At 34.5% G+C, this 144,179-nt stretch overlaps 5 protein-coding genes and 3 long non-coding RNA genes across 10 annotated transcripts in view; 6 read left to right on the forward strand and 2 right to left on the reverse strand.

Moving 5' to 3' along the window:
* Nucleotides 1–9,409, forward strand: part of LOC110813835 (CwfJ-like family protein / zinc finger (CCCH-type) family protein) — a 12,916-nt gene extending 3,507 nt beyond the window's left edge. For 2 of the 3 annotated variants that reach the window (XM_088208300.1, XM_088208302.1), the window contains exons 8-11: nt 2,161–2,254; nt 2,655–2,800; nt 7,834–7,991; nt 8,512–9,409. In XM_088208300.1, the coding sequence (XP_088064426.1) occupies nt 2,161–2,254; nt 2,655–2,800; nt 7,834–7,962 (369 nt within the window). In that variant the 3' untranslated portion in view covers nt 7,963–7,991; nt 8,512–9,409. Of the gene's footprint in view, nt 1–2,160; nt 2,255–2,654; nt 2,801–7,833; nt 7,992–8,107; nt 8,425–8,511 lie in introns of those variants that run through there. The other variant, XM_088208301.1, reaches the window with a different exon arrangement.
* Nucleotides 9,410–10,028: 619 nt separating this feature from the next.
* LOC110813853 (Protein kinase superfamily protein) lies at nt 10,029–19,366 on the forward strand. The gene is made up of 17 exons (XM_088208299.1): nt 10,029–10,636; nt 11,628–11,738; nt 11,815–12,099; nt 12,224–12,352; nt 12,459–12,593; nt 12,679–12,762; nt 12,877–12,963; nt 13,521–13,649; nt 13,739–13,957; nt 14,034–14,105; nt 14,209–14,316; nt 14,412–14,519; nt 14,634–15,005; nt 15,084–15,380; nt 16,538–16,927; nt 17,045–17,288; nt 18,230–19,366. Exons 1-17 carry the CDS (start codon nt 10,561–10,563, stop codon nt 18,918–18,920), a joined length of 3,537 nt encoding a protein of 1,178 aa, XP_088064425.1. The 5' UTR covers nt 10,029–10,560; the 3' UTR covers nt 18,921–19,366.
* Nucleotides 19,367–31,718: 12,352 nt separating this feature from the next.
* Nucleotides 31,719–36,503, forward strand: LOC148252999 (uncharacterized). The gene is made up of 4 exons (XM_088208042.1): nt 31,719–31,858; nt 31,974–32,074; nt 36,135–36,213; nt 36,308–36,503. The coding sequence occupies exons 1-4, from the start codon at nt 31,856–31,858 to the stop codon at nt 36,353–36,355; spliced, it is 231 nt and encodes a 76-aa protein (XP_088064168.1). The 5' UTR covers nt 31,719–31,855; the 3' UTR covers nt 36,356–36,503.
* A 1,471-nt stretch (nt 36,504–37,974) lies between these two features.
* On the forward strand, nt 37,975–65,703 carry NFC5 (nucleosome/chromatin assembly factor group C5). The gene is made up of 16 exons (XM_088208388.1): nt 37,975–38,134; nt 38,333–38,628; nt 39,174–39,237; nt 40,233–40,319; nt 40,423–40,485; nt 40,781–40,846; nt 40,926–41,000; nt 41,592–41,667; nt 41,983–42,190; nt 47,168–47,249; nt 47,373–47,446; nt 47,569–47,680; nt 47,789–47,863; nt 49,689–49,765; nt 64,978–65,077; nt 65,337–65,703. Exons 2-16 carry the CDS (start codon nt 38,408–38,410, stop codon nt 65,436–65,438), a joined length of 1,482 nt encoding a protein of 493 aa, XP_088064514.1. The 5' UTR covers nt 37,975–38,134; nt 38,333–38,407; the 3' UTR covers nt 65,439–65,703.
* Nucleotides 65,704–73,938: 8,235 nt separating this feature from the next.
* LOC110813848 (uncharacterized) lies at nt 73,939–75,422 on the reverse strand. The gene is made up of 3 exons (XR_002539545.2): nt 75,172–75,422; nt 74,983–75,089; nt 73,939–74,148 (listed from the first exon to the last, which is right to left on the reverse strand). It is a non-coding gene; the product is annotated as an uncharacterized LOC110813848 (long non-coding RNA).
* Nucleotides 75,423–77,058: 1,636 nt separating this feature from the next.
* On the reverse strand, nt 77,059–77,442 carry LOC148253000 (uncharacterized). Its single transcript, XM_088208505.1, has one exon. The coding sequence runs from the start codon at nt 77,440–77,442 to the stop codon at nt 77,059–77,061; it is 384 nt and encodes a 127-aa protein (XP_088064631.1).
* Nucleotides 77,443–100,040: 22,598 nt separating this feature from the next.
* Nucleotides 100,041–104,261, forward strand: LOC148253001 (uncharacterized). Its single transcript, XR_015813550.1, has 2 exons — nt 100,041–100,782; nt 102,847–104,261. It is a non-coding gene; the product is annotated as an uncharacterized LOC148253001 (long non-coding RNA).
* Nucleotides 104,262–127,036: 22,775 nt separating this feature from the next.
* Nucleotides 127,037–129,831, forward strand: LOC110813843 (uncharacterized). The gene is made up of 2 exons (XR_015813392.1): nt 127,037–127,575; nt 128,664–129,831. It is a non-coding gene; the product is annotated as an uncharacterized LOC110813843 (long non-coding RNA).
* Nucleotides 129,832–144,179: the final 14,348 nt, after the last annotated feature.

The following is a 144,179-nucleotide window of genomic DNA, read 5'->3' on the forward strand; positions in this document are numbered from 1 at the left end:
CTTAAAATTTGTCAAAATTCGACTTATTCCAAAAACTCTCCTATTATTTCCTTCCAAATAGCACAAAAGTAGTCAAGGGAATAGACTTGACCTCTTATCCCTATTGGCCCCTTTTACACGCCCTAATCTCGTCCCTTATTAAACCAACTATCATCCAATCGATACCCAACAGACCACAAACTGAAGTCCACAAACAATAGACAAAAGGACTCCATGATAAGAAATGGTTATACAATTCTAGATACTCTTGCACAGGTGACAATCATTAACCAATATCCTTCTTTCCCTGATCAACTTATCCCGTGTAAGGATACATTCTCTAGATGCCTCCCAACCTAAAAAGCCACCTGAGGATGCCTTAACCTTCTAGATCAGTCTTGTAGGTAGCTCCATATTAGTTTCATTCTTCTTGGTCAAATGTGTATAGGAGATCTTCACAATAAAAATTCCCTTTTGAGTTGAGCATCCAGATGGATGATCCTTATCCTGATTAGGGATACAATTGGAAATAAACACCAGAAGAGATTTATACTCATTGACCTCTCAATCACTGAGTTTCTAGAAACCTCCACAACCCACGAGCTGTTTCCCCCATAACCTCGAAAGCGTCATGGACATTGGCCTCATTATGTTAAAATGCACTAGATTCTTAAAGCATCTGCAATTTGTTTGTACTGCATTTGTGGACATTGGCCTCCATGTGCATGGTTTGAGAGGTTTGCAAAGGGGATGATTACAGGTGAAGGCAGAAAAAATCAGTGTGATAAAACCCTATTTATCGAACATTTTTATGCAGGGAAAGTACTGAACTACTTGGTTATGTGGACAACACTATTGAGACTGTAAATCATGTTAAGGAACCGGAAAGGTTGAAGTTGTGTATGGGGAAGGAATTTGAAATAAAGGAACTTAGAAGGCTAAACTATTTCCTAGAAATTGAGGTGGCTTGGTCCAGTTGAGGAATATTTGTCTCACAACTAAAATACATTATTGATTTACTATATGAAATGGGAAAAATGGGATGCAGGCCAGCTAACACGAATTAAAGGCTTGGAGAAGTGAGTGAAGATAAGGCTGTCGGTAAGGAAATGTATTAGAGGTTAGTTGGCATACTAATTTATCTTTCATAGACTCTACCATAGGTATGCAATGAGCATGGTAAGTTCATGCGCAATCTGTAGAAGGTTCATTTACAACCAATTTGCAAAGTTCTCTGCTATTTAAGAGCCAGACCAGTGAAAGGAATATTGTTCCGGAATGGGACAAAGTTAACATTAGAAGTGTATTTTGATTTTGATTATGTAGGTTCCATCGTTGACAGGAGATCAACATCGTGATACTGCACTTTTGTTGGTGGCAATCTGGTAACTTAGAGAAGTAAGAAATAGATTGTCTTAGCAAGATCAAATTCCAATTGTTATAGCGCAAGATCATCCCATAAAACTCAAGGATCAAGCGGCAAAGACCAATGAGGTTGTACTGCGGTAGCAAGTTGGCTACTGACGTTGCTCATAATCTTGTAAAACACGATAAAATCAAACATGTGGAGGTGGATAGGCACTTCATAAAGAATTTAGATAGCGGGCTGGTATGTACTCCACATGTATCTTCAAGAAGCGAACTAGTAGATCTTCTAACAAAAGGATTGGCCAATGCCTCATTCCAAATTGAGGTTGAGGTATGTCAAGCTCTGTGGCTAAAGAGATTTGGATGTGCATTGGCATCTTGGAAGCAACCAGTATAAGAAAAACTCATCTCCTTTATCCCCCTAGCTACCATGTAGTTCATTTGGAAGGAAATAGAAGGACTTTTGGGAGCGAAGCTTTTCAATTTAATTGAGTTAGGAATTCTTGGTTCCAGCCCTAGGCACACTAGGTTTTTTTTTTTTTTTCTTTAAGAGTCATCCTCTCATTTCTGACGAGCATTTGAGGTACCAAATTGATATTTAGATTGCTTTGTAAAGAACTTGCACATGAGTGACATCTTTTTTATGCCCTCTTTATATATAGCTTATCCTTTTTCTTCTAATGTTTTTTTTTTTTCTTCATAAATGCATAGTTACATATATAAACATGTTTCAGTATGTTTGTCTGAAAATTAAAGTAATATATAGCTTATCCTATTTTTTCTTGTATTTACATTAAGTTCTCCTTTCTTTAGGTTGTTCCTATTCCATCTACCAAGGCCTGTGGTCTTGAAAAATTATTTACTTTGGCTTCTGAAAAGTTGGGTTTTAAGTTTGTGGCCGGGAAAGGTACGCTTTATTATTCTAATTCTCATGTAAAGGTATTCCTTTTTGACTTTCTTATCTTTTGTTCGGAAAAGATAAAGAATATGTAAAGAATTTTAGAAATTGTGAATTGATTCACTTCAATGATGCATTAAAGTGAATTAATACATATTCAAATAGATAGAATTCTATATAATATATAGAACGGTAAGTTAAATATGGTTTTTCCAATTCCTGCATGAGATTCCAGATTCTTTTCTTGAAATCTGGCATTTAAGTGTAAATTTTAATCTTTTGCTAGAACCAGTAGCCCATCAATTGGACTTAATAAATTTTAATCTCAACCTAGTATCCTCTGTCACAATTCTACTGTTAAGTCTATTGTTTCTGTTGCTATATCTTCATTCTAATGTTTCTCCTACAGTTGGTAGTGGTTCCGATGGGAGAAAATTCTTGAGGACAGAGTTCGATAAGAATTTTAGCTTCTTTTATGTGGAACTTCCTGATGGTACAATATTGTTCCATATGCTTGAAGAGAACAAGAAATTCCCATCCCAATTTGGACGTGAGGTGATCTTTAAAATTCTTTCTTCTGCTATGCTGCATATGATTCATTTCTCATTTATTCCTAATGAATTCCTAATTCTAGCTTTAATATCAGTCTTTATGCATAATGAGAACAAATCTCTTCTGTTATGAGTTACCACTGCTCTGCTTTAAGTTGTATGATGGAGGAAATTCAATTCCCAACTTAAAACATGAGGATTGAATTTCCATTGTTAAAAAATTCAAAGTGTGCTTGTGGGTCGTTTTTAATTATTCATATTTAGAACATGAGAATTAAAACTAGGATTTGATTAGAAGAATAAAAAATACCAAACCAACCATATTGTTATATAATGGGAAATCTAAATTGCCTAAACTGCGAACTGCAAAAAATATCTGCAAGTTTTCTGTTGGTTGGTATTGATTCCTTGCAAGTACAGAGGAATGGCAAATGGTTTGTTTTGTTTTTCAATTTATATTTTAGTTTCTGCTTGTGGTAAATTTAAATTTGATTTCTTAAATATTCCTTTCATGTAATTATTAACAAACGATCTCTTACATTGATAATCTTTTCTATTTTGAGAATTTCGTAAATCAGAGGTTTAACAACACTATCCTTCTATTTAGTTAAATTCTTCTTCCATTTCTATCTAATTCCCATTTAATTTTCTTTTCGTATTAGTCTTGATTAGTCACAACATGATTTTTATATTTAAGCTGTCTCCACCTTTGAATTCTTTTGGATTGGATTTCAGTCATTTTCATGAGAAATTAGAATGTCACCCTCAAGGAATCAATGTGGTACGAATTGAGTTTTAACATTTTTTATTTGAAATTGAAAGAAAGTCAATTAATTATTTATTCTATATTTAAAATAATTTGTTGTAATTTCGGAATTAATTATTTATTTTACATTTAGGATGATTGGTTGTAATTTTAGGATATAGGAATATTCTATAATATCTTGTAAATTTTCTATATTTAGAATGATTAAATTAGGATAGCAGAATCCCATTAATTAGGTCTGTATATTTCTCTTACTCGGCTATATAATGTCGTTGTACATTATTCTCTTTTCAAGTGCGAAGATTATTCAAATCAGTATAATATAGATATAAGGTTTTTTTTTCTGCTAGTCTCTTTTATGGTATCATAGTAAGGAAAAAAAAAAGGAACTAGTAAGTTGAGATAACCATGTCAGGGATAAGAGGAATGATTCGGAGGCTCAATCTAGAGCTTCTCAATCTGTTTCCACAATTGTTCCTATTGTTATTATAGAAAATATTTCTTATAACTTACAGATCACCACTCAAAAATTAAATGAGAAGAATTTCTTAGAATGGTCTCATTTGGCAGCTTTGGTGATTAGGGAAAAAGGCAAAATAGCCTTCATAGACGGTTCCTCTCCTTGTCCGGATGTTGATGATCCCTTGTATGTATTATGGGACACTAACAATTCCTTAGTCATGGTGTGGTTAATTCATTTTGTGGAGGATGAGATAGTTGAAACCTATCTTTTTCATTACACGGTAAAAGAGATCTGGGATGCCATTACTGAGTCTATTCTAATTTGAAAAATTCATCACAATGTTTTGAATTACGAACTCGCTCACGCAACCTTCGTCAGTGTGATATGGATGTAACTCTATTATAGCAGCTTGCGAAAATTGTGGCAAGAGGTTGGCATGTTTCATTCAGCCCCTGGAAAGATCCTATCGATGCTTACCTTTTCAATAAACTAATCCAAAAAGATCATATATATAATTTTTTGACTGGTTTAAATAAAGAGTTAGATGATATACGCAGCTATCTCCTAGATGTGCAACCTTTACCATCCATAGAGAAAATCTTTGCAAAGGTTCGTTATGAAGATCATCGTCATTGAGTTATGCTTGGTGACACCATGGCTGTCCAAGTGGATACCTCTGCTCTTGCTGTGAGCTGTTCTCCTTCTAATTGATCACAAAATTCTGTAAAAAAACATGACTGGCGTAATTACTACAACAAGGCATATCACACAAGGAAGACTTGTTGATTGATTCATAGAAAGTTTGCGAATTTTGTACCAAATCGATTAAAAAAGAAAGGGGTCGCACCACCAACTAACAAATCAGGAATTGTTAATTTCACCTAACAAATCTAGAATTGTTAATTTCACAAAAGCACAAGTTGAACACTTGTGTAGCCTTCTTTCCAATTCTTCTAACTCAGTCACAAGTAGTTCTGTTACAAGTACTTTTCTCATGGCAAGGCAAGGTATTTTGGAACCCTCTGTTGCAAGTATGCTAAATTTAGGTGAGCAACGGATTGTTGATTCCAGAGTTACCGATCACATGACCGGTAATTCCCATTTTTTTTTGTCTTATTCACCTAGTTCAGGACAACAAAAGGTTCAATTGGCAAAGGGAACTTTTTTTACAGTGGCTGGCAAAGGAACAATTTGCCTATCACCTACAATATTTTTACAGGATGTTCTTCATATTCCAAAATTAATCTATAATTTAGTTTCTGTTTGTAAGCTAACTACCGACCTGCTATGTAGTGTTAATTTTTCAAAAAATGCTTGTGTTTTTCAAGATTTGAAGACGGGGAGGAGAATTGGTAGTGTTAGGGTCTCTGACAGCCTTTATTATCTTTCAGTTTCTTCTTCACTAATGAACAATGTTGGCTCATATTCCAAAATTATTTTTACAAGATGTTCTTCATATTCCAAAATTAATCTATAATTTAGTTTCTGTTTGTAAGCTAACTACCGACCTGCTATGTAGTGTTAATTTTTCAAAAAATGCTTGTGTTTTTCAAGATTTGAAGACGGGGAGGAGAATTGGTAGTGTTAGGGTCTCTGACAGCCTTTATTATCTTTCAGTTTCTTCTTCACTAATGAACAATGTTGGCTCTTCTATGTATCTATCTATCATTTCTGTTGAAAAACAAATAATGTTATTACATTTTCGATTAGGTTATCCAAGTTTTACCTATATCAAACATTTATTTTCAAATAAAAGTCTAATGTTTCAATATGATATATGTCAACTAGCAGAACACACTCGCACATTCTTACCCACTCAAAATTATCATCTATCTACACTTTTTGCCCTCATACATAGTGATATTTAGGGTTATTCGCGTGTTCCTACACTTTTCTCTCAAATGTGGTTCACATTTATTGATAATCATACCCGAGTATTTTGGGTTTATGTTCTCAAAGACAAATTAGATGTCTCATTTGCTCATGTTGCAAAAATCAATACGGTACGTGTACTTTTATCTCTTGCTGCTAACTTAGATTGACCCTTACAACAACTAGATGTAAAGAATGTCTTTTTAAACGAAGAACTTGAGGAGGATGTCTTTATGGATCTATTACCGGAATTTAATAATGCAGTCATGGTAAGGTAGTCAAATTGCGGAAAAGTTTGTATGGCTTTAAGCAGTTTCCACGTGCTTGGTTTGACAGATTCATGAAAGCAATAAAAGGATAAGGTTATATGCAGGTAGATCACATACTATTCTTCAAGCACAAAGAGGGTAAAGTGACTATCTTAATAGTTTACGTTGACGATATTATTATAACAAGAGATGATATTGAAGAAATTAATTTAAGAGGGTAAAGTGACTATCTTAATAGTTTACGTTGACGATATTATTATAACAAGAGATGATATTGAAGAAATTAATTGAGTCAAAAAATGTCTTACTTTAGAATTTAAAATGAAAGATTTGGGTAAACTTCAATACTTTCTTGGTATGGAGATAGTTCGAAGTTGAGAGGGAATTTCAGTGTCTCAAAGAAAGTATGTCTTTGATTTATTAAAAGAAACTGGTATCTTGGGTTGCAAACCTGCAGACACTCCTATCGATCCTAATATGAAATTGGGCAGTTTAAAAACAAGCAAACTAGTTGACAAATGAAGGTTTCAAAGATTAGTTGACAAACTAATCTACCTTTCACATACTAGACCTAACATTAGTTTTGTTGTAAGTTATAGCAAGCAGTTTACGTATACACCCACAGAGGAACACATGGTTGTAGTTATACGAGTTTTAAGATATTTAAAAAAATCTCCAGGGAAATTTTATTCTTCAAGAAAATCTCAAATTGGGGTATTGAAACATTTATCGATGCAGATTGGGTAGGATTGATCACAGATAGGAAATCAACTTTAGGGTGTTGTTCATTTGTCTGGGAAAACTTAGCCACTTGAAGAAGTAAAAAACAAACTGTAGTTGCAACAAGCAGTGCAGAAGCTGAGTTGAGATCCTTGGCTTATGGTGCTTGTGAGATGATATGGGCTGAGAAATTTTACTGGGAGAATTAAAACAACAAGCAAGTGAACCACTAAAGATATGATGTGTAATAAAGCTGCTATCAGTATCATTTACAACCTAATTTATTATGATAGAACCAAACACGTTGGAATAGACCAATATTTCATTAAAGAGAAGATAGAAGATGGAATGATGTCTATCATTTATGTTCTAATTTTGAGTCAAACAGCTGATATTTTCACTAAGAGTCTCTGGAGATACGATTTTGGAAGATTAGTTGACAAGATTGGACTCCACAACGTCTACAACCAAGCTTGGGAGGGAGTGAAGAAAAGTCAATTAATTATTTATTCTATATTTAAGATGATCTGCTGTAATTTCATAATTAATTATTTATTTCACATTTAAAATAATTGATTGTAATTTTAGGATGTAGAAATATTCTGTAGTATCTTATAAATCTTTTATATTTAAAATGATTAAATTAGAATAGCAGAATCTCATTAATTAGAAACTGTATATTTCTCTTACTCGGCTATATAATGTCGCTTTACATTATTTTTTTTTTGTGTAAAAATTATTCAAATCAGTACAGTGTAGACTTTTTCCTGCTAGTCTCTTTTAGAAATAATAAATTGAGCTTAAAAATAAAATTTGTTTTTCTACTTTTAGGTGTCAAGATTAATCTGAAGTACAAATTACCCAGAAATATAATGGGAATTGAACTGAACAAGTTCTCATTGCCTTTTGAGGTCTTGATTAGCAGTTATGGATGAACTCTTTTGCAGGTTCTGGCTGGTTTGCTGAACATAGCAGACAGAGCTGATTGGAGGAATTGTACAGTTGGCAAAGAGGATGAAACGAAGATGGCTGAAGATTTTAAGAAGCGGTTTGAAGTCTTTGATCCCAATAAATGAATGTTGGGAGCAGAAGCTTTGATAAACAGGTTATGATTATCTGTTTGTTACACCATGTACATCATTGTTATGACCTAATTGATCAGCAAGGATCCTAACCTTAAAACAACCGGTATTCACAGTTTTAACTTATATCACTGCTTAGGTGGACGCCAAGAGCCCTGGTAAAAGTTGCATATTCTCGTACATAATCAGTTAAAAATCAGGAGCATGTGCACTGCTCATAGGGTCCTATTCCAAGTTTACCTTCTTACTTGAGGAACCTTTCTTTAACCAGTATGTTTCACTGATTGTATTTGTCTAAAGAATTAGGACCGGCAATTGCCTTGCCTAACATGCAGAATGTATCATTCAGTTGGTTGTTTTTGTAGAGCTGAGTCATAATTGTTCACACTTTGCAGCAGAGAGTATTTATTATTCCTTATCTATCGTTAGAAGATGGAAAATGATTTTGTTATTTTATTAGTACTGTATAATAGCTTGGTACTTGATTTGTTTGTCGGAATGATTTAAAACTAAAATATTATCAGCATTTGTGTTGATTTTCAGTGGTCCCGGTTAAGCAAATACGAAGCCTCTGCATTGCCAATATCCCAGCAAATTCAATGGGGCCTAAAGGGTGAGCTTTGGGTCCAGAAATAAAAATCTATGAGCCCTCACGGTTCCTTTAGAGTTAGGTTTTGTTGGAGATGTGCAAGGCTACCGTGGGGAATATTCATCCCAAGCACTTTTGTCGAGCTCTTTTCAGCCTTACACAAAGCCATCACCAACAAAATAATTGTTCTTCTAATTGCACATGGTTTGTAACAGTACATGAAACCTTTTATGGGTTATGACGTTTATCTGCACCTAAATAGTTAGATGGGGATTATTGAAGAAGCTTTCTGAGTAAAAAGTTAGAAAGAAACGGAAGTTTAAAGGAGGGGGTTACAAGAAAACTATATGGGCCAGCGTTCGTGGCCCATCTTAGGCTCTATATATTTGGTAGACAAAATTTTCTTGTTGGTATTTCAAATATATAGATCCAAATTGCTGATAATAAACACATATATGGAGACAAAACATATTATGCCAACCTACCCTTTAATTCCGACAGGTCCACCATAGACCCTAACTAGGAGTTGGCTTGTCTGTACTTGGTTTCCAGATTATGATCCTTTGGTGAGATCAGATGGTTGATAGACCTGTTTTTGCCTCTAATTGTCAGGACCCTTAGTTAATTAAACCCGGGTTTTCTTTTTTCTTTGCAAATTTTAGGAAATCATATCCTCTGGCGAGACCCTTTGGATTTTGTACTGTAATTTTCTATTTTTCATTGGTTGATGGTATTCTTGAAATCCACCAGTAAATTTGTCATGTGAAGCTAAAGTAGAAGTATAGGGGTGTAGAAAGAACAAGGGAGAAGATTCTTTTGAATAAAAAATGTTTCTTGTGTTTGCGTGTTCAATCTCCATCAACATTTATTTTTCTATTTATTTATTTTGATTAAAATAAAGAGCATGTGATGCAAAAAATATATATATTTTTTGTAATGTAAAGGGCTTTCTATTTTTTAGCCATTTAGTATTTCTCAAGGTACTATAAGTAAATAAGTAATTAAATTATGATAATTTGTCAACTTGCAACGTCCAAGTTTCGGCATCCTTTTGTTTATGTATATTTATATATATATTTTGATATCGAATCCTTTTGTTTTATATTTTGTTCATTTCTTCTTGTTTTGCTGGTTTTGTTTGTAGTCTTTCAGACGAAATGTATAAAGGATAGGTGTATTTATATACAACATAAATGCAGAAACTACATTTACACAGTGACCAAACGTGGAAAAAGATCAAAATTGATAGTTAGAACTTGTAACGTAAGTTCAACGTTACGGTTTTATTGGGTTTTTTAATTGGATTAGTAAACACAAAACTTAATTAAAAATAAATCTGTATTGTTTTTTGTTTTAATGAAGAAAAATTAAACAGAAACTTAATAAATTAAGAATGAAAACGACGTAGTTTGAAGTATCCAGTGTAGAAAGAATAAAAGAAAAGGAAAATGGTGATTTGCCACATCCCAACACCACCTTTCACTCTCATCACTATCTGTTACTGCCCAACAGGATCAACTGAAAATCTGAGACCAAAGTCAAGCAAACCCATTAAACTAATCAACCCCCCAGTAAAAGAAAATTTTTTGCTTTCGCTTCAATTCCCATTTAACCCATTTGAAAATTATTATTAACAAAGAATCTCTGGGCTGATTTGCTACTCTCTCTCTCTCTCTCTTTTTTTCTGTTTTTTTCTCTTGAACTTGTAAGTTATTTGAAGAAACGTCTTTAATGGACTCTAGGAATCCTAAAACCTCTGCAAATTTTCGAAAGCGATTGCCTGGGTTCTTTTCCCCAAACCAATTTCTCGCCTATTCATTGCTTCTTTTGTACTGTTTGTTTGTGGGTCTATGTTAATCTAACCTCTTTGTTCTTGCTTCAAGTTACCTGCCTCTCTCTCACTTTAGTTTACTAATTTATTCATTCCTTAATTATTTTAACTTAAGCTCTTCATTACCGTTCCGGAGAGGTTGGTTTAGTAAGACTTTCAGATTTGGTGTTTTATGGCGGTGGCATTCATTCTCCAACTCCTGAAACTCTGCATCATTACCTTCACTATATCTGTTGCAGGATTTTCAGGTATGGTTCCAATAAATTATTTACTTAAATTGGACTGGACCCAACTTTTCTAGCTAAAAGATTAATGGGTTTTACGTTTAATCAAACGTTTGCCATTCTGGGTTGTTTAGCGTCTTTTTCTTTAGTGTACGCCCTTTTCTGGGATGTCACGTGAAGAAGCTGAAGACGAATGCTCCGTTTGGTTGTCAAATTTTCTAACTGCTACATGTATGCATGTATGAGGAGATGTATGGATAGAGTTGAGATCAGGTTTCTCCACAATCGCATCTTCTCCGATCTATTGAGGCTTTGGGAACTGCCTTAAATAAACACTTAAACTTGATCTTGATGCTTGTGGATTAAACTTCAATCTTAATGTTTCAGTTGCTAATTTTGTACTAATCAGGTTTCTTATTATCCAGCTTAAATCAGAAATATTAATAGTTTTCCAAATTTGTCATAGCTCCGGCTTTGTCTGTGGAATAATTTTGGATTTAGGCTTCATATGAGGAAACATGTTTCATCATGTATCCGCATGTGGTATTTTTTGGTTGCCTTGTGAATTCTGGTTGAGATGCAGAATTTACACAGTCAAGACACATTCTGTCAAGTCGGATTTTTTCTTCCCTTCCCTTTTGAATTAGCATTTCTGAGGGGTTGACACATTTCTGTCTTCCTTGGGTTCCGCTGTCTTCGAGCTTTATTACTTTCTTTTAGAGTTGAGGATTGAAATGCATTTGATCCTTTTTTCCCTTTTCCAAAAGTCAGATCTTGAAAGCTTATATCTTTTTAATAATATATCAAGTCTTTTATTCAGTGGTGGTGGTGAAAACAAACCATTACCAGGAATGAAACAAACATAGTGATAAGTAAGCATCTTGTTGTTATCTATCAAAAATGTAAAAATTGGTTGTATTATGACCAATTATATGGAGCCTACTTAAAAAAATTCCTTCATGATGGTAAAATGTTGATTATTTCATTAAATTAAAACAAAAATCTTTGGTTTCAGAGTATGGCATACCCCCATTTTCAGCAAATTTCCATGCTATTCCTCCTACAGAAGGGACAATTGGTCCTGTCCATCTCAGCAATGTACCTATCTCAGCACCTGAATCTGAAGGTAAATCCCATTAGCTGGCATTATAAATCGTTTCGTTGAACTCAAGACTGATGAATTCTCTGGTCCGACATTACAGGGTCAGGTCTACATGCACCCCCTGCGTCACCACCTCTTAACTCTGCTCCTGTGCCTGAGATGGTGAACGGGCTTTTACCATTCTTTCCACCAAGTATTCCAGGAGAGTCGCCACAATTGAGCTTAGCTTCTCCTCCTATAATTACCACTGAAGGGCGTTTACCATCTTTAGCACCAGCTACTCAGGTAGCACCTTCACCAGTCCATACAGTTCCTCCACCTTTTAGTGTTCAAGGAGATGCGCCATCTATCTCACCAACGGCTTCTCGTGAAAAGGCTTCAGTTAGTGAGTCTTCTATGCAGTTCCTCGTGCTCCATGCCTGATTATTTGGGGTTTTATCTTTTTCTTACTGAATCGAGAAAGTTGATTTAGATTCTGATGGAGCTGCATTTATCCTAATTTACTGCAGATAGAACTTCATGGAACTCGCCATTATCTACACCAGCCATCCACCCAAGTATACCAAATGCTTCACATGCTCATTCTGATCCAAGGAATGCACCAAATAAGGCTCCCTCTACGGAGGCAGTTGCTCCTGGTACTCAGTTAATGCATCCAATATAAGTGCACTTTATGCTCTGCCATGTAAACTTTAAATTTTTTTTTTTTTTTCTAATCTAGGTATATTTGTTCTCATGCTGCAGTTCCATCTGAAGCACCTATGAATTCACTGAAGAATTCATCTGCCATCCAGCCAAAGATACCAAGTATAGCACCCTATGCCAGTCCAAGTAACTCGTCAAATAATACCTCTCCTAAGCCTTTTCTTAGTGCTCCAGGTATTTTCTAACTGTTTCTAGATTTTCAATTATCAATCTTTAGACCCATACTTTGTTATTACTATTTTCTGATACATGGTATCAGTTGCATCTCCACCAAGGGAACTGGAACAAGCCCCATCAGAGGTCCAGCCAATCGTGCCAAGATTAGCACCATTTTTGTTGCCGAGTATGCCCAAGTACATTTTATGTTTCTGAATTTCTAGTTTGATATATGTATGTGAAATTCCTATCTTCTTGACTACTTGGAATAGACTTAACTTCCTTTGTATTTATAATGCAGATCCCACTACCTCACCTACAAGATCTCCTCAAATTTCACCTGCTATCCACCCAATTGTGCATTGGGAATCTCCATCTACATTAGCAGGTGCCACTTAGGGGATATAGTTATTTCTTGCTAGAAAGCTTGGACAAGTTAATGGTTCATACGTTTTCATTGAGTTTGATTATAAGCTCACTGAACCATTATCTTCCATGCAAAGAGAAGCCTTCACTGGCAGGATTATGCTTTTAACAAAATTAGATCTGAATTTGTACCGTATAATCCTAAAACAAGATATCAATTGTGCATTGAAAATAATTTGATTATGATGCAACTTTACTTTTTATTTTTCACTGCTCATCCAGTTATAGCTATCTTGCTTTTTGGAGTCAGCAGACTCTTTTGCTAAAGAAGAATTCATCTCCAATGTCTTGAAACCTCCCTTGTCCATTCCTTCTTTGCTCCCTCATTTCTTTCTTTATACTTTGTCATTGATTTAGACTGCCATAGGACTATTTAACTTTTGTCTTTCAGTCTGTACACTTTTCTGATCACTTTAGATCTATTGTCCGGTACATTATGAGTTCTGATAGAAAAGTATAATCCTAAATTGATTCTGCTCATCAAATGTGATCTTTGATTGATTCCATATAAGTTTGCAGGTTGCCCTCTCTCTCCTATAACAAATTCACCCCCAGGCATCAACCGGAAAAGAGACAGAATACCAGCTGCTGTACCATCAAATGAAACACCAATGCCTTTGCCACCTGTAACACATTCTCCAAAACAAGGTACATATTATAATCTGAATTTCTTGGAGAAACTACTTATAATAAGTATCATTATCAAGGCGATGAAACTCCAGTGTACTTTGTTGCAGGTTCTTCTGCCATAGCTCCTTCTCACAAAATCAAGAGTCATTCCAATGATGCTCCTGTTCCATCTCTTTCAGCTCCTGAATCACCTCCTAATGGAGGAGATCATTCTCCTGCATTGTCTCCTTACAGCTCATTTCATAAGCATCCGCTAGCAAGGAACATAATCACAAGTCCTGCTCCAGCATCATATCTAATATCTCCTTCCCCTTCAGGACTTCAAGGTTTGATACACATAGCTGATAAATGCCTAACCCTATAGGATTGCTGATTGATATTTCCTTTCGACATTCTTTATAGGGCCAATCATTCCTCCATCACATCTTCCTATGGTCAGGAGAGAACGCTATGCTCCTTCACCCCTTATTCGTGGTAGCATGATAGTAAATACATAGTTATCATTTTCTCAGTGTCTGAAGTCTGAGCAATAAGTTTATGTTAATTGCGACTTCAAACCATTGTTCTTATTGTGCAGGTTCTTCAGTTTCCCTTTCTCCTCTGAACTTGCCAGTTCCTTCATCAGTAACCAATGCTTCATCTGCTTCTTCACCAGCTCCAACAGCTGCATCTGGCCAGACCCATAGTTAAGATAACTTCATTTTACTCCATTTTCTATCAAATACTATGGCAATATTTCGCCTTGTATTTATTGAATGGTTTACTCTGTACACACTGCAGTGCCCCTAATTTCCCCTACAGTTTCTCCCTCTGGGTCTCCATCAAGGAGACCAAAGGCACCGGCCTTGCCACCAATTCGAACATTGCCTCCTCCACCTCCTAATGAAGGTACATCATATGTTCATTTCAGGTTTAAGCTTTCTGGTACTTTTTTGCTTTCCTCATCCTTGTGGTTTCATTTTCCTAACTAGAATATAACAAATAGGTTAATTGTATCTGTAGATTGTTCTACAACAATTTGCACGGAGCCATACACAAATACTCCTCCTGGGTCACCATGTGGCTGTGTCTGGCCCATGCAGGTTGGGCTGCGCCTGAGTGTGGCACTGTATACCTTCTTCCCATTGGTTTCTGAGCTCGCTGAAGAAATTGCTGCAGGAGTTTTTATGAAACAAAGTCAAGTTCGGATCATGGGAGCAAATGCTGCTAGTGAGCAACTGGATAAAACTATTATCCTCATTGACTTGGTACCTCTTGGAGAAAAATTTGATAATACAACAGGCTTTCTGACTTTTCAGAGATTTTGGCATAAACAAGTACCTATAAAAGATTCATTTTTCGGTGATTATGAAGTACTTTATGTGCATTATCCAGGTATTAAATTGCTCTCTTAATTTGTTATTACTTTTGAAATTTAGTAAGAGAATGTTTCATGGCTTTCTGAACTTGTAGGCCTACCTCCATCTCCACCTTCTGCCCCTTCAAACATTACCATATTAGATGGCGGGCCATATTCTGGGCATGACAATAATGGAAGGACAATAAAGCCCCTAGGTGTTGATGTCCAGAAGAAACGGCGTAACAATGATCTTAGCAGTGGCATGATTGCTGTTGTTGTTCTGTCTGGCTCAGTAGCTTTGCTTTTGTGCTCTGCTGTTGCTTGGGTTTTGCTAGTGAAAAACAGGGATCGTCCTTGTCAACCGGTACCAACTCAACAGCCCATGCTACTTTCCCTTGCAAAACCATCAGGTAATATTAATATATGAAGCCAGGTACAACCATTCAATCTGGCTTGTTAAATTGGTGCTGCTATATAATCTTTTACTGAATTAACTTCTCAACAGGATGCTATTCTAGAATTTTAAACACATGCCAATTTGTTCCTTAGTACCTAGCAAGATCGAGGGTGTCTGACTTAAAACTTATTTGTAACTCAATAAGAGTGTATATGCTCTCTAACGGTGTTTTAAGCATTTGGTAAACAACCAAGAGCTTATGAGTCAAACAACTTAAGCTCTTACACAAGCGTTCTTAAAAGCTGTCAGCTCTCAACTTATAAATTCTCTAAAAATATGTCATTGGCCAAACAAATTAACAAAAGACTGAATTACTGAAACAATTTATAAAATTCTGACATATATTTCTTACAAATCAGAATGTTTTCTTATCTGTTTTTGTTTGATCTTTCACTTCTCTTTGTAGACTACATTAACTAATAATTTTGTAATTTTATTTTGTCAAATAATAATATTTCTCAAATTGAACAGTTTAAGTATTAATATAAAATAAATAATAAAAATTGATTTGAAGATTAATGTTTGATTTTTACTTTGTATAATTTGTCTAGAAAGTATAGATAATTGAATTTATGACAAGAACTACATTTTGGTGGTTGTATTTATTAAAAGAAATCTTATTATCTTTTTATGTTATTTTGCTAAAACTGACAACTTATAAGTTATTTATTTACCAAACAGTTAAATAAACTAATACAACTTATAAGTTTATGTTGTTCAAATATTTCAGGAGCTGATTTTTTAAAATTGTATTAGTTTATACGCTATAAAGAACTTATAAGTTTAACAGTTTATAAGCTCCCACAAACTACAGTGACTCAAATACTCTCTCAACATGTCTAATCACTTTGAATTACTTATCAATCTTTTGAGCAATTCTTATGATTTTGAAGGCTTAATATTCATGAAAGATTTTTTTGTTAGAAAAAGATCTTATAATATCGAAGGTTTAATTATTCATGAAAGATTTTTTTTTTTAGAAAAAGATCTTCATCACACTGTTTTAAATTTTAAAAAAGTTCATTACTGTTATTAGTGATAGTGCAGAAGGTAAGGTTGATTTGGAAATTCCTTCTTTCGGATATAAAATGCTAGAAATAAACTTGACAGGTTCAGGTGGTTCAGCAATAGGAAGTGGTCTCACTTCGGCCTCATTATCATTTGGGTCAAGTATTGCACCTTATACAGGATCTGCTAAGACCTTCAGTGCAATTGACATAGAGAGAGCCACTGATAATTTTGATACAACAAGAATACTTGGGGAAGGTGGCTTTGGCCGTGTTTATAGCGGTCTTCTTGAGGATGGAACTAAAGTAGCAGTTAAAGTTTTAAAGAGAGATGATCAACAAGGTGGCCGAGAATTCTTGGCTGAAGTTGAAATGCTTAGCCGCCTTCATCACAGAAATTTGGTGAAGTTGATTGGAATATGTACAGAGGAGCGTTTTCGCTGCTTGGTTTATGAACTCATTCCAAATGGCAGTGTTGAATCTCATTTACATGGTGATTATACTAGTCTGTTTGGTGATTTGTTTTGGGATTATGAACATGTTTTAGTGATTTTAAGTGTTTAATTTTCCAAATAATAGTTAACAATGTATTTGGATTGTTCTTCTCCAGGAATTAACAAGGAATCTACTCCACTTGATTGGGATGCCAGGATAAAAATAGCACTTGGGGCTGCTCGTGGTCTAGCCTATCTGCACGAAGACTCCAGCCCTCGTGTTATACACCGGGACTTTAAATCAAGCAACATCTTGTTGGAACAAGATTTCACACCCAAAGTGTCTGATTTTGGTTTGGCTCGAACTGCCATGGATGAGGAGAGCAGACACATATCGACACGTGTCATGGGAACTTTCGGGTATGGATTTGTTTCCTTCTATTTTGTCAACTGACCATAATGGAAGGAAGTTTATGTGTATACCCATATTAGCTAGAGTTGATAATTCAATTCGTTATATCAATGATTTATATATGTTTTCAATCAAAAGAAAAACATGCTTGTGGCATTATGAGGAATTGCTTGCTTCCTATTATATGAAAGAATTGAGTACTCTGGAAGCCAATTATTGAGTTTTATGTATCATGGACTTTCAACTTACTCGAATCGTTTGTATATGATTTGTTATTTGAAGATACATGCAGGCATGAAATATAGAAATCTGTTACTGATGCATCCACTCTAGGAGAAAACGTTGTTAACATGGCATTTTTGTAACACATCCCGGTCTAATTTTGTAATTGCAGCTTTAGCTAATCTATCCCAATGACTAGACTACCCTTGTTCACCTTTTGCATGAATACTTGTGTCACCTGTCTTATCGAATATCTATGCTTTTAATTCTCCAATGTGCTTCTGCTGGTTGAGCCATAACTCAACACGTGGTCCTTGTTTCAAGTATTGGTACCAGAAGTATGTAATGCTGTTTAATTTCAAATGACTTATATATAGAAGCAGGTAGGTTGGCAAGGACAATAAACATCAGGGCTCTTATCGGTCATGGTTTTTCCAAGTATTTTGATGTAGATTTTCAGTCTTCAGTCTAGAGGTTAGAAGTCATGAGAAGAGTCCAAAATATTCATTCTACTGCTATAGTAACTAATATGTTATTTATCTTTCAGATAAGTTAAAAAAAAACCAAGGAAACAACAGGAGGTCATATCACGAAAATATTTTTTTCTGATCAGTATTGTGTGTAAAACAATCCTAGGCTGATACATAGCAATCTTTTGATCATATTTAGTTATTTGGTAAAGCGGACAAAGAAATTGACATCTAATTTCCTGACAAATAACTTATAGGTACGTGGCTCCGGAGTATGCAATGACAGGGCATCTTCTGGTGAAGAGTGATGTATACAGCTATGGTGTTGTCCTTCTTGAGCTCCTTACTGGAAGAAAACCAGTGGATATGTCACAGCCACCAGGTCAAGAGAATCTAGTTGCATGGGCCCGACCGCTCCTCACTAGTAAAGAAGGACTTGAATCAATTGTGGATCCATCTCTTGGAGCAAATGTGCCTTTTGATAGTGTGGCGAAAGTAGCAGCAATTGCTTCGATGTGCGTTCAACCAGAGGTATCAAACCGTCCTTTTATGGGCGAGGTTGTTCAGGCCTTAAAACTTGTATGCAACGAGTGTGATGAGGCAAAAGAAATGGATTCAAGAAGGTCTAGCCATGACGACTTGTCCATAGATATGTGTGCTAGAGTAAGTGTTGGCTCGGGACAGTTGCCGGATCCTTCGCAAGACCATTATGCAGTTGCAAACAATGATTCCGAACCTGATATTGAGATAGGACTGTCCGCATCAGATTTATTCAATGCATCTGCAGGATTTGAGAGGCAGGTCTCTGGATCTTTTAGGAGACACTCTAGTTCAGGTCCCTTGAGAACAGGAAGAAGCCAACAGTTTTGGCAAACAATTAGGAGATTTTCTGGAGGAAGTGTGAGTGACCATGGAGTTATGTTGAAGCCAAGATCCGGATCACGTTGACGGTATCTATGCTTGCATATATTCATTTCTTTCATTTTTAAAGGCTATGTTCAAGGCAAATCCACAAATCCTATAGAATTACTTTGCAAATTCACACTTATTTTAATTGAAAGAAATGCATAATTCCATCAATAGATGATAAAAACACTCCTAACGGAATTCTTTATGAAATTAGGACAATACTTTCCAAATTTAATCTGATTTAGTGGAATTTGGAATGCATTATTCTAGTTTCCTATAAAATTCCTTATGGTGTCATTTTTGTACTTTTATTTATTTTCTAATTGAAGTAAGTGTGGATTTACGAATAAATTTTTAGATAAATTTTGGATTTGTTGTGAATATAGCCTAAATCTAAAATTCATTATCACAAGCAGCCTTGGGTTCTCCATGGATACAATGGTAGGTTGTCCAAAATAAGAAAGTTCTTTGTTGAAAGGGAAAAATTGCAAATATGAGTTATAGAATCTGGGCTTAGAGAATTTCTTCCGGAGTTTTTATCTTTCAAATTATAACATTAGGGGTTAGTTTCCTTAAAATGTATACTATATTTTGTTTTATCTAATGACTACATTTCGATCCATAACTTGTGTCTGCATCCTTTTTATCAAGACAAACATTTGATATTCAACTATTTTCTTTAATAGTTTAGAATAAGTTAGCGTATAAATTTTTAAGTTTCCTCAAACTTTTCTTAAAAGAAGATACTTATTTTTTTGATGTAATTTCACTAAATACTTAATGTATGCTCAATATGAAAGCTTTCTTTGAACTTTTTCTATAATAACCTATAAATTGGTTTACAAGTAAAAAAGCACTTTTATAGCTCAATGGAAGCTCGATTCTTAAAAAAAAAAAAAATTATCGAAAATTGAAGTGAAATATTGATATGTAGAAAAAGTTTATAGGAGTTACAAAGGCTTTTTGGAAGCCAAATTTAACATTTTAGAGGCTACAAACAAGTTTCTCAGAAATGCAGGATTTTTTTCATGTGATTGTGATGTGCACTTACTTTAAAAATACAATCTTTTCGAAAATTATTTATTCTTTTACTTCATTTGTTGAAATCTTTTTTTTTTTTTGACACATTTAATATTAATAAAGATAGTTTAACTTAAAAATTGTGATATTTGTGATTTGATGTGTGTAATAATTAATTTTGTCGGTGTTAATTTTAATTTTTTTTAAATTTAGATAAAAAATTATTATTATTATTATTACTTGTATGTAAATCCAATTTTCTCTCCCAAATCTCTATTTTTTTTTTTTATTTTTTTTTCCCTATTCAAAATCAAATTTCTCCATTTGGAATTAAAAACGCAGTCATCCCCAAGCCTCAAAACCAGAGAACCCAAATTTAATTCGAACTCAACCTTCTTTGTTAATTCTGAAATGCCCACCACCTTTTAATTTAAACCCAAAATTAAATCTAAAATCGGAAAAGCCTTAACCAACCCACTGATTTGTTCATCCAAAACACACAAGCCTATGAAACAAGGCAAAGCCCAGCCCGTTCGGGCTTCATAAGAACCTCCGAGAAACGACGTCTGACGACATTTTTGAAAGAAATGCAGTCCAGAAATTGACAAATGGAAAGCCAGGGGTTGTCTTGGATATTATATATGTTAACACGTAATTGTAAGGCTTAGAAATAAGTGTTTCAGGTTCTTTTCATTTTAAGGGACTGTTTGGTTTGGTTTAAGATTAAAGAAAAAAAAAAAAAAAAAAAAAAAACATACCGCATCGCTAACTGTTTTGGTTTCTAAACTGATTAACTGACTCAGGTTCTGAGATCCTAAACAAAGATTTTCTTTTTGTTCTTTTTACTATTTCTTTCCTTTGTAAACAAGTAGAGATGTCTTTTGGGATTTCTTCATTTTTTCTTGGCTTCGTTCTTCTTCATATCTCTTTGTTGTTAACCAAAATATTTAACGGTGGGTGTCTCGCATCTTTCTGTCTCGTCCTATTTGGTTTGAATTTTTTACATCATAACTTGTAATAATTGAGTGTTTCATTCTTTTTTTTTTTTTTTTACGAGAATTAGTGATGATTTTCATTCTTAAATTTTTAAATAAAAAATAAATCAAATTAAATTGAAACTTAATTTTAGGAGTGGTTACAACAATATGAAAAAGTAAGTGTTTAGTCACATTAAATACCAAAAAATTCTCTTTATCTATTGTGAGAAGTATTTATTGAATTATCTCTTATAACACACTAAAGATTTAAGTTAATATCTTATATGTATAAGAAATTGATTTTTAGAATCACACCTATTTAAAGTACAAATTATTATCTTTTAAACAAAATTTATTTTCTTTAAAATTCTTTTTTACATATAAATTTTAATTTAAAATTCATTTTTAACAAAGTTATCTCTTTAGAAATAACAAAAATCTATTTTTTAAAAAAAAATTATGAGAGAAAAAAATATTTTTTTAATTTTTAATAATGAGTTACCTAATTTACATATAAGATAAATAAATCTAAAAAGAAGCTTACGCTTGAATTTCAATTTATTTGTCTTCTTATTGATGTCACTATAATATTTCATAATTTGTGCTACTTTCTTGAATAATATTTCACTCGCTAACATAAAAATTCAATTCGCGTTATTAGTACAAAAAATAGGTCTATATCATTAACCAAAGTCAATTAATTTTGTTCAACAATAAATAATCATTCATGTATCTATAATTACATATTTTTGTTATTAAAAAAACTAACTTAACAATAACCAAAGTATTTCATGGTATATGTCCCATAAATGTCATAGTTGTTGGTTGTTGATCACCTTTAGCTTTAAAGTTTGTGAAAAATCATTTTAAGTTATTTGAGCGAGTCCAAAACGTACTAATTGGGATTGTGATCCATGTTTGATGCAATCTCAAATGGTTCAAATTTAAGTCTAATTATTAATCCCACAGTAGTCAAGATTCTTGCAAGATAATTACCCGCGAGTCTACAGTTGTACTGATATAAAACTCATGATCAACTAACGTAATTAAAAATCTTACATATAATTTAGTCTTCATAATCTTTAAACTCTTAACAAACTCTCCCTAATTGACCTACATTTAACACGTGAATGTCAACCAAGGTAATTGGGATAATGATTTACATTGATTAAACGTCGTAAGTTGAAATCTCGATAAGTGAAATCAATTCAAGAGGGATTAATAAAACGCTAAAATGACTTACCTTGATAAGTTGAATTAATTCTCACTCAACTAAAAGATGGACGAAAACTTTATTAGTTAAAAATTAAAAAATTATAATTTTATTATTTTAAACTTGAATGAATACAACTGTGAATTGATTGGTTATTTATAATGTAAGTCATATGAATAATACGAAAAAAAATCTCCTAAATTAAAGATAAGATTATACAAAAAAATAAATATAGAATATAATAGAAAATTTGCAACAATTAAGATGATTGTTTTCTAAAATATGATAGATTATTCAAATAGAGAATATCTTAATTAATTATGAAGATAATTGAGAGAGAATTAAGGAAGATTATGATCGATTTAGGAAAAGATTAATTGCCCCCATAATCCTCCCAAAATCCATGAGATTCAATCTCCCTTTAAGGTATGAGATTTGTTTTCTTCTTTCTCTTGATTTCTCATGCAGTTTAGGAAGGAAATCTCTCATTGGATGATTTCTCCCTTATGAAGAAATTATTTTTCCTTTTCTTGCTTACATCACGTAAGAGAAAAAAGACATGCAGCACGCATGAGCAAGAGCAAGGATGTCATGTGTGCACGTTGCATAGCATGCGAACATAAACATGTGCGCGCGGGAAAAAGAAAAATCCTTTTCCTGCAAGGATTCTCACATATCCCATCCCACATAGTCAAACAACTCCAACATTCTTTTGTTTCCTAAGCGAGATCGGCTCAAACAGGAAAGTAAATTCCAGTTTTCTAAATTGAGATTATTCTAAAGAATGATCCAAATTAAGGAAATGCAAGACTCCACAACCCAAGGAGATCGTGCTAAAGGAAAGAAGGTTGACCCACGCTATAACTTGGGAGGCCATTACCTACACGCGTTAGGAAATATTCAGGGCATGTGGGACAACAACAATCGCACACCACAGCAGTGTGCATGTGCACACATTAGCCTGAACAAAACATGCGTAGAAGACCGCACATGTGCGTACGAAACCAGCCTCACACATCAAGCCTCCACGCACTCAAAAAAACTTTTATGCATGTCAAAAACACACGACATCTAGTTTGCATGCACCAGATGCTAGCGACTAGTAAGTCAGCACGCCCTTTGCTCGTGGCTAGGCTGACAACCATTTCTTGAGTTCGATTTGGACTTCTTTTACCTTTCTTTCTTGTCTTCTAACTCCAATGCAGATTGCTAATCAAATTCCAAGTAATTTCCAGCATAAAAATCACAAAGAGTATTGGCCACAAAGAGAGGAAGAATTTAAGTAAAATTAAATTAGTTTATTTTATTATTTTCTTTTGAATTTTTAGATTAGGATTCTATCATTTAGTTATTTTTCAGTAAGAGTTCTAGTTAAATAATGCCTAAGAGTTTAAATAAGAAATTGAAATCCTACTCCGAGTTATATTCATGAATAAAAGCCTATATAAAAGTTTTAGTCCTTAAATTGTAATCACAATTCAACAATTTATCAAATTAATAAAGTTCAAACTTTCTTGCTTTCTTTAAAATTAGTTTGGCTAATTTTGTAAATGTTCTTCAAGTTCTTTAAATTAGGAAACTTTCAAAGTCTTATTGAATCATGAAATCATTATTAACTTATCAGGTAAGTCGATACGTCCTTCTTTTTCCTTTTTATTTTCCCAATTATATTGATTATTGCGTTCCATATTGGTGGATGAAATTATCAAGTAGAGAGGGTGAATTAGATAGTTAAAGTCTTCTGATCATACATGGTGTGAGGTTGTGGGAGTATTACATGTAAAACCCAAAGATTTTTCTTTTATTATTTTTTTAATTTAATTTGGAATTTTGTTTATTTTATTTTATTTTAATAATTAATTTATAAGGTTTTAATTTAATTTAATTTAATTTAATTTAATAGAAATAAAAATAATAATAATAATAAAATGGGGTAAAATTATTTTTGGGATTTAATTGAAATTGAATTTGGGAAAAAAAGGGTGAAAATTTAGATTTTGGGGGTGTTTTTGAAAAGAAAATCGAAAATCAGGGGTTAAAGCACAATTTAGAAAAATAGCGTCACGTCAGCAGCCCCGGCCAACCAGGACATGCTGCGTGGCAAGGACGTTGATGCGGGAAGCCACGCGGGATGGAGACACGTAGGCGATCCGCGTGCGCACGATCGGACGACCCAGATCCGTTCTTGCACGCACGGACGACCCAGATCAAAAGCGTGCATGGATGGCCCAGATCTCACGCGTGCAGACGGTCCAGATTTGATCACGCACAAATGGCCCAGATCGCATCGCGATGGACGGTCTAGATTTATTTCCAATTTAATCATGATCGGACGACCCATATTAAATCATGATGGACGGCTCAAATTAAAAGGGGAGGGTTATAAATAATCGCATCCACACCCAACCCCAAACCCTAGCCGCCAGAACCCTCGCCGAAGAAGACAACTCAGCCACCGGAGGAACCGGTTGCCGCCACCCGCCGCCGCACCGGAGGATTTTTCGATCGCCAAACAAGGTAAAATTTCTCCTTTTTGCTCGTTTTTTGATGCTGAACTTCCCTGTGGCCAAATCGGAGCCAAACCACCGGCCAATTGGCTGAAAAACACCGCCGAAGCCCAGCGGCGCCACCGTCGATTTCTTCGATTTTTGCGTCCGATGAGGTCTTTTCCGGTTCCCGCTCGATGTAATTTTTATACCACCATGACCACCGTCATTTTCTCTACAGGTTGACCAGAGTAAAACACCAAACTGCAACTCGCGCCGGAGGAGTCGTCGCAACCGAGAGTCCCGCCGCCGGTAAGTCTCAGTTTTCTGTATTTTTTGGCCCATCGAGGGCCCTAGGGGTGTTTTATCACAGGAACCAATGCAAGTTTGGCCGAATTCGGCTGAAAATGGCCAACCAGAGGCAGATCGCCGCCGCGGGCAACGACGCCATCACCGGCAACGGCGTCGTCTCCGGAGCACGGCGGAGCCGCCGTGCTAGAATTCCGAAATTGGCTGAAAGAGCCTTGGGTCTGATTTGGGATTTTTTGGGGACATGTACAGGTACCAGAAGTGTGTTTCAGTTTCCGAAAAAAAAATCAGGGAATCTAAGGACTGTCCGTAGGCGCAGTGAGAACCCGATTTTAGATTCCGAAACAAGTAAGGACCTCTCACCCTATTTCCTATTACAGCATTAAAGCTTAATAAATGGTATGTTGTGAATTAATAGATATGTATAATTAATTAAGGTTGCTAATGGAGCTCGAATTTAATGTATTTTTCGGTCAGTTGTTGTTTGATTTATTTTACAGTTTTAAATGCAATATGGTGTCTGATGTGTTTATTCTATAGTTTCGTATGCATGAATCACGGTTTCATTTATTATAGTTTGAATTACTATGAACCCGATATTGTGTTGCCTTACTTGGTGTCCATTACTGGTTTATATGTTTGTATTTGATTGGATAATTGAAATTAAGAAAAATGAAAAAAGGTATGTGAATTGATAAATGGATAATGTCGACAGCCTAACTAGATATCCGAGGAGATGGTGGACGGATAGGGTCCGTAGGGAACCCTACCGGGAACGTGGTCTCTCATATCAGACGGGGTATAGAGACTTTATGTGTTTTGGCGCCCATACCGGACGGGGCATGAGGACGGCCCTGTAATTAAATTATTAATGTGAATAGTTCACGTGTAGCAGGGACCCCCTATGGATCCCCGTGGATATTAGTAGGCTGATAAAAGAGAAAAATTTGTTGCTTGATGATTGAAATACAAAAGTATGACATGTACTATGATACAGATTATGTATGAATTCATGATATTTATGATGTTATTGTTTTCATGGGTCGTTTTCATGAATCTCACTGAGGTAAGTGGACAGTAAAGGTTTTTATTAGTGATATATGAGTTTGTTATAAATTATGCTCCATTGGTCGTTTTTGTTTTCTACCAACCTTTATTTCTGTGACAGTGAAATAGTGTGATGTCTTTACTGAGCTAGTGTAGCTCATTCCTTACTTAACTATTTCAGATCAGGAGGACTTGGTTCCCGAGCCCGTTTTGCAGGAAAATACTGAATAGAAGCATAAGAATTTATTAGTTTTCCTTATAGTATTCATTCATAGTATTTCCTTTAGTTAGTTTATTCTTTCGTACGTTTAATTCGTTTTGATTATTGTGTAAGGGATGTTAATCATAATCTATTTTATTTCGCTTCCGCACTTAGAATAAATTTATACATTTCCTTTTAATTTCCAGGGCCATTACATTACAACCCTTCCAAATCCCTCACGTGTCAATGTTATTCAAAATATGCATGTTATTAAGCATTTGCATATTTAGATTGTAATGTATGTTGTCCAAATATGATCAATGACTGTTAGAGTTGACATTCTGCACCTGAATCCACTTAATCTGTATTGCCTAAATCCAATTCAATACGATTTTTGCATATTTCTAGGTCAAATTGTGTTCAAGTTAGCCCAAAAAAGGGGCAAATGAAAAAGTTTTGAGTTTGTCCTTCCAAACCCATGTGAACTCAACCCACAATGTATAATTTTTTATTATTATAAGTGCATTTATATTTATATCAATAAATAAAATATATTATATTAATAATATAATAAAATGATCAATGAGTTTAGGTCAAACAACTCATAAACCCGATGCAGTATGGTTTGTTTTTCATAGTGAAGGGTTTAAATTTCATAAAACTCATCTTGAACCTGCCTGTTATCATCTCTAGTTACCATAACATATGTTAAGACTTTAATATATGTCTAAAATGTGCAAGTTGTAGCCCCATTTTATATCATCTACTTTTTTCAAACAAAAATATTTCTTGAATTTAAAGTTCTAATCAACTTTATAAAATAACAATCATTTTTAAGAGCGTTTTTGTAATACCATTTTGTAAATTCATACAGGAATATTACATAAATATTTTAAACAGAATTTCAAAGATATGTAACGAATATAACATGTAAAGAAAATTATAACAAATGTACAAGCTCTTACAAAAACACTATACTTAATGAATTAGGTTTTAGCAATACCTGTCCGTGTAAAAAAATTATAACAAATATATAACTTCTTGTAAAAATACTATACTTAATGAATTTGGTTTTGGTAATACCTATCCATATAAAAAAATTAGATCAAATGTACAAACTCTTGTAAAAGCACCATACGTAATAGATTAAGTTTCAGCAATACCTAAAGTGTAAATGATTTTCAATTTTTGTCTTTCCTATACTTCTTAACATAGTGACATAATTAGCTTGAACATAACAAGTAATTTTTTTATTAAAAAAAGTTAAAAATTAATAATCTTGTGATGCGGGAGGATATGATAAGGATCGTTTTGACTCCCAGAACCTCAACCCAATATATGCAATATAGAAACTTAATCACCTAATTAATCTCTCATTTTAATTGCATTTATAACCAAGAATATGGTATATAAAAACAAGAACTAGAGAAGAAAAATAGGAAAAAGAAAGATATCATGGACTTACCGAATAAGTCGATCTCAACTCCTCAACTCAACAAGATTTCAAAAAGCTCTTTAACTCCGAAGAACTTGATGAAAAAAAATTAACACAAAACTAATTTGAAGAAAAGCTCAGAACTTTAATTTTATTAATTCTCAAAATTGTATTTACAAAGCTTGAACTTAAGCCTTTATATAGACTTTTATTTTCTATGTTTACTTGGATTTAATTTAACTATAAAATAATTACTTAAATAATAAAATAATAGAGTATTATCCTAAACTTAATTTAAATACAAAAAATAATTAGAATAAATATTAAAATAGTATTTTTTTCCCTCTCTAAATCTTTAAAGATCTTTATTTTCTTTAATCTTCAATTTTAAGTACAAATCCTCCTCTAAATTTGTATATTAATTACATGGGATAATTGTAAAAGTTTAGGAAGCCTGGTAGACTTAGGAAAAGTGAGAAAAGGGAATCCAAAAGGACTTAGGAAAGGTCAGATGCATAGGTGGGCTGTTGGGTGCACGAGCCAAGCTATGGGCCTCGCAGGTAGGCTAAGTGGGTCGCGCGGGCTTGGGTTGCACGCGCGCAGGTTGCTAAGCGTGAGACTAGCCTCTTACATGCATGCACATTGTTGCGTGCATGTTGCGCAAGTCCTGTGTGCATGCCAGCATCCACTAGGCGTGCGAGATGGGTTGTCCACACACCTCGCGTGCTGTCTTACGCAGGCGATGGACCCGTATGTGCGGGTGGGCTATCCCGCACGTGCGATGGAGTGCAAACGTGCTGGAAGCACATCATGTGCATTGCACATGCCATCCCTTGACTTCCCGGACCAGACTATTTTTTTATGGGCTTTCTTTTGGGCTTCGACAGTGAGTTTGTTGTTTACCCACTCTTGTACCAAAATGTTGAAAAGATTCTAAAATTGCTTGGCTCGGCTTCGGGTAATGGGCCCTGTGGGCACTTGGATATGACTTTCTATCAACCCAGCTCATCACAAATTTTATGAGACAACTCATCTTCTGTTCGAGTGTCTGATATCACATCATCTAGTGGGAAAAAATTGAAGATAGTTAGAAAGTTCAAAAGATCAAAACATAAAACCCCAAAATTAAAAGTGATAATATTTGGGATAAAACATCTACTAACATAATAGGTTAAAATAATGATTTGGCATCTTGTATTGTTTATTTTTATTCAAAATTAGTCTCTATCTTATTTTTTTTGTCAAATTAGTTTCAACACTTTTAAAAAAAAATTGATTCAGTCAATTCATTTTAATAAAAGTTAACATCATTAACTTAGGTGTCACGTGTAAATAGATTTAGCATGTGACACTCTTTGATTAGTTCAGATGTTAGTTGAATGTTATGTCAAATATCACGTAGTATCTGATGTAGTAATTAAAAGATTTGGATTTGAATTGGTTCTAAGCAGTTACAAATAAAATTCTGGACTAATGTGAACCAATCTAGCATTAAAAAAATCCAAAATTCTAATTCCCCAAATCCCCAAACATGACATGTTTGACTTATTAGAGCTTCCATTTTCTACCTCCCTCCAAATGTCATCAACTTTGTAATGAACTACAAGTGCAAACAAACCTTTAAAAGCGCATTCAAAACCATCAACAACTTGAAAAACTATAAGGGAATTCCCTTCTTAAGGACCTTCTCGCCTTCTTAGAGAAAAGGTTATAAAATTAAGGGTGAAATTGCCCAAGTGAGTAACAAAACGAACTTCGAGGCTGAGAAACTAAAATAATACATGAATTAATTGGAGTACAAGATGGTAAAGGAAGAAGATAAGAAGAGAGGGTTGAGATTTAGTTTGTTATAGATGATGATTTTAATATCTAATAGACACTTGAGTAAGTATGGTTACTGGGTGTATGAAATGTAGTTTTATATACTGATTATGGGCACCAGTGCTTGCTGGGTCTACTCAGTTTGTGGGGTGATTTCTTCCTAACAATGTTGAAGATGGAGAGGAAGAAATCTTATTATGTGAGCTAAGGTAGCGATGAAGAGACCTCGAATGAATGATAAGCAACCCATGAGCTTCAAGAATCTCGCGGGATTGTCATTAGTGCCCGTGGAATGAAGGACTCCCATCCCCTCAAGAACACTTGCGATCTTGAAGCTTAATAACAAATTCAGTCCAATAATTTTCAAAAAGATAGAATTGGAGATCTTAAAAGAAGGATAATGATGTCCATAGGCCTAATCACAAGATCTAGGTCCAAGAAACTTCAACGAGCCTTCAGTTTATTTACTCAAGATCGAATTAATGAATAATCAAACTTAGAAGCCCATAAAGATTCAAAAAAGGCCTAATAAACCATGAAAGCACATGACCTTATCTGATCTTAGAGTTGTCCACACTTGGTCGTGTGATAAGGGGAGATGAGAGTCCCGTCTGTGCAGGATTTATCATCCCTTGAGGAATTCTTTCCTCACCTGACTTCTTCCTTAGTTTCTTAGAGACTTTAAGTTCGATTTGAATATGACAAATGATAAAGAAGAGGAGTCCAAGAAGAACTCAGTTTGGAGTTCAAGTAATTAGGAGAAGTAGCCAAAAATATAAGGGAAAAACAATCCTGCCTGTGTGAGATTCTTTACACAAGAAGGATTAGCCTCACCCGCCAATCTTTCCATTCAAAATTTTATCATCAAGTCCTTTTAGGACTTGGATTTGCAAGAAAAAAGTCTTTCATACGGTTTAAAATTCTAACTTCAAAGAAGACACTTCTTTAATAAGAAAAATAATTAATTAAAAAAGATGGAAGCCAAGAAAGATTTGGCCTAGGCATGTTCCTATCCTAGCCGAATTGTTCATCTAAGATTTTTTCTTGGAGTACGTCCGATTTCTACTTCAAGAATGAGGTTTTTCAAGATCTTAAGTAGGACTCTTCAACATTAAATTTAATTAAATATTCCAAGTTTAAACTGAGAAAGAAAATGATATTCAAGTTGGATTCAAAGTCCTCCAACCATCCAAGTTAGAATAATTTCATATTTATTCAAAGATTGTTTCTTTATTATTATTTAATTATTTCTTAAATAAGGTTGCATTAAAAGTTTCAATAAGATTTTGTTTTTTGACTTCAGTGAATTAGGTTGTAATTCATTCAATTCTCAATCATTAAAATATCAAGTTATTTATTGATATGATTTAAATTCTGATAATTTTAATCGTGAGGGTATTTTTATAATTATCATAGAGATTAATATTATGTGTATTCTGTAAACATAAAAAAACTCTAGAAGTCTTCCTATATATAGGTTTGCTAATATATGTGTGTTGTACTCTCTTTTAGATCATAGTTGAATATTTTTCTTATTAGTATTGCATGTAAATATAGACACACTGTCAAATCATGTAAAATTTTGTATTGTTTTATTTTCTATTTTTACTTTAGGTTGAGTGTGTATGTTTTAGAGATTAATTTTTCCAACAACTCTTAACTTTGCTAATTGTAAGTGTTATCTGGAGATTCTTCAATCGTATCATTAGGTCAGGAATTAGATCTATTTATTGAGAGAAACTTATTGTGTCTTTTTAAGTCCTATTCTTTATTTTCTATTATCTTTGTTCCCATTCACACTGTATTAATTGTAGGTTATGTAAAAAAAATTTATTAGAGACGTAAATTTTTGCATATTAATATTATATGTGAAATTTTAAATTAAATGAGTTGATCTTGCATTCCACATAATCTTACCCAAAAAAAAAAAAAATTCAGTTTTTACATGACAAAAAAATGAGATTTAGATAGATATTTTTTCTTGGCATTCTCAAAAGCATCGAATATTTTGCACTTGTCCTGGTTGAAGATGAGCAAGGAACCAAAAGGGACATTGTGAGCATGATTGCCCTCGCCTAGGAAGATGAAGCTTCAGTGAGAAGAAGGCTTTGAGTTTGGAGGTTTAAGGAACTATGGATTTGGTTTTTATTTTTTAATTTTATATCAATTCAGACCTGTTGAGAATTTTATTTGTAAGCTGGTCTGAATTGACTTTCATCTGACGTAATATTTAATAAATATTCAAAATAATTAAAAAAAAAATTAGTTTTTAATAAATTTAATAGATGACAATTAAATTAAGAATGTTAACTTCTATCAACTAGAAAAAGACTGAAGTCGAGAACCCACGTTTCAAAGACCATATATACCGGTGAGAGCTGGCTTCTTTTACGTATAAGGGCGCGTGACTTCAATCACCTCGATCAAAACCAGGAGTCGACGGAGACAGCGATACGTTTTAGCGATGGTAAATGGAGAAAAAATATCAATTTCTGAACTATTTCTAGGGTTTAACCCGCTCTTGCTCGCTTTCTGTTTCCTTTCCATCCTGTTTTTGATTGTTTAGTTTGTTTCTTTTGTAGGCACCAAAATCTATCACTAGTCCTGTCCCAGATGCTTGGTACCCGACATTAGCTGTGTTCATGGTCGCGATGGGTCTTGTTGTGACTGCTTCGTTCTTCATGTAAGATTGATCTGACCTCAAACTCATCTTTTCTTTATTGTTCTGCAAAACAATTTGACGACTTTTCTCAACCTTATTGTGGTTGCTTGATCTATCTCTGTTTTTTTGTTTGTTTTTATCTGGGTTTGATTTGTATGTTACACTTTCTCAAATCTGCTCTTATATTCCAAAAATTCAGATAAATAGATCTAGACTGTTAGCATAGATGTTGGTCTAATGAGGTGGGGCCTTGATGAATAGGGGTTTTGATGTAGTTTGTAAGTTTCGATTCCCTTAAGGTATAGGAGATCGCAAAAGGATAACATTGTTATCATCTGGGTTCGATTTGTATGTTAGATTTTCTCCAATCTGTTCTTAGATTCCAAAATTCAGATAAATAGACCTAGACTCGTAGCATAGATGTTTATTGAGGTGGGGCCTTGATGAATAGGGGTTTCGGTGTAATTTGTAAGTTTTGATTCGCTTAAGTTATGAGAGATCGCAAAAGGATAATATTGTAACAATTTTTTTTTTCAAATTAAGGATAATATTTTTGTCGTATGTCGATAAAATTGTATTATATTCTTTCTGAATGTTCAGTTCTTTGAAACTAGCGTTTTGCATTGAGATGCATATTTCTGATGAAGAAGGTTTGACTCTCATTTAATTACTTGAGTCCTTTGGTAAATGTTTTATCTTTGAGGAAATGGTTTCATTTGGTAAATGTTTTATGTTCATCAAAATTCACCAGATAAGCTTAACATGAAACTAAAATATATAATCCTAAAGAGAGAGAAAAAAGATCAGATGAATATGATTTGCTAATAATATAGGTTGGGTTGTTCTCTTAACGCTCAATAACATGCTTTGATTTTTGAATGATGTTGTAGCAACACAGAAACTAAAAGATAAAACTGCCATAACATCTTCAGTGAATGGGTTAATCAGAAATTATAATTCTTTATATCTTAAGAGTAGTGTGCTGGGCTTATCGATCGATTGATAGGTATGTCCAGAGAATATGGTCTTTGTACACGAGAAAGCTGGTAAAGGATGAGAAAATTTGATTTTTTTTGAGAACAAAGAAGAAAAAGAATAATATTAGCTACTCTCTTATTTATAATGACTTCAAATAGGCTAATTGTTAAAATTCATTCTATTTTCTTTGTAATTGTTGTCTGTATAAGCCTCTATGATGAACTTGTATTTATAGATATGTATTGTATACTAATTTCATACAAGTTACAAGAGGCTGTTTAAAATTGTATTCATAAAAGAGGCTGTTTAAATTTCAATGTTTTGGGGTTTTCACATAAATCAGCTCAAGTTTTTCCCATAATAGACTTCTTTTCTATTGTGTTCTTTCTTTTTTCCTTTTCTTTGATTTGGGATTTGACAAATTTTAGTAATGGGCTTGGCCTTTTCTTTTATTAGGACAATTCTGTCATTTATCTTTCTAAAATATGTTCAATTCTTTTTTCGAGAAAAAAAGAAAATATATTAGAAGGGCACCGAGTGGGTCCCACTCCTATAGAAAAGCAGAAGACTAAGAGCAGAATACAAATTGTGATCTCTTCCAGAAAGGACGGGAATGACATCTAACCAAAAAACTCAAGGTTTGGAACCAATGATCTCTGACATTAAAAAAAGAAAGACTTTTCTTTAAAAACTCTATCATTTCTTTCTTGCCAAATAACTCACAAAGTGATCGAGGGAATGAGCGAAATAAGATTCTTTCTCGTTCTCAATTAGAAATGCCATTCCGTGCCCAGATTTTATCTATTTAGGTGCTGGCCACCCAAGAAAAGTTGAGAAAAGTGAGAGCAGAATCCCATAAACTTCTAGCCTTAGGATACCTATGAAAAAGATGATTAGGGAATTTGTTCTCTCGAAGACAAAGGGAATGACTGTTAACTATGAACTATGGTTCTTTCTTATCATCTTAACTTTCCAAAGGTAGGAATTACCCCAGGAATCCTCTCAGACGAAAAATGCGATGCAAGGTGATGCTGTATTCTTCCAAATCTGTTTCCACCCCATGGAAAAACTCTACTATTTCTTTCTTGCCAAATAACTCACATAGTAATCAATGGAGTGAGCGAAATAAGATTCTTCCTCTCGTTCTCAATAGAAACGCATCCCATGCCCAGATTTTATCTGCTACTTAGGTGCCGGCCACCCAAGAAAAGTTGATAAAAGTGAGAGCATAATCCCAGCCTTAGGATACCTATGAAAAAGATGATTAGGGAATTTGTTTTCTCGAAGACAAAGGGGATGACTGTTAACTGTGGTTATTTTTTATCATCTTAACTTTCAAAAGGTAGGAATTACCCCAGGAATCCTCTCAGACCAAAAACGCCATGCAATGGTGCTGTGTTCTTCCAAGTCTGTTTCCACCCCAGGGAAAAACTCTATTATTTCTTTCTTGCCAAATAACTCACATAGTGATCAATGGAATGAGCGAAATAAGATTCTCCCTTTCGTTCTCAATAGAAATGCCATTCCGTGCCCAAATTTTATCTGCTACTTAGGTGCTGGCCACCCAAGAAAAGCTGAGAAAAGTGAGAGCGGAATCCCATAAACTTCTAACATTAGGATACCTATGAAAAAATGATTAGGGAGTTTGTTCTCTCGAAGAAAAAGGGGATGACTGTTAACTATGGTTCTTTTTTATCATCTTAACTTTCAAAAGGTAGGAATTACCCCAGGATCTCAGAGAAAAAACACACATGCAAGGCGCTGCTGTGTTCCTCCAAGTCTGTTTCCACCCCAGGGAAATTTGAAGGCAACTGTCAATTAGGTAAGAAGATTGAGGTAGAAAGACTTGATAGAGAAATATCCATTCTTAGAAAGAGACCAAACTGTCTTATTAGAAGCACTAGGAAATATCTGACTTCTAGCCAACTGAAACACTAAGGTTATTAAATCATTAATCTCCTAGTCATTCAGGTTGCGGGAGATCAAAAAATTCAAGAGGGACTTGAGGGGTTTTGCCATGTCGTAAGCATGCTAACTGGTGCCTCTTTATCTCTGGCTAGCTTGAAGAGCCTCAGGAAATGAACTTTTAAGGGAGCATTCTGCACCAATGGTCATATGCCAGAAACTCAATTTGGCCATTTGCAATCCTCAAGTGCACTAGATCCATCACCTGACTCTAGCCCTTATCCCTTTCCAAGGACTGTTTTCATAAGTTTGTGGAGTCCTAGGAGTTTGCCCCCTGTTTATTCTTTTAACAGTATCTCAGGCCAAAAGATGGTACATCATTTTCTCCTCAGAATTGCCCCAAAAAAGGCGACATTGGATAGCTTCTGGCCTTTCAGTTACCCTAGTTGGAATAGGAAAGAGGAAAATGTGGAACATTGGCAAATTTGATAGAGTGCTTCTCTTGGTGAGTCTCCCACATTTGGATAAATAGGTGCTCTTCCATGTAAGAAGTCATTTTTTCCATATTTGCTAAATTAGATCCCAAGCATTTTGATTTTTGAAACTTTGCTTCAAGATACTTTATCGGAAGAGAAGCCACTTTGCATTTTTCTCTTTTCTGAAACTGAATTTGATAATTTCTCTCTTTCTTTTTCATTAATTTTTTAAATTTTATAAAATTTTGTAACTATGGTTATGATGGATAAAATTAGGCAGTGATAGAGGGGACTCTGTTGTATCTGGCGTGGCTATATTGTTAATGGTTGATTTTACCCCATAATATTGGATTCAACCTTCAGAAATCAAATATTGCAATTAATAACTCCTTCCAAACTGCAGCACTAATGAAATATTACTAGAATGGCATTAGACTTTGGGTTGAAGATGGCCAATAATCCCAAATCATATGATCTAGCATGACTGAATTGAATTTTGCCAATTCTGGGGATAAACTACCAGATCTGGCTGAAGAATATGGACAGATCTTGCAGAATATTCTGGTTAAATTTTGTTGTATAATCTAGATGAACTAGTGGTTAAACTTTAGGAGGGTGATAGTGTTATCTTTTTCCTTATGTAGTTTTGTTCTCTACTTATTTTTTGAAATACAGTTGATATCTACTGTTATTGGTTTGTAACTGTCAAAAGTCTTATGCAGCTATGAAGCAACCTCTTCTAAGCGAAACCGCAGCCTTGGCAAGGAGCTGACCACTGGAGCAGTAGCTTCTGTCTTCTTGGTATCGTCTCTTCTGTCTGTCTCTTGGTATTTGCAGATCCAAACTGGTATTATCATCTCGATACTAACTGCTGAATCTTTGATGCCTGGTGCAGGGTTTTGGATCCTTGTTTTTGCTACTCGCTTCTGGCGTTTATGTCTGATATCTAAAATTTAGTAGTGGAACTTTGCTAAGCGGGATCAATTTTATTTATTATAGAGATATCGAGTTTAGCATCAGTACTAAAAAGATTTTTTTGTTGATCCTGAGATGAAGATAATTTTTTGCCAATAAACATCATTGAGTTTTTACTTTTGGTCTTAAAATTTTTTTTAACTGTGGCATGGATGTTAGATGATATTCTACTGTTTAGTTTTCTTAGGAAGGTCGCCAAGGAATATATGCGATTAATGAGATCGGATTGAATTCTTTTCTAGTTTTGAACAATTCAGGGATCAACCAGTTGCTTTTGTCACAAATTTTGAACAATTAGGATTTGATCCGATAGAAATGTGCCAGCATGGCAGCACCTCCAAATCAGTATTTACCTAACTCAGTGACATGTTTATATGTATATTCTCTAAAACTGTACCCAGACAAAAAGAGATCACTTGTTATGGATTAGTTGAGAATGATTCTGGTATAATTTTAGTGTATTAGAATTAGAAGACGCTTTGGTAAGATTTTCATGGATAGAAAAAGATTGCAGTTAGTTTAATGATGATCAAGTGACATTGTTTTTTTGGTTCGAACCAGAAAATTTCTTCTATATGATGCAAAATGGACATTGGTCTATTGGTGGTCAAATATTTTTTTAATAAAAAAATGTGAATTGAAATTTGAAGAAAGGGAAGGAGTTTTCAACCTGAAATAGATAGAAGAATTTATTCAATCGCATAGTTTGAGCTCTCGCAAAATATTTTTGGAATTTTTTATTTGATTATAACGAAAGACCGAATAAATTGAGATTTCTCTATTGAATCAGATCATTTTAGTGCAAGTGAATCATTTATGATGAAAAAGATGAACTTCAAGCAAATGATTTAGAGTTCTTACATAGTGAAATCATGCAGTATCAAACATGAGATAAATCTTCTAAAGAGCAATTTTTTTTTTATTTTTTTCAAATAAGCCAATTCATCTGGCCCATTTGGAAGCACTCTTTTTCCTATTCAAAATGATTATATATATATACATTCTCTAAAACTAGACATGGTTGAAAGAAACATGACTGTAATATTTATAAAGAAATCAACTTTGGCAGGAACAGGGACCAGGTGGAAAGTCAGTTACCTGAAGTTGTGTTGGCTGTCTGTGTATGGAGAGATCGGGAGGGGGTTCAATGTAACAAATCCAAAATTAATTTCTCTACTTTACTTGTAAATTTATATTTAGTTTAATTAAAAACTGGTATTGTTTTCAAATAATCAAAATTAATTTTATATTAAATTACTGGGGATTTGAAATATTATATTTTAGGTGTTAATATTATATATGTATTTGTAAATTTTACATTAATTATCATTATTTTTTGATAAAATTAATTTTTTTAAGTTATTGGAAGTGTAAATTTATAAATAAATCTGTAAATAAATTTATAAAATATATGTATATATATATTTGAGATGTAACATTAATTTTTTAAGCTTTTTTTTTTGTCTCAAATGCTTTTATCATTTAACTTTCCATTAATCTTTTACACGCGCTTTTTCTCCAAGGGTAAAATGCAAAAAACACTCAAAAGAATCATAATTTACCAAAAGAAATGGTTACATAATACGAACGCGCTTTATATTGAATTGGAGGCTGCCATCAAATTCAAATGCCAGATGCAGGCAGGTTCCCCGACTATATAAGTTATAACCTCATCTCACTTTTCTTCTTCCTGCAACTATACAGACAGATAAACCCTAAAACTACGTGAATAGAATCTCCATTTCAGGTACCTCCATTACCTTGTCTCTGCTTTCATATGCAAACACACAACCTCAGATTATTTAAAAAAGAAAACCAATAAGAGAAGATTTTACTGTATTCCCGTTTTAAAAGTTTTGACTGCTCGCTCCACTACAAACAATCTTCCTCCTTTTTTACTTTGATTTTGACCAATTTAATTTGCCTTTTTCCTGTTTGCGCTTAGTGAGTAACAGAGACCCACTCGAGGTCCCTCTCAGTCGGTTAGTATTAAGTGTGAGGGAGAGGAAAGGTGCCAGAAATGGAGAACCAACAACAAGCTGTTGCTGCTCCCAAGAAGAGAGGCCGCAAACCCAAACCTAAAGACGATTCCCACCAGCAGACTACCCCCAAGATGAAGGAGGCTAAGAAACCCTACCACCCTTCTGTCGACGAAAAGTACACTCAATGGAAGTCTCTCGTTCCCGTCCTCTACGACTGGCTCGCTAACCACAATCTCGTTTGGCCTTCTCTCTCTTGCCGGTAACACTTGCCTCCCTTTTTTCCCTAGGGTTTATCGAACTTCATTCACTCACTTTAGGTATTTCTTCTGCCTTATTTTCTTTTTGGTCTTCCTGCTTTTTTTTTCTACCTCGTATGATGTTCGTTTCTTTTCTTTTTTGCTTGCTCACAGTCTCCCGACCGTGCTTAACTTCTGCACTAGGATTTAGGAGATTGCATGTCTCTCTCTGTGGATCTTGGATTCTTGACTTCTTATTCCTTTGGATGAGAAATTCCTGATGTTTGCGAACCCTAGAAATGGCTCTCGCATTTTTATACTGACATTTCTTTGGTGGATTTTCGAATGGAAGTTCTCTTGGCTCACTATAACGTCTATATTTGTCTCTCTAGAGGACACGACTTTCTTGTGCGAATTGGTTGCTATTTACGTCTTTTTTATTTTGGGTTGGATTAATGAAATACAAGTGTAGTTGGGTTTAATCTTGAGCAACCTCGGAGATATTCACTTTTTGAGGGAATGATTGTTCATCACTTCTTTATTGGTCAGTGTTTTATGTTATTTGCAGATGGGGCCCACAGCTTGAGCAGGCAACTTACAAGAATCGCCAACGTCTCTACTTATCTGAACAGGTTGGTTCTGATCCTTCTGTTTGTTGCTACTGATATCTGAATCCATGAAGCTTTGCAGGTATTTTTCTGCTGTCTCTGTTATGTGAATATGTACCCAAGAAAACCTTAATCTTATCTTCCTTGCGTAATGCTTTTGAATTCTAAATTCCAGTGGCTTACTTTCTTCACTTCAAATTTCTCCATTTAGGTACTCGTTGATTTTGGTTTAACTAGTAGTATATTTAAATATATCAAGGTCTCCAAGGCCCGTGATGGACCATATAAAGTTGTTTCTTGTGCATCACAGTATAAGATTGGTTCTTTGTAATATGCAGGATTTTACCAATTCTTTCCTCTTCTCATAAATTGGTTTTCATTTCTATTGTCAGACTGACGGTAGTGTCCCCAATGCTCTTGTTATCACTAATTGTTAGTTTAACTAGTAGTATATTTAGATATATTAAGGTCTCCAAGGCCAGTGATGGACTATACAAAGTTGTTTCTTGTGCATCACAGTGTAAGATTGGTCCTTTGTAATATGCAGGATTTTACTGATTCTTTCCTCTTCTCATAAATTGGTTTTCATTTCTTTTGTCAGACTGATGGTAGTGTCCCCAATGCTCTTGTTATCGCTAATTGTTGGTTTAACTAGTAGTATATTTAGATATATCAAGGTCTCCAAGGCCAGTGATGGACCAGACAAAGTTGTTTCTTGTGCATCACAGTATAAGATTGGTCCTTTGTAATATGCAGGATTTTACTGATTCTTTCCTCTTCTCATAAATTGGTTTTCATTTCTATTGCCAGACTGATGGTAGTGTCCCCAGTGCTCTTGTAATTGCTAATTGTTGGTTTAACTAGTAGTATATTTAGATATATCAAGGTCTCCAAGGCCAGTGATGGACCATATAAAGTTGTTTCTTGTGCATCACAGTATAAGATTGGTCCTTTGTAATATGCAGGATTTTACCGATTCTTTCCTCTTCTCATAAATTGGTTTTCATTTCTATTGTCAGACTGATGGTAGTGTCCCCAATACTCTTGTTATCGCTAATTGTGAGGTTGTAAAACCTAGGGTTGCAGCTGCTGAACATATATCTCAGGTAATATGCTTAGTGTTCTATTGTTTCTATCAGCTGCATGATAAACGAAATTTCGGTAACAACGGGGTATGTTTTTATTATTTCTCGTGCTTTATATTTTCAGTTTAATGAAGAAGCCAGGTCACCATTTGTGAAGAAGTACAAGACTATCATACATCCTGGAGAGGTGCATATGACATAAATATCTTTTGTGTAGATACATGCCTGCATATGTTCTCTTTTTGAGGGAATACATGTGTAAATTTTTATTTTATTTTTGACTTCTTTGTGTGAGTCGATCTTTCCTGTTTCTGAATGCTAAGAAGTTAAGCAAAATTTTGGAATTGGCAAATTTGCGCGTCATACACTCATTGTAATTTGTAGATTCTTCGAGATTTGCTTTCTCTTAAATAACAGAATATTGTACTGATATTCTAATCACTTTATGGTATTTTCAGTGATTACTGATTTCTATTTTGCAGGTCAACAGGATCAGGGAACTTCCACAAAACAGTAAGATTGTTGCCACCCATACTGACTGTCCTGAGGTAACTTCTTATTTTGTTAGTCCATTTTGATTCTAAATTTGGAAAAATTAAGATTTTCATGGTATCTCTACATATTCAGGTTCTTATTTGGGATGTGGAAGCTCAACCTAATCGTCATGCTGTCCTAGGAGCAACAAATTCCCGTCCAGATTTGGTGCATCTTACTGGCTACATGCAAATTTTTTATTTTCTTTTCTCTTTAATACACATTATTTTTACACATGCATCGTATAGGCCCATTTGGTTGAGTTCTCATGGTTATTTCAGTGTCATTAAATTTATAAATTATTTTTTAAGTAGGTCTTCTGCTAATGCATCTGTATAGTGACCAGCAGTTCTATATCTGATCTGTTGTAAGACCAGCTTTAGAATATTATCTAAATAGACAATACTTACCTGGAGATACTTCATATTTCGAAAAAGAGAAGCAATAGAATAGAATGTGCATTTGGATGGAAAATAAAGTAATTAATGTTGCATTTTACCAATAGAAAGACTTTAGAAAACTTAGGTTGAATTCCATACCGAGAATTGGTTGTCAGGAAAAGGCTTTTGGTTACAATTCTAAGGTCTTGGTTGGTAATTTTTCATGTTTTTCTTAAAGCATTTTTAATCTTGCTGATAGACTGCAGGAAATCTAATAGTTTTTGTTGGATTAATTGTGAAAAAGAATTTAAGAAATTGTTTTCCATGTTTGTGCTCATTTGCTTTTTTCCCTCTTGTTTAATTAGAACTCTTCTTGCAGATTTTGACTGGTCACCAAGATAATGCGGAATTTGCTCTTGCAATGTGTCCCACTGAACCCTTTGTCCTCTCTGGAGGTTGGGAAATTTGTGTTAGTTTTGTTAATTTCTTAGTTAATGAATCTCTTATACCATTAAGTTTTCTAGTATTTGAAGTAAAATCGTAATGAAGTATCCCCTTTATATGAAATGTTATGAACTGATATTCCACTTCAAAAGGATGTTATAATTTTGATTATGTTAATGAAGTGTTGTAGTTCTCTTATTTTCGAAGTTTATATTTTCTACGCATGCTTTAAGGAATGCTAAGGAATGCCTACTTGCATAAGATTTTATTATCTTTTTAGATGTTATTTTTGTGAGTTAGTATAAATATGAAATTACTCACGGCAGGGAAGGACAAATCAGTGGTTCTATGGAGTATTCAAGACCATATCACAGCAACTGCTGGCGATGCCAAATCTCCAGGGTCTGGTGGATCAATTATTAAGCAAACTGGGGAAGGAAATGATAAGGTTGCTGATGGTCCTTCTATTGGTCCTCGTGGTGTCTATTTAGGGCATGAAGATACAGTTGAAGATGTTGCATTTTGTCCATCAAGGTAACTTGCATGGTCTAGTTAAATTTTTTCCTCTCAGGCAGTTAGTTGACAAAGTCTCATCTTTTAATTAAAACATGATGATAGGATGTTAATTGTGCTTTTCAATGTTGGGAACTCATTAGAATTGTAGAGTACCATGTAAAAATCATCCTTTTTCTCTCTTAATGATGGCAAGGAAATTTGAGGTGCAAGTAAAACCAAATGATATCGAAATGAGAAAACAAAAGAAAAAGTATAGCTCCAAGTCAGTTCATGATAATAAGCCAGTATTGTTGTGCTGCCCAAGTTGCAAAATGGAGCTGAGGCTGAGACTAGAGGTGAGAAGAGAGAGGAGCATTGACGCGATAAGGAAGGCATGCAATAGAGGAGCCAGATAGGGAAGATAAGATCTAGCCTCAAGATGGGTGGGGTAAAATTCAAAATTTAACCTACCTTGAAATGTGGGGATGGGGCGTCATTGTGTTTATTTGATGGGTTCGAATGGGCCTCGATTTGGACACCCCAAGGACAAGAAGCAGGCTGGATTTATTGAACATTTTACATGGCTGAGAAAAGGAAGTGGGTCAAGCAGGCCGGGTTAGGGAAACAGGTTAAAAGCTTTAGGTCTAGGTCCAGATCTGTGACTTGTGATGAGAAGGGAAACCCAAGCTGCACATTGGGGGAGATTAGAAGACTTCTAGCGCAGCTGTGATGGCGGACTTAGAGGTAGATTTTGACGGCGAAAAGTGTAACAAAGAAAAGGGGAAGTCTAATGGAGATTGGGAGGAAGAAGAATTGGGTAGTGAAATGGTGACGGAAGTTGAAGTTAGTTTGACAAAGAGCACTGTAGCCGAGAAGGAAGAAGGGGGATTCGTTTTGCTGGTTCTGGCGGTGTATGATGAGGTTGAAGAGGAGTTGGGACAGGACAAAATGGCTATGGTGCAGAAGGATGAGGTGTTGATGGAGGATGATATGGGAGGGAAGAGGAGGGAGTTGATTAAGGAAGAAAATTCTAGATAGGTACTTCAGAACATCCAGCGGATTAGCAGAATGCTTGGTGTTAGTTTTGAGGACTAGAGGAACAAACTATTGATGCTTTTCAAAAAGATAGAAAAGAGAAAGAAGGAGAAGGTGAGAGGGGAATGAATAAAGTCCAAAGGAAAAAGCAGACAAGGGGCGGAGGGTTCTAGAGAATTGAGGAGGTTGTAGTCCTCCACCAATTATGACAACCTGCGGAAGGGGGAATAAGAGAGAGGGTGGTTGGAGAGTACTCAAACAATGTTAGGTCATATTATCTTTTAGAATGTTAGGGGAATCAACGATCATAATAAGAGACAGGTGATAAAGGATTGTGTGAATAGATGAAAGCATGAGTTGATATGCTTTCAGGAAACTAAAATGGAATTCATCTCGGTTGGTATTGTCTGTGGGCTTTGGAAGACTAAGGAGATTAGTTGGAAAGAATTATCAGCTAGGGGGGCTTTTGGTGGAATTCTGGTTATACGAAATGATTGTTTGCTTAATCGTGAGGTGGTATTAGGAGAATGCTCTATCTCATGCTTATTTGAAGATTGTAGAAATAGGTGGAGGTGTGTGTTCATTGTTGTATACAGTAGAGGTGAAAGGCAAAGAGAGAGATTTGTTGTGGAAGGATTTGGAGGATTGTAAAAAGAAATGGGAATTTCATGGATTGTGAGAGGGGATTTCAATATGTTTTTGAGTAGACAAGAGACATTAGGAAAGCTTTTTTCAAGGATTTGCATTGATGAGTTTTGGGACTTCAGACATGCTTGAATATTTGGACTAGCCCCTCATGGAAGAGAAATAGACATGGTCTCAATCAAAGACTAAATTTGGCTTGTCAAAGAATTGATAGGTTTTTGGTGTTTGTCTCATGCCAATTTCAACTATCAGGACTTTGCTAAAAACTTTTGCACCCACATTATCCCTGGTCACTTCCCCATTTGCTAGTCTTTAATAGTATTAAATGGGTTCCTTGTGCTTTCAGGTTCAAGGATAAATGGTTGAGAGTTATTGTTTTCTATGACAAGATCAGTTAGTGGTGGAGAGAGGTGAAGGTAGATGGTAATGTTAGCTTTAGAGTGATTTAGAAGATGAGGGAGGTGAAGGCCGAAATTAAGAAGTGGCGTTGGGAGGGTGAAGCTACAATTACTAAATCTCTATTACAAGATCTTGAGGTCGTAGATAAGTTAGAAGGGAAGGGTGGCTTGTCCATTGAAGATTTGGGTTGCATGGGTTGCAGTGAATCCATAAAGTTTATATTGACAAATAAATTGTAGATGGAGGAGATCTCATGAAAACAAAATTTGAGAGCTAGATGGATTAAGAAGGGTGATAAAGATTCAAAATTTTTTCATTGCATGACTAATTATCATAGGAGAATCAATTGTGCAAGAGATTGAGATAGATAGCCTTTTAGTGAACTGTAATGAGCAGCTGAGTTAAGGGGTTATGGAATTCTTGTATAGGTTATACTATGAGGAATTCGGCTGGAGGCCTAAGCTGGATGGTATAACTTTTACATCTGTGGATGAATGGAGTCAAGAATTGCTTGAGAGAGAGTTCATTGAGAAGATTCTAGAGGGACTCTTGCAATGTAGGGAGGATAAAGCCTATGGACTTGATGGTTTTAACGAGTTTTTTCAGCACGTGATAAAGGAGACATTTTTGTGCTTTTTAAGGAGTTTCATGAATTTTCTTCTTCTGTTAGATCTTTAAACTCCTTCCTGGTCCTCGTCCTAAAAATTGAAGGAGTGATAAACATTAAGGATTTATGACTTATAAGTTTAGTTGAAAATGTTTATAAACTCATTGCAAAAGTGCTGGCTAGGAGAATAGGTAAGGTGATGTATAGGGTGGTGAATGAGTGTTAGCATGCTTTTATAGAAGGTAGACAGATTCTGGATACAGTTCTTGTTACTAATGAGATTGTGAATGATCTGCTTCACAAGCATAGAGAGGATGTTTTATGCAAGCTGGAAATGGAGAAAGCCTATGATAATGTAAATTGAGGGTTTCTTGATTATATGCTAAAGTGATTGGGATTTGAGGATAAATGATGCAAGTGGATAAGTTCATTTATCTCTATGACCTTTTTACGCGGTTATGGTGAATGGGGGTTTGTCATCATTTTTCAAAGCCTCCAGAGGCCTTAGACAAGGTGATCCATTGTCCTTTTGCTATTTATAGTTATTATGGAAGTCCTCAATAAAATGTTGTTAAGGGGTTGAGAGCTAGAGTTATTTAAAGGTTTAAAGGTGGGGAGGGCGAGCATAGAGGAGGTAACTCATTTATTTTTTACTACTTGGCACTGTTATCTTGTGAATTGGACGAGAGGAGGCCATGCTTAATTTTAAATGCATTTTGTTGAGTTTCCAAGTGGTCTCTTGACTCAATATAAATTTAACTAAGTCTGAATTGGTGAGACTGAGTGTTAGGAGGAATGCTCCTGGTAGGAGTTTTCGGGTATAAAGCGTAGACTTGTCAATTAAACACTTGGGGATATCATTGAGGGCTCAATATAAAGATGTAGCAATTCACGACTCTGTAGTGGTGAGGTTTAAGAGGGGATTGGAAGGATGGAAGAGAAATTTGTAGGATGGAAGAGAAACTTCCTGTTTAAAGTTGGGAGACTCACACATAAAAAGCACGATGATCAATATTCCCATTTATTACATGTCCTTTTTGATAATCCATGTGACTTTGGTCAAGAGATTAGAATCAATTCAATATAGGTTCTTATGGGGCGATTTGGAGGATACAAAAAAGTATCATCTAGTGGCGTAGGATGAGATTGAAAAGCCTATGTATCAGATGGGTTTGAGATCTTTGGTGGAGAAGAATTTGGCTCTATAGGGGAAGTTATTTTAGAGATTCATAAATGAAAAAGGTGGTCTTTGGTGGAGGATGATTGAGATGAAGTTTGGGACCAGGGATAGAGGGTGGTATACTAGACTATCAGCTAGACCTCATGAGAAAGGAACGTAGAAAAAGATATGCATAGCCAGGAATAAATTCTAGGATTGTATCAGCAGGAGGTTTGACATTAAGGACAAGATTAGCTTCTGGCATGATGCCTGGTTTAGAGGTGAGTTTACTTAGAGAACAATTCTCCCAGATCTATGCTATTGTGCAACATCGGAATATCTCAATCCACAAGTCATATCCTTCGGGGGGAGGGGAGTGATATATGGAACCTATGAGAAACCTAGAGTAAATGACTGTGAGACTCTCCTCTAAACCCTTACTACCGTTATAATAAATGGGAGTAACTATCAATCAATTTGGAGTCTCAATGCTAGAGGGTCCTTCTTGTTCAAGTTTTTCTACAATAATCTGATTAAAAAAGGATGCCATGGACATGAGTTTTCCTTTTTGACAAATTTGGAAGGTTAAAACTCAACGCATAGTTGTTTTCTTTGCGTGGGAAGTAGGTTGATGGTATATTCTTACTCTTGACAAGCTGATTAAGGGAAGGAAAATTATTGGTAAATGGATGTTTTTTAATGTAAAAAAGAGGCGTAGTCATGTAATCACATCTTTCTATAGTGCCTGTTTGTGTATAAATTGTGGACCTTGGCGAATGGGTTATTGGACATTAGTTGGGTGATGGCTGGTTCAGTGAGATTTGGACGTGGAAGGGGATTAGCGGAGGCAAGAAACTTGTTTGTCTCATTTCCCTTGCTATTTTTGGGTGGTGTGGAAAGACATAAATAAGGGAGCTTTTGAGGGGGTAGAAAATAATTTTGACAAGGTTTTTTTTTTGTTTATAGGTCTTTTTTTATTTTTATTTTATAGAGGATTTTAGAGATTTTATTGATATTTTGATTGATATGTAAATCCTTTTTACATGGGCTGATACCTTTTTGGTGCTTGTATATTAATTATACCATAATCAGTATTTCCAACAAAAGACAGTTGTAGTTTTGGCTTTTTCTAATTGGCTTTGTTCCTGACAAATTCATTTGTCTGCTGAAGTGCACAGGAGTTTTGTAGTGTAGGTGATGATTCCTGTCTCATATTATGGGATGCCCGAGTTGGCACTAGCCCTGCTATTAAGGTATGTATGTTAATTGTTGATCTAGTGACCTTTATTTATCTTCGGATGATACTTTTCAGATTAAACATGTGTTTATTTCCCTTTTTTTTAAAACTATGTGGTCTCTTTGTTTCTTGTTGGCAGGTTGAAAAGGCACATAATGCTGATCTTCACTGTGTTGATTGGAATCCCCATGATGACAATCTTATTTTAACAGGGTAATTCTATTATCTCTTTGTCCTTCACCTTCCTATTTGGGTTGTCTATTATAGGCTTCTTGTTTTGATTAATGCAAAAAAATTGAACTTTTAAAGGGTTCTATGTATTTTTGCCACTCCAGCTCAGCTGATAATTCTGTCCGTATGTTTGATCGACGGAATCTCACTTCTAATGGTGTTGGATCGCCTGTATATAAGTTTGAGGGTCACAAAGCTGCTGTTCTTTGTGTTCAGGTGCGAATTAGTCTCTGTGTATCCGCCAAGTATATAGATGTTTTTAGTAGTAAGGATTACTTTTCAGTATCTGTTTTTGCTAACTTCATCTGCTCGTTAATCATCCAGTGGTCGCCAGATAGGTCATCGGTATTTGGAAGTTCTGCTGAGGATGGTCTCTTGAACATTTGGGATTATGAGAAGGTGAGTAAGTATTTACATGTTTTGAGCTGGATAATGTACATACTTGTCTTTGCATGTGGATCTAATGTCAAATTACATTGTTAACATGTGCACCATCCTGGGATCAAAACCTAAAGTTAATTGATTATTAATCATAGGGTAAGTTATCAATTTAGTCTCCGGATTTTGACTCATTTTTCATTTTAGTTCTTACTGTTCCTTACAAAATAGTTCTCAAACTTTTTTATTTTTTTCAAAACACTAACTCCGTCCAATTTTAATAGAAAAAGCAAAAATCCATTAAGCCTTGTTTTGTTTTCTTCTTCTCTGTCTTCCTGCTTTTTCTCTTTAAATGATTTTTTTTTTTATTTACTAAAATTAATAATAAAATCTATAAACTGGAGATCTACTGAGATCTCTTCTCTCCCTGTAAAACAAAATCATCTTTTTGATGGCCTTGGTGAAATCCACCAAGATCTCTTTCAGAGCAGTCGGCATTGATGCATGTAGATCCTCAAGGGAGGGAGATAAATGAGCAGATGCCACAGGAGGAGTTGCATCCGCAAATCATATATTGAGGCGCTGTCTTTTCACTTTGTTTCCCCTTAATTTCTCACACTTTCTTTTGGATAGTTCATTTTCCTCAACTTTCAAACATTTTCAGTGGGCTCCCCTATATTTCAGTTTTTAAGGCTCCAATCAACCAAATGTGAATGGATTCAACGTTCAATGCTTTTTCTATTAAGTTTTTAAAAACTAATTGAAAGACCCAGAATTTCCAAATCCAAGAATCAGCTAGGCCATAATGTTTGTGTTAGAAAGTAGTGGAGTTTTAGATGGATTTGCTTTTTTCCAGCCTACCCACCAAACTGTTGATTTTCTTAGAGTTGAACAACGTGCTATAGAGAAACATGTGTGTATATATATATACATATATATAACCATATGCATATTTACGTTCACAACATGAAAAAACATTGTAACTAGACTCGTTGAGCCAACAAAATCGAAAATGATGTGAAAATGATCTGAAATTTTCTGATTGTGCAATATAATCAAACCAAATGTGATGTTTACATGTAAATTATTAAGTATACTTTAATATATAATATATTTTAAAGAAGAAATGTATAAAATTAATTCTTTTAGCTGTACTTTGGGTGGTGTGGAAAGAGAGAAATAGAAGAGTTTTTGAAGGGGTGGAGATTGATATGGGAAAGATTAGCTATAAATAGCTTTATTACGTTGGCTCTATTTTTTGGGGCATGACATGTATAGGGAGGAGAATATTGGATATCTCATAAATAATTTTACTGATATGTAAATATCTTTTGTACATGGGTGCCCCTTTGGTGCCATAGCATTATTCACTGTTTATATTTTTTATTTCAAAGAAAATATGTATATATATAATGTATTTTAAAGTTTAAATAAAATAAAATTAGTGGACTTTTATTGAGCAAATACAGCTGGACTTTATGTAGTTTAAGCTTATTTGAGTTTGAGTTTGAGTTTGACCATATTCAGGCTTGACGTTTTGCCGAGCTTTTCTTAAACTGAGGTCAAACTCTATATTTCTTAAAGGAGTTTAGCTCAAGTCTACAAAATGAATAAAATTGAGCCTTGTGCCAAGCATCAGTTAAACTCAAGTACCGAAGTTGGCTTGGCTCATTTCCACGCTTAGGTTTGAAATCCTCCCGATATTCTACCTGGATATATTCTAACATAAGAAGTTTACTCGATTGCAGCTCTTTGGAGTTACAACTAAAGTGCTTATATGCTGTATGTAGTAATGTATTTGAATGTTAGTGGAAACTATTTATTCTAAAGAATGTTAATACTGCAGGTTGTTAAAAAGGTGGAGCGTCCAGCGAGAGCTCCAAGTACTCCCCCTGGCTTGTTTTTTCAGCATGCTGGGCATAGGTATGTAATTTCCTCTTTCTTGTAAAATTTCATTTAATATATTTTATTTCTCTAGTTTTATTAAATGTGTTCAAAAATCAGACTCAGTTCTTGTTTGTGTTCTTGCCTTCCTTTGTTTCCATATGTATATATATATATATCAGTTTTCTTTGTTGCATTCTTGCTTTTGTTATATTTTGTTTGATGTGCGTGGAAGGCAAGCAATTATCAGCTTTAATCTTTGTGATTTTGTGCTGGAATGTTCATCTAACCACTCAATGGCTTTTCTGGCCAAATTATGGTCTAACCATAGATAAAGGCCAATCAAGCACTCACTATAACATGTTTGGTTATAACCTAGAACTAATTTAGGGACAATCTGTCTCTTTTGGAGTAGAATTAAACTTAGATATTACACTTGGGTTTCTTATATATTATGCTTTGGAATTGATTGCATTTCACAACCCTAAGCTATTGAGAGAATTTTCTAAATAATTGTATTTTTTGGAAATAACTAAATAATTGTATTGAACAAGAAAGAGAGCGATCACATGGGTATTAATAGCCTCACATGTAATACTACTCCAGATAGAGCAAGAAAATAAGAATATTACTCCATAAAGCTTTACAGTATCTGGAAAAAAAGTACTAAAAAATTCTTTTTTTTAATGAAAAAATATGACTATAAATAGAAAATTGAAAATAATAAAATGTGCTATAATTGTGGTGCCCCATTATTTCTCCTGATTGGGGAAAAGCTCAACTTTGTCTAGTTGAAATCGTAGAACTCAATTAAATGTCAGCCCCTGCTAATAAGCTCTTGTAATCAACGACATTTTTGCATTCATAGCATGAGTTTAGGCCTGGAAATGGCAGTAGGTGTATGGGAATGGTACTGTCATGAGTTCTGCCATGCCCACTATAGGAATCCGACTTCTTGTAGAACTCTAATTTGTACAAATTGATATCTTTAGGGAAATCTCTTTATAAAGCAGAATCATAGTGGATTTCTACAGGATTAAGTAAAGTCTTTGACTACTTATCAAGTTTTAAACCTGTTGACACTATCATCAATATTATGTCTGATTGTGAGCACTCATTTACAGCCGAATATGTATTTCATAAGTGGTAATTCTATTATTTCCCAAGTCTCATTCTTTTCTAAGACTTGGATTTCCTCGATGATTGCAGTTTTTCATTTGAATACTTTTAATCCTTTATATTTTGTTCTTGGTATGTGTTTTATCAATATTGTTAGTAAATGCCTAGCGAGTTGATGATAGATCTTTGTATGAAGCAAAATTGTGAATTGTTGATTAGTGCATGCTCTTTTTTGTTTTCTTAAAACAATAGGTCTATCATCATAGATATTATCAAGGGAGAGATCGAAAGTTGGATTAACTGAAATATTTAGTTATTCAGATTGGGTTCATGACTCTGATTAGGTGGTTGTGGCTCTTTCTCTCATTCGTTCCTGTTCCTTCTAGTGTAGACTTGAAGTTTAGGTTTTTCAATGTGGCGAGTAGCTTTAGGTTGAGGTATCTCATCTCGATCTATATGTTATGGAGATTGAATATGTTTAGTTGGAGGATGATGAAGACATTCAGTGGTAGAGTCTCAAAATTGGGATTCTTTTGTATTATTCTCCTCTTTGAATACTAACTTGTAGTATCTTTGGTTCTCATGAAAAGTGACATCCATGGAGTTATAAAACTTTTGAATGACTGGTGAATAGCACTCATATACCTTGGTTTGATGAATACCCAACAAAGATGCATTTCATTTTTGTGTGGTTTAGTTAGCTTCTGTGATTGTGTTTGTGAACAAAGTTGAACAAGCAAAGACTTTGATGGGTAGGGTAGATAGAAGTTGAGTGGTAGGAAAATATTAAAGCATAACTTAGTAGAGGATTTGAAACTCAAGGACCTAAAAGACATTCTATTAATGAGATAAGTTGTATTTAGAATAGTTTCTCTCCAGAAAAATTTTAAAATTGAGTTGTGAACATGAGATCGGGCAACTTTCAAGAAATGTCTATTTTTCCTTTCAACCATCTTATTTTGTTTGAGGGGTATCAACACATGAAATTTGATGAGGGAGCACCCCCCATGTATAGAATTTACATCTCAATTAGCATATTTACAATAATATCTAAATCGTCAAAACAACCAAGGTTATACCCTGAAATATAAGAGCCAAAATAGTTAAACCAGTTTTTCTTGATGATGTTAAAATCAGATTCGACTTCATCGGAAGCCTGTTTGTTTCTTTCCTTTCAGATGACCCAAAATATAGTAAGAGGAATGAGTATGATGAATTTATTGCTGCTGCCAATGCCCTCCCAAGCCATCAATTCTGAGTTGACATTTCTGGAGAATACCCAAGAGACCGCAAACAACTCCAGGATCATGTTCCAGAGATTTCGGGTAGTGAGGCAATTCAAAAGAATGTGATTACAAGTTTCCAAGTCTTCCTTACATAGAAAACATCTATTAACAATTGTGTGACCTCTTTTCATCAAATTATCAAGAGTGAGTATCTTACTCTTTTCAGCCCCCCAAGCAAAGAATGATATCATTGGAGGAGCACCACATTTCCAAATAATCGTGGATGGAAAATTTCTTTGAATGTTCTGTTTTTGACCGTCTAGGAAGTAATACAGGGACTTGACAGAAAATAATTCATTCTTTTTGAGGTTTCAAGTTAACCTGTCATCCCTATTAATGAGAGTAATGTCGGCCAAAGTAAGAAGTAGGGATTCATAATCTTCCAGCTCCCAATCATGAAGATTTCTCGTGACCAGGACATTCCAAGAAACTTGGCAGGCCGAACCAATAGCTTCCCAAACAGATGCATACTTGTTCTTAGCGATACCGTAGGTGTGAGGAAATCTGTCTTTGAATTTTTCAGTTCCGCACCAAATATCATCCCAAAAACAAAATTTTTGACCATTCCCGGTAGATCACTTACAACAAAGAAAAACGTCTTTCAAATTAATTATGTTCTTCTGCATGCTAATACGATAGTTGCTGTTCTGAATGTGGGAAAGATCATGAGGATTGTCTTTAAACCATTTACAGTTGATATCCAATTTCCATAAACTGTTGTTGTTCCAAATTTTCCAAATCCATTTCCCAGGCAAGACCTTGTTTAATTTAGTCAGGGATCTTAGCCCCAAGCCACCTTCCTTCAAGGGTTTTTTAACATCTGACCACTTAACCAGATGATATTTCTTATTGTTTTCATTGTCACCCCATAAAAAATTGCATTGGATGACTTCCAATTTTTTGGCAACATTTGTGGGAATATTAATAACAGATAGGTAATAAATAGGCATATTAGAGAGAGTGCTCTTTATAAATGTTAATCTACCTCCTTTAGACAAAAATTTCCTCTTCCAAGTGGCTAATCTGCTGTTGAACATTTCAATTACCGGTTCCCAGCATCTTTTGTCATTTTTCTTGGTTCCCAAAGGTACACCCAGGTAGGTAATGGGAATGGTCGATTTTTTGCAGCTAAGAATATCACAGAATGTATATCCAGTGTTGCAACAGCCTAGGTCAACTAATTCTGATTTGCAAAGATTAATTTTTAATCCTGACACAGTTTGGAAGCAAATCAGAATGCATTTGAGAAATATTAAATGACTTGTGTTAGGTTGACAGAATAGGAGTGTTGTCCGCAAAGAAAAGGTGAGAAATTTTAATGTGTCTTGTGTTGTTTCCCACCGAGACTCCGTTAATAAGCTGAATGTTTTTAGCTCTCTAATAGTTGATGCAAAGCCTCCATTACAATCATAAATAAAAAGGGAGAGAGTGGATCCCCTTGTCTCAACCCTCTAGTAGCCGTGAAAAAAGAGGAAGACCCAACATTCACTAATACGGTAAGGCTGGTTGTAGCGACACAAGATTTGATCCAATTTCTCCATTTATTGCCAAAACCCATTCTTTGCAACAAATAATCTAGGAAATTCCAGTTAACATGATCGAAAGCCTTTTCCATGTCAAGTTTTCGTAAGATACCTTTCTTATTATGTCGAATGGTTTCATCCACAAGCTCGTTAGCAATAATGATGACATTAGTAATCTGTCTCCCATTAAAAACGTGTTTTTAGAATTATTGATTATATATTTCAGAACTCGTAAGTTTATTAGCCAACACTTTCGATAACAGTTTGTAAATGCAACCAATGAGACTAATAAGAAGATAATCATTGATATTTTTGGTGAGCTTTTTTTGGAATCATAACAAGAAAGGTTGAGTTGAGAGAGCGAACAAATTTACCATGAGCATGAAAATCCTTAAAGAAATCAAGAATGTTAGGCTTAATGACCTCCCAAAAAGTTTGTAAAAATTTGATGTTGAATTCATCCGGACTCGGGGTTTTATCCTCATCCTGATTTTTCAAACAACAGCAGATCTCTTCCTCAAAAGATTCCTCCAGTAGATTTTTTTGAACCTCATCAAGACAGTTGAAAAAGAGGTTGCCGAGTTTGAGCCTGTAATTGGTGCTCTCTTTATACAGTTTCTGAAAATGCTCTTTTGCCCCGTCTCTAAGAGCCTCATTACCCTTGATGCGCTTGCCATCCATACTAAGTTCTTCAACATAGTTCACTCTTCTTATGTTATCAGCTAACATATGAAAGTATTTGGAGTTTTTATCTCCATATTTGAGCCACTTTTCTATTGATTTTTGTTTCCAGGAGGTGGCTTCCATTTGTAGTTTCTTGGCTTAATTAGCTTTCAAGTGACATTTCCTCTCCCTTTCCAAGAAATTAGATTACCATTTTCTTCTTTCCTAACCAGGATATCAATTTCAGAAATAAGATCAATTATGCACTCTTCCTCTTTTCTGCCCATATCTTTGGCCCAATTTTTAATTTCTTGCTTGAGGGATTTTAGCTTGACAACAATTCTGTAAATGATGGAATCCTGAACATGAGTGTTTTTCCATGTGTTAGTGACTAAATCTTTAAAGCTTTCTAGATCCAACCATTTGTTGTCAAGTCTATAAACGGAACAGGAACCCATTTGATACCATTCATGGTCAGAGAGATCAGGAAATGTTTTGAAGTGGATCTTGAGAGAACATTTTGATTGATACCAGATAATTCCAAAAGCAACTCGAATGATATGAGGAATCTGTATATTTTAGAGAATGATGGTTGGCTTCTTTGATTACTCCAAGTCCATCTTCCACCCGTAAGAGGCAAATGATTTAAATCAAGTTTGTCAAGTAAGGCCCTGAAATCATTGATATCATTTTTGGAGTAATTGCTGCCAGATCTTTCAGAGCTCCTAAAGATCTTGTTGAAATCATCGCCAACTATACCCTTGAGCCCCCAGATATTTTTGACATCAAATAATTCTTCTTCAAGTAGAATACGTTTCGAAGAGTTGCCTCTGCAATACACCCCTGAGAAATACCAAGAATTGTTATTGTTGTTAGAAAACAGAAAGAGTTACTTCACCTGTGATGACATTTTTACATTGAAGTCTGTCCGTTCTCCACATAATTAAAATACTACTAGCAGAAGCTTTAGCAGGGAGAAAATGCCAGCAAATGTCGGCCGTTTTCCACAAATTGTGAATAGTTTTTTCATAGATTACCTCAATTTTCGTTTCCTGAAGGCAAATGATGGTATGTGTGACATCCCAAATGTAAATTAAGACATAAGGGTGCAAGATATAGAAACAGATTATGAGTGCATAATAGATCAATGTATGCAGCGAAATAAATAATTACAATCTCTTATAAAATAATAATAGAGTTCTATACATCACTAAGGCAGAAACAAAATTAATTACAAGTCTCCACGAAAGATGGACTCATAAGAGTGCGAAACAAATTATGCACTCATAAAAGATCATGGATCCACGGGATCCTCAAAAGCTTCAAGGGGTAGGTCAGCGATCGGTTCCTTACTATCTTTTTTATCTGGAAGGGGCATGCAAAGTGGTGAGTTCCATATATTCAGTAAGGAAAACAGTATTTAAAAAACATCATAAAAGTTCAAAAGTGATTAAAAGTACCATCGTTACTTACCATCAAAGAGTCATGTTAGGATTCTTAATTATGAAAATAATTTATTTTATTAAAGAAAGTATCAAATCCATCATGTCATAATCATGTCAATAAAATCAATTATGCTGAAAATAGAGAAAATCAAGCAAATCATGATATGTACTATCTTTCATTTTATTCTTTGCGTAAAGTTGTTCCGATTTTCATCTACTGAAGGGCAATACAGATTTTCGACTAACTATGTGGAATGACCAATTCATTTCATTTATAACAACAATTTGTGACTTGCCAAACTAACAACACATTTACAGCTTGACAAACCATAACAAGATCTATGATCACGACCGTGCCAACCATAGTTTTCATATCGCAAGTGCTAATTAAGGTAAATAGGTGTTAGATACAGATTCAGAATAATAAGTGTATGATAAAATTTATGCAGCGGAATAAAATTATTACAAATTTCTTACAAATACATGAGTTTTAATACATACATATACTGAGACTAGAAGTGGTTGCCAAATATAAAACAAAATATAAGGGCCATTTCTTTTACTATGCTATTGGACTCATCAGAGTGCGGGAACAATTATGCACTCTGACTTGTGGATTCACGGGATCCTTATAGATTTCCAAGGATAGGTCAGTATTCGTTTCTTCACTTTTTTCCTCATTTGGGGGGGCATAAAAAGAGGAGTCAGTTTTATATACTCATTAAAAAAAATAGTATTAAATTAACATCGTAAGATTTCAAAAATTAGTTATTTTATTTTACCATTTAACTTTCTCGTTTATCTATCTCACATTATGAAAATAATTCATTTGTTAAGAAAATGATACGCTAATACAGGCAACCAAACATACATCATGTCAGATAATAGAGAAAATAAAATAAATTATGAAATACTTAGATTTTCGTATCATGTTTCGCGAAGTCATTACAACTACTATCTTTGAGGGTAGATACAGATTTTCAACTATTCAAGTGGAATGATTAGATTAGATATAAATACAACAATTTGTTTCGACCTATTTTCGCCTGACCAAACTATGGTACGATCTATGATGACGGTCGTGCCAGCCATACTGGCCCTAACAGATATCTATAGTCACGATATTATTTAGCCATGAGTAATCCTTACAGATAGTGCGATACCATTCTCGTCAGAGGGTACATTGTCATCCACTGGAAATGGTACTCTTACGTCTTTTGAGATTAGATAGGGGAGGGGGAAACAGATGCCCTGAAGGGTAAGGAGAACAAATACCCCTCAGAGATAAAAACTTAATGAGACACTTGATATAAAATGCATGTCAATACAGATATACTTCGGACCATACATGCTTCATTTCGCATTTCTCTTTTTCTTTTCTTTTATACTTTTTTCTTTTACTGATTACATATTATATTTAATTACAATTAAATTCATCAAGTGTCTGCAATTTACATAACATGCTTCAAAATAAGAACAATTTGTTAAGATGTCGAAAGAAATACTAAATTTTTTACTGAAATCTTAATGTTTTCTTCTTCACCGTTCTCATTTCTTTTTCTTCTTCTCTTACTAGGACTACTCTCTCTCTCTCTCTCTAAACCTTTAAAAAATGAAAGAATGGAAGTGTGGAGAGGAAGGGAAAGGGGAAGATAATTTATAGAGTTTTGAAACTGTCGGATTCGTGCCAAGTTGCGAAATCTGGTGAAGAGAGAAGAGAAAACGATGCTCGGCACGAAAAACAAGGGAATCCTCCACCGATGCTGGTGGTGCGCTGCCCAAGGTAGCAGCGGCGCATTACTCGAGGTGACAGTGCCCCGGTCGGTGCGCTGCAGGCGCATTGGTCTCCTGTCGCGTGCGCAGGTCCCAGACGTATAGGGCCTATCCACGCATGCTTGCTGCGCGGACGGCGCGCGCACAATGTGCGGCATGTATCCACACGCGAGGTGACGTGCGGACGGCACACCTGCACGCGACAGGATGTAATAGGCAATATGCATGTCAATACAGATACACTTCAGATCATACATGTTTCATTCCACCTTTTTCTTTCTCTTTTCTTTTATACTTTTTAATTTTACCGATTACATATTATATTTATCACATCTAAATTCATCAAGTGTATGCAATTTACATAACATGCTTGAAAACAAGAAGAATTCGTTAAAACGTCGAAAGAAATACTAGATTTTTTATCGAAATCTTGACGTTTTCTCCTTCATCGTTCTCCTTTCTTTTTCTTCTTCTCTCACAATCATTCTCTCTCTCTCTAAACCTTTAAAAAATGAAAGAATAGAAGTGTGGAGAGGAAAGGAAGGGGGAAGACAAGTTATAGAGTTTTGGAACTGTCGGATTCGCGCATAGTGGGGAAATCTGGTGAAGAGAGGAGAAAAGGATGCTCGACACAAAAAACGAGGGAGGAGGGCCTCCTCCATCGATGGTGGTGGTGCGCTGCCCAAGGCAGCGGCTGCGCATTGCCTGAGGTGGCAGTGCCCCGGCCAATGTGCTGCAGGCTAGCGTCCAGGTTCATAGGTCTCCTGTCGTGCGTGCAGGCCTATTGCACGCAGGCCCAGGCGTATAAGGCCTATCTGCGCATGCTTGCTGCGTGGATAGCGCGAGCACAATGTGCGATGCCTATACGCATGCAAGGTGACATGCGGACAGCCCACTTGCGCGTGATAGGACGCGCATAGGTCCTGACCCCTCGTGGGATTTTTTCCGTGGGATTTTCTTCCTGATTCGTCATTTTTCAATTTTTTTTCTCAATTTTCTTATTTAATTTAAATGGGTTAGAATAAAATTATTTAAAATGAAATAAAATAAAATAAAATAAAAATAAAAATCAACCAAAATTACGAATTACGATAAATTATCAAATAGCGTAAATTAATTAAGTTTAATGCGGTCAAATGCCCGAATAAATAGGATTTCCAAATCATTTTAATACAGTAATGGGTGGGGTGTTACAATAGTGGTTCTAAATGTTAACTATGGTCATTGTTGTACTTCGCCAAATGTGGCCGCTACAATCATATTGCGTCACCACTCTCGTCAGAGAGTATACCGTCATCCACAGGCAGCGGTTTTCTCATGTTTTTTCAGAGCAGATGGGGGAGAAATAGAAACTTGTCAGAGATAAAAAGTCTAACAAAATACTTTATGAATTATGTATGCCAGTACCAATGCATATTTCTCATGTCTACATCATTTCATGCTTAATCATTTTTCGTTCGTCAATTGCATCACATATAAATATTTATCTCAGGTATTAAATTATTTAAGTTATCGCATGAACTAATAAGTTCATATACGCTCATAAAACATTCATTAACACGTAAAATTATTTCGTTTAAACACAAAATTTAATCATGCAATCATTAATTTAAACTTTGTTAATTTTACTATCGAAATACTACTTAGGATGTTTAAAAAGTAAATACTAAATTTCTTACCGAAACCATGATGTTTCCTACACCTTTTCTCATTATCTTCTCCTTCTCTCTCTAAAGCTATTGGTGGATGGAAAAATAGAAATGAGAGTAACAAGGAAATGGTGAAGTTAGGGTCCCTATTTATAGAAATGGGGACCATTAGATTTATACCAAGTGACGAAATCTAGTGAAGAGAGAGAAAGTTAATGAGAAAGGTGAGATGTGACGACCAACAAATGTGACCGACGGATGGACAACGTGATGTGACGGCGGTGTGAAAATTAGAAGCACACAACCCAAACGATAGCGACACGTCGGTAGAGCGACGGTGGCACGCCGCCCAAGTCAGCAGCGGCACGCCGCTCGAAGGCAGAGCACGACACCCAAGAGGGTGGCACGCCCTACCTGAGGCAGCGCACGCTGTCCCAGCTTGCCGCGCGCCGCAGGCCTAGCCTGCCATGCGTGCAAACCTATTGCATGCAGGTGTGTCGCACGAACAACGCGTGCATAGGGCACACAGAGCTGCGTGCTTATCCGTGCGTAGACTGCGCCTAACGCCCTGCGCGGACGGGACGTGCACATAGTGCGCACGTACTGTGCTAGTCGCACGCACGCACATGTGTGTGGGGTGTGGAGTCCGCACGGGTGGGATTCTTTCCATGGGCATTCCTGTAGGATTTCTGTCCTTTTTTTCCTCTGTTTTTTCTCAAAATATTTTTATATTATCTAATTTAAAAAAATATAATTTGCCTATGAGAAAAATAAAATAAATAATTTCGATAATTATTTAACTAAATAAAATACGAAATTTAAATACGTAATATAAAATATAAAATTCTTTCGAAAATTTAAAATACTAAATATTAAGGAGTTTAAACGGTCTTAGGATCTGAATAAATAGGGATTCACGTTACAAATTAAGCACGAAGGTTTTTGGGGTGTTACAGTAGGCTTCCATCTATTCAGGCTCCCTCTGAATATAACCCTCTTTTTATGGTTGTTAAGATCTCTAACATTCAGAGAGGTAATTTTGTTAGTCATTTAGGTTGAATGAAAATGGCCTCTGATTCCTTTGACTTTTTGTTGCGATCCTCATAATTGATTGACGTCTGTAAGCAATTTAATTCTCCGGATCCACTTATTGTCTGTTTCTTTTTGCTAGAGTGCAAGAGTATTGGCTCGCTTTTACAAATTATTGGCTTTTTCTCCAACTCAATAAATAAGCTTTAACCTCCATGTCATAACCACAAAAAGAAGTCCCAAAATGTCTGCTGATGCAAAAAATATTATGTGTAATCCAATAAGAGAATAGCTGAGGGTCATACCTGTGCTTATCTTTCAGAAGAGCATCGATAGACTCGATAACATTAGACAGAACTCTATCATTACTTGAATCTTCGAACCCGCCAGTTAGACATTCATTTTTGGACTAATGCACCACCAATTCGTAGTTCGTACCAGAGAGTAATTCGTCTTCGAGACTCATAATTGGGTTGCATGAGATTTGTTGAGCACCAAACTAGAAGCTTGAGCAAAAGACATTAGCTGCCATGTCTTGACAAGGGATTCTAGGGTTTAGATTTTGCAAGATCGAATTCTCATTTTTCGTTTGAGGTTATGATAATATGATTGAAATTGGTTTCGGGTTCGGCTGCGGATCCTTTTTCTTTTCTCTCCAAGCTCACTTAACTTTTTGATGCATTTTGGTTGGGCTAGCCTTCGGTTTATTCATGTTGCTTGGGCCCACCTCATTTGTTCATTTCCCCTTTTCGGCCCAAATGAACCTGGGCTTCTTAGGATGGTGAGTCATCATATGGATTGGAAAACCCTCTTTTGTGACCTTTTCCCGCTTTTGCTTTTCGGTTTTTGAATTTCAAAAGCCAGATTTTTGGGGTTTCTGTTCAAGTCGGATAGAGTCGTTATCACCTGCTTAGGGTTAGGGTTGTGGGGTTTTAGAGCATCTGCGTATGATTTCTTCTCTCCCATCGAAATGATGAAGCGATAGGTGTACTTGCAGTTCGGGCAGCATAAAGATACGTGAGAGGGTACAAATTGTACCTAATGAAAGCAGCAAATAGGAGAGATATGATCTGAATGTTCCAGAAACGGGTTTTTCAGAGGCGTATCAGTGAGTTCAAAAATGGCTTTCATAGTGCGCCACCAGCCCCAGCCTAAAAACCATCGTGGATAAAAATTCTTTTAACAGAACCTTCTCTTTCTTCCGATAATATAAGATTTTTGCCCCATCTGTTCCAGATCAAAGCAAGGAAGAGATGATGATGTTGTCCTTTAATGTTTTTGCCCCATGAATCTTTGCCTCTGTTCCAATAGAAGTCCTTTAGGTTTTCAATCATCCATTCAACTTTTTTTTTTTTGTTGAGAGTGATAGAAATTTTGTTTACTTTTTCTATTTTCGTAGATTCTAGCCCGTCAAGCTTCTTTCCATCGCAAATGATGTCGAAAGATTTTCTCCTGATAAGGACGAAGCATTTACTGTTTTCGGGGAGTATTGAGGGAAGAAAGAGGAATTGGTCAGCCGAGATTGGAGGTCGGCAAGAGCAACTTAATAAGGATTTGAAGGTAGCAGGAGAGGAGATAGTAGAGAGTGGAAGGTTGAGAAAGATTGAGAAAGTAAAGAGAATTTTAGAGAGAAATTTTTAGAGAGTAATTTTTATCATAAAGCATTTACTGACACTTGTATTTTTCTTTTATGAGGAATAATTATGTAATTCTTGTATGAACGTCTACAAAGAATATAAACCATCTAGTACTAATAATATTGTTAGTTTTAAGTAGCCATCATATATCATTATGTATCATAGCAAACAATTTAGAGGTTTTGTAGGGCAATATGAGACATAATACAAGTATTTTTGACAATTAATCATAACAAAATTTTTTGAACTTTTATTTCTGAATAAGGGAACAATTTTGAAGGTATATAATGTTTTGGTGTCCCAATACTAAGATTGTATAAATAAGTTGGACTGTCTTAGGACTCAATTATTCTGCATTACGAGATTGCTTCCTGAAAGATCTAGTATGTTTGAAGAGTAAGAGCTCGGAGTACATCTTAACATTGCCAATCGTTCTCCTCGAATCTAAATCCTGAAATTTGCATAAGTTATGAGAACAATTTAGTAATATAGTTATGATCTTAGGTAAGTTTATTTATTGATAACAAGTTGCAATTCAAATTAGATATATGAAGTATTCCCTTTAAGATTAACTCATTTGAGATGGGGGATTTCACCTATTCCGACCACTTTTTTTTTTCTTTTTGAGAAGAAAGTGTAAGTATATATATTATGGTAGGCGCCAAGGGAGCGCCACTTTTAAGTAAGATCTATCTACTATTTTTACGGTGGATTCTCTTGCCATGAATTATATTCTTGGAACAATGTTTTATTTTTCGTCATGTGGTTGGATGCTTATGAGTAAATAATAGTATCTTGACTTCCTGAAATAGCAGTAAGAGCATCAAAGGAAATATCTTTTTTGACTATTATCCCAAATCTTATGTTATTATTGGAATTTTGATGTAGGAATGTTTTTTTGGAGGGCTTTTACTTGCTTTTTATTGAATGGACATGATTCTTTAGTAGAGGCACTTTCATCAATAGAGGAATGATTTTTCTTATTTTTTTTGTCAGTGGTTGATTTTGTGGTAAGTTGGTTTTCTATTAACTTTTCAGCAATTCTCGAGTATGACCTAGTTTTTTGTAATGATCACACTAAGATTTTTTTTTTTTTTAACCGGTTGTTTGAGTTGGGATGAGAGCCTCGATAAATAGGGCAGAGTTTTGCTCAGTAGTAGGGTATGTAAATTCATTTCCTAGCATTACTTATTTTAGCTTTCTTCTCTCCTTATTTTGGAGAATACCTAATGAACAACAAGTAATGATTTCATTTAGAGTATTCTTTTAAAGACTTTATTCAGATTTTTATTCAATCCTATAAGAAATTTGAAAATTTCGTTTTCTTTCAACAATTTCTCTGTACTATTTTGTATCATCTGGACAGTTTGGCGCAAGGTCCTCAGGCACATCGAGCCATTGCCTGTTCATGTAAGCATACTGTAGTATTGGGTTACGGATAGATATCCTTGTTGCAAGTCGTGAAAGATAGATTTAACGGAAAAACTTTTTAATGTGTCTCGCTCCCTTTTCCGCATATAAGTATCCTAACCGATTGAGACTATTAAATGTAGTTGCTTTCATTTAGTTTGTGGTATGTGATTGAAATTTAAGTGGTTTCTGATTTGGGTGATTTGATAGAAATAATTCTATCTGACCGAGATGTGATTTCAGAGAGGTCACTGGTTCTTGCCATGACCATTCTATATTTGGTCATCAATAAAAGGAGAAAAAAGTTTTTTAGCGTTCAGAGAGGTCACCAATATCATTTGTTGCAAGGACTAAGCCATGCATTTGTATCCATGGAGTAATTCAAACTTTGAAACTTCGAATAGCTCATTAAATCAGTTATAGTTTGTGTGATTGTATTTGCTTCTCGGATAACCATAATAATTCTAAAGCTAAAATGTGCAACAAATCCTAATTTCTAGAAGAGATGCATTTATTAGAAAAAAGATCGATGCGGACTTGGCCCATTGCTTTGGCACCATGAAAATTTGTGATTAAATTTTTTGTTTATTAAATTTTTATTCATGATATTTAATTTACAACATGTGAATATATATAGAAAAATATTAAAGAGAATTTTAGCAGGAAATTAAATACAGATCAATCTTATAAAAGAAAAAGATCTTCTAGTTATGCATGTCTTTAGGCTAGTTAAGAACATTAGCATTATAACTGACTTGGTTGAGAACCTTTTAGGAGCCAGTATTTCTCAAATGAAGCTTCTTGTGGATGACTTCAAGGAACCTACCTGTTTTGATTCTGAACCATTATAGTATCTAATTGAAACCAGCAACAATTCTTTTTAAGTTGGCCTAGGCATTGCATCTTTCATGGCTTCAAGCAAGTCAGTTGTTGAGCCATTTAGGTATTTAAGCTATAGATTTAATCTTTTCATGGTAGCTTAAATTTTAGAATAATCTATCATCGTACATGTATCGGAGTTAGAAATTAAGAGCTTGAATTTTGCTGGTACCATTTATACTAGAGAGCTTGTGCTTGTGGAGCTGAATTAGAATATAAAAGTTTTGTTAGTTTAAGCTTTTAGCTTTAGGATAATTGGTCACTTAACTTTTATTCTTTTAAGCTTTTGACATAAGTTGGTAATTAACATTGGTTACGCAGTTGGGTAGTGTTGAGGATTGAATAGGACAAGGCTGTTGGGTTGAGTAAGATTAGCTATGAAAAGGATCATAGTCTACATATTTTTGAGATGATTAGAGAAATGAGTACTATAGACAAAAGTGCATGTTACCTTTTTCTTGATTCATATTAATAAAGGTGACGGTGGAGATGGTGGCACCAGAAGCAGGGGATGGTGGCAGTGACAGATCCTTAATTCATCTTTAAGTTTTATGGACATGGAAGTTGCCAAACTCAACCATTCTATAATTTAATTCATAAATACATCATAGCAGAACTAGACAGAAAAGTACTATAAATGAATTAAAACCATAAATAAATAATGCAGTTTCGGTGGTGCATCATTATTAAGAAAACGATACTGATCCTGGCTGTGTATCTTTCTCTGTGTTTGTCTAACACTATTTTTCTAAATGTCTGATTATTGTTTTTGTCTAGTTATCTGGTGTGCAATTACTTATTGTTTAATATTTATACTATTTTATACTTATTTTTACAGAGATAAAGTTGTTGATTTCCACTGGAATGCATCTGATCCGTGGACTATTGTTAGTGTGTCTGATGACTGTGATACTACTGGTGGGGGTGGAACATTACAGGTTTATACCTTACAAGATTTTCTTTATTTTTTTCTGTTTACTTTTTGATTTACCAAGGAAAAATGTACTTGGATGTGAGAAGTTGACCCAAAAGAAGAAATAAACTTGGTGGATATTGCATTAAATTTGAAGCTTTAGTGCAGCTACTGAAATGTATGCTGCTGGTGTTTCCAAATTAAATAATTATTGGAGATTATTCATTCTGCAAATTGTCTTGTGAATTGTTGATAATGTGAGAAATTTGGTGGTGTTGTGCCAGATCTGGCGGATGAGTGATCTGATATACAGACCTGAGGAAGATGTTTTGGCAGAGCTCGAGAAATTCAAGTCACATGTGGTTGCATGTGCTTCAAAACCCTGAACTATATAAGAAGATGAAAGAGGTGAGTGGTGTGTAATGAATTTAGGTACTTTTATCATGTGGGTGAATTATATTTAGATTTTAAAGAGGTTGGAGAAATGGTGATGAATTATCCATGTGTAATTTGGAGACAACAAAGAATTTGTAGTCAATTTGTTGTAACCGCTGAGATTTGGCTTGGCCACTTAAACCATTTAGGTAGCTCTGCAACAGGTTTTGATATTGGAAATATGTTCTTCGGCCTCTGATGGCTTCTTTTTCTAAATCTCTTTCTTTTGGGCTTTCTTGGACTTATTTCCCTTTAGCCTTTTGATTTCTTCTCTTTCTTTATATTTCCTTCAATCAATCGAAAGATAAATTTAAGGAATTTCTTATAAAGACTCAAACATTAAACGAGGGCCCTTAATGGATTGGATTCAGGGTGCGTTCTCTAAAATCCGAATCCAATCCAGTTATTAAATGAGGGTGGACCCAGGTTCATATAAATGTTTTGTGCGGATTTTGAGTTAAAACCAGCCCATTCCATCCTGCTCCCAATATATAAATTTTTTAATTTACATATACATTAATATTACATATTTAATGTATATTAAAATATATTAATATTAGATGTTCAGTAACCTAAATTATTGACATGCATCAATTAGATTTGGGTTAAAAAATGGAAACCAACATAAGCAGCTTGATTTAGAATTGCAGGATCAAGAATTTTTTTGTCATCTTAATGTTTTTCATTTACAGCGCGAAAAAGCACTTTGCAGCCCAAAAAAAAAAAAAAAAAAAGAAAGAGCACTTTTGGCTGAAATTAAGATTAAGATATAATGTTAATATATATAAATATATTTTATAAACTAAGACCTTGGATATTTACTTTTCAAATCTTAACCAAGTATTTTATAAATTATATAATATTAATATATATAAATATATATTTATCATTTGCATATATATATATATATATAGTTACATATAAATTATATACATATTTGTAACACATTAAATAATATTAGTATTTCCATATATATTATGTATGTATTATATTATAGATATAATATATGTAATGTTTATGCCATTGTCAGAGATATATATTAGTTAACTAAGGTTTCAATTTATATTTATTGAAAAATTATTAAGAATCGTTATACTCTTTTTGGTCATTTTGGTATAGAAAAGATATTTTCACTAAAGATAATAACTTTCAATTCTAAATTGATAACACTTTATAGATCTACTTTCATGAAACATATAACAAGTTATTCACTGAAAGCAATTACACTGAACAAATATTTAATACTCATAGCAAAAGCATCAATTACATTAAATATAAGTTGAATGGTTTACTAAGGTATTGCATAATTGATTTAGAATCCATTACATCTTAGTGTCGATGTAACTTGTTGGTCATGGTTGTTAGCGAACAGTATTTGACATGTGCATTATCGTCCTTCTACTTTTAATAAACGATAATGCCCTTACGGCTCACACATTTGGCATGAGATTTAGAACTGGGTTTATTTTGAACATTGTAGATCTTTTTGTAATTATTTCATAGCCACTTTGAAAAGTTGATACCAGTAAGCATGTTTGCATGTAATGCAAACTTAAAAGAATTTGGATTCGTCGTACTACAAATATATAATATATAACAATAAGTATATGACTAGATTGATTTTTATCAAAATTATTTTAGGTCTTTAATTAAAAGCGATGTTCTCATTATTTTTGTGAACCCATGATCTCAACACTTTTAACAAGCTATTAAGCTTAGTTTGTCAATAATCTCAAACCAATCAACTGAATATTGATTAATACGTAATTAATCGGACACTATTTGAAAATAACTCTTCTACTCATAAATGAAATGTTCTAAATGCTTTTGGAAATTCTTGCTCCCATTGAACCATTTATATTTATATGTATTAGGATATTGATTTATAGATCTCTTGGTTCGAGAAAGAAAAATATGTGGATCAAACCATTTTTTCTGACTCTTTTTCAAATTCAATAAATGTTTGGTGATTATATATTTCATTATAGTTCTATAATTTAAAGTATTATTTCTTATTTAATCCCCTTGAATTCCATATTTGAAGTTGTGATCGAGTGACAGACTCATTTATGATTCAATTAATAAGGGTGAGCTTCATGTGGCTTGAACGAAAGAGGAAGCAGCAATAACAACTTGCCTTAAGGGAGATCAACAACAACTAGATTGACTGGCACGAAGCCTGATTCATTCACCTCTATTCCAGACTTTGATTAGAGCACTTATGTAAAGGCTTCCAAATGAGCTTCCTTCCAATAGTCCTTATTGCCTAGGCCTGGAGAAAGACTCATACCTCTATGTGATACTGAAACTAAGATTATTAAGAAGGTGCTAAGTTGATTCCCATTATTATTTCATATTGGTCATGTGGTAACATAACAAGCTAATATAAAACCTTATAGGTATCTGTTACAAATTGTGTCATATGCAACTCTTGATCATTTTACCTATAGGTCCCTAACAACCTTGTAGCTCAACAAAGCATCAAGTTTTCTTAAATTGGTGATAATTGTGATTCTCATGATTCAAGATCAAGAAGAATATCTTATGATAATACAACGACTTGAAAATAGAACTGCACCATGATATCTCATATTCAATGTCATAATATTTATACTTATGGCTTTATAAAGCTTGTAGTAGCATAATAATCTCAAGATCTTGGGGATGAGCATAATTTTAACATGATGGAAAAGAATGGATTATATGATATGTCTTTCCTGTTTGTAACTCAATATTTTTAGAGATTTCTTAAAATCAAAATAGGTCTCATTTTAATTAATGTTGGTTATCTATTTTCATGTAAGAACATATGAGATCTAGTATGATAAAATGTTTAAAATAAAGTACATTCTTGAGTTATCAAACTAAATAATAATTCATATTAACTAATGAAATCTACTTGAGCCAAAGTAAATTACTAATATTAGCATGTAGAAAAACTTAAATCCCTAAATAAGCCCTCCCAATTTAACCCACACTCAACATGTAAATGTAAACAAAGGTAATTAAAAAATAAAATAGAAACGGAAAAGACATTATGACTTATCCGATAAGTTGATTTAATTTTTTTGGCTCAACAAGACGGTTGAAACAATCTCATTTGATGAACTCTCACTCTCACAATTAGCATAAGCTAATAGCAAAAATAAACTAATAATTTTATTGATATGAACTGAATTATCTTTATAGCCTAGAGAATAAGCCCTTTATATAGGCTTTTCCGAATTAATTCCAAACAAAAACAAACCCTTAAAATTTAAATCAAACTCTTAGACCGATATAAGTTTTAACTTATCCTAATCCAAAATGTTAAAATAATAATTAAAAGACTTCAAATTAAAGTGGATAGCTCTTCTTCTCTCATGTTTGATCTTAGAATTCTTCTCGGCTTCAAATATTCTTCATATTATTGACTTGTTCTTCCACCACTTGATTAGTTTTTTGAAGAAGATAAGTTGAAGAGTGGTGGTGTTGATGTCGGAAGGTAGAAGAGATGTTCGTCTAGGAGAGAAACTCTTGGCCAATTTCTCCACGTGTTATTATCCTCGAAGACTTCCAGTTTATCTTGAACTCTTTCTTTCACTTCGTATAGAATTCCTTTGGATTGAATTTCACCTAAAGAGAAACTAAAAAATAAGGAGAAAAGCATGTTAAAATAAGAGTCCTTGACGAGTTGGCCTCTCTTGCACGTGTGGGGTCTCCGTTCCAAGGGATTGTTTTCCCACAATCTTCTACATACGCTAGGATTCTTTTTCAATGAATTCTTGGACTCTTTTCCCGTGTGTCATCCTTGTCGCACCCTTAAGTCAAAAGGGACTCATCAAATCAACTTAGAGGAGGAAGAGGAGTTGGGTAAAGGGGTTCCCTCACATGTGGGAGATTCCCATCGGTGCGAGTCCCCCTTCTTGCACATGTGAGCAAGAGTGCTAAAATATGGCCCTCTTTTGTTGAATGGTCTTGCCTTAGATTTCTCTTAGGCCTTTAAAGGCCAAACTTCCCTTATGCCTCCCTTGGGCTCTCGGGTTGGGCCTTTTAATTGGATCTTGGACCAGCCTCTTGGATTTAAGGCCAAAACCCTTTAATTCTTGTCTTGACCTTCTTTGGAATGGATTTCTTGGGTTTAAGACAATTGAGGAAACTTGGAATGTTTGAAGGTAGTTTCTTTTTTGGCTTTGGACTCACGGGAGTCCTTAAAGGGGTAAACTCCATCAATCCAGTAGGTAAAATGCCCCTCCCACAGGCATTTTCTGGGGGGCATCGTGTGTGTTGTGTGCACTGTTGTGTGTGTGTGTACAGGGTGTCTCTATTGCAATCATGCGCGTGACAAGGCGCATTGTGTGCATGTGGCTTCTTGCTGTGAGATCGCAGTTAATTATTCCGTGGAAATCCTCGTTATCGTGGGATTCCTACTTCTAACGGGATTTTTCTCTAAGACTTGTTTAGGTCTATTCAGGCTCATATTGTGATGTCTTGATAATAATTGGGCACTGTCGTCCAACTAAGCATACTAAAAATGCATTTAAATAACAAAATGCAGAATATTCATCTCTTATAATGATTACAATCATAGTGTACTAAGGCACTAGGCTATCAAATCCTACATATAAATATTATAGATTTATCAAAAAATCTAGCATGTCAAAAACAAAATACAAAAGAGGAAGTCTTCCAATGCTCCCATTAAACATCTTGGAACAGGTCCAAACAGGCATCATCAGAGATATTTGTAAAGTCATCATCTGGAGGCGGGTCGAATTGGGGTGAGTTCTAATAAACTCAATAAGACAGACATTAAGTCATACAACCATTGTTTAAAAACAAATACTTATTAAATAGTAAAATATTTAGATAACTTACCAAATTAGTCTAATTTATTTCATTTTCTCACATTTCAAATTATTAGAGAACCCAAACCAAAATTATTATATAAAATGTATCATGGCCCCAAAGGCATCAGAACAGAACAAATTAGATCAAATCAAATCTTACAACAGAATTAAGTCAGATTATTGACTCACATACCCAGACTTAGACTTTGACTCGTTTTTTGACATAGTTTTATTGCAGCATTATTAATCTTTAATTAAGTTATACTGTTTACGTACCTACCCGTGCAGCTGCCTAAGCCTGTACCTAGAAGGGCAGAATATAACGAATAACATCGTGAATGGTGATGCGGATAATAAAACAAATATATAGACAAAACACTCAATAATTTCGGTCACCCTGTCTACTCCCTGTGCACAGGGCAGTGAATGCAAAATGTCTAGTCAAGCTGAATCTTCATCCACAAGAGGATGCAATTCATGTGTCCAGAAACATATATACATAAATACTGAACCATAGCCCCTCCAAGATCGCAGGGTCATTGGATTTAATTGGAAAACTTTATTCATTACATCTTATTAGACATCAAACTTTCCAATGTTATTATTTTAATTACCTGTTCTATACTTATACCTAGACCTAGGGGACCCAATACTCCCATTTTTACAAAATGTCCAGACTTAGCCTAGACTAATGTTAGACACCAGACTCACTTTATTACTTTATTTGAATCCAGACTTAAGCCTAAACCAAGATTAAACCTAATACTCTCATTTTTTACAAACTTCCATTTTCTAAATTTCCAACTTAGCCAAATTTTTCTCATCCTATTCTTCAAATTTCTTATCAAATTTTGTTAATTTGAAGTTGCTAATTCCTTAATTGATTCCCCATTTTTTTAAAAAATTCATTTTCAAGTTCTCTTAGCTTGTCCTTTTGATTCCTTAAATTTTCTTTTGTACAAACTTCATGTTTTATTTCCCAATCTCCTTTTTTATTTTAATTGCTTTATTTTACTATTTCTCGTTTCAAATTTAAATTCAAATTAAGAAATTAAATTTCTTTTTTATATTTTTGGGCAATCTACTTTTAAACCCGCGATAGGGGGAATAAGAACCCACAAGCTCGCACCCGCAACACATGGTGCCTTAGCCCGTGGCACTCCTCGCATGTGCACGCTTAGCAATGCTCATACCCCACATGGCTTGCTGTGCATAACAACTTGCTACTAGGGTGTATGCCTCAGTGCTATGGATGCTTAGGGGTGAGCCTCTATGCGCGCATGCACGCACATCACTCGACACAAATAATGCCTCGCACAGGTCCTCTCGGCGTAGCAGGGGTACCTGACAGGAACCTTTTGCTTGTGCACTGTGTGTTGCGTGTATATGTTGCATGTATATAACATGCCAAGGGACATGTCCTGATGTCTGGACAATGTCTCGTGCACACCATTGTGCATGGTTGCCCGTGTCTACCCCATTAACTGGCATGTTGGCGCTTCGGCAACATAAACAGAGGCATCGAGCCTTTATTTTCTGAATGTTTTCTGGTTTTCCTTCCATTTCAACATTTTAATCCATCTGTATAATATTATACATCATTCTAGTAATCAGATGATGGGGTAGAGGCCTGATTGTTTGTCGATTACTAGTGAGGGAATGATGTATTAACAAAATAGATATACGTTGACACCTGGCGAGGGAAGAAAGGATCTTACCTGTAGTTGGGTGCTGGTGTAGGTGGTGTCCCAGCGGCAGAACAGTCACGATAAGTGACTTGTATGCGCGCAAGGATGCCTGTGAATGAAAAATCCTTTGAGGCTGGGGAGCCTGCGGTTTGGAGAATTTTGGTAAGTATGCCTGCTCGTAGGGAAAAGGAATGTCTCACACGTAAGTCTTGGCAGCTGCTTGGGGCAAGGGAAGAATTTGCGTGTATGTGTGAGATGTATTTCGTGATTTCTCTTGAAGTTTTAAAATTTAAAACACAAAAAAATTGTAAAATTAAAAGAAAACCGTTCCTGAATACCTTAATGCATTATATAATAGAATTTCGTCTTAAAGCATTATATAATAGAATTTCGTTTTAAAGTAGGTTTGAATATTACACATATCAAGGGGTATATTAAGAGGTAGAAATACTTCAATTAATATAGACGTGAGATATGCAAACTTCAATTAAAATTATAACCCATTAAGCAAGGTTCATTACATCTCTTCATTCATCCAGTCACATGATTACCGCTTATTCCATTTAGGTTAACTATAAATAATTCTGGTTTACACCCATACAATTCACATATATAATATTTTAATGTGGTACATCTTTAATTTTCATGATGTTAGATTTCATTCTTCTCACTTCTTTTCAAGTAAAATTTGTTCAGCTATTTATTTTCAAAATTTCTTCTGAAAAATAGTGCATCAAATTCACTAATATAATCTAGATATAATTTTAAAATAAAATAAATATAGAGAATATCTTATTTAGTTCTTAAAGTACAGTCAATATTAAATTGTAATCATAAATATTTTCAATAGAAATTGGTCCTTGAACTTCTCAAGTTGTTTTAAAAGATTAACAACAACAAAAATTAAAAAGAAAAAAATTAAAATTTCCTAAGCCATGTTTGGGAAAAAATAGCTTCAAAAACTTCTTTCACTTTCAACAATTATTTATTTCTATTCTTCGTCTTATAATAAAAACAGATATTAGAAAACAAAAATAGATCTCTCACGGCCTCTGAATCCAATTTTTGTTTCAGTTTTATTTTCATTTTCTTTCCAGACACACACACACACACACACACACACACACACTCCCTCTTCTTTGTCTTTACAAAAATGCAAATTTTTTTTTATTATGGTTGAAGATAAATCCAATTTAGTCTGTATTTGGGGAAAAAATCTTTGGCAGCTTGTGAATTTGATTTCCATTTCCCTTTCATTTTAATTCTCTTTCTCCATTATATATATTATGTATTGGGAAAAAACTTTGTTTTTGTAAATAGAAAACAACTAAAATTTTACCATGAAAATAGAAATATGAATCACATTCATATAAGTATCATGTTGGATCAAATGATGAATATACATATGTGTAATTAACAACTATCATGTAGTATGATCCTTTAATTAATTTATGTCTCGGATGGAAATGAGACATGAATCATATACTAAATATATATACATATATATATATTATGTAATTCAATTAGTTAGCTTAATTAAATGAATTCAAGTGAAAACTCTTTTTCATTAATCTCACATAGTACATGTTTTCTTTTTCTTTAGAGGGATAGAGCCCTTACTAGTTCTTACCCATCTCTATGAGCTTCAAACCATAAGTTATGATATCTTTATATGACAAAAATTAGCCATAAATTAGTAGCACTAAAGCATGATGTAACACTTATTAGATGACCCATGATAATCTTTGAATAAGAACTAATTTTATATCTAACAATGATGGACCCAATACAATTGACAAGAAAGTAACAATCCTTGTATGTGAGCTATGTGACCAATTAATTGAACTCATTTATTTATAAATTGTACATTCATCATTTTGCGGCGACCCCCCTCTTATAGGGTGTGTTCGAAGCACACTACACTTTACACTAAATTAAATAAAACATAATGAGACTTTAATTAATACAGAAATACAAAAGTGTTACATTCCTTGATATATGTACAATAGATACATACAAAACAAGACTCTAAAATTTTTCTTTCTTACATTATGAAGCAAATATATAAAATATTAATCTGAGTTCTTATAGATTCTAATTTGCAAAAGACTTCTCTGCTATTACCGCTTATTCCTCAGCGGTCTCTGCAGGATATGAAAACGATGAGCAAATTAGATATACTATCCCAATAAGTAGATATCATGATACACAACATAACATGTAATATATATAGCTTTCACATACATCAAAATATATATCTTATACATTTACAAATAATAGATAACTAAATCATAAAATCACATTCGCTTGGCTACATTGTACAATAAGCTATGATACATCACTATTATGGAGGGTCGTTCCTATCTTTCTACTACCATACTTGTATAGGCGCACACTTAATACTTAACACATCTCATGCACCCAAAAATAGAACGGTTATGCCTGCACACAGAAGCCTAGCGTCATGCAGGTACTTTCGGAACAACTTACCTCGATAATGATCAATGCACACTTATTAAAATTACTTTCCAAAACACATGGGCAAAATAACACTTAAAATATGTTAGCACTTTCACAAAACACTTGCACTTTATGTATGAAAGTACGTATTAAATACTAATGAAAATACTTGAAAACTATGTATGCTGTGTGATCATAATATTCATTTATCTTGGGTCCTATGCAAACCTTGATTTGGGTAGAGTCCCCTCTTATATAAGCTCTAATTACTCTACTCAATCTAATAGATTTTTCCCTTATAAAACCCTTAAATTTCTCTATTGACATGGGCAGAGTCTCCCTGTATGAAAACCTTAATTTTCTATTTTTAAAAAGGTGGAGTCTCCCCTTAGTTTATCTCAATTTTCCACCAAAATTTTGGCGGAGTCTCCTTTTAGGAATATTGATAAATTCAATCCAAAAATACCCTCTTCATATGGAAATTATATTTATAAGAACAAGAGTTTAAACGGGCTTACCTCATATCACTTGCAACTTTAACTCCACCAGAGTTCTGGCTTAATTTTGAGCCTTTTTCTCCAAAAAATTCAACAGAATTCTGGGATGTTTTTGAGCTATTTCTAACCTAAAAAATATCCCTTACAACATTGAGAAACTAACCTCAAAATTTCAAGAGAAATAGAATACAATTAATGGAGAAAACTTACCTTAAGCTTGCAAGTTCCCTTGTGTTGGTTATGAGTTTTCTCCCTCTTTTTATCTCTTTTCTTTTGGTTTCTTCCTTCCTTCTTCCTTCCTCTCCCTTCGTCTTCCAATCCAGGCAGATTTTTCTCAAGGAAAAACTCTCAAATTCCCTGAGTTTTCTTGGGTAGGCACCTTTTTTCGCTCTTTTTCTTTTATTATCTCTCTTTTTTTTTCTCTCTCTAACTTTGCTCTCCTTCACTGTAGAATGCATTTCTAATCTCCTCACCCCTATTTATAAGAAAGGAAAGCCCCAAGGGTCGGCCAAGAGGGGTTTAGGTGACAAATGGGTGTGGAGCCACGTGCGATAGAATATGCGTATAGATTATGCCTTGTGCCCTGTGCGGATGGGACGTGCACACAGGTGAATGTCCTTTGCTGGCCGCACATGCGCACGCACGACCAGGGTCTTTTCCGTGGGCATTTCTGGGGGATTTTTTTTTCCATTTCTCCTCCATTTTTTGTGAAATCTTTTTATTTTAAGTTTAAAAAATAAATTATCAACATATAAATTAATAAAAATAATTTTAATAATTATTTAAACTAAATAGATATGAAACTAAAATATGAAATTCATTTAGAAATTTAAAATATGAAATTTAAAGAGTTCAAATAGTCTTAAGGTCTGAATAAATGAGAGTTCACATTACAAATTAAGCACGAAGGTTTTTGGGGTGTTACATTATCCCCACCTTAGAAAATTTGGTCCCCTAAATTTATCATGAATAGGTCAACAAACTTCTCTCGCATTTCACATTCTAGTTCTCATGTCACCTCCTTCGGAGTATGGTGTTGTCACTGCACTTCACCATTGGGATCCTCTTATTGCGTAAAATTTTGTCGGTCCAACCAAGGATTTTCCCGGGAGGCTCCTCATAAGTCATATATGCTTGAACCTGCATTTCTTGGAGAGGAATGATGTGAAAAGGGTTATGCTAGTATCTTTTGAGCATAGAGACATGGAAAACATCATAGAGACCCATAAAATGTGGGGTTAGAAGGAGGCAATATGCCATGGGTCTAACACATTCCACGATCTAAAAATGTCCCATATAATGGGGGCTCAACTTACCCTTATGACCGAACCGTATTTTTTCCTCGTAAGGGAAGATCTTAAGGAAGACTTGATCATCAATAACAAACTCTATGGGTCTTCTACAGATGTTGGTGTAGGTTTTCTGGCAACTTTGAGCAGTGGCTAGGTTTCCTAGAATGGTGGCGACTTTCTCGTTAGTCTCTTAAATGTAATCATGTTCCAAATGACGCTTATTCCTGATTTCGTTCTAGCAAGTGGGAGAATGACAGGGCTTACCATACTGGGCTTCATACTGAGCCATGCCGATACTAGAATGATAACTGTTTTTATAAGCAAATTCACACGAGGGAAGATACTTATATCAGTTATCATCAAAATTGAGAACACAAGTGCGCAATATATTTTTGCGTGTCTAGATACTACATTCAAACTAACCATCCGTCCGAGGATGATAGGGAGTATTGAAGTACAATCCCGAACCAAGTGCTTCTTAAAAGTTGTCCTAGAAATGAGAGGTGAATCGAGGATCTTTATCTGATATAATGGATGAGGAAACATCGTGGAGTTGAACACTCTCCTCAATGTACAGACGGGTTAATCTACTAGTAGAATATGTGGTTCTGATTGGTAAAAAATGGGCGGTCTTGGTCAACCTGTCAAAGATGACCCATATTGCATTTCGACCGAAACAGGTTCTGGGTAAACCGATGACAAAGTCTGTGGTCACATGCTCCCACTTTCATTTTGGAATAGGGAGGCCTTACAACAACTTGTTAGGTCTCTTGTATTCAACGTTAACTCGCTGGTAAGTAAGGCATTAAAAGACATAGTCGATAATGTCTTTCTTTATTTCAGGCCACCAATATTGACACCTTAAGTCCCTGTACATCTTGGTACATCCGGGGTGGATGGACAATTTAGAGGCATGGGCAGCCTTGAGAATATCTGTCCTGACAGCAGTGAGGACCCAAATACAATCACAAAATCTATAGAATCTATCATTTGTGAGCCTAAAATTAGGAAATTTGTCAGAAATAGACTTACTCAAATTTTTGGTTATTTTTGGGTCGGAGGATTGAGCTTCCCAAATCTTCATGAAAAGATCAGGCAAAGCTTGGATTTGGGCGAGGTAGGCACCATTGCCATAATGGTAAAGGCAGAGCGCTTGCATAACATCAACTAATTTCCAACTAGAAGCCATGGTTTGGGCAAACAAAATAGATTTCTTTTGGCTCAGAGTATCAGCAACCACATTAATTCTACCGGGGTGGTAGATGAATTTACAATTATAATCCTTCAGGAGGTTAATCTAATGTCTTTGTCTCATATTTAATTCTCTCTACAAAAATATATACTTCAAACTCTTACGGTTAGTATATATTTTAAATGTCTGACCATACAGATAATGGCGTCAGATCTTCAAGACAAAGACTATGGCTACCAACTCTAAGTTATGAGGGGGGTAGTTACACTCATGGAGCTTCAATTATTTGGATTCATGAGTAATTACCCGACCGTGTTGCATCAAAACATATCCCAAACCCATGTGAGATGCATCATAGTAAACTTGAAATCTTTTAGTATGGGGAGGATCAACACTGGAGCAGAGGTGAGACGATACTTTAACTCAGTAAAACTTTCATCACATTCATAGTCCCATATAAAAGGTACACATTTCCTGGTGAGACGAGTCAATGGAGCTGCAATCTTGGAGAACCCATCGATGAATCGCCGATAATAACTTGCCAAACTAAGGAAATTGCGTACCTCAGCGACATTTGTTGACGAGTTCTAGTTTATCTATGTTTCAACCTTGGATGGATCCACATATACTCCTTTGCCAAAAATTACATGGCCAAGGAAGGAGACTCGATCCAATCAAAAAGAGCATTTGCTGAACTTAGCATATAGATGATTTTGACGGAGGGTTTTCAATACTCGAGACAAGTGAGCTGTATGTTCTTCATAGCTCTCATAATACACTAGGATGTCATCAATGAACACGATGATGTATTGATCTAACGCATGCCGAAAGACCCTGTTCATAAGATCCATGAAAGCAACATGGACATTAGTTAGTCCAAAAGGCATAACCTTGAGCTCATAGTGACCATATCAGCATCGAAATGCTGTTTTTGTGGTATCTTCTTTTTTAACTCTCAACTGGTAGTACCCTGATCTAAGATTGATTTTTGAGAAAACTGTAGCACGTTGCAATTTATCGAAGAGATCATCAATATAATGTAAAAGTACTTAATTTTACTATTATACAATTGAGCTCTCTGTAGTCTATACACAATTGGAGGGAGCCATCATTTTTCTTCATAAATAACACTGGGGCACCCCAAGGAAAATGACTGGGGCGATAAAGTTTTGACTAAGAAGTTCAGAGAGTTGGTTTTCAAGTTCTGCGACTCATCAGATAAACGGGTTTTGAGATAGGTTGTGTTTCAGGAAACAAATTGATAGAAAATTATATCTTTTGTGGGGGTAGATAGACTAGGTAATTCCTCTAGAAAGATGTTCGAAAAGTTATAAACAGTAGAAATGGTGCTTACGAAGGGATCAACATCCATATTCCTGTTTATTTAGAGGTTGGAAAATAGTAAAACAAAATTTATAAGATTTTTATTTCATTTTTGGTGAACGTAAAGTTATAATCTTATTTTCATAGTTGATAATTGTACTATACTTTTCTAACCAATCCATAACTAAGATAACATTGAATCATGAAAAATCAAAAAGTATAATGTCTATTAATAGTTCTACTCCTGAAGCTTTTATTTTACAATTTTTATACACATAATGAGCTTCTAATAGACCTCTAGAGGGAGTTTGTACTGCTAATACTCATTTAAAGGTTCATGCCTAATATCTAACTTACAAGCAAAAGAACATGAAATAAGAAAATGGGTGTCACCTATATCAATCAAAGCTTGAGCAGAAATGTCATGAATATAAAGCATACCTTGGATAAGAGCAAGAGTGGCGAGGGTATCGTGTTCATCAACGTGGTATACATGACCCTAGGCTATGGGTCTTGCCATGTCCTTTAGTTGCTGGGACAGTCTTTCACAAAATGCTAAGTGTTTCCGCACTTATAGCAGACGTTGTTCAAATGCCAACAAGGCTGATCACCATGAAAGCATCCACAATGTTTATATGGTTGGGTAAGTCGGGCAGGGTGTCTAGTAGGTGGAGGAAAAATTGGGGGAGGGAAAACTCGGGGTCATTTATCAGGGTGGCTACTAATTAGGTCAGGCAATATTTTTCTTGGTTGTTGCGGTTGGGGTTGATGTTACTAGGTACGAACTCAAAAAAATGCATTGATGTCGAACCAAGATAAAATCTTTGGCCAACTAGGCTTGTTCCAGCACCTCGACATACAAGTTGGGTCTTAGCATCGCGATCCGGTCGTAGATATCAGCACGAAGGCCCTTTAAAAACTTCCTACCCTTACGACTCTCAAGGGTAACCACTAGTGGGGTAAACCTAGACAGTTGGACAAATCAGGCTACATACTAGACAACTTTTAAATTTTCCTAGTAAAGGTCTTGAAATTCCTCCTCTTTCTTCTCTCAAATATAGACATGGAAGAAGTTTTTAAAGAATCATCCATGAAAACCTCCCAAGTGGTAGGGGTAGGTAGGACTTCTTTCTTAAGTCATCACCAATGCTCAGCTTCACCAGTTAACATTAAAGCTGCTAGGGGAACCTTTTGTTCCTCAGTTAGGTATAAGATAGAGAAAAGTTTATCTATCTATAGGATCCAAGCTTCAACTATAAGGGGTTGGGGCCTCCTTTAAAGTGTAGTGGGTTAAGTTTCCTAAACTTTGCTATGTTATAGGAGAAAGACCTCTTGGTTGGGCGATAGTTAGGGGTAGCCGGGTGTTGGCATTAGTTTGCTTGGTTTTGGCCTATGGTTCTGGTTAGATCGTGGATCGCTCGGAAGAGCTTAGTAAACTCTGCCCTGCTTGGATGATCTTAGGCCTCAGGTCTCTCGGTTTGATATATAGAAAGTCTTCCTTACGTTATTCCTACATAAGAAAAAGAAGACAGGAGTTGGTGGTCTAGTTTTTGAAAGAAGACATATCTTAGGTATCTTAGGGGTGACAGGGGAGGGTATGGGGAGGATTGAATCTATTCTTAAAAACCCACTCAACGTATGCAATATAAATTATAATAATCACCTAGGATAAAACCTGTCCCTCTAATTGAAAGTAAAAACAAAGACTAAGAAAAATAAACAAGGAAAAATAAATGTCACGGACTTACTGATAAGTTGATTCTCGCTTCTTGGCTCAACAAGACTTTTGAAGATTCCTACTTCTTGAAGAACTTAAAGAAGCTAATTTTACCAAAAATGCTAAAAGAAAGAAAAGTCGAAACTCTAAAAAATTTCCTCAAATTTATTCTCAAAGTTGTGCTTTACATGCTAAGGGCAAAAGTTTGTTTATAGCCTTTCCCGGACAATCTAGATGAGTACAAAAATCTTGAGATAATTAATAAAATATTAACCTAGATAAAATTCTATCTTAATCTAGAATAATTACAAAATAAAATAATTATTCTATTCCAAAAAAATTAATTAAATACTTAGAAGGGATAGAGTTGTAATTAAAATAATATTTAATTTAAATTCATATTTATCCCATGTGAAATTCATTAAAAAGACATGTAAAAAGTAATTTTAACACATGGGTAATTAAAAGTGGGTTCCAAGCCTTTTTTTAAAGGATTTTAAAACAATAAGATAATTTAAATAATTTTCAAAAGGGAAAAAGAGGGGTCGGCCAGTTTGGGTTACTCGATGGGTCGGGCTGGCCGGTCCACGCGGGTTGCATGGGAAAAAGCCTGCGGGGGTCACAGGCTAGCGGCTTGGGCCGTTTTGCTTGGCTGTTTGCAGGTCCATCTGTGCGAGATGTGCGTGTTCGGTCCTTAGGCTTGCACACACACGGTTGGTTCTGCGGGGGGCTTAGAGGGTTGTGTGTATGGACATTTCCAAGTGCTTGTGCGCGCGGTCCGTGCATGTTCGAGGATTGTGTGCGCTGGGCTGCATGTCCGTGGGCTGTGCTGGTTGGGTTGCATATTTGCGCACATGCGGGCCTTTTTACTCGGGCATGGGCTTTCTTACAATTCTTTAAGCCCATTAATCGTACTTGGGCCTTAAACCTTATGGCTTGGACAAACTTGGCCAATCTCTTGGAATAATCCCAATTAGGAAAGCGTTCAGGGATGAAATTACTTTCCTGTTCTGGACATCCCTCATTGATACAAGATTGTATCTTTGAAACTAATTCTAGGCTATTTAGGATCACATCATGCCCCCTTTCTTCAAAAAGATTTGTCCTCAAATATGGACTTTCATCACAAGGGAAAATATTAGTGATTATGATAGAAAACAAACCATACTTCCCTGACATGTTTACTATATTAATGCATGTCATGACTTGATTCACAATTCCTCCAGGACGTAGATCAAATCTTCCTAGCCCACTTACCATGGTAATTATTTGTAAGAGAAAAACATGACGACTATACAAAGAGTAGTTAAGGCTAAAATGAATCTCCTTATAGGTAAGTACAATAAAACTTCCCTTTCTACAAGAGATATTCCTTAACATTCTATCCTTGTCTTGAGGACACTTCCTTATTTTCTCCCTTAGTTTTTCTCGCAATAGACAATCTTTAGTTGTCTGCTGGGCATCCTTTATGCTCAATGGGCCATTGATTTTTTCTGCGACCTTCTTTCTCTTTTCTACCCTTCTTGAGTATTCATCAAAGGACCATTTAATTTTGAGCTGCTCTTCATGTACCTTTTTAGATGATAAAGGTGTAAGGACATGATTCAGACCGTCTTTTCGCAATGAGTATCAATTGAGGCAGTCGTAATGTTGTACCTATCTATCAAACTGCCATGGTCTCCCAAGTATCAGGTAACTAGCATGCATAGGTACGATATCACAACATACCTGGTCGTGATATTTTCTTATAGAAAATAGTACTATGACATGTTCGGTAACTTGGACTTCGCCATACTCATTCAACCACTGTAACCGGTAGGGATTTGGATGCTTGATGCATGTCAACCCTACACTTTCCACGAATAGAGTGTTTGCCACATTAGCATAGCTACCATTATCAATGATCATTCCACATACCTTATCATTGATAAGACATCACATTTGGAAAATGTTCTCCCTCTACTTGTTGTCTTCACTCCTAACTTGCATGTTGAGAACTTTTCGGACAATAAAGACATTACTCCAAATGGAGTATCTTCGATGGATTGAGATATAGTTTAGTACTTATAAGAAAGGTTAGTGAAAGAAATACATTCTCTACCTCACCTTCTCTCATGTTTACTTCGTATCCCTCGATTGACAGCTTCATTTATCGAGTTAAGTGTTCAGAATTCAGAATCACTTGAATCGGGTCTGCATGTTAGTCTTTATGACACAGCAAGGAACCCTAAAGGATTATGATTTCTACGGAAGCTTAGAAATAAGCACACAAAAGAAGGAGTGATGTGCTTCTTGTGTATTAAGGAACTAGTAACAATTAATCGCCTAGCTATATAATGGAATAAGCGTAAAATAAAAAACAAAACATAGATCACAAAGATTGACAATTCGGATTGATGCATAGGGATCTGATCAATCCCGATGGATATAGTCGATAGGTGTATTTTCCTATACTATCCCCAATTTGTCTGTGACGCTCTACGACTGGTTAAGTTTCTTTATGTAATGTTGATGTAGATTATAGAAATGCAATTCAAAAATTAAATATAGATAGTGTGTAGAATGAAAACAAAAGTTTTTGTTTATACCAATTACGCAACATACTTTACCTTGAATTTCTCAAAGGATTTCTAGTCACCAATTAGGCAGCTGTTATGCTTTTGTGATGCAAAATGCAAACAAGGTTCCAATTGCTTTATGGGGTGTAACTGGGGTATTTTTGATATATAATTTTTTTTAATAATAACACGAACTACTTGAATTGAACGGATAGATATGAATTCAAGCAGGATGCAATACAAATTAACAATCAAATAAATTTGAATGCTAATTTAAGAACAAAATACTAAAGCAAATAAAGATAGATTTGGGTTTCCTAGGAGCTAAAGCTCTGATACCAGATAACGCGGGAGGGTATGGGGAGGATCGAATCTACTCCTGAAAACCCACTCGACGTATGCAATATCGAAACAATAACCACTTAGGATAAAACTCCTCCCTCTAATTGAATCCACAATCCTAAAAGAAAAGCAAAAATAAAGACTAGGAAAAATAAACAAGGAAAGAAAAAATGTCATGGACTTACTGATAAGTTGATCCTTGCTCCTTGACTTAACAAGATTTCTGAAGACTCTTGCTTCCCAAAGAACTTGAAGAAGCTAATTTTAGCAAAAATGTTAAAAGAAAAAAAAGCCGAAGCTCTGAAGAATTCTCTCAAATTTGTTCTCAAAGGTGTGCTTTACATCCTAGGGGCAAAAGTCTATTTATAGCATTTCCCGAAAAATCTAGATGAGTATAAAAATCTTGAGATAATTAATAAAATATTAAGCTAGATAAAATTTTATCTTAATATAGGATAATTACAAAATAAAATAAGTATTTTATCTTAAATAAATTAATTAAATAATCCTACAGGATAAAGTTATAATTAAAATAATGTTTAATTTAAATTCATATTTATCCCATATGAAATTCATTAAAAAAACATGTGAAAATTAATTTTAACATATGAATAATTAAAAAGTGGGTCCCAATATTTTTTTAAAGAATTTTTAAATAATAAAATAATTTAAATAATTTTAAAAAGGGGAAAAGAGGAGTCGACCGGTTTGGGCTACCCAGATGGGCTGAGCTAGTCGATTCGCACGGGTTGCATGGGAGAAAGCCCGTGGGGATCGCAGGCTAGCGGCTTGGGCCATTTGCAGGCCTGTCCGTGTAGGATGCACGTGTTCAGCCTTTGGGCACGTGCGCACAGTTGATTCCGTGCGGGCCTAAAGGGTTACGTACGTGGGGACTTACGGGCGTTCATGTGTGCGGTCCGTGCATGTTCGGGGACCATGTGGGCTTGGCTGCCTGTCCGTGGGCTGTGCGGGCTGGGCTACGTGTTCGGCGCACGTGCAAGCCTCCTTACTCGGGCATGGGCTTTCCTACAATTATTCAAGCTCATTAATTATACTTGGGCCTTAAGCCTATAAGACTTGGAGAAACTTGGCCCATCTCTTGGAATAATCCCAATTGAGAGAATGTTCAGGGATGAAATTTTTTCTTGTTCTAGGCATCCTTCGTTGATACAAGATTGTATCTTTAAAACTAATTTTGGGCTGTGTAGGATCACATCAAAGGGTTTCTTATCTATAGCTTCAGTTGTAAGGGATTATTCCTCATAACTACTCTGACACCATTTATGACATCCCAAATGCTAAATAAATCATAAAGGTGCCAGATACAGAAAAAATTACGAGTGCATATAAGATAAATCTATACAATAAAATAATTAATTGCAATCCCTTACAAAATATTAACAGAGTTCCATACAACACTGAGGCAGAAACAAAATTAATTACAAGCCTTTACAAAAGATGGATTCATCATAGTGCAAGACTAATATGCACTCATTAAGGTTTATGGATCCACGAGATCCTCAAAGGCTTTAAGGAAAAGATCAAGATCGGTTCCTCACTATCTTCCTCATCTGAAGGGGGGCATGGAAAGGGGTAAGTTCCATATACTCAGTAAGGAAAACAATATTTAAATAACATCACCAAGATTTCAAAGGTAATTAAAAATTGAAATAAAGTACCATCATTACTTATTATGAGGAATCATGTAAGGGCTTCTTTATTAATTATGAAAATAATTTATTTTATTAAAAAAAATATCAAATCTATCATGTCAAAGTCATATCATATCAATCAAATTAATCATGCTAAAAATAGAAAAAATCAAGCAAATCATGACATGCTCCTTATTTCATCTTATTCTTCGCGTGAAGTCATTTTGACTTCTATCTACTGAGGGCAATACAGATTCCTGACTACCCATGTGGAATGACCAATTCAATTCATGTTATATTAGCAATTTGCACATTGCCAAACCAATAACACATTTATGGCTTGTCAAACCATGACACGATGTATGACCACGGCTGTGCCAACCACAGTGATCCTACATGTAATTTATAGCCACGACTGTACTTTGCTAAAGGTGACCTCTACAATCATATCGCTTCACCACTCTCATTAGAGGGTACACCATCATCCATAGGGAGTAGTACTCTCATGTCTTTGCAGACCAGATGGGGGAAGAAACAGAAAATCCTCAGAGATAAAAAGCCTAACGAAACGTTTTATGAATTATGCATGCTGATACTGATACATATTTCTCATGCTTAAACATCACTTTATGCTTTATTACTTCACTATCGTACAATTTATCTTGCATTAACATTTATCACAAGTATTTAATCATTTTAGTTAAACATGCCAATAATCGATTTGTATACGTTCATATAAACATGCATTAACATGTACTCATTTTATTTAAGCATATAAGATTAAGCATGTAACCATTTAATTTAAAACTTCATTAATTTAATCTAAAAATATTCCTTAGTATGTTAAAAATAAATACTAAATTTTTTACCGAAACTTTGATGTTTTCTACGCCTTTTTCTTCTTCTTTTCCTCTTCTTTTCTCTTTAGATATATATATCTCTCTCTAAAACCCTTTAGTGGATGTAAGAATGAAGTGAGAGTAGTGAGAAAATAGGGAGTGTTAGATTTACGCCAAGTATTGCGAAATCTTATGAGGAGAGAGAAAATCAAGATGAAATGATGAGATGTGACGACTAACGGATGTGACTGATGAAATCCCTCCCTTGGAAACTATATGCCCAAAGAATGAAACCTCTGTTAACTAAAACTTGCATTTCTTAAATTTGACATACAACTTCTTTTGTCGGAGTTTTCTAAGCACTATAGTCAAATGTTCCACATGTTCCACTTTGCTCCTTGAATAGATCAATATGTCATCAATGAAGATTGTAATAAACTTATTTAGGAATGACTGAAATACTTTATTCATGAGATCCATTAATGTTGTAGGGGTATTTTTTTAGACCAAAAGGTAAGACTAAGAATTCATAGTGGCCATACCTGTTCCTAAATGCCGTCTTGGAAATATAATATTTCTTAATTTTTAGCTGGTGGTAACCAGAGCGTAGATCAATCTTCGAGAACACTTGTGCTCCTTGGAGTTGATCAAATAAATTATCAATACATGGCAATAGGTACTTATTCTTGATAATGACTTGATTTAATTACTGGTAGTCGAAGCACAACCTCATGGTTCTATTTTTCTTCTTAAAAAATAACATTGGAGCTCCCCATAGTGAAACACTTGGTCTGATGAAGCCATTGTCTAGTAACTTCTGTAATTTTTTATTTAGCTCCTTAAGTTCTTTTTTCACTCTATACAATGCCTTTGAGATCAATTTTATACATGAAATCACATAGAATAGTGAACTCAATTTCTTGATCTAGTGGTAAGCGTGAGAAATCTTCTAGGAAAATGTTAAAAAATTCTTTACCACGAGTGTTGTAGGTTTACTTCTTCTTTTTTCTCTATTACATATGTGAGATATTATGCGTATCTTTTCTCCAAAAATCGGTGCGCTTGAACACAAGAAATCAAACATGGATGCTGAGATTGCGTCAAGCCTTTAAACTAGAATGCCTCGTCATTCAGAATATTAAATGTCACTTTTTTCCCATGACAATCTAAATTGGCATGATATGTTGCAAGCCAGTCCATTCCTAATATAATGTCGAAGTCGTGCATATCTAGAAGTATAAGGCCTACTGGCATTTTCCTGCTAGCTATCTCTATGATACAGTCTCAACACATTATACGAGCCATTAAGTCTTTGTTGTTGGGGGGTGGAGACTACTAGTGTGAAATCTAGCGGTGTATTATCGACATTCAGATATTGTGCACAACCAAATAAAACAAAAGAATGCATAGATCCTAGGTCTATCAGGACTCTAGCCAATATACCAGAGACAGTAAGCATACCTTGGATTACGTCTTGATAAACTTCAATATCTTTCTTTGTGATGGTATATACCCTCCCTTGAGTCTTCGGCTTGTTATGCTCAGTCATGAGAAGACGGTTCTCGTTCTGATGTTGGTTGCTACCGTACTTGAAACATGTATTTATCAACTTGTAGTAGGGTTTGGTGCCATGACCACGTCCACAATGTTGGCAAGTCTGACCTATCACTTATGTTGGAGCCTTTGCAGTAGTAGTAAGGTCAGTTCTCTATCTTTTGTCTAACTGTGGTTGCTCTGAAGCCCTCCTCTTATTACCTCCTATAAAGTTTTGCGATTGCTGGTGTTGCTATATTAAATTCTCTTCGGCTATCTTAGCTCGTGCCAATGTCTTCTTGTATTTTTATATATGCATCACGGAGATAGTGTCCCAAATTTCTTTGCATAGCCCCCTTTGGAATATATAGCTTTTGTCTTATTAATTCATGTGTAATGAAATCTTTTTTTATTTGTCTAATTTCATTTAATTTCTAAACTTTATGTTATTTAACTATAGTATTTAATCATTTAACGCATTTATTTATTAAATCATTTCCTTGTGACACTCAACTAACTCTTTAAGCTTAATTTCGTTAATTTGTTCCAATTAGTATTTCCTTATACATTTTTTTTATAACATTTAGGTTTTAGTTTGTTAATATTACTATTATCCTTAGCACTAATATATTTATTATTATTATTATGGTTGTTATTATTTGCATTTCTATGTTTATTTGTATTATCATAAGAATATATTATTATTATTATTTTGTGTTTTTGAATTTTAAAATTTCATTTTATTACTTACTAAATCATTTTACTTTGTTCATTAAACGAAAATCAGTTTAAGACATACCCTGCCGCATGCACGCAATTGACCAAGCATGCCTGCGTGTATGAGGAAAGCATACGTATAGCCAGTGCTCGCCCACACGTCGTGCATGCAGAGGTGCACGCCTACGCCCATGTCGACTACCAACCTCGTAGGAAGGAGTCCTACCTGTGGATGTATTCCCTTAAGTTGGAGGCCCGATTTGAGGATTTTCTAGATTCTTCCAAGGCCCACCAATACATGATTTTCTTTTAGTTTTTTTGGGATAAGGTCTTATATTAGGAGATCTGGGAGTGGTATTTTTTCCCAACCTAATTTATTTTGCCTTTTCATTAGGATTTTTTCTTGCTTGTATATCCTTATTCTATATTCTATTAAATTCCCATTTTATAGCTACTGCACAACTCCTTTTTTACATAGGGTTCATAAATGTTTTAATCATATTTGTTGTATTATTCATGAATGGTTCAGAACATTACAAAGATTTTAATCTCTAGACAATTGGGGATGGGATTACTTCATTGGTTAATATAGGTATTTTTCTTTCGTTAGTTACTACAATTCTAGATATGTTATGGTACGAGGTTATTTGGACTACAAGATTAAATTAGATTCTAGAGCGAGATTTGATAAGTTACTAGTCAAGAAATTGGAATTCATTTATCAACAGATCTTTTTCTTTCATTTAAACTCATTTCAATAATTCTTTTAGTTGTTTTGATAATTGCAATTGTTGTGGCTTGTCAGTAATCCAAGATACATGACCCAATAATCAAGAGGCCAAAAACTCAAAGCCCATTGACCTTGATCCAATGGATCGACCCAAGAAAAGAGTTTAAGGCCCAAACCAAAAAAAAAAACTATGGAGTACAAGTCGAACCTTGGTTTTGAAAGATCAAGAAGAAGATCAGGGCTCGACCAAGCCCTATCTTGAGCCATAGCCACCATTGGTGGCTGAGAGGAAATAAGAAGAAAAATACTCGACCATGCAAGGAGGTTCATCTTTGATGAGTCCAATTTAGATTAGGAGGAAACACCCTCCATGGCTGACGAGAAAGAGGACCAAGAAGTTTAAGTTGAAGAGCAATTGACTAAGAAAGTAATTGATGAAAAAAGGTTAAGAAACTGAGATGGAGAAGGAGGATTGCAAGGAGAGTTCTATACTGAAAAGGAAAATGCTTTCCTTCCTCCATTACAATTCCAAAATCAAGAAGAACTCATTCTTACCATGGAAGATTACAAGCTGAAAGATGTAAATGTTCACCAACAAACAAGTACTCAAGAGGAAGGTTAAAGAATTGAACTTGAAGGAGAACTCCAAGTACAATCACCAATCAGCCAAGGAAACCTTCTCCGTGCCGAAGTCCTCTTTCACATTCTTATTATAAGTCCTCTAAATTCTAGCAAAGTTTTACTGAAAGACTGAAGAAGAAGAAGTCGAATGCAAGATGGAAGCCTAACCTGATGAAGAGACTAAATTCGGCTATGAAAGGAAGATTTAAAGTTTTAATTATTTTATTTCTTTTAATATCCTATTTAGATTTGAATTTAATTATTTAATTATTTTGTTGAAGTCTTCTTGTTTAATTAAGTTTAAGTGTTCAAGTAGGAATATGTAATCCTACTTTTATTTGTATTAGAAAAGTGGAGTCTATATAAAGGCTTCAATCTTTTTGTTGCAAACAATAACTTTCAAGATCAATAATATTTGAAAGCTTTTGCTTCTTTAAAATTAGTCTTGCTAATTTTTGTGAGTGTTCTTCAAGCGTCTTTAAGATGGGGAGCTTCAAAAGTCTTGCTACGCTAAGGAATTCAGAATTTACTTATCAGGTAAGTTATGGTGATGGGAAATCCAATATCAACCAATGTGATCAGGAACTCACACAATTTCATTTAAAGGCACAAAAGAAATTGATCTTATAGAAATCATTCTTACTTAACCTCCTATCAAGAATAGTAGGAAATAAGGTCACTGAAAAAGAAAGAAATAGAATAGAAAAACTCCACAAGGTTGTATCCTCATAAGTATATCCACTCCTTACTCAACAACATGATAGAAGAACCTCTCTTGAAAAGAAACATTCTTAATATTATTGAGATAATTTTTGAATGCCTTACAATGAAGACTTAGTAGCCTATTTATAAGCTAAACCATGTAAATAAAAAAAAAATCTCTTAATTTAATTTGCAATTACATAGAAAATAAATAAAAAATTAAAGACTAATTTCCTAACTAAGATAGATTTGGTCTTCTCCTTTAATTAAAAGAGATTGTGGCTAAATTAAAGAGGAGATATATGAAAATAAATTAAAAATTAAAGGCTAATTTCTTAACTAAGATAAATTTAGTCTTCCTCTTTAATTAAAAGAGATTGTGGTCAAATAAATGGGGAGACATATGGAAATTTAGGGCTTTCCATAAGGTCTCCTTTTTGGCGGATTCCCTCATTTTTCTTTCCACTTTCCTCTTGTGTTTGGATAGAGTTGAAGGTTTGGGGTTAATTTCTTCCTCCATGGGATGTGGCCTTCTCTTTATGGTCCATGTCCATGCTCACTTCATCCCCTCCCCCTTTAAAAATAATTCGTCTTTGAATCAGACACTTCTTATGTAGGAGTTTTACCAATCCTGTTTTCTTTGAAAAAATATCCTGCAAAACAGCACTATTAAACAAAGAAGGTTTGAGGTGAGTTAATATTTTTTTCTTGAAAGAGGGTCTCCTTAGTTCTTTTTCCATATAGTAACATTCTCTCTTCATGTTGCTCAATCCTTTATTTTCTCCAGACTTTATAGAGTTTTTGAGCTTCTGCTGATCTTTAAATACTTCCTCAAGTGATAGCGGTGCAAGTGTAAAATTATGGTTGTCCATGTTAAAGGAATAGCGATTCCTATAACCATTATAAGTTGCATGCTTATCATACTACTAGGATTTTTCCAGTAGGATGTGACTAGCATGCATGGGCATAACATCACAATGTACTTTATCAGTGTATCACCCAAAAGAGAAGGAAACTATTACTTATTTAGTCACCTTCATCGCTCCACAATCAGTCAACCACTACAACTTATAAAGGTGAGGATGGCACGTGCATGTTAACATAAGTTTATCAATTAGGGTAATACTAGTAACGTTGGTGCAGCTATCCCCATCTATAATAAGACTACATACCTTTCCATTTATAAGACAACAACTGTGGAATATATTCTCTCTCTAGTTACTTTCTTTGGGCTTGACTTGGACATTCAGAACTCTTCTGATAACCAAAGCTACCCATGGGCCTGGATATTAAACACTTTCCTCAACATCCTCAGATGATGGCATGTTATCATTATCTTTGTTATCACAATCACTGCACTATTAACTCTACCATCATCTCTCAATAGCATGATATTCTTGTTTGGGCATTGAGAGTTGATATGTCCCATTCCAAGATATTTAAAGCATTTAATTGTCCTATACTTTTGAGATGATTTAGGTGTCTTACCTTTTGTATCAGGTGGTGCAGACTTATCCTTTTTCTCATATGTTCCCTTGATTTCTTCTTTCATAGGCCATTCAGAGCTGTAGGTAGGGTTGGTATATGATGTGCCCATCCCTTTATACCTGAGTTGTCTTTCAATCTTCATGACCATGTGCACCATATCTTTTAACTCAAGATAGTGTTGTAATTCCATAATGTTGACAATCTCCTTATTAATACCTCCTAAGAATCTTGCCATGGTTGCTTCGGGATCTTTTTGATATTGGCCCAAATCATGGCCATCTCTATCTTCTTATGATAATTCTCAATGAACATAAATCCCTGCGTCAAGCATTATAATTTTTGATGCACTTCTCTTTAATAATAAAAAGGTACGAACCTTTTTTGCATGATGGCCTTCATCTCTCTGCAAGTGGAGACTTGTTGTTCCTCGTTACGTCGTTTAATAAGAATTAATTAATCCCACCACAATAGGGTATAATTAGTAAATTCTACAGCTGCTAACTTGATCTTTTTTTCTTCACTGTAGTTATGGCAGTTGAAGACCAGTTTTACTTTTTTTTTTCCACTCCAGATAGGCTTCTACATCATTCTTACCTTTAAATGGTGGTATCTCATTTTGATGGAGCTAATATTATTGTCTCTCCTATCTTCTTTCCTTCTAATCTGATCTTCCTCTTCATCATTACATGACCCGACCTTATTTTTAAGATGTTGAGTTCTAGGCTGCTTTGTATTAGGGGTCTTGTGTCTTGCTTCACTTCAATCACTACTCAAGTTATCTACCTTTTGACTAAGCCATGCTAATTCTGCATGCATAACCTCCGTAAAGAGCATTATGTTGGTGGGCCTTTGACGCTCACTTGACATTTTAAGAAGATTTGCTGCAAAAGGGTTAGTAAAAAATTTCCTTACCAGCTTTCTCGTATTTCACTCACTAAGCTTTTATCATCTGATAATCTCCAACACTCTTGTCTTTGACCTTTCTACCTCCCACACTAGATCCTCTTGAATCAAAGTATTCTTAAGCATTATTTTAAGACACCGCAAGGAGTCCTATAGAATAAATACCAGACCAATACTAAAAGCAAGAATGTAACACATAAAGCAAGAGGTAGTGTGATATCAATTAAGCTCTAAGATGCAATTTAGATGCTTAGATGTATAAGAGAGAACTAAAGCTTAAAACAATAAAAGAAATTGACAGTAAAAAAAGAAATTGATAGTTTATAGAAGATATAGGGATTTGGTATTCTTACTAATCTATTCTCAATGTAGGTTGTATTTTATATAAAAAATGTAGCCTTTAATGAACAATGTAAGTGTGAATGCACGTGGTTATAAAAAAAAATAATTACAGAATAAAAGGGGCTTTTGCCTTCTGAAGAGTTGGTTCTTGCACCATTTCAAAGAAGGATGGTTGAGTACCAAAAAGGTAAGTACTTCCCGATAAGTATGTTATTTGATCAAATTTTCTCTCTTTTGTTTCCTTTCTTTCTCTCTTTTTTTCTTTTCTTTTCTCTTTTTTTTTGTTCAGGAAACAATATTGCAAGAAAAGTAGAATTAAAGTAAAAATCGGTACTCAACAACAATTTTATTAAGCCAAGAAAACGTCAATTGATGTTATGTTTTGCTCAGATCGATGTATGAGATAATTCTTTTTTTTTAATAAATGAACAAAAATAAATAAATAGGGTAAGAATTTAAAAATGCAAAAGTAAAAGATAGTAGGTTTAGAGGGAGTCAAAGCTCTGATGCCAAATGATGCAAAACCCAAAATTAACCAACGTGATTAGGAACTCACATAATTTCATTTAAAGGCATCAAAGGAATTGATCCTATAGAAACCATTCTTACTTAACTTGCTATCAAGAATGATCGGAACTAAGATCACTGGAAATACAAGAAATAGAATGGAAAAATGCCACAAGGTGGTACATTGATGGTAGATCCACTCCTTACTCAACAAGATAGTAGAAGAACCTCTATTGAAAAGAAATACTCTTAATATTATTGAGATAATTTCTAGATGCCTTACAATGAAGACATGGTAGCCTATTTATAGGTTAAGCCACGTAAAAAAAAAGGAAACAAAATCTCTTAATTTAATTTGCAATTACATAGGAAATAAATTAAAAATTAAAAATTAATTTTCTAACTAAGATAAATTTTGTCTTTTCCTTTATTACAAGAGATTGTGACCAAATTAAATATAAAAATAAATCAAAATTTAAGGGCTTATTTCATAACTAAGATAGATTTAGTCTTCTCCTTTAATTAAAAGAGATTATGGTCAAATAAATGAGGAGATATATGATAATTTAGGGCTGACCATAATGTCTCCTTTTTGGTCAGTTCCCTCCTCTTTCTTTCCACTTCCCTCTTTTACGTGGATAGAGTTGAAGATACCAAATTTCCCTTGATGGAATGGGTTTAACTTCTTCTTCTATTAGATGGGGCCTTCTCTTTATGGTTCATGTTGGTGCTCACATCACTTGGTGTCTTTTCTATTCCTTCCATTTTCCCAGTTAACTTGAATTTGCATTCCATATTGTTAGGTGTAGTTTCAAGTAGGGAGGGTAATTAAGGTGGTTAAACTTTTTGGTGTTACGTTGTGTGAGGTTTCGGGAGTCAAAATGATATTTTCCTGTTCCTCATCACATCACTCTTGTGTGCGTGCATGGACTATTGTGCGTGTGTGTGCATTTGGGCATGTTGTGCATGTATGCCTTTTTCTCCGTGAACCCGCAGGCTCACGAGTAGTTTTCCTGCTGGTGCTCTAAACCTCACGGGTGTCTTGTTCTTCTTGGAACACTTCTTCAGGGGTTACTTTGGGATTTTTGAGGATCACATCATGTTGAATTGTGTTTTTAAAATTTTAATGCTTTTAAACTAACTTCCTAGTCTCTTTCCTATATATGATATTTGGACTAAGATAGAAAAGTTCATTTATATGGTCATGTTACTTTTTAAAATGTATAAAATTGCTTAAGTGCTAATAAAGTCTATTTTTATCAACTAAGTCTTCATAAATATTAATGATAATACAGACAAGTGAAAATCTAACTGAGAGTACTTTTAATTATTTTTCAAGTATATAATTGTGATGTGAGCATAAATGTGATATCAAACTTGATAAAAAATAATTAAAGTACAGAGAAAAGGGAAAAGAGTGTAAACTCTTTTATAGAGGTTTGGCCACAACACTTGTGCATATATCCTCTTTCTAAGTAAACTCTTTTATCAAATTGAGTTATTAAAATTTTAAAGCTTTTAAACAAACTTCCTAGTCTCTTTCCTATATGTGATACTTTGACTAAGATAAGTTCATTTATATGATCATATTCACTATTTAACGTGTATAAATTTGTTTAAATCCAAATAAAGTCTATTTTTATTAAATAAGTTCTCATAAATATTAATAGTGATATACACAAGTGAAAACCTAGCTTTGAGTACTTGTGATTATCTTTTTAAGTCCATAAGTGCAATATGAGCATAAATTTGATATCAAGTTTGATGAACAACAATTAAAGTATCGAGAAAAGAGAAGAGAGTGAAAACTCTTTTACAGAGATTAAACCATAATACTTGTGCCTACATCCTCTTTCTCAAGCCAACTACTTTAGATTGCCTTACTTTTTCTTTAAAATAATGCAATAAACTAGTTATTCACAGTGCTACCTCATTAACCACTTGTAATGTGACTACAGAAGAAAAGTATTCGTGCAACAAATGGGAGTTCTACATAAGGGAACATTCCCATAGCCTGAGCACCGGTCTGTATAGGGTGGCAAGAGGCCGTAAATGCTCATGCGGTAGCATGCCTTAAGAGTGCGCTAGGAAGTTCCCGCAAACAGAGATTTTAGTAAGGACTTTCGCCTAACCCACATCAAAGAGATAAGTAATTCTAATTATGTTTCGTTTCTGAATCTAATTCATTCCAAACAAGAAAGTATCAACACCCTTGGAAACTTTCCTAAATAAGGTTTATCAACAAAGCAATCCCAAAACAAGACAAAGGAGCGGGCTTCAGGCCTATGAAGGGACCTGGGGACTTAAAAAGTTACAAGTAAGTTGGAAAGCTAAGCCTTGGCCCAAGGCAAGAAAGGATCAAGGTCTTACAGCCAAGGAGAGTTGCAACTTAGGATTTCCATACCAAAGGACAGTAGGCCTGGCCATGTCGCACCATTGGGCGGCCTTTGCTTGCATGCACAAGTGTGCACTTATGCAGGATAGGCAGTTCGTACCTGCGAGTAGCCCGCATGAGTGGGAAGGACAAGTCTGCATGGGTGAAGCATGCAGGCAGGAAGTTTAAACTTGAGAGGGACCCTTCCTTCATCCTTTTTCCCACATGTTTTGTATGATTAAAGACAAATAAAAATTCTACACCAAATTGAAGTCCAATGAAGAGAACGCAACATATAGAAAATTCGGCCAAGAGAGAGAGGAGTTCTACCAAGTATTTAATTAATTATTTTATTCAAGTTCTAGATTAGGATAAGATATTTTAATTATTATTTAAATGCTTATATATTATTTAAGTATTATTTTAATCTAAGATTAGGGTAAAGGCTAGATTTCAGGTAATGTTTGGATTAAATTCGAATCTTTGAGTTTGTATAGAATTTATTCAGTGAAAGCCTATATAAAGGCCTCACCTTAGATTGTAATTCACAACTTTCAAGAATTCATAAATAAATTTTAGTTTTTTTCTTTCTAAATTAGGTTTGCTAAATTAAGAGTGATTGTTCTTCAAGAGAGGTTGTTTCAACCATCTTGTTAAGCTAGAGAATCTTTATCGACTTATCGGGTAAGTGATGTCGCCTTTTTATTCCTTACTTTACCTTGGTTTCCATTCAAATTGATGAATATGGTTCAATTAGAGAGGGTTTATTAAGGAATTAAGTTTATGAAAGCTAGTGTAGATGTGGGTTCATGATCAAGGTGTTTTGACCCTGGAGCTCCTTGCGTCATTTGGTATCATAACTTTGGCACCTATTGAGCCTATTATATTAAATTTCTTTACATATTATTTTGCATAATTAGCAATCAAACACCTAATTTTTAATCCTTTGTATTGCATCCCACTTGATATTATCCAATTGTTCTTTCAAGTGGAAGTTCGTTTATTCTATTAGTAAAAAATAAAAAATAAAAAAAAAAGTTGATTACACATTATAAGGCAATTTGACATTCATCTGTTTGCATTTACCAGCAATGGAAGATTAACCGCCTACTAATGTGATGAAAATATTTGTTTTAAAGAAGATTACCTCACCTACCAGGTATGCACCAAAACCTTTGTTTTGTTTTGCACAAGTAAGGAAGACTAACCACCTATAAAAGTGCATGAAAATCGTTGCTTCATATTTCAATTCCAAGCACTGCATCATTGAGTTTGCATATATATTTGCTTAAAAAAACTTAATAAATCATAGTGTCGCCACCATCGGGGTAGAATAACGAGGAATAACATTCCAGTTATATCCATCGGGATTGACCAGATCGCTTACAATTTTAAGTCTAGAATTGTTTCTTTGTGTTCTAAGTTTTGTTTCTTCAGTTTGTGCTTTCATTCCAAGATGCATCTAAGTAGCTGATTGCATCTCAGTTACTTAGCATGTAGTTAACAAAAACACCATAACTTTTTTTTATGTGTGCTTAATTCTAAGCTTCTAGAAACGAGATCTCCTTACAATTTCTTGCTATGTCTTTAAAGACTAACATGCACATCCTGATTTAAGAGGATTCAATTTTGAACATTCAACTTGATGGAAGAAGTTGAGTGTGAGAGATTGTGAGGTAAACAAGAATGAAAGTGAGGGAGAGAAAATCTATTTTCACCTTCATTCTAAGCAGCTAGAAACAAGATCCCCTTACAATTTCTTATTATGTCTTTAAATACTAACATGCACGTCCTAATTTAAGAGGATTCAATTTTGAACATTCAACTTGACGGACAAAGTTGAGTGTGAGAGATTGTGAGGTAAACAAGAATGAAGGTGAGGGAGAGAAAATCTATTTTCAATAAATTTTTTTTTTGCAGGTAACTTCACTATGTCTCTCCCAAGTTAGAACAATCAACTCGCCGAGGAAAGAATAATGGACATGTTCACCCAACTGAGTGCCCAGATGGGAAACATGGAGATAAGAAAGGATAGATTGGAATGAGGAGGAAGTCGCAACACTACCTAACAATAAATAGTGTAAGAAGAGATAAGATCTTGTGATGATAATGCTGATGATGGAAGGAAACACTAAAGAGAGCGAAAGGATGGAGATCTCAGCTCTATTAAGATGCAAATACTATCCTGCCAAAGGAAGAATGATTGTAAAGTATATCTCGAGTGGGAACAAAAGATAAATTATATCTTCAATTGCCACAACTATAACGAAGAAAGTTGTCAACTCTTAAGTTTATTAACTATTCACTGGTCTGGTGGGATAATTTAGTTGCTTCAGAATCCAGGATGGAGATGAGCCTGTTTCAACATGGAGAGAGTTAAGATCCATCATGAAAAAGAGGTTTGTGCCATCCTACTTCGATAGGGATATGAATTAGAAACTTCATCACCTCACTCAAGGATCCAAATTAGTAGAAGAGCATCATAAAGAATAGAGGTGATTATGATTCAGGCAAGGGTCCAGTAGAACCTTGTAGCCGCCATGACTTAATTGTTTAGTGGCTTGAATAAAAAAATTGCCAATATTCTTAAATTACAACACTACATTGATTTGGAAGACATGGTTCACATGGCCACCAAGATAAAATGAAAATTGTAGTCTAAGGGGCTGACCAGAGGAGTCACTAGCTTCGCTCCTCAGTTTAATTCTAAATGGTTTAAGAGGGATGAGAGTAAGAGAGTTGAGAAAAAGAAGGATAAACCATCTTTCACTAACCAGTCAGGTAATCTTAAGGCACCTGCTATAAAACAAAGTACTATTAAATGTTTTAGGTATTTTGGGATTGGGCATATAGCATCCTAGTATCCCAATCAAAGGGTAATGATTATACGGGACAATTGGGAGGTGGTCAATGATCATAATAATAACAGTAATCAAGAAGACATGCCACTAATAGGAGATAGTGAGGAAAACATAGGCCCATTGGTACAGGGAGATGTGTATGTGATCTAACAAGAATTGAACATGCAGGTAAAACCATAAATTAATGATCAGAGGGAAACCTCTTCCATTTTAGATGGCTCGCTAAAAAGAAGGTATGTAGTGTGATTGTTGATGGAGGTAGCTGCACTAATGTAGTCAGTACTCTTCTTGTAGATAAGGAATGATTGACATGCACAAAACACCCTAATCCCTATAAGTTATATTAGTTAGATGATAATAAGAAAGTCAAGATCACTAAGCAAGTCCAAGTTTTGCTTTCTATTGGAAAGTATGAAGACGAGGTGCTATGTGATGTGGTCCCTATACAGGTTGGACAGATATTGTTGGGTAGACCATGGCAGTATCCAAAAATTTTAATCATACCGATGGCAAGAATCAATACTTCTTACATTTGAATGGTCTAACTCATATTCTCCCACTGTCTCAAAGAGCGGTATACAAAGACTAGGATAAGATCAATAAGTCCTATGGTGAGTTTGGTGGCAAAGGAGAAAAAAAAAATCCCCATATAGACAAAGGAGTGTTTCCTCATGTGAGAATATCTGAGTGTACCCCGGTACAGAGCCGATTACTTAACCATTTCTTTGTTTTCCTCGTCTTTGTAAGAGAGTATTTATAATATATGTTTATTCATATAGAAATGTATGATAAGGGTAGAAATTGGAGAAAAAGAAAAGAAAATAAAGAAGAAATTAGGTTTAGAGAGAATTATTTAATATTATATATACAACAAATAATATTAATATATATAAATTAATTAACGTTACATATCTATTATATGACAATTAATATATATATATATGTATCAAGAGAGATAATTATTTAATATTATACATACAATATAAAAACTAATATATATAAATTGATTAATTAATGTAACATTATAATATGTAAATTAATATATATATATATATATATATATATATAATTATTAACAAGCATGAGGTGTCATTGCTTTGGATAATTATGCCCATGTTATACAAGTATACTTACACACATATATACAGTTATATATATATATAGCTATACACAAATGAATTGAAATAGTGGCCATGAGAAAATAAAGAAGAAAGTAGAGTCTGAGGTGTCGATTTTTGGAAATTCAAGGGTCATTATACATGCATACATATAGTTATATATACACAATTCATATATATATATTTATATGGGCTTAAAACTGGATGGTTTTTTGGGGTAAATTAAGAAGAGGAAAAAACGTGAAATTAGTAAGGGATTTGAGTGGAATTGTGACGTGGCGATGAAGACCGAACCATGGCCTTCGCTTGTGGATGAAAGAAAATGGTTGTGGAGTGGATTTTGAGGTGTCAAATGGGGCTGAAGAAGAATTAACACATGGGGAATTAAGTTGGGGAAGTAAGCTTGAGGTGGAAGGAAGAGAAGTGGAGCAGCAAGCTGTCAGCCACTCTTGAGGATGAAGTGTTGAGATGAATTGCACGTAATCAAAGGGGAAAGAAACCTCCAACTCACAACTTCTAACTTCTTCCACATTTAAAGATCATTTCTGGATATTTGAGGAAGAAGAAACTCGAGCAAAACCCAACTAAAAGAGAGAAAACCTGAGCTGCTACCTGGAAATCCTGAAAAACAATGTCTCCCGACCCCTTGAGAGAAATATGGATAGAACTTGAGGTACAGGGCACGAACATTAGTGAAAAAGAATGGAAAATTTCAAGGAAAGAGTGGAGAATATCATAGGAAAAAGAAGCACCCAAAATGGAGCTGTAACAAAGGAGACAAAGCTCAAAAACTGCGACCCATCTGCAAAGGTTGCGGAAGAGAACACGTTCAGCACTGAGCCGTAGTTTTTGAGGTAAAATGATCCGATTTCATCACCGTTTTGACTGGGGTTTTTCCTTTCATAACCATTAATCGTTTGTGAAGAATTTAATGAAAGAATCACCTAAAAAGTGCTCTAACGAGGGAGAAAAGTGCAAATTACAAAAGGTGCTCGAAGTAGAAACTGCAGGTGAGCATGTCCCACTTTGATAAATTTTGTGAGTTACTTTCTCCATAGTTTTTAGTGCTTCTTTTTGGGTTAGTTTCATGAAACATTAGGCAAGAAATGTAGCAAATTATAGGGAAAGAAATGAACAAAAATGGTCTAGATTTGGGTGAGAAAATGGACCCAAAAGTCAGTACGTAAAATTGATGAGAAACTACAGCTTTTGTAGGTTGAAGAAATCTGAAATTTTGGGCATTTTTTTAGGTACTGAAATGGAGAAAATGATTCAGGCTAAAATTTTGGATTTAGAACGGAACCGTACCATGGTCGACGTAAGAATAGTAGTAATCCTTCGAACACTTGTAATGGCTTTTCTAGATGCATCTAAAGGGTAAGTTTTCTGCAAAATCATCGAAGAGTTTTAAATGAAAATAGAAGTGTGTGTCATGCGAGCTTTCTGTAGTTAAATTATGTTTTTATTTGATGTTTTGATGTTGGGTGTTGTTATTGATGTTTGGAAAATGGAATTGAATGTTTTACATAATCAAAATTGGAAGAAATTAGAGAATAATTGTTAGAAATAAATAATTAAAAAGGGAATTTTGAAGAAAATGGGCAAATGAAATATAACTAATTGGTAAAAAAAAAAAGTGGGCAAAATAGCACTAAATGAAAATTAAATAGAAAGAAATTAGAGGAAGAAATAAATTGGGAGATTATAGAAAAAAAATTAAGGATACCAATGGGATAAATAAAATAATTAGTATTAGAAAATTTAAATAGGAAATTCAGATTAAAATTAAATTGAGTTTAAAATATAGTAAAATAGGAATTAAATATTAATAGCTTAAAATAGGATAAAATATATAAATAAATTTAGAATTAATTAAAGAGGATTTTTTTTTTTGTTTGTTTTTTTGATGCATGAAATAATTGTATTGGTTACTAATTGAAATGAAATGGTTATAATTGTTAATGGTTAAAAGGAAGTGTATGAAGGTAAAATTGGTCAAAGGGAGGGACAGGTAAGAATAGGAAAAGAAACTGAGAAGGGAGTGGGGAACACGGAGAGTTAGGGGGATTAGGTCTAGTTTAGGGTGTTGTCTAAAAAGAAAACTAATGATGTCTTTAATAAAACTTAATTTACCAAGTAGTCATGTTAAATCTATTTCATCTGATTTTTTAGAGGGGTATAATTCTGTTGTGTCAATTGTATTGTTAGGGAGCCATTAGAAGTATGAGTGTTGGTTATTGGTTCTAGGTTAAAATCGATGTTCAATGTCCCTAGGTCAACTGGACTATTAGATTCATGCTCTCGGGCAGGAGATGAATCAATGTCAACTCGAGTAAAATTGTGGGATGGCAACCAAAGAGAAAGAGCGATTGCATGATTTTACGAGTTATATATAATGTTATTGATTGGATTAATTGATTTATGCACTCACTCATAACTTTAGTTGGTGTCACGATTGCCCTCCATGGAAAAAGGTATAAATGGTTGCGTGCGTAGGATTGGAAATGTAAACCTAATTAAAGATATAAAGCAATACTAAAAGATTTAAAAAGAAGAAGAATCAGAGTCAGTTCTGGGTGTGTGTGTTAGAAGATTGCATGTGATGTGATTGATTGGTTTGAAATGATATGATTTATGGAAATATTAAAATCGTTATTGTTAAAGGAATGAGTATGGAATTCATAATTGGGAACTGTATGACATTTATAATATTATTAAAAAAGATTTTAAGAGGATTGTATTATTTTCATTATAATTTTTTTTTTACTAAATGCATTAAAAGGGACTTCAAAACGTTATTTGTGGCATACAAATATTATTATGCTTACTGAGTTACTAGAACTCATCCCAATCTAAAATCTTTTTTTGAGGTTAGTAAACCATGATAATGTTAGGAGCTAGTGAGGAGAACTCTCTAATTTTTGGTTAAAATTTATTCGGCAGGTAAGAATTTAATTTAAGTGTTGTTTCATTTTAAGGGATGTTTATTACATGTAGATTTGTTGCATTTGATAATGTCTTCTTGGTCACTTTGTTGTGATATGAACGACTAACATCTTGTCCTCTGGTATTAGGGACGAGACGTCACACTATTGTAGGTTATTCAAATTCGGAGACAAATCTTTCTGAAGAAGGAAGAGATGGTGTGACCATGGAAGAGAAGTATTCTTGCAATAAATGGGAGTTCCACATGGGGGAACATTCCTGCAACCTAAACACCTGCGGATATATAGTAGCAAGAGGCCATAAATGCTCACGCAATAGCATGCCTCAAGAGGGCGCTAGGAAGTTTCCATGGACAAAGATTTTTCTTAAGGACTTTCGCCAAGTCCACACCAAAGAGGCAAGTAATTGCGGGTTTGCTTCATTTCTTAATTTGATTCATCCCAAATAGGAAAGCATCAAACACCTATAAACATTTTTTAAAACTGGGTTATCAATAAGGTAAGCCCAAAACAAGGCAAGGGTGCAAGCGTGAGGCCCATGAAGAGATCCACAAGCTTAGAAAGTTATAATAGGATAAAAATCCAAGCCTTGGCCCAAGGCAAGGAAGGATCAAGGCCTCATGGCCAAGAAAGTTATAAACCAAAATTGTCACGCCAAAAGATAGTAGGTCGGGCCATGCTATACCATTTGGCAGCCTTTGCTCGCAAGCACAAGTGCACATTTGTGCGGGATAGACGGCCCGCACCTGCGAGTAGCTTGAACACGTGGGAGGGACAAGTCCACGCAGGTGAAACATGTGGGTAGGAAGTTTGAACCCGAGAGGGACTCTTCCCTTTTCCTTTTTCACATGTGTTTTGCATGATTATAGATAAAGGAGAATTCTACTGTAAATTAAAGTTAAAAAAGGATAAAAAACACATGAAAAATTCGGCAAAGAGAAAGAAGAATCCTACCAAGTATTTAATTAATTATTTTATTTAAGTTCTAGATTAAGAAAAAATATATTTTAATTATTATTAATATTTAGATATTATTTAAGTATTATTTTAATTCTAAAATTGGGGTAAAATATTAGATTTTAGGTAAATTTTGGATTAAATTCAAGTTTTTGAGTTTGTATAGAATCTATCTAGTGAAAGCCTATATAAAGGTCTCACCTTAGATTGTAATTTACAACTTTCAAGAATTCAGAAATAAACTTCAGTTTTGTTTTTTTCTAAATTAGGATTGCTAATTTGAGAGTGATTGTTCTTCAAAGAAGGTTGCTTCAACCATCTTGTTGAGTCGGAAAAATCTGAATTGACTTATCTTGTAAGCTGTTGTGTCTTTTTTATTCTTTACTTTAATTCTAAGTTACCTTAGTTTGCATTCAAATTGCTAAATGTGGTTTAAGTAGGGAAGGTTTATTAGGAAATTAAGTTTTTGCATGTTAGTGTAGATGTGGATTTATGATCAAGGTGTTTTGATCATAGAGCTCCTCATATCGACTTGTGTTCTTTCAAACATTATAGTTTATCTATTAAGTTGCCAAGCTCATCTATCACTAGTTTTTCTTTAAACACTATAACTTATTTATAAAGGTGCCTAGCTCACTTATCACTCATTTTTTCCTCAAACAATGTAACTTATCTGTCAAGGTGCCTAGCTCACTTTTTATTAATGTTTCATTAAATACTATAATTTGATATTAAAATGTTAAGCTCACATTTAACTTGCATTCATCCAACACAAAGTTTTCAAGAGGTTACCAAAAACCTTTCTTATAATGCTTCAAAAATAAAGATGAAAAATTTACAGTTCTATCTTTTAAATAGTATATTTATAAATAAAAAAACTCACATGGAGCTCAATGAAGGCTCAAGAGAATGAAGAGAAATTTTCTTTTGAATTTCATAATTTTGTTCAAAATCTATCTGTTAAAAAAAATTAAAGATAAGTATTTGTACATAGGAAGGTTGAAAAAGCTAGTAGAGATAACTTTTTTCAAATTGGTTTAACCTCAAAATAATACATAAAATTTTTTGTATGATTTGTTTGTAAATATTACTAATTTAACCTTAAAATAGTAGCTAACTCTAAAATACTAATTGTAACACCTTGAATAAAAAATATACGTTAAAAATTTTTTAGAAAGAAATTTAGTAAGATATGCATAAAAAAGAAATAAAAGTGTTCTAGAAAATTTAAAATAATAATTTTATAAAATTGTAGGTGAAAAAGAAAAGAAATTAAATAAAAAATATTTTTAATATTTTATTATAAATGTTTTTAAATTTGGAACCTTAGAAATAATTAATTTAGAATATAAAAATAATAAAAAACATGAATAATAAATTAAATAAATAATTTAGGACTTTTTAAATTAAAATCCCCAAATTATGGTCATTTTCAAATAAAAATGGACCTATTTGAAATGATTTAAAGTGGCTAGGGGTCATTTTGTAATTTCAATAAATGGGCCATGTTATCTGCTGACTTGTCAGCACCCAATGTAATCATGCCGCGTGGCTGGCAAGTCAGCAAGACATCCCTCGTGGATTCGATCAGGTGGAGATCTGCGTGTTGGGTGATTGAACAATCTACGTGTTTTGGTGTAGATCGGATGGCTGAGGATCTTTCCCACCTTTGGATGTTATCCAATGGCTCCTAGGTGCATAGAGGATGATGATTGCGATCTGCGGCTGGTAGACAAGATGTCGATCGAACGACTGAGGCAAGTGTTGATGGATTGGACGGTTTGCATGCGATCTAAGTAGCAACATCTGCGATTGATCCTCAAGCGATATGACGGCCAGGGATTTCAACGGTCCAGATGAACGAGAGTTTTAATTTGACATCATAGATTCATCAGACGAACGAAAATACTAAATTACCCTTAATGAAGGCAATCTGACGGTCCACAGATGGCCAGATCAGATCTAATCTAACGACCATAAATTAATTAGGGATAGATATTTAAGGGGCTCTCTTTTGTCAACTTGAAACCTAGCCGCCAGAAGAGAAAGGAGAGAGTGAGAGTGGGATGTCGTATAAAGGAAGGAGGTGGCAGAACCCAGCTACCACTATCTCCCTCTCTTTTCCCACAGTGCTGGAGAAGAAAGTGGATGCCCAGTATTGTTTTCTTCCTCCTTTCTCTGTCATCTATATTATTTTACTCCTTTTAATCTCTAAATGCTTATCGTGTGGAGGTTAACCAAGAGTTGACCCAACCTTTGAATCGCCATGAATCCCAACCATTTCTCCATTCAGGATAGGATAACCATTAAGTTAACTGACGATCTATTTTCTGATTTTAATTTATTTTTAAGTTTAATTTTTATGGTTTTGCATGCTTGATTTTTAGTTGGTTTAATAGATAACAGCAACTTAATTTTGTAAAGACAAAATACCGTGAGGGAAATGGAGAGGGTACGGCTGGAAATTAATTCTGAAACTAACAAACTGCCCCATATATATATTTTACATATGATTAAATTTATGTGAGATTGCATGTAAGTGTATATGCTGGTGTGCGTGTAAAGATGCTCATATATGCGTGTGTTCTAGATTTTATAGCAGAATATATATATATATATATATGCGTATATGTGTGCATGTTACATATATTTTAGTAAGTATATATATGTATATGCATGTTTGATATATATATGGGTGCAGGTATAAATTTATATAAGGTTTTACGACATATATATGTATATACAATATAGAGTTTAAAAATATATGCTTCATATGTAAATCATTATATAGAAAGTATAAATATATATATATATGTAATAAGATGTCACGCTAAATTCATATAAGGTTTTACGACATAATATGTATATACAATATGATTTTAAAAATATATGCTTCATATGTAAATAATTATATAGAAAGTATAAATATATATATGTAATAAGATACATGTGACATCTTGCTATCCAGTGGGGAGTGATGTCCAATACATGGCATATATGAGTGAAATTATATTTAAATTAAAATGAGAAGTTACTTTCATCCAATACAAAAATAAAATTTAACATTTGAGACATTAAAGTTAGCTATCAAAAATATTTACAAACCATGTTGAAGTTACTTCTATAAGTACAAAACAATCATTTTAAAGAGTATGGCATACTTGAGCACTTAAAAATTTAAAGATCCACAAACGGATCCAAACAGGCATCAAAGGGCAAGTCAAGAAGCAAATCACTTTCTTCAATGTCATCTAGGGGAGATGGCTTAGGGTGAGTTCTATGACATCGCAGATACATAATGGGTAAATGAGAGCCAACTTAAGTAGTTATGAGTACAAAAATAAATTGTTGACATTGAAGCGGAAGAATTGAAATTCCTTACATCAAGGCCATAAGATGGTAATAAAATACAAATTAGAGTCCTTACAGGAAACTTCATAAGAGTACAATCGCACTCGAATCATGTCCTAGAGGATTTATGAATGGGTTTAGTCGAACTTCAAGAGATGACTCAAAGAGTGAACCCTCAACTTTCTCAACACCTGGGGGGGGGGACACAAATTAGCGAAGAGTTCTATGTAAACTCAATAAGAAAAACAATATTTAAAATCACACAATTAAAATTTAAAGAGTAAGTAACTTGAATAAAACTTTTATACCTCTTACCTTAGAGATTTGTCGCAGAGCGAAGTTATTTAATCATTCAGAAAATCATTATCTTTATTGAGAAATACGGCATAACAATCATTCAAACATATAAAAATTTATCATTGCTCAATAATTATATAGACATATTATTTCACATATACTCAAATCATCAAGGATCTATGAATGGGTTTAGTCGAACTTCAAGAGATAACTCAGAGAGCGAACCTTCAACTTTCTTAACACCTAGGGAGCACGGATTAACGGTGAGTTCTATGTAAACTTAATAAAAAAATAATATTTAAAATCACACGACTAAAATTTAAAGAGTAAATAATCTGAATAAAACTTTTATATCTCTTACCTTAGAGATTTGTCGCGGAGTGAAGTTATTTAATCATTCAGAAAATTGTTGTCTTTATTAAGAAATTTGGCATAACAATCATTCAAACATAGAAAAATTTACCATCGCTCAATAATTACACAGACATATTATTTCACATATACTCAAATCAATAGTATATTCACAAACAGAGAAACTAATCATGCAAACCATTAGAGATGTAAGAATCACAAACAATATACTCTACAATAAAAGAACAACCATACAAATTATGAGTTGTATTCTCTACCACATTAAGTTTTACTTACTCTTTTACTGACCTTCATGTGAAACCGTTGCAACATATATCCATTGAGGGCAAAAGGGATCTTTAACTACCACTGTGAATCATTGACCCATTCCCGAGTCCTTATCATTTTCCATCTATACTATGATCACAACTGTACATTTACCATTGTGGTCATATATATACCTAACTCGTATCTTCTTTTGTCAGAGGGAACACCGATCATCACAGGGAGTGGTTCGCCAACACTTATTCAGAGGAGGGAGAAGCATAAATCCTTAAGAGATAACAGTCGAACATATTTCTTCTTTCTTTGTACTTATTTCTTTCATGCTCTTAACAATTTAATGTTCCTTTCATATGCATGCTACATATTCAATATAACTGTTTCTAAACTTAGCATGGGTTTCACAATTTATCCAGCCCGAAGGCTCATCTTTGGCTCGAAGGTTCATTTCACATATCCGGCCTGGAGGCTCATTCTATCTGAATTTGGCATTAAGGGATGCTCTTGAACCAAGATCCACTAGAATAACCTTCTTCATCATTACTCAGGTATGACAAAGGACCAAACTCACATGCAATACCAATCTTCATGTTTCATTCATTTTACTCAATGTTTTCATGATTAAACAACAATTAATCATCGTAGAGACTTTAAACATCAAAACAACACGTTTAACTATACTAAACATATAATTTTCATACATCAGAATCATACAACACACTTTCATGTATCATACCTAATGTCCGGACTCGATGGGGGTTCAACACATTCGACCAAAGGCTTGTTATCTCCGGACTTGACCATTGAGATATTCGTTGAAGCTTGGGCTCATTGGAATACCTCATTTTGCCATTATCAAGGGTAAGAAAAAGGATCAAAATCCATAAAAATCTCATTTTGTTGTTTTGTCCAAAAAAAAGTGTAGAACATTTAAACAAATTATCAAAAAAAATATGGATCAAGATAAGTCACAAAGCAAACATGAAGAATTCATCACAATGATTCTTTACTTTCATCAATTTATTTAACTAAAAAAAGCACTTAGAAACATAAATAAAAAAATTAAAGAATTTCTTAGCCTTTTAGGGGTGAAATAAGAGCTTCTAGAAATTTCCGCAAACGAGCTTGTGAAACTCCTATCTTTTCCCTTTTTTTCTTACTCCTTTCTCTCTCTAAAATCTCTCCTCTTTCTCTCTCTAAAATTCATAAATTGAAGAAGGAAAAATGCTGAGAAAAATGAAGAGAGGAGGGGTTTATAAAGGAGAAAGAATGGTCAGATTCGTGCAGCTTGGCAAAAATCGATGAGGTGGAGTGAGGAAGTAGGTTTGGCCGACGGGAGAAGCAACCGTCCCATCGGCTGTTAGCCCACAGGTTACCTGTTGTGCGCACAATCACACACGGGGCGAGCGTAGTGCAAATGAGGGTTTAGCTTGCGCAGGTTGTCTGCGGGTCGTGGGCTGTGGCTCGCGCTAGTGTCCCGTGCTATTGATTTTCTTGTCATTTTTCTCCTAAAATTTAGGATAGTTTGAACATAAATTTTGGGAAAATTAAGTGTAATAAAAGAGACTCAAATTTCTAACAAAAATCTCATATGGCTGAAGGCTTAAAATATTAGATTTTTAAAATTTGTTCACTGCCAAGTTCTATAAAACTTGGTAAGGTAAACAACACTATAACCATACTATTAAAATTTCAAAAGTTCAATAAAGAAATCAGTAAAGCACATTTTACCATTTTGAGTATTGTACTGTGTGATAAAGAGCGTTGAAAATTACATAGTAAAACTTAAGTTTTTCTAAAAGCGTAATTCTAGTCTATCCCTATCATTATGATCCAGTACATGGCAAGACAAATATACAGAGTAACACACGAATTAACCAAAGGCAAGACAACCAAGCAGTATTGACTTTTTCAATTATTTTGACTCAATTTAAGTTTTTACTATTTAAAAACCTTTATACGAAGCTGTTTAGACCTATATCAACGGAAGGAAAAGGGAATCCCCAGTTACTGTTGTGAATGAGGAAAATAATTCAGTTTAGAAGATAATTATTTAGATAGATTCTATAATTACGGTATTACTTCGTCACTATGACCCCTACAGTCAATCGCAATCTACTCTCGTCAGAAATAAAACTAGTACCGTACCCATTCATAGGGAGTATTTCATCAACAGTCATTAAATAGATCAATATCGGTAGCCCCTCCGTGATAACGATTAAATAGATTTAGGACTTTCTTTGTTAGTTTAGGTTTATATCATAATCAGTGATTAAGCTCAAAGTAGATCCCAAATTTGTTATATCATTTCAGATAACCTGGTAATTTCAACTGTCCAGTCCATGGGGCCCATCAATACACTTTTTAGTTATTTTTTAGCTCCACAAGGCCCATTTAACTGTTGAAGGCCTAATAAGGATCATTTATAGTCTAAGTCCTAATAAGGTCGTTTAATAGTCTAAGGCTCAATAAGGCCCACATAATGAATTGTGGCCCTATCAAAGGCCCATCAACCATCCTTGGGGAACCTTAGAGCCCATCGAGCAACGTGGCCCATTCGAGACCACCATCGGTCCAAGATCCATAAGGAGATCCCTCGCTGCACCCACCAACTGGGCAAGATAAGGGCCAGTTATACGACCCTCTCGGCACACGGGTGTGTCTAGCAGGGTCACGCTGCCCAACAGACCGCACATTGTCGGATGCATAGGGCATGTTATCCAGACACCATGGATGTGTCGGGATAAGCCCTCATGGACGGGTGCAAATGCTACTTTGTGTAGGGCATGACATGTGTGAACACACGCTCGCGTAACACAAATCTTTATTCTTTCCTTTGTGCCCTTACGTACACTCACCCACGGGAGCTTGGTTAAGTGAACACTCGTGTACACGCTGTGTAAGCCAGGGACTGGCCCTGTACTGTAGACATGCTAAGGCAATCCCGGTGTATGCACACGCAGGTCTTCTGTGGGCTCGCTCGGTGTGCAAGTGCACCTGGCCAAACTTGCAGACAAGTACGCTGTTGTGTGTGTGTACTGCATGCTTGAGGCCCTATTCCAGCACATGTGCATGCCTGGGTAGTGTCCCTTGCGACTGACACAGAATCGTACCTGTTCTACAACCTGTCATGGCACATCAGTACCCTTTCCTGCCTATTTTTGATCATTAATACACATTTCTATTCTTCCAAAATAATCCCTCAACATGCATAAACATCACACATACCTTTCTAAACAAATCAATGTAAAATATCGAATAAACATGTGATTAAACAACTATAAAAAAAGCAATTCATGCATTCAAACTTCTTAGTATTTAATCTTTTTAATCAATGTATAAAACTCATTAAAAGTAAAGTGACATTGCTCCCATCCTTACTGAATGTTGAATGAGGTATGGTTTTTAAAAGAGGATGGAAAAGCTCGTAGGTTCGAAGAAAGAAACTGTTGTAGCAGCCGAAAATTACAAAACTGGTCTGCATTGATCATGAAGAAGGAAGAAGGTTGATGTAAGGTGTTTTAACATTTAAAAGAAAAGAATGACAAGGTAATGTTAAAGCTTACCATCCGAGGAAGGAGGAATGAGCTCGATGACAAGCTTGTTGCGGTGGAGAAGATGACAGTAGCTTAATTTCTTTTTTTCTCACTCTCGGGCCTCTCTTTCACTCTCTCTCTTTTTGGAGTTCTTTTTTTTTTCAAATAATAGTGGAAAAATGAAAGAAATGAAGAGAAGAAGGGGTTTAAATATGAAAAGGGAGGCAAAATATGATCCGTCGAATAACATATAAAGAAGTACAACTGTAAATCAGCTTAATGGTTGACCGTGCATGGCTAGAAGTTGCCAAGTTACAACCTACTGTAATAGAGGTTTGAAGGTGCTTGGTTGAATAGTGGCTGGTAAGCGGTGAGCGGGGATAGTTTGTTTGTGTGAGTGCAGGTCCTGTCGCATGAATAGGGGATTTACCCATAAGACATGTAGATGCTCGTGAGGCCTACCTGCGAGGCTTGTCTCCCGAGATTTAAATCCCACAATTGAATTTTCTTATCTTCGTTTCCATTTTTAATTTAAATATGTATTCATTATTTCTCAAATACTTGGCAAGAAAATTTTAAAAGAAAATTTAAAATTTATTGAATAAAATTTAACACAAAAAGTTCAAAGTTTAGTCAATGGCTTAGGAGTTATTATATCCTCCCCTCTTTACAAAAATTTGGTCCTCCAAATTTGAAAATTTCAAAATAACTCAGTATACTTATCCCACATCTTATCTTTAAGTTCCCAGTAGCTTCGTCGGAAGAGTGATATTGTCAGATGACCTTGACCACGGGGGTCCTCTTAGATTTGAGAACTTTCTCCTGTCAATCGATAATCTTAACTAAATACTTTGAGTAGGTCATGTCTAATTGTACTAAGAATTATTGGTGTGAAATGACATGGGAGGGATCATGATGATATTTTTGGACCATTGAGACATGGAAGACATCATGAAGACTAATAAATTCTAGTGGCAGGGCAAGACAGTAAGCCACGGGGCCAACATGTTCCAGTACTTTGAAAGGTTCTACAAAATGAGGACTTAGCTTACCCGTCTTCCAGAATATTATGTTTTCTTTGGCTGGAAAAACCTTGATGAAGACATGGTCACCCACTGCGAATTCTAGGTCTTTTTCGACTTAGAGTAGTTAGAAGATTCTCACGGATGCAACTTTTTCTATGGTGTCTTAGATAAGGTCTAGTTCAGAGGGACATCGGTTTTTAATCTCATTCCAATAGGTTGGGGATCAACAAGGTCTACCATAAAGGGTTTCATAAGGAGTGATCCCAATGCTAGAGTGAAAATTGTTATTATAAGTGAATTTCACTAGGGGTAAATGCCTGTCCCAGCTACCATCAAAGTTTAACACACAAGCCCTTAGTATATCCTATAATTTTTAAATAGTTCGTTTACACTGACCATCAATTTGGGAATGGTAAGCAGTATTAAAAGAAAGACTGGTAACGAGGACCTCCTAGAAGCTTGTCTAAAATCGAGAAGTAAAATGAAAATTTTTGTTTGACACAATAGAAATAGGGGTATCGTGGACTCGGACAATCTCTTATATAACGCACACGTCCCCTCTGCACGTACGCATGCTTAGGATGTGCGCACAACGTACATGTCCCTTTCGTACGCCCGACGCGGGGTCAGGACCTACAATAGGATCGGACCATTTACATGTCACCTCGTACGTGGATAGGTGTCGCACACTATGCGTGCGTCGTCCCCGCAGCAGGCCTGTACGGATAGGCCCTATGTGCCAGGGGCCTGAGCGCAGTAGGCCTGTGTGTGCACAGGCTAGCATTTGCGTGTGTGATAGGAGGCTTGTGTGCCTAAAGGATAGCCTACAGCGCGCCAGCCAGGATACTGCCACCTTGGGAAGAGGGCCACCGCTACCTTGGGCAGAGCGCCACCGCTCCGGTGGAGGAGGCCTTCCTCCCTCGTTTTTTATGCCAAACATCTTTTTTTCCTTTCTCTTCATTGGATTTTGCCACTTAGTGCGAATTCGATGGTCCCAAAACTTTATAAATTGCCCTCATTATTCCATTCCTCTCCACACTTCCATTCTTCCATTTTTCAAAGGTTTAAAGAAAGATAGAGAGAGAGAGGTATATAGTAGTCTAGTAAGAGAATAAGAGAAAAAAAAGAGAACGGTGAAGGAGAAAATATCAAGATTTCGGTAAAAAATCTAATATTTCTTTTGACATCTTAAGGAGTATTTTTAGATAAACTAAATTAATATGATTGTTATTTTTCCTGTTTTGTATGCCTCTGTGTTCAGATAAGTCGAATTGTTCTTATTTTCAAGCATGCTATGTAAATTGTAGACACTTGATGAATTTACATGTAATAAATATAATATGTAATCGGTGACAGTAAAAAGTATAAAAGAAAAGAAAAAGAGAAAAGTGGAATGAAGCCTCTATGGTCTGAAGTGTATCTGTATTAACATGCATATTGCATCAAGTGTCTTGTTAGGCTTTTTATCTCTGAGGGGTATCTGTTCCAGTTGCCTTTTGGGGTATCAGTTTCTCCCTCCCCTATTTGCTCTAAAAAGATGTAAGAGGACCTCTCTTAGTGGATGACGGCGTACCCTCTAACGATAGTAGTATCGTACTATCTTTAGGGATCATCCATGACTAAGTAATGTCGTGACTGTAGATATCTGTTAAGCTCACTATAGTTGGTACAACTGTGGTCATAGATCGTACCATGGCTTGACCAGCCAGAAATGGGCCTAAGCAAATTGCTGTATCTGTATCTGATATGGTCATTCACTTGAATAGTTGGAAATGTGTATCTGTCATCAGAGATGAAAGTTGCAATGACTTCACGAAGCATGACACAAAAATCTGAGCATTTCATGATTTATTTGATTTTCTCTATTATCAAACATGATTTATATTTGATTGTCTGTATTAACGTATCGTTTTCTTAATAAATAAATGGTTTTTCATAAAGTGAGATAGATAAATAAGGAAGTTAAATGATAATATAAAATAATTGAATTTTAAAATCTTACGATGTTAATTTAATACTATTTTTCTTACTGAGTATATGGAACTCACTTTTTTCATGTCCCCCCAGATGAGAAAGAAAGTGAGGAACTGCAGGCTAACTTATCCTTGAAAGTCTATGAGAATTCCATGGATCCACAAGTCTGAGTGCATGACTATTCTCGCACTCTAATGAGTCTAATAGCATAGTGAAAGAAGTGGCCCTTATATTTTGTTTTGTATTTTACAGCCACTTCTGGCATCAATATATGTATGTAGTGGAACTTATTAGTATTTGTAAGGGATTTGTAATGATTTTGTTCCGCCATATAAATTTTATCATGCACTCGTTATTCTGAATCTGTATCTGACACCCCTTTACCTTAATTAGCACTTGGGATGTCACAGGATGATACATTCACAGCAGATGCATGACATGTGCGCACGCATCCCCTTTGCACGCACGCACGCACGAGACATGCGCATAGAGTGCATGTCCCATCCTCGTACACGGCACGGGGACCGATCCTGCGCGCATCTTGTCGCCTACAAGTGGGCCATCGGTGCATCACCTTGCGTGTCGACAGGTGTGGAACACTGTGTGCACGCCATCCACGCAGTAAGCCTGCATGCACTGGGCACGGGGTGCCTAGGCCTTGTGCGCGCGGCTCCCAGTGCGCCTAGGCCCTACGCGCGTGCAGGTTAGCCCTTGCGTGCGCTACAGGAAGCCTGTGCGCCTTGACCGAAGTACTACTACCTCGGGCAGTGCACCGCCATTGCCTCAGGCGATGTTCCACCGTCGCTGGTGGAGGAGGCCCTTCTTTCTCGTTTTTCGTGCTGATCATTTTTTTTCTCCTCTCTTTTTACCCAATTTCGCCACTTGGCACAAATTCGACGATTCTAAAATTTTATAAATAGGTCTTCCCATCCCATTCTTATATTTTTCTAGAGGAACGGTGAAGGAGAAAACATCAAGGTTTTGGTAAGAAATTTATTATTTTTTTCAACGTCTTAAGGGATATTTTTAGATAAAAATAAAATTATTAAACATGATAATTATGATTTTTCTTGCTTATATGCCGTTGCGTTTATAGTTCAGATAAATCGAATTGTTCTTGTTTTCAAACATACTATGTGAATTATAGACACTTGATGATGTGCATATAATAAAATATAATATAAAGTCAGTATTATTACATGGTAAAAATAAAGAATAAAAAGAAAAAGATAAGAGAAAAGTAGAATGAAGCATGAATAGTCCGAAATATATATTTGTATTGACATGAATATTGCATCAAGTGTCTCGTTAGGCTTTTTATTTGTTTCTCCTAACTTCTTCTGATATAGAAAAACGTAAGAGGACCGCTCCCACTCTGACAAGAGTGGTAAAGCAAATATCTGTTAGGGGTCACCATTGGCTACGTATTGTCGTGACTGTAGACATCTGATAGGGCCATTATGGTTGGTACGACTGTTGTTGTAGATCATACCATAGTTTGGTCCACCGGAAATGGGCATGAGGAAATTGTTGTATCTGTATTTGATATGATTACTCCATTTAGGTAGTTGGAAATCTGCATCTGCCTTCAAAGATGGAAGTTGTAATGACTTCGCAAAGCATGACACGAAAATTTGAATATTTCCTGATGTATTTGATTTTCTCTTTTATATGATGTGATGTATGTTTGATTTATTCATATAATGTATTATGTTTTTAATAAATAAATTATTTTCATAATATAAGATTGTTCTATGAGGTGGCCAAATGGTAAACTTTTAAATTAAAATAATTCACTTTTAAAATCTTACAATGTTAATTTAATAATATTTTCCTTACTGAGTATATGGAACTCACTCTTTCTATGCCCCCCTAGATGAGGAACCGCAGGCTGACCCACCCTTGGAAGTCTATGAGGATCCCGTGGATCCACAAAATTTGAGTGCTTGATTGTTTTCGCACTCTAATGAGTCTAATAGCATAGTGAAAAAAGTGGCATTCTTTTGTGTTTTTTTTTTAACATTTTGTAGCCACTTCAGGCCTCAGTTATATGTATGCAATTGGAACTCATATATATATTTGTAAGCAATTTATATTAATTGTTCCGTTGCATAAAATTTTATTATGCACTCGTCATTCTGAATCCATATCTGACACCTATTTGCCTTAATTAGCATCTGGGATGTCACAAATAACCTGTTTAAAATTAGTATGATTGAAATTCGGCAGGGTAAACCTTATCCTTGGGTGGATAAAAGTCCTTCTAGACATAGTTAGGATACATGTTTTATTTTGGGTCACCTGGCAACAAATTGCTATGACCAAAATGTGTTGCATGATTTGTTGTGTTTTTGCATATGTGATGGTGGGAATTCTAATCCCATAATGGTACTAGTTATTAAACAAATGCATATGTTAAGATCTAAAAAAGTAATTATTAAGAATTAAAAGAAAAAATAGAAATAAAAAACTCTTTAAATAAGACTTTAAAATTTAAATGCTCAAATAATTAATTATGTGTGGAAACTATGGATTATGGATATATATGTTGATGGGGTATGGAACACCTTATTGTTATGAGATAAGTGAAAGAATGAGATTATATGTAAGCTAAGAAAGAAAATAATAGAAATCTAAAGAACTAAGAAAAGAAGAAGAATTAGAGGGATAAAAAGGGTAAATTACGAATTTTAATTACTCTATTAATCATTGATTTTTTATGAAAGAAAAAGAATTTTACATCTTTGAATGACTGTATGTTGTATGCCATATGTCTAGGGCATTTACTTTTTATACTTACTGAGTAGTGGAAAGCTCACCAAAATATATCATAAACTTTTTCAAATAAAACAAATTTGGAGCAAGAATCAGATTAGTGAATCATTAGTTTTGACCCTATAATTTAAACCTCATGTCATTGTAAATATTATTACAATATGTTTAAGGGATGAATATTTTAATCATTAATGTATTATATGTGTGTTGTTATTGGCTAATTCCCTGAATTTGTTAATAGTTGACGATTGTAATCCCTTAGTGAGGGAACAAGGGCATCATAGGTGGTATTAGAGCAACAAAACCATAAGACCATCCCTTGTACATGAAGTTTAAAATTGTTGTGGGGTTATGGGCTAAATTAGGAAGATGAACCTCTAGGAGATGTTTTGGAATTCCTTTTGAGCATCTAAAAAAATAACAAACTAATAGTATGGTGTTTTGAAGATTTTAAGGATAGGAACCACATCTGTTAGGGTATGGCAAATCTCAAAATTGAAACAAGTATGGCTTCACTCTAGAGTGTATTAGAGATAATGTAAATCGATAACCATAAATGAATTTAGTAACTATTAGAAGGAGACCATGGGAGGCTTAAATCTCTACATAAGCATTGACCTTGTAAAGAAAAAAGATTTGAAATAAATCTTTGAAAGAACATCTAATTTCACTCGAATTTGGGAAAGTGACTCTCAGGCTAGGGGAGAAATTTCTCAATTGGAGAAAATTTCCCAGGCTGGAGAAAATCTCCCAAGCAAGAAAAAATTCCCTAAGAGGGAGAAGATCCCTTAATAAGAAAATTTTCCCATGAGGAAATAAGATCCCTCGAACGGGAAAAATTTTCCAATATGATAAAAATTCATAGAGCAAGAAAACATTTTTCCAAGTAGATACTGTAACACCCCACAAACCTTCATTTCTGGATCATCGAAAGCATTAGACTCGTGGCATATTGTCTCTCTCTATCCCAAGAATTTATGGGTCTACATGACGTCTTTCATGTCTCGATACTTAAGAGGTATTACTCTGATCCTTCTATTATTATTCCTCGCGATGAGGTGCAGTAGAAGCCGACATGACTTATCAGGAGGTTCCCGTAGAGATTCTTGGGTGGACCGATAAGGTCTTGCATAATAAGACGATTCCCATGGTGAAGGTGTGATGGTAGCATCATACCCCAGAGGAAACCACGTGGGAGTTGGAGAGCGAGATGAGGGAGAAGTATCCGGACCTATTCGAGACAAATTTGGGGATCAAATTTTTTTAAGGTAGGGGGGATGTAACACCCTGCCCATCGCTGTGCTTAATTAATTTGGAAAACCCTAATTGTTTAGGCTTTTGGGTACATTAAACTCATTTAAATTACACTGCGTAATATTTATCATAATTCGTAAATCTAGTTTATTTTTAATTATTTTGTTTATATTTAATTTTATTTAACTTTTATTTTTATTTTTATTATTTAATTTACATTTAACTTTATTTAATTTTAGAAAATAGAAAAAAATCGGAAAAATACCAAAACGGGAAGAAATCTCGCGGGAAAATAGAGCTGCTCGTGTTCTGCACACTGCGCACGCGCGCACGGTAATCACAGGACGTGTACACAGTGCGCACGTCCCATCCACACGCACGCACGCACGTTCGAGACTTGTGTAGAGCGCTCACACCCCTTCCACATGCACGCACGAGACGTGCGCATGGTGTAGGAACATATCCTACGCGCTTCTTGTCAAGTGCGGGCAGGCTGTCCGCTCGTCACCTCGCGTGCGGAAGGCGTTGCACATTGTGCGCATGCTGTTCGTGTAGCAGGCTTGCGTGGATAGGCCCTGTGCGTGCAATACCTAGTATGGCTAAGCCCTGCGCTTGGACAAGCTAGCCCCTACGAGCATGACATGAGGCCTTTGTGCCTGTAGCACGCCGCTGGCGAGGGAAGCCCTCCTCCCTCTTTTTTCATGCCAAAAATCTTTTTCTCATCTCTCTTCACTGGATTTTGCTACTTGGTGTGAATCTAGTGGTTTCAAATTTCTATAAATAAGCCTTCCTAACCCATTCTTCCCCACACTTCCATTCTTCCATTTTTCTAGACTTAGAGAGAGTAATCTAGTGAGAGAAGGAGAAAAAAAAAGAAAAATGATGAAGGTGAAAGCATTAAGGTTTTGGTAAGAAATTTTTCAACGTCTTAAAGGATATTTTTAGATAAAATAAAATTATTAAACATGAAGATTATAATTTTTCCTACTTGTATGCCTTTATGTTTATAGTTAAAAGAAGTCGAATTGTTCTTATTTTCAAGTATGTTATGTGAATTATAGACACTTGATGATCTGTATGTAATAAAATATAATATGAAGTCGGAATTATTGCTAGGTAAAAATAAAGAATAAAAAAAAGAAAAGAGAAAAGTGGAATGAAGCTTAAATGGTCTGAAATATATATTTGTATTGACATGCATATTGTATCAAGTGTCTCATTAGGATTTTTATCTCTAAGGGGTATCTGTTCCCCTAGCCCTTCGAGATATCTATTTCTCCCTACCCCATCTGGTCTGGAAAGACATAAGAGAACCACTCCTATTGGATGACAACGTACCCTCTGACGAGAATGGTAACGTGAATATTTGTTAGGCGTTATCCTTAGCTAAGAATTGTCGTGATTGTAGATATCCAATAGGGCCACTATGGTTGGTACGACCGTGGTCATAGATCGTACCATGGTTTGGTCAGCTAGAAATGGGCCTGAACAAATTATCATATATGTTTTTGATCTTGTAATTCCACTTGGATAGTTGAAAATCTGTATCCGCATTCAGAGATGGAAGATGTAACGACTTCGCGAAGTATGACACAAAAATCTGAATATTTTGTGATTAATTCGATTTTCTCTATTATCTGCCATGATGTATGCTTGATTTGTTCATATTAATATATTATTTTCTTAATAAATAAATTATTTTTATAATATATGATCGGTCTACGAGGTGGCCAAATGGTAAGCTTTTAAATTAAAATAATTCACCTTTAAAACTTTACTATGTTAATTTAATACTATTTTTCTTACTAAGCATATGAAACTCACTTTTTCCATTCCCTCTAGATGAGGAAGAAAATGAGGAACCGTAGGCTGGCCTACCTTTGGAAGTCTATAAGGATCTCATTAATCCACAAAATTTGAGTGCATGATTGTTTTCGCACTCTGATGAATCCAATAGTGTAGTGAAAAAAGTGAAATTCTTTTGTGTTTTGTTTTCTTTTTTGTATTTTGTAGCCACTTAAGGCCTCAGTTATATGTATGTAATTGGAACTCATATATATATTTATAAGGGATTTGTATTAATTATTCTACTGCACAAAATTTTATCATGCACTCGTTATTCTAAATCTGTATCTGACAACCATTTACTTTAATTAGCATTTGGGATATCACATGGACACTTTGTCAAAATCAGCTGTTTACTAAGTTCAGAAAATACTCCTTTTAGTTGAATTGAGTCTCCTTCTTTAGCCATGTAATTTTGAGTAAGGAGTTTTTATGGATCCGATCAAGGTTGAAACCCGTAGCTGAGATATATAGTTTCCTTGGCTTGGCAGGTTACTACTGACGATTTATTGATGGATTCTCTAAGATTGCTGCTCTGTTGACCCGTCTCACTAGGAAGGGCGTACTTTTTTATTTGGGATTATGAATGTGATGAAAGCTTTATAGAATTGAAGTATCATCTCACCTTCACTTCAGTGTCGATCCTCTCTGATAACACTGAAAGATTTTAGGTTTACTGTGATGCATCTTACATTGGTTTGGGATGTGTTTTGATGCAGCATTATAGAGTGGTCACTTATGGAACCAGATAGTTGAAGTCTTATGAGTGTAACTACCCTACTCATGACCTGGAATTGGTGGCCATAATTTTTGGCTTGAAGATATGGCGTCATTACATGTTTGGTCAGACCTTTGAAATTTACACTAACAATAAAAGTTTAAAGTATATTTTCTCATAGAGGGAATTGAGAGATGTTGGATGGACCTCTTGAAGGACTATGATTGCAAGATCTTCTAACACTCTAGTAGAGAAAATATAGTCGCAGATGTGCTGAGCTGGAAGGAGTCCACTGTGTTGGCCCAAACTATGGCCTCAAGTTTGAAACTAATTGATGCTATGCAGGCACTTTGCCTCAACCACTATGGCAATGGTGCCTATCTCGCTCAGATATGAGCTTTGCCTGATCTTTTTATGAAAATTTGGGAAGTTCAAATTCATGGACAAGGAAATCACCAAAAATTTGAGTTAGTTCACTTCTGCGAGTTTTCTGAGTTTAGAATTATTGATTTGAGTTATGCAGTTTCTAAGATTGTATTTGGGTCTCTATCGCTGTCAGGACGAATGTTCTCATGGCTGCCCATGCTTCTAAACTATTCATCCACCTTAGGAGTACCAAGATGTATTAGGACTTGAAGTGCCAATACTGGTAGCTGGGAATGAAAAAAGACATTGTCGACTATGTTTTTCGATGCCTTACTTGCCAACAAGTTAAGGCAGAATAGCAGAGACCTGGTGGTTTGTTACAGGGCCTCCCGATTCCAAAATGGAAGTGGGAGCATGTAACCATAAATTTTGTCCATGGTATACCCAGGAACTGTTCTGGTCGTAATGCCATATGGGTCATCATTGATAGACTAAAACCGAGACCACCCAGTTTTTATCCATTAGAACCACTAACTCCACCAGTAGATTAACCTGCCTTTGTGTCAGTAAAATTGTTCAACTCCATGGTATTCCCTCATCTATTGTATCCGATCGAGATCCTTGATTCACCTTCCACTTTTGGGACAGCTTCTAACAAGCGCTTGGGTCTAGATTATACTTCAACACTGCTTATCATCTCCAGACTGATGGTCAGTCTAAACACACTATCAAGATATTAAAGACATATTACGTGCTTACGTTCTCAACTTTGGCAATAACTGATATGAGTATATTTTTTTGTGTGAATTTATATATAATAACAGTTATCATTCCAGCATCAGCATGGCTCTGTATGAAGTCCTATACGGTAGGCCCTACTATTCACCCACTTGCTGGAGTGAAGTCAAAAATCAGCATCATTTGGGGCTTGACTTTATCCAGAAGACTGTCGAGAAGGTTGTTATCATCCGTAGGAACTTGGCCAACACCCAGAGTCGTCAGAAGTCTTCCTCAAGATTTTTCCCTACAAGGGAAAAATATGGTTTGGAAAAAAAAGAAGTTGAGCCCCCATTAAGTGGCACATTTTCAGATCGTGGAGCGTGTTGGACCCATGGAGTACCACTTTGCTCCGGCGTGAGAGTTTGCAGGTCTACATGATGTTTTCCATATCTCCATACTTAAAAAGTACTATCTTGACCCTTCTCACATCCTTCCTCACGATGAGATGCAGGTGGAAGCTGATAGGACATACGAGCAACTCCCTGTAAAAACCCTTGATTGGACTAACAAGGTTTTGTGCAACAAGATGATACCCATAGTGAAGGTGCAATGGTGCTATAGTGGCAGCACCACACTCCGGAAGAGGTAACATGTGAGTTGGAGAACGAGATGAGAGAAAAGTGTTCAGACTTATTCATGACAAATTTTGGGGACAAAATTTTCTAAGGTGGGGGGAATGTAACACCCTGCAAACCTTTGCACTTAATTTGTAATTGGGAACCACTTGAACTCTTTAAATTATTTCGTAGTTTTTAATATCACATTTCATAAATTTAATTCGTATTTTTAATTTATTTAAATTTATTCTAAAAGATTATATTTTTATTATTTTGGTCAATATTATTTTGTTATTTCTATTTTAAAAATAAATTTTTAGGAGAAAAGATGAAAAAGGGAAAGAATCCCATGGGAAAACGCCCGAGCGAAAGGACCTGCCTGCGCGGGCATCGCACATCGCGCATGCATTCGTGCACATGGCCAGCACAGGACGTGCACACGGCCAGCACAGGACGTGCCCACTGTGCACACATCATGTCCATGCAGAGCGCGAGGCTAGTCTACCTGCGCCTCCCATCGTGCGAAGATGGGATGTGCGCGGATTGGTGCGATGCCGTGCGCCCTGTACGCGCAGTAGGCCTGCGTGGTAGGCCTGTGCACTTGGGCCTTCGCGCAGGCTAGCCCTGTGCGCAGTAGGATAAGCTGGTGCACCTACAGGATAGGCTTGCAGCGCGTGCTTGATTGGGGAGACATGTTACTGCCTCGGGCGCTGTGTACCACCCCCTTGGGCGCCACTGTCTTGGGCGGTGTGCACCATCGGTTGGGTGGTGTGTTGTCACCGTCTTGGGCGATGTGCAGTTGTTGTTTGGGAGGCGTGCCTCTATTTTTTGCACCACCGTCACGTCGCATCATATCACTCCTTTCCCGTTAACTTTCTCTCTCCTCACCACATTTCACTACTTGGTGCAAATCTAACGGTCCCCATTTTCTATAAATAGGAACCCCTCCCTTCTCATTTCCTCACCACTTCTATTTTATTCTTCCATCCTCTAAGAGCTTAGAGAGAGAGGGAGTAATCTAGAGAGAGAAGGACAGGTATTTGGTGCAAATCTAACGGTCCCCATTTCCTATAAATAGGGATCCCTCCCTTCCAATTTTCTCATCTTTTCCATTTCATTCTTCCATCTTTTAAGAGCTTAGAGAGAGAGGGAATGATCTAGAGAGAGAAGGAGAAGAGAAGAAGAAGAAGAAAGGTCCATGAAAACATTAAGATTTCGGTAAGGAATTTAGTATTTACTTTTAAACATTTTAAGGAGCATTTCTAGAGTTAAAATTATGAAGTTTTAAATTATGATTTGTATGATTATGTTAAATGTCTTGATAAAAGCATGTTATATGATTGTATATGCACTTGATGATTTGCATGTAATTTAAATGATATAATTTTTGTGATCAATTACTGAAATGTGAAAAAGAGATTTAACTATGAAATGATATGAAAATTATGCATTTGTATTGATATGCATAATGCATCAAGTGTTTTGTTAGGCTTTTTATCTCTGAAGAGTTTCTATTTTTTCCATCCCCCATCTGGTCTGAAAAGACATGAGAGGATCACTCCCTGTAGATGACGACGTACCCTCTGACAAAAGTGGTGACACAAATTATCTGTTATGGGTCACCTTTGATGAAGTACTGCCGTGACTATAGAATATCTAATAGGACCACTATGGTCGGCACGGTCGTGGTCATAGATCGTATTATGGTTTTGCAAACCAGAAATGTGTTGTTGGCAAATTGTTGTTATATATATGATCTGGTCATTCCACATGGGCAGTCAAAAATTCGTATTTGCCCTCAATAGATGGAAGTAAGAATGATTTCGAGAAACATGACACGAAAATTTAAGCATATAATGATTTATTTGATTTTCTCTATTATCAACATGATTACATTGATTGTTATGACTATGACATGATGGATATGATATTTTTATAAATAAATAAATTATCTTCATAAATTAAAAATGGACCTTAATGTGAGCCCTAATGCTAAGTGTTGATGATATAATTATTTACTTTTAAAATCTTATGATATTATTTAAATACTGTTTTTCTTACTTAGTATATGGAACTCACACTTTTCTGTGCTCCCCTAAGATGATGAAAATAGTGAAGAACTGGTCGCTGACCTACCCCTTGAAGTCTATGAGGATCTTGTGGATCCAAAACCCTTGAGTGCATGACTTGTCCTGCACTTTAATAAGTCCATTCGCATAGTGAAAGAAGTTGTCATTTTTTATTTTAATATTTTGTATTTTGTTGCCACTTCTGAGCTCAGTTATATATGTGTAATTGGAACTCATATATTTTGGTAAGGAATTTGTAATAATTTGTTCCGCTGCATAAAATTATCTATTATGCACTTGTAAGCTGTTTCTATATTTGGTACCCTTATGCTTTTATTAGTATTTGAGATGTTACAGATACACTCTAAAAAAATAATTCTTGAATATGATAAGAACCAAATAGCCATCCAAGATTTTATTCTAAAATTTCTCTTTGAATCCCCTTAGAAAAACCAAGACCCTAATTGTTCCAAAATTCTTATTTTAATTCTGCATAAAGACTGCAATAATGATTCAAAATCTTAAGCAATTGAATAATCGTATACTTAAAGAGATAGAAGACCATTATTATAAATAAAACAAATAATGCTTAACAAGAATCCTTCTTTTTCAAAGTCCTGTTTCTCCTAAATAAATTACCATGGGTTAAAGAGAAGACCTTAGAGGCATGTTTACATAACAAATCATTATATCAAGACAAACCTCCTAAGAATATATCATTAGAGTATCACAACGGAAGTGTGTTGAACCATAATCTCCACATTTGGAAGAATTTTCTCCCCAAGCCAACGAAAGGAAATTAATGATGTGATAAAGCCGTCACTCATATCTTAAGGCCCTTGGGAACTTAAAGTGTACCTGTAAGAATTAGAATTAAACATAACACTCATGAAATTACTGAATAAACCTACTGCCAAAAGAATTCCTAATCATCTTTAGTAATAATCATAGACTCCCTAACTCAACAACATAGTGCAAGTAATCACACTTTAGCTATTTAAAGTTAGAAAACCAATAAATGAATTAGATGCATGAATCTTAAGGATTAATATATTGTAAAATTAAATATTACTTCTTTAACAAGACCCACTGTTTTTAAGAAAATTCAAATAAAGTACCATCAAACCTAATGTCTGAAACGAAGAAACACACACTTGGAAACTATTATTTTATTGAATAAAATTGAAAATATAAAATTACAACTTAACCTAAGATGTTTCCACCAAATAAAAATATTGTAACAACACCCCTTGACTGGAACTCAATTTCTTAAACGACCTTACTTCTAAGTTAAATTCTTAAAAGAGAGAAAACAAAATCCTTAAAGACGTGCTCTGAAAAATAAAATCATTAACATGACAATTTTAGAAAATAAATTCCTTTATATGAAGAAAACATAAAAGTAACTAGGTACCAAAAATACTCTTAAACAAACATACACTTATATATAAGAAGTAGAAAAGAAGATATCATAACCTAAAGTGATCCCTCTAGAGGCAAAATATTATAACCACTCCAATCTGTTGATGAATATGCCAACAGAATACATGGATGGTTGTTTCAAGGTCTTTACAAATGAAGATTTAGAGGATTAAATTTCTTAAGGGAGAGAGATTTATAACACCCCAAATCTAGGACGTACATTAAAACATTTTTGGAGAGAAATTAAGTAAAAGAAAGGGCATTGAAAAGAAATAAAAGTTTTCTAGAAAACTTAAAATAATAATTTTGTAAATTTGTAGGTAAAAAAAAGAAATTAACTAGAAATATATTTTTAATATTTTACTTATAAATATTTTTAAATTTAGAACCTTCGAAATAATTAATTTAGAATCTAAAAATCATGAAAAACATGAATAATAAATAAAATAAATAATATAGGGCTTTTTTGAATTAAAATCTGAAAGTTAGGGCCATTTTTTAATTAAAGTTGACCTATTTGAAATGATTTAAAGTGGCGGGGGGTCACTCTACAATTTTTAATAAATGAGACACATCATCTGCTAACTTGGCAATGCAACTAATCTGGTCATGCCACGCGGTAGCCACGTCAGCAAGACATCCCACGTAGATTCGACACGTTGGAGGTCCGCATGTTGGGTGATCAAACAGCCTACATGTTTTGGTGTAGATTGGATGGATGAGAATCTTTATCGCCTTTGGATGCAATCCAGTAGTTCCTAGATGATGATTGTGATTGTGCGGCTGGCAGACAAGATGTCGATTGAACGGCTAAGGCATGTGTTGACCGATTACACGGTTAACAAGCAATGCAAGAAGAGACAAATGTAATTGATCCTGAAGCCATCTGACAGCCAAAGATTTCAACAGTTTAGATGAATGGGAGTTTAAATTCGACGGCGTAGATTCATCAGATGAAGAAAAAGACTAAGTTACCCTTAATAAAGGGCAAACTGATGGTCCTTAGATGGCTAGTTTAGATGTAATCCAACAACCATAAATTAATTGGGGATAGGTATTTAACTTTAACCACCAGAAGAGAAAGGAGGAGAGAGTGGGATGTCAGAGAAAGGAGGAAGGGAGCGCTACGCTGCCGTGCTGGAGAAGAAAATGGATGCCTGGTAATCGTTTTCTTCATCCTTTCTCTGTCATCTATATTATTTTAGCTTGTTTAATCTCTAAATGCTTATTGTGTGGAGGTTAACCGAGAATGAATCCAACCTTTGAATCACCATGAAGCCTGACCATTTCTCCATTCAGGTTAAGATAACCATTAAGTTCACCGATAAAGTTTTATGGTTTTGCATGCTTGATTTTTATTTAGTTTAATAGATTACAACAACTTAATTTTGTAAAGACGGAATACCGAGAGACAAATGGAGAGGGTATGACTGGAAATTAAGTTTGAAACTAACAAATTACCCCATATATGATTAAATACACATGAGATTGCAAGTAAGTGTATATGCTGGTGTGTGTGTGTATCGATGCTCATATACTTGTGTGTTCAAGATTTTATAGCAGAATATATATGTATGAGTATATGTGTGTATATGTTACGTACAGTGTGGTAAATATATATATATACATGCGTGATATATATGTGCAAGTATAAATTTATGTAAGATTTTATGGCATATATATGTATATATAGTACAAACTATGAAAATATATGCTTAATATGTAAAGAATTATATAGAAAATATAAATATATATATATATGTAATATGACATAAGTATAAAAATATTAAAATGGAATATATATATATATGTAAGTATATGAAAATCTTTAATATAATGTGTAAATAGTGCAAACTATGAAATTATATAATCATATATATATATATATATATATATATATATATAGGAGAAGAATAAATAGATTAATATTTAATTAAGAATTAGGTATATGGTGATAGTTATCATAATTGAATTTAATTGAACATATTATTAATGAGAATTGAATTTGATTGAATAAATAACTAATAAGAATTCAATTTGATTCCATAAGTAATTAATGCGAATTGAATTTGATTGAATAAATAATTAATGAGAATTGAATTTAATTGGATATGTAATTAATGGGTAGGTTAATTTAGCCATAATTTATAATAATTAGGTAAAGGTAATTTAAAATAATAAAAGGAATAATTTTTGAAAATTATTTTAATTTAATAAATATGTAAACAAGCTAACAGATTTTATTTTGAATGGAATAGAAATTATAAGAAAATAATTTTGAAGTAATAGGAAAGAAATATTCTGCAAATTATTTTTGGAATTGAATAAATAATTGATGTGATTCTGAATGCCCAAAATTTGGTTCTAAAGATGAAATCTTATATCAGAGAGGAACCCCATGGAAGTTGGACTCTTGTGAAATAATTACCTGCGAGTCCACTGCAGTACGAGGTCGTGCTCATGCAACACAATGGACGTGCACACACAGGCGTATACCCGTGTGTACAAAATGCGCGCAAGAAGAGGGAGAATCCTTTTCCCACAGGGATTCCCGCATTTCTCAGGCCAAATAAGCAAATTGTTCCAACATCGTTTTGTTTCTTAAATGGGATCGATTTAAACAAGAAAGTAAAATTTAATTTCCTAAACAGAAATGCCCAAAATAGGAAAGTAAGTTCAACTTTTCTAAACTAGAGCATCCTGAAGAGGAAGATAGCTCCATCACTAACTATGTTCCGAAACAGGATTATTCCAAGGAATGGGCCATGTTTGTCCAACAGAAGCTTAAGGACCAAGTGAGATTAATGGGCATGAAGAATTGTAAGGAAGTCCAAGTGCTAGCCTAATCTTAGAGAGGAGCAAGACTTGATCCAAGTCAAAGAAGCCCATTGGGCATGCCCATGAAGGTCCACATGTGCTGGGTGAGCAGCCTGCGACTTAGCCATCCCGCTTGCGCTTGCACACCGCAAGGATGTGCAGCCCGTGAGCATGTGCGGAGATGCCCAAGCGCATGCCTAGGATGAAATTGTGCACGCAAGAGGAGATGTTGTGAGCCACGAGCACGCGACCCTCAATCTGTGCACCTGCGACCCATGACTCGCGTGGCCATTGCTAGCTACCCACACGGGCAGCTTCAAATTAAGGCCTTTTAGACTTCTTCTCTTTTTTTCCAAGTCTCCAAGGATTTAAGTCCTCCAAAAATTATCTATGTGATTTAAATGCCAAAATTGGAAGAGAAATTCCACTTAAAATTGAAGTACAAGAAAAATTAAGGTATTTAAAGATTTAGATAAAGAGAGAAAAATATTTAAGATCTAATTAGACTATCTTAATATTTATTTTTATTATTTTAGATTATCTTAGGATAAGATTCATTTATTTAATTATTTATGTATTTATTCTCTAATTATATTTTAGATCCTAAAATTTGGATAGGAATCCTAAATCCTATTCCAAGTAGAAATAGAAAATAAAAGCCTATATAAAGGCTTAAGTTCAAGTTTTGTAATCACAATTCAATTTATCAATAAAATTAAAGTTTTGAGCCTTCTTCTAGATTTAACTTTTGCTAATTTTAGCATCTTCAAGTTCTTTTAAGATAGGGAGCTTTTTGAAATCTGGTTGAGTCGAGAAGTTGGGATCAATTTATCGAGTAAGCTACCACGTGTTTCTTTTCCTTGTTTTAAATTTTCTAGTTTTTTGTTTTTGCATGCCATATAAATAGTTGTAGATTAAAATAGAGGGAGAGGTTAATTAGGCAATTAAGTTTCTGAATTGCATGCACTGAGTTGTGGTTTCAGGAATTAAAACGATCATTCCCACACCCTCTCACGAAAAAAATAGATAAAATATGTTAAAGAAAAACAATGAAATAGAAATTAGTACTTTAAGAATAATAATAAATTACTTGGTCAAAAGAATTAAGATTAGGAGTAAATTGAATAAAAGAATTTATGTGTAAAATTAAAATAAAATGAGAAGAAACTAGTATCCAAGAAATTATGTAATTAATCAAATAAATAAACCTAGAAAATTAAATTGGATGAATGTTTTAATAACTAGAATAGTCATAGCAACGAGATGTGCATGCAATAGGATTGCATGAAACTCTTGGGTTCATCGCTGACCCAAGAAGTCTTAATTACTGTGTAAATTTTCTACTAATTTTGGGGTGATGTTTGGAGCTCAAATCAGAATCCTTTTACTCAAAAGTCTATAAGTATAATTAGTAATCAACCCAAATCATTCATATCATTATTTTTAAAATGTTTCATTAAAATTTTATGAAATGATATGCATGCAAACAAGTGAAGATAAGGTTATTTGAAAAACTAGCTCTGGATACTACCCAAACAGCTGAAACTGCTCGGATAGGTTTAAAAGTTGTCTTTTTTAGAGAGACAAAAAGAGGTAAATTAGGAATTTTAATTACTATGTTCATCATTGATTTCTAATAAAAGAAAAAGAATTTACATCTTTAAATGACTATATGTTGTATACTGAATGTTTACGATGTAGTTTACTTTTTATACTTACTGAACACGTGGAAAGCTCATCCAAATATATCATTAACTTATTCAGATAAAATAGATCTAGAGGGAGAATCGGATCAATGATAATTAGTAGTTGTATCCAAGGTAGAATTTAATATTCTTTATTGAACTGGTAATATTATATAGTTTTGACCCTATATTTTAGACCTCACTTCATTGTAAATATTATTACAATATGTTCAAGGGACGAATATTTTAATCATTAATATATTATATGTGCGTTGTTATTGGTTAATTCCTTGAATTAGTCAGTAGTTGTTAACTGTAATCTCTTGGTGGGGGAATAGGGGTGTCACACTAAATTTTTCTGAATACTATTTTTCTTACAACATACACAATTTTGACTGAAAATTCTGTATAGTGTTATAGTAAATTACTTCTCGAGTTATAATAGCCACTTAAGACAATATTCTTTAGTTATATAGAGGTAATTCTTCGAATCATGTCTGTTGACACATAGATAAATATTTTCATGAAGTATTTTACTTTTATATTTCCTCTAATATATAAATCTCATTTTAAAAATAATTCTAAGAATTATTTTTCACAAATCTACTCTCTTTAAAAATAATGAGAAGCTAACTTTAAAACCAAAACTTTTTTGAAAGAGCTTTTCCAAAGAAAATCTTCTTTCTCTAGTTATGTAGAAGACAAATAAATCTAGAATACGTGTTCTCTTAGTTTTCATTTATTTCTTTTATTGTTAATTTCTTTGTAATCTCTCTCAGTTTGTTCCTCTTTCTTAGGTCATGCTTTTTACACTCTCTCGAAAACTTAAATAGCATTATTAGTGTAAAAATAAGTGTGTGTCAATTATCAAGATCAATAAATCACTTTATTTTATTCAACAGTCATTAAAGGTAACAATAATGTTTGAAATACTAATGAGATATCTGTCCAATACTTTTTCTCTAGAATAACATTAATGATTGGCCAAATAGGGTATCCAGAGATTGTGAAGCAAACCCTTCTTAAAAGCTTTTTAGTAGATCTAATTAAATAGTCAACTGACTATTTTTTCCTTCATTTGATGAATTAATGGATTTATCGCACACTCATGATTCAAGGCTAAATAGATTCCTTTAAGTGAAAGTGGTGGCATCAATATCAAGAGAATATAAAAAAGGCAAATGGAGAATGATAAGGGAAAGAAATAGTTTGTCACAACGGTAGAAATAAAGGAGTTAAGCAAAGGAACTTCTTTAATAAGCATATGGTAAATGTAGAAGTAGAGGAGTTGAGCAAATGAAATCCTTCATTGAGTAAAAAAATTACAAACGTGGCATCTAATGTCATCATTGCAAGAAGTATGAACATGTAAAAGTAGATTGTTGGTATAAGGAGAAACAAGTGAATTATGCTGAAGAAAATGATGAGTAAGTTATTCATGGCATTTTCTCACTTTATCAATATGTCAACGGATGTGTGGTTTATAGATAATGTTAGCTTTGTAGTGACAACTATAACTTGATAAATAGTTTAAGCGAAAATATAAGATCTCATGTCAAGTCATAAAATTAAGAAAATAAACTTGAAGCATACATGAATATATTCTAATGCGGTAGATTGATGTCGATGATCTTCCACATATCAACTCTTTTTTTTAATTTACTCAATGGCAAGGAAAAATGGGGAAATAGGTGAAAAAAGAAGTAAAAACTATTTAGATTGGGGACCATAACCTATTTACAAGGTTACTTTTTTATTTTTGGTTCATTAAACAAATAAAATAAAACTTTGGTCTTTATATATTGTAAAGTCAATAAAATTTTAATAGATAAGCTATAGAAAACAACAACTTTAGTTATTTGAGTAATCACATTTAATGGAACCAAAAATTAGATAACAAACATAAGGCACAATATTTCACTTTATTTCCTAATACTCTCCTACTTGGACCACATATTTCCCTTTACTATTATACATGATTAAACAACTTAATAAGTTCAATATTTGTTATCTTTTTTAAATAGCGTATCCAAATAATTTGGACCATTAATAATGTAGTATAGGATCAAACTGATATGTATCATAACTTTCATAACTAAATCTATCAATGGCCACATATGTTTAATATAAAAACATAGATCAAGCAAGGATGTGTAGCATGAAAATTTGATTTAATATGATCCAACATCATTATTCCTAGCTACTTCTAGTTTACAACTCACAAGAGTAATATAATATACTTTCAAAACTTTACACACCACTAAAATTGAATGAGTATAAGTTTACTTAAAGAGTTTTCATTAAACAACACAAGTTTGACAAGAGAAAAATGTCAATAAAAATGAAGATTACGTAACAAAATCCTATTAAATAAGAATATTACTAAGATGAACCACAGACACACTAGCTACATTCTTGTGAAACACATTAAGTAGTACACCATTGGTAACTGGGTCACACTCATAAAGTTTGTGCTAATATGCTTAGTGGAAACTTAAGTACTCTAGACTCCCTCCTTAATAACAAGAAAATTTATGTTAATGGGTTTTAACTTCAATGAGCTTCTATTGTTCTTAGAATACACTACAAAAACTTGATTATAACATCTTGAATGTTTTATCGATTCTATTTATTTCTAGCCTAGTGATAAAATTTTACAACCATATTGTTTGCTTATGATAAGTTAGTTTTATTTTAATGAATGTTTCTCACTGGCTTCATATTTGTATATGTTATAAGAATTTTATTTAGTTTATTTTTCTGATGATTTAGGAGCGATTAAGACAAATTGAGATGAAATGACAAATAGATGATGAAAGTAAGAAGATAAAATGGCTTAGGTACCATAAGACCCCTCCTCCTCCCTCTCTAAGTTCTAGATTGTTAGGTTTCCCAGTGCTCAAAAAGCTAAAGGAGTCCTTTCATGGGAAAGAAAAAAAATTATTCTATTACTAAATTAGGCACTACAATGTCGAGTAGGAAAATTAGAAAAGTTCAATGCGAGAAATCCCTTGTTAGGTTAATTCTCAACAATCATAACTTTAAATAGAGCCATAAAATAATCCAAAAGGGAAGCAACTTTTAGAGAGTAATTCTATATAATTTTTGGAAAAAAAAGTTTGGAAGAAGCTTAAAGAAGGATCTTGAAGGAAGGACTCCTTAGGCAGATCTTGATGTTGGGAACAAGAAGAAGCTTCCAATGAAGTGTGCAACATGTTGACTACGTAATCTTTTCTTTGTCTCTCAACAATATGATATATCTAGAACAATTTTCTTTTCTTGGTTTGATTTTAAGTTTATTATGGACTAATTTAGTTTTGTTTGGAATTGATGGACCTAAACCTTTTATAAAGATGTAATATTCATGGATTTATAGTTTTTTATTATGTTTTTACATAGATTGTGTTTTTAGTGCTTTTTAATGCTTAATTCAATTTATTCTCTTTAGTTATGCATTATTATTAACTAAGAGAAAATTTGCATACATGCAAAGTGTGTTTTTAGTGCTTTTTAATGCTTAATTCAATTTATTCTCTTTAGTTATGCATTATTATTAACCAAGAGAAAATTTGCATACATGCAAAGGTATAAAATACAATAATTCATCCCTTATTGAGAGAAATCAAAAGATAAGGAAGATCTATACAATTATTAACTGAAGAGGTAGTTGCACAGTATCTAAGGGACTTTTAGGACATAACATGAAAAAGATTAGGAGTCCAACCAACTTTTATGAGGCTTCATATGGTTTGCTTAAATCTTAACCTAGAGGGGACACTTAACTATAAGACCACCATAAAACTTAATGCATATAGGATGAGTTAACATAAGATGAGGCTTGAAAGTAAGGAGAATTGATTGTTTTAATCTCAAACTAGATAGTTAATTAGTACCATAACGAAGACAACTATAAGATAGGAATCTCAACATCACATGTAGCATGAGAACAAAAAATAGCCATAAATACGCACCATTGCAATTGAATTAAGTGAAATTAATTCCTCAATGACTTTAGCTCTTGTAAGGAGAATTGATTGTTTTAATCTCAAACTAGATAGTTAATTAGTACCATAACGAAGACAACTATAAGATAGGGATCTCAACATCACATGTAGCATGAGAAGAAAAAATAGCCATAAATACGCACCATTGCAATTAAATTAAGTGAAATTAATTCCTCAATGACTTTAGCTCTTATAAGGCACTCACCAAAGTTATAGCTAATTTAAAATTTAATTTACTTTAAATTAATTAAATACTCATCTCATTATTTTGACATCCTAAATAATATAAAAGTTATAGTTAATTATAAGCCACATCGAAACAATCCTCGTTGGAAATGATACTCACTCATCAATTTATTAATTGTGCAACTAGTATATTACTATTATAGGAAGCAGATGTTAGGTTTGATGCCTCATAAGAAGCTATAAGTTCAATTTTCATGTTTGAGAAAACTATTAAGAAGTGTTTAACACTCTTCTCTGTTATAGCTCCTTAAGAAAATATGAAAATATAACCCTAAGTGGATCTCTTACAATTGAGGAAACCACCAGGGTTAGAGTTACCCCACAATTTCTAAACAATTTGATCTATAGTTATCTTTTGTTCTCTGTAGCCATTATATAGCCCATTTTATTGCTTTCTCATAATCCATTCTAGAGTTATAAGATATCTACTATGCATTGTTATTACGCACATAATATTTGGATGTATCAAACTTAATCATGCATGTCACTACTATCGATGCATAATGAATCTTTTCTATATCCCTCCTCTCAATATCATTTTTTAGGCATTGAATTAAATTAAATTTATTACTCTTAACAATGGGTATATCTCCTAATGTTGAATCTTTCATGTTAAATATACTGAAGTCTTTATTCATATACGCCTTTTGTGATCAGCGAAGTATTGTTAATGATCATAATAGATATGTATGTCCAACAAAAAAAATCATTCCCAAGATCTTCCCTTTCAAAATTATTTAAAAGAAGTCCTTTTTCTCATGCAATAGTCATATATTACTATTAGCTAGCAAGGATCTTGTGATAAATACATTGATAAATAATTCTTCCTTATTACTAAAGTACGTGATCACTTTCCCAATATTATTGACATAATGATTGCTTAAAACTATAAATGAACTTCTTTAATATGCAAACAAGATGATTTGATTCATTATACTCAAAATTCTCTGGTTATATTATGTATATGGTTTCTTCAATTCACTATTGAGAAACACAATTTTTATATACATCTAACTGTAAATCACAATGAACTAAAAGTTTTATAATAATTCTAAAAGTCTTTTAATTAAAGTGAAGAGGAAGTTTCTTTGTAATTAGTGCCTTCTTTTTAAGTGAAACATTTGGCAATTGGATGTGCATTACATCTTTCTATATTTAATTTAGGGTCCCATTTTATTTTAAAATCCAATTACAACAATTAATTCCACTTTTTGAGGTACTTTGAGAAGAACCAAAATGTCATTACCCTCATATTTTATCTCATCCTTCATGATTTTAATCCATTTTTAGGGTTGATACTTTATTTGGCTTGACTAATAGATGTTGGATCATCTTCTAATCCTATATCAAACTTGTAATCTTGATATATATAATATATCATATGAAATCGTTAATCTCCTTTCCATAGTTGATCTCCTTAATCATACTTCTATATGAAGTTGCTACTAATCTCCTAATGAGTAGGAGTTGCCTCTTAGTGTGAGCTAGAAATAAGTCAAGTGCTTTATGATTATCTGAATTTGTGTTTGATAATATGCCGCATATAATTACTTGATCCTTTTCAAGTGCAATTATAGGAATAGTAACGTATTGCTCGTCAAGGACAAAGTTCTTGATTAGCATTTCTACTACATTCAACATCCTAAATAAATTTAATATTACGGATATGATCTTGGACACTTCAATTACTCACGAAGATCATCGAGGGAGTGACAAAGAAGAAACCGTCAGCAAGTCATCTTTGTTTCTTGTCCTGTCTTAAGAAGGAAGGTCCAAGAACGTGCAAGATGGGTTTGGGGAAATAGGAAACCAAATTCGGTTACCCCTGGGTCCAATTAGAAGAAGTTGGGTGGCACGTAGTGGAGTAGGATCACTCCATGGATAAAAAACACCTCAATCATGAACCTACTATATTCAGGATTCATGAATTTAATTACCTAAATTTAACCCTTTCTACTGGGATCATAGTCAATGTATTAAAAATTTATCTAAGTAACTAGGACATAAAAAGAATAAGGAAAGACGCCACATTTTACCAAATAAGTCAATCCCGATTCTTTGGCTCAATAAGGTAGTATGATGCTTCCTATCTTAAAGACACTTGAAGAACACTCTAATTAGGAAAAGTTAATTCACAGCAGAGGCTTTATACTTTTAATTGAATATAATGATTAATAAATAAAAAGATACTAGCCTTATTCTAATCCCTAAGCTCAAATTACTAACTAAATATTCTTAAAGGATAGAATTATAATAAAATATTAAGAAAAATACTAATAAAGTAATATTGCAATTATCCCACGTGAATTTGGATTAAATCACATGGAGAACAAGAGAAGGAGAGTCCTTTTCAAAAGTAATTTGCCCATCCGCATGCCTCACTCGCATGGGTGGCATCCCACATGCACGTAGTGTGTGGTGCACAGGTGTCCGCAAGCATGTGGTGCACAACATGCACCTTCCCTCCGCTTGTGCACAATTTCCTCGCGCGTGTGTGAGCCTACTCATGCGTGCGCGTCTCCTTGATGGACATTGCATACATGTGAAAGCTTCCTTTTGTGCATGTCTTAGCCCTTCCATGTGTGCTGAGGGCTCGCATGTGCTAACTCTGTCTCCCACACAAGGGCCTTCTCCCATGTATAGGCCAAAGTCTGTGACATCCCAAATGCTAATTAAGACATGTGGGTGTCAGATACAAAAACAAAATCACAAGTGCATGATAAAAATTATATACAGTGGAACAAATTATTACAAATCCCTTACAAATATATATGAGTTTCAATTATATACATGTAACTGAGACTAGAAATGACTGCAAAATAGTCAAAATACAAAAGATGGCCATTTCTTTCACTAAGCTATTGGACTCATTAGAGTGCGGGAACGATCATGCACTCAAGTTTGCAGATCTACGGGATCCTCATTTTCTTCCTCATCTGCGGGGAGGACATGGAAAAAGTGAGTTCCATATGCTCACTACTCTCATAAGAGGGTACGCTGTCATCCACAAGGAGCGGTTCTCTTACGTTTTTCCAGACCAGATAGGGGAGGGAGAAACAGATACCCTAGATAAGGTTAGGGGAACAAATACCCCTCAAAGATAAAAAACCTAACGAGATACTTGATGCATTATACATGTCAATACAGATACATACTCGGACCATTCATGTTTTATTCCACATTTCTCTTTTTTTTTTTCCAGGTAACCTTATCGGTTTCATATTATTTTAGTTACATACAGATCATCAAATGTCTATAAATCACATATAATGCGTGAAATCAAGAAAATTCAACTTATTAAACCTATAAACACAAAAACATGCAAAACAGGAAAAATAACAAATTATCAATTTAATCCTTTTTTTGTCTAAAAATACTCCTTAATACGTTTAAAGAAATACTAGATTTCTTACCAAAACCTTGATAATTTCTTCTACATCATTATGCTTTTCTTCTTTCCTTCTCTCTCTAGATCACTCTCTCTTTCTCTATCTAATTCTTGAAAGGTGGAAGAATGGAAGTGTGGGAAAAATGGGAAGGAAGGGCCCCTATTTATAAAAATTGGGAGCTATTGGATTTGTGCCAACTAGCAAAATCTGGTGACGAGATAGGAAAAAAGATGCTCAGCATGAAAAGCAGAGGATGAAGATATCCTCAATTTTGAAAGATCAAGAAGAAGCATGGCAGCAGCCTAAGAAGAAGATTAAAGCTCAACCAAGCTCATTCCCAAGTTCAAGTCCCCAAGCCGAGAGGAGACAAGTAAGAAGAGATTCGGTTGCTTAAGGAGACTCATCATGGATGAGTTCGAGTTGGATGAGGAGGAAACCTACTCCAACACGAGAAAGAGGGGCCAATAACTAAAATTAAAAAGCCCATGGTTAAAAGGATTCTTCAAGAAGAAAGTCCAAGAAACCATGAAGGGGAAGGAAGATTACAAAGAGAGTCCTATACTGAGATGGAGAGAGTTTTCTTACCACCCTTACAAGTCTAAAATCAAGAAGAAGTTCTACCTTATGTAGGAGCTTTCTTGCTGGAAGAAGAAGAATTCAATAACGGACCAAATATTCAATACGAAGAGGAAAGAATTCAACACAACAAAGGACTTTAAGATCCTTCACCAATTAACAAAGGAAGAACTCTTCAAACCACATTCCTATTCTCTTATGCTACTCCAACTCTCATAAATTCCAACAAATCAAATTCAAATTCCTTTCAATAAAGTACTAATGAATAAAGAGTTAGAAGTAGAATGCAAGATGGAAGTTTAACCCAAGGAGGAGATTAAGCTCGGCTATGAGAGGAAGGTTTAAGTTTTAATTATTTTATTACTTTTAATTATCCTCTTAGATAAAGACTTTATTATTTTATTATTTTGTTAAATTTTTTTGGTTAACTTAAGTTTAAGTGTTCAAGTAAGAATATGTAATCTTACTTCTATTCGTATTAGAAGAATAAAGTCTATATAAAGGTTTCAATATTTAGGTTGTAACAACAACTTCAGATCAATTAAATTTTAAAGCTTTTTCTTTGTTTCTAAATTAGCTTGTGCTAATTTTAAGAGTGTTCTTTAAGGTACGGAGTTTCAGAAGTCTTGTTGAGCCAAGGAATCAGGATTGACTTATCGGGTAAGTCGTGATGTCTTTCTTTATTATTTTATTTTTCCTAATTAATTTGAATTTACATTTATATTATTGGGTGTAGTTCAAGTAGGGAGGGTAAATTAAATAGTTAAGCTTTCGAATGTTACATTGAGTGAGGCTTTGGGAGTCAAAACGAACCATCCTCATTCCCTGTTATGTCAGATGCTCTCCTCACTTGCCACTATTGAGGGCACTTCTTCCTGTTTAGTATCAATGTCATGATCATTGACTATATCTCCATCATCTTGTAAGATCATTGCTTGTTGATTGGGATACTAGGATGTTATATGCCTAACCCCTAAACACTTGAAATATTTTACACTGCTTTGTCTTGTAGCATGTATATTAGGATTACCTGTTGGATTGGATGTGGGTTGTTTGTCTTTATTCTCCTTGATCTACCTATTGTCTCCCCTCTTAAGCCATCTAGAATTGAACTGAAGAGTGGAGTTGGTAGCGCCCCTCGTATTTCTCCTTCCTTTTAGTTGTCTCTCGATATTGGTAGCCATACGTACCATTTTCTCCAAGTCGATGTAGTGCTACAATTCACATATATCTACAATCTCTTTGTTCAAGCCATTTAAGAATTTAGCCATAGTAGCTTTGAGTCACTCTTCAACTCTAGCTCAAATAATAATGATCTTCATCTCTCTATGATACTCCTCTGCCCACTTGGTTCGTTGAGTAAGATATTGCAGCTTCTAATTCATATCCCTATCAAAATAGGATGACATAAACCTCTTTTGCATAATAGTTCTTAATTCTCTCTGTGTTGAAATAGGTTCATCTCTATCTCGTTCTCTGAGAGCAATTAGTTGGTCCAACTAGACCGACGTGTAGTCAGTAAATTTAAGGGTTGCTAGGTTAATCTTTTTTTCTTTACTATAATTGTAGCATTGGAAGATGCGATTGGCCTTTCATTCCTAGTTAAAGTAGGCTTCGACATCATTCTTCTTTGGAATGGAGGTATTTATATCTTGAAGGAGTTGAGGTCTCTGTTTTCTCTTTATGACGCGAGAGGGTGTGGGGAGGATCAGTTTGATCCTGGAACCTCAACCAAAGTGTATAATTAGGAGACTTAACCACCTAAATTCCTCTCTCCATTTAAATTTACACCCACCTATATGATATTAAAAAACAAGATAATAGGGAAATAAAAGAAGAAGGAAAGATGTCATGACTTACCTAATAAGTTGATCCAAACTCTTTAGCTCAACAAGACTATAGAAAGCTCCCTAGTTTTGAAGAACTTGAAAAACACTCAAAAAATTAACCAAGCTAATTTTTGAGAAAACGAAAGCTTTAACTTTTATTAATAAACTAAATTGTGTTTACATCTTAAGGATTAAAGCCGTTATATAGGCTTTTATTGACTAATTCTAATCAGAATACGATTACAAATTTCTATCCAAACTCTTATATTATAATTAAGTAGAAAACAAATGCAAAAATAATTGAATAATTATGTCTCTATCTAACTTAATAAAATAATATAAAATCATCAAATTAAATATTAAAATATTCTAATAAATCATAAAATAATCTTCCCTCCTTATTCAAATCTCTTATGGATCTTATCCACTTAGATTCCACATTTGAGTAGAATTTCCTCTTTAATATAGTATATCAATCACATGTTGAAATTGTGGAAATTCCTCTTTAATTTAGTATATCAATCACATGTTGAAATTGTGGAAATAAGGAAAAGGAAGGGGATTCCTTTTCAGAAACTAACTTGCTATCCAAACGTATGGTTGGAAGCTTCTCCATGTAGTTTATTGCTTTCTCGTGACTCCTTTTTGCGGTAGGAGTCCTCTTTTAGTTTTCTTCCTTCTTTGAGTTTTCTATACCGCTTGTTGGATTTAAAAGAGGGAGTTATTAGGTTGATTTCCTCATGCGTGGTGAGGTCTCGCATGTGCGGGTTCTTTTTCCTGCATATTTGGCAACTGACACATGTGAACTAGGAGAAGCACATGTGTGGCACATGCTGTCCATGGATCTCTTTGGGTTGTGGCCCAATTTGGCCGTAAGGCCTTAAGGTTACCTTAGGTTGGGCCAAAAATTGGCCTTTCTTCTTGCCTTATAACTTCTCCAAGCCCATGAAGCATTACTTCGACCTTAAGCTTCCTTTGAGCAAATTTGTCCCTCTCTTTAAAATAATCCCATTGAGGAAAATATTTAAGAATGAAGTTACTTTCTTGTTCAGGACGTTCCCATTTGGGAAACTAAAATTTATTTTCCCATTTGAGCCAATCCTATTTAGGAAACAAAAGGACATTGGAATTACTTGCCTATTTGGGATAGGATCTACGGGACTCCTTGCGGAAAAAGTCTTTTCCATTTTCCTGCGTGTGTTTTGTGCACGTGGATCTATGCTTGCGAGTGCATGTCTGCTGTGTTGTATAGGTGCGACCTCTGCTGCAGCAGATTCGAGAGTAATTATTCTGTAGGAGTCTGGATTTTTATTGGGTTCTTCCTTGATGTAGGATTGCATTTTTGGAACTAATTTTAGGCCATCTAGGATCACATCATCCCCTATTCTTCAGAAAGATTCATCTTCGAATCTTGACCTTAATCAGAGGGGAAAGATTAATGACAACAACAGAAATCACAACATACTTGCTCGACTTGTTGACTTCATCATTGATGTGTCCATAAATGGAATCATACTTCCTCTTAGATCATGCAAGATATCATCACTAGAAACAAAAGAATTATCAGATAAACATCACTCATTGTGGTGGCTGGCTTCATCTTTTTCTTTTGTATCTTTCGTGATAGGATGCTCGACCTCTGTAGGAGCTTAAATCCCTTTTTGAACAGGAAGGTTCTTTGTCACATCATCATATGGTCAGACCATCTCTTCGCTTAATGCTCATCGAACTAAGCTATTCCATTAATCAAATGGATATTGAAGTTTTTGCATGTCGTGCTATAGTTTGGTGAACTCTTTGCAAAAACTCATTGTAAAAGATTCCTATAAAAGAATGTTAATGAAAGTAAATAAACTCTCTCTCACCTTCACTCATGTTTCCTTCACAATCTCTGAGCTTCTTCTATCGAGTTGAGCATTGGGAATCGGACCCACTTAGATTAGGATCTGCACGTTAGTCTTAATGACACAATAAAGAATCCCAAGGGAATTTGATTTCTATAGAAGCTCTGAAACAAGTACATAGAAGAAAGAGTTGTGTGCTTTTATTATATGCTATTTAATTGGAGACAATCAATCACTTAGATATGTAATAGAACAAAAGCACAATGGAAGAACTGAAACGTGGAGCACAAAGAAAAAATTATGGACTTAAAGCATAAGGGATCCATTTAATGACGATTATGCTCTATAATTGGTCCAGTTTCTTTATGGAACATTATGCCAAATTTCCAAAATGCAAAATGAAAAATTTAGTGTGAAGCAAACAATTTTCACTCAAAGTGGTTGAGGTAATCTTCCTTTGCTTCACGCAATAGAATGAAAACAAAAATTTTCACGTAGGTAAATTACTCTTTCTTTGACACTTCAAAGGTTTTTTGTCACACAACAAGGGTGTTACTCTTGTTTTGAATGGATTGAATGCAAATAGCGTGCCAATTGTCTTATGGTGTGCAATTTGAATTTATTTTTGAGCTTTTTAATTTTGTATTTTTTTTACTAATCAAAGAAACACAAAATTACTTGAATTAAATGGATAATATGAATCCAAGTACGATGTAGAACGAACAAGGAATCTTTTACAATGAGTTTTTTGACCTTTTTAATTGGCAAAAAGGTCAAAAAACTTTAATTTTTATTTGTTTAGGCCCTCAAAACTTTAATTTTTATATATTGAGGTTTAATTTAATTTAGAAATTCTTTTTTTGTAGATTTATTTAAATTCGTGGGTATAACAAACTTCTCCTTTAAGAAATTTGATCCCCAAAATTTTCATTTGTAAGGACCCTAAACAACCATTCATGTAGTATGTTGGTATATTCGTTAACAAATTGGAGTGGTCATATCGTTTTCTCCTAGAAGGATCATTTTAGGTTTTAATATTTTCTTTGAAATTCTAATTTTAAAACTCCACAACACTTTGATACCTCATGTAAAAGGGATGGCCCCAAGGTCGTGTTGCTCTGGTACCACCTGTGACGGCCCGTAGTTCTCCAACAAGAAACTACTCCACCAAACACAACTAAATCAAAAAATAAAATACAAAATTTTTTTAAAAAAAACAAAAAAAGTTATTCATTCCTAATACAACATGAACATTGATTTACACCCTGAGGGAACAAAATTTAGTAGAGTCAAAACTAAATACATACACTACTGGCACAAAGCAATATATAGTAATTCTTATTCATCTTCTTGATACGAAAAAGATTAAAATTTGAATAGGATGAGTAATTTCAACGCGCTTAGTAAGTATAAAAAGTAATTATGACCTAGGCATGCGACATACAAATCATATAAACATTCATAGATGCAAAACTTTTCTTTTTTTATTTAAAAACTATGAAGACCAGTGTAA

This window comes from Carica papaya, chromosome 7 (genome assembly GCF_054855325.1).
Source record: "Carica papaya isolate Zhongbai chromosome 7, ASM5485532v1, whole genome shotgun sequence".
Taxonomy (NCBI): domain Eukaryota; kingdom Viridiplantae; phylum Streptophyta; class Magnoliopsida; order Brassicales; family Caricaceae; genus Carica; species Carica papaya.

Coding starts and splice junctions, on each gene's coding strand:
- NFC5 (XM_088208388.1), top strand. CDS start 38,408: ATGGAGAACCAACAACAAGCTGTTGCTGCTCCCAAGAAGAGAGGCCGC. Junction 39,238..40,232: donor GTCTCTACTTATCTGAACAG/GTTGGTTCTGAT, acceptor TTCTATTGTCAG/ACTGATGGTAGTGTCCCCAA. Junction 47,447..47,568: donor GACAATCTTATTTTAACAGG/GTAATTCTATTA, acceptor TTGCCACTCCAG/CTCAGCTGATAATTCTGTCC.
- LOC148252999 (XM_088208042.1), top strand. Junction 32,075..36,134: donor GTGACTGCTTCGTTCTTCAT/GTAAGATTGATC, acceptor AGTCTTATGCAG/CTATGAAGCAACCTCTTCTA. Junction 36,214..36,307: donor CAGTAGCTTCTGTCTTCTTG/GTATCGTCTCTT, acceptor TGCCTGGTGCAG/GGTTTTGGATCCTTGTTTTT.
- LOC148253000 (XM_088208505.1), bottom strand. CDS start 77,442: ATGGCTTCTAGTTGGAAATTAGTTGATGTTATGCAAGCGCTCTGCCTT.
- LOC110813853 (XM_088208299.1), top strand. CDS start 10,561: ATGGCGGTGGCATTCATTCTCCAACTCCTGAAACTCTGCATCATTACC. Junction 12,100..12,223: donor TCGTGAAAAGGCTTCAGTTA/GTGAGTCTTCTA, acceptor AATTTACTGCAG/ATAGAACTTCATGGAACTCG. Junction 13,650..13,738: donor AACACATTCTCCAAAACAAG/GTACATATTATA, acceptor ACTTTGTTGCAG/GTTCTTCTGCCATAGCTCCT.